The sequence below is a fragment of the Panthera onca genome, chromosome D2, assembly GCF_046562875.1.
Source record: "Panthera onca isolate mPanOnc1 chromosome D2, mPanOnc1 haplotype 2, whole genome shotgun sequence".
NCBI lineage: Eukaryota > Metazoa > Chordata > Mammalia > Carnivora > Felidae > Panthera > Panthera onca.
Genome location: NC_138349.1, coordinates 18826632 through 18970810, shown reverse-complemented (window position 1 = coordinate 18970810; position 144179 = coordinate 18826632). Strand labels below are relative to the sequence as shown.

The 144179-nt window shown below is 39.2% G+C and overlaps 1 long non-coding RNA gene across 1 annotated transcript; it reads left to right on the top strand.

Annotated features, from left to right (window-relative positions):
- Positions 1-49375: 49375 nt before the first annotated feature.
- Positions 49376-85402, top strand: LOC132684896 (uncharacterized). Its single transcript, XR_013550639.2, has 6 exons — positions 49376-49674; positions 55713-55786; positions 64262-64333; positions 72024-72112; positions 76445-76525; positions 85100-85402. It is a non-coding gene; the product is annotated as an uncharacterized LOC132684896 (long non-coding RNA).
- Positions 85403-144179: the final 58777 nt, after the last annotated feature.

Genomic DNA, 144179 nt, shown 5'->3' with positions numbered 1-144179 from the left:
GTGACTTGGATATGTGAACACCACAGGGTGTCCTAATATTTGTCTCTCTAAGACCTCAGAAACGTCTCACCTGAGTGAGAACGTGAATATAAAGGATGACATATTCCACATTGATGCTCGTCACTTCTGCAGTAGGGAGTCAGAAGCTGAATATACAAATGGATAATGGAACTTTGATCTGTAATACGTAGCAACAAGACCAGAAACCAACCCACTATCCACAGTAACTAGTTCAGGACAGACTGTTATCCATAAGACTTGTAGGAAGTCAGTCTGCTATCTCTAGTAACCAATCCATGAAACCAAACAATAATCCCTGTAACAATTGGCCCAAAGTGGCCAGGACTAACTGATAACTTCCCCAATTTTTGTCCCCACTTCCAATCTAGGACCAACCAGAGAAAGCCAAATATGCTTCCCTAACTGATCACATAGGATGCTCCACTTCTAGTGAGTCCCCTTACTGTCTCCCCATGTCAACATCCTCCAATCAGAACGCACTTGAAGCCTTTCCTTTTTCCACGATAAAGCTTTCCCACTCCCCTCTCTGCCTTAAAATCTCTGCCAAAATATCAGGTAAAAGGGGCTGACTTTCTTGCTATAACAAGTTCTAAAATGAAAAGTTTTTGCTTGTTCTCATTTGGTTTTCACTTATTTCCACAGGAGGGAAGGAGAGATAAAAGACCACAGGATCTCTCTCTCTCAAAGGCCAGCCTTGGACCTGACTTGGTCTTGGTGTGCGGAGAAATCAGGAGCAAAGACAGATGCACAGGTCCTCCAACAGGCTGCTCTGAAAGAAGAGGACACTGTCTGCCGGTCTACTCAATCTCTGCTTTCCAATTTTACAAATTGGATACATCCCTTCCAATACCTTGGAAAGGAGAGAGTGAGTTAGAAGTTGGGAGGAAGAAGTAAAGGAGAAATTTTTTTTTTAGTCTCTAGGAAACATGAAGAGTAAGTAATAAGTATAATCTCCTAATGTGTAGTATTTTGTCTCTGCAACTCTACTTCTTTAATACATATCACCATTATTTGTGGTGGTATCATGATCATCATCATTATCATCACTATCATGGTCAAAGGGAATATATTAGAATCAAGAAATGGGTGGGTTTCCTGCCAGACTATTTTTGGTTATTCCAGAATTATTCTATTCATGATCTTTCCCTTGCTTGAAATCTGCATAATCACGAAGTTATTACTGAGTTCAATATGACCTCAGATCTCTCTAATTAATAGTCAGTTACTGGGACCCACATGTAAGGTTATTTTCTCTTAATGCTCCCTGATTTGAAGACAGAGAAAAGAGCAGAGAAAAATATCTGTTACTCCTAAAATTGAATTACTGGGATTCACAGCCTCCAGGATTGGAGACAGGGGTTGGGGAAGGATATCCTTAGTATCTATCTCTTTTGTGATAACAAACGTGAGAAAAAGATGAGTCATGATATAACAACAGTGTTGCCTGCCAACAGTAGTCCCTGTGTGAGCAATAAAGATACAGCTGTGTGCTCACTTCTCCATCTGGGGTGAGTTCAATATACAAGTGAGGGATTCATATACAGTCTTGGCTGTCAAAACTAGGAGACTTTTCAGAGGCCAAGAAGCCATCTTGAGACTAAATAGAACTCATTTTGTTATTCTTAATTCAGAATTTAGACCAGATTTGTACTTGTAGTAATGTCCTGATTGGATAAGTAATAGCATCTCCTGGTTGTCAAAATTATTTGTATCAAAACTCAGTTTAGACAATGCAATAAAGTGCCCTTCTTAGCACATTGTGTCCCAATCATGATGAATGGTGTGATTAAACTTTGTCTGTCTTCCTAACATGATTAAGAGGGATCTGTTATTAGATAAAGGTGCAGAACAAAGACAAATGCATCTCCAGAAGAAATTGAAAGCCATTGCCTAACTAGATGCACCCAGGTTGTGGCTGCAAATGACATTTGCACAGCAACGTCACATTCCTGGTGTGGCCAGGGAGCATGAAGTACAGCTTGGGTCTTTACATAAACACCAGAGCTACACTGATCTGGGAGAAGTTACATGAGCGGGGAGGTGTTAGAATGAACTCGTGCAAAATAAGAAGCTATTGTCATTGAGAATCAACTCCAAAATGCAACGTTTTTTTACATGTGTTCTCAAAGCCTTTCACTTTTATTTATCTTATAGTAGGGACACTTATTTACTATGGAGTTAGCCCTGAGTGATCAACATCTCCCCCAGGAATTCAAGTCGAGGTCTTTTATGGATGAATCAATCAAAAATATTTATTCATGATCCATAAGTAATAAAGCCTTGTACTGGATGTGATGAATGATATGTGTAATAATATGGCTCAGTTCTTGTCTTTAAAAGGCGTTTAGTCACAATTATCTTCATGGCTGAGATGGCTAACCTCACAAGGAAGCAGAGCATCACTGGGGAGTCAATGTCATGAGACCAGAAGTTATTTCATCAGCAACTCAAAATACAGATCAAAAATGGGGTGTTCAGCTCAGACAGATCTAGATTCAGTTTCCCCCTCCATCGCTCACTGGCTGTGTGACCTTGAGTAATTTGTTTAACTTCCTTTTGCCTCAGTTTCTAAATCTGTAAAATAAGATGAATAATACATATGTGTGCTTAGTGGAGCCGGTTCAATAGTAGGGACATACTAACAGCTATTCCTTCTTCTAACATTAATGAGTTAAAGTTAGAACATGAACAAAGTATTTAAAAATTTATTTTTGCTATTGTGCTATTATTTTGTTTGTGTTTTCCCTCCCTCATCGTGAATCTGAAAGGATATTCATGGTGAACATGTGCCTGTGATCCCTCGTTGAATTTGTGAATTTGTAATTTGCCAGGATACGAATTTAAATGGGCCAGGAAGCAGCACAGATGGACCTGTGTGGAGATCTGGATTCATGTCTTGTTTGCTTACCATTGTGAATAGGACTTCAAACTAAGCTGCTTTGCCATTCTAAGTCTTTATTTCTCCATCAAATGGGAAATACGAAAAGAAAATTCTACTTACTGAGTATCAGGCACACTATAATAATCAAATTCTACACATATCTCATTTAACCTTCATTTCAAACCTTCAAAGAACCCCATTTTATCTTCGTTTTACAGATTAGAAGACTGAGGAGGATAGAATCTGGTGCCAAGTCTGGTAGCAAGGCATAGCCATTCAGTAGTAAGACTATAGGCTTGGACTCAGATCAACTTAGGTCAAATGTGCTCTGCCCAGTGCCATCTTGAAAAAGCTACTCAATGCCTCTCAATCTCAGTGCTTTCATCTGTAAAATGGGGATAGTAATACATATCTTTTGGACTTGTCAGTATTAAAGTAAAATAATTACTGTGTGTTCTGTCCAGACCAGTTCCTGGCATTTAGTTGATGCGCATTAAATGGTACCTATAAGAATATAGACCACAATCTAATGTCAAAATGGGTCAGATGACAAGGGTGCATTGGAAATACCTAAGTCTAGACACAGTTTCAAGAAAATAATATTGGCCTGGATGGGCTTTTTGAAGGCATCATCTCCTGCTCTTTTTCCTTTAATTCTCTTAAAGCAGAGAAACTCTATTTGTTCTTTACAGAAGGGAGGCAGCCTTGAACCCAGTTCTTATGACTTCCTGTTTAATGACTGAGGTTGACATTCAACTCACCAGGTGTTTTCACTGGTGTAGAAAAAAAAAAATACCCCCAAAATACCCTCCAAATTTATACCAGGGCCATGAGATTCATTAAAAAGCACATTTAGCACCTGGGTGGCTCAGACGGTTAAGCGCTGGACTTTAGCTCAGATCATGACCTCGCAGTTCATGGGTTCGAGCCCCGCGTCGAGCTCTGTGCTGACAGCTCAGAGCCTGGAGCCTGCTTTGGATTCTGTGTCTCCCTCTCTTTCTGCCCCTCCCCCACTCGCATTCTCTCTGTCTTTGTCTCTCTCAAAAATAAATAAACATTAAAAAAATTTTAAAAAGCATATTTAGGAAGTACCAACTATATGTCAATCACTGTTTTAAGTGAGGTCACATCAGTAAATAAGACAGACAAAGTTCCCTATATTCATGGAGGCCAAGACAATAATAGAGTAAATAAGTAAATTATATAGCATGTGAGAAAATGATCAAAGCAATGGAAAAAAAGAACAAAAGAGATTAGGGTAAGGGATTGGGAGTTGGGGCATGGGGCAGACTGTGACAGCTTTTAAACTGGCTATCAGAGTCTCACCCAACCAGCATTTTAATTAATATCACCTCAGAGATAATAGCTCTGAGCTGAATCTGCAGATGTTTAATGCTGCTTTGTGTGAAAAGTGGACTGAAATGATAATTTAAGAATAATTATTTTAATTGATGTTTGAGTATCAGAGAGGCATTGAGCTCACTGGTGGATGGAAGGTGTGTTTGTGCTCGGGGATGTTCAATTTCATTTATTTAAATGGATTTTCTATTCATGTCTCTTTTCTGGATGCAAAGTAACCCTTCCAGTTAATCATGAGGAGTTCTCTTTACCTGGAAATATACTTTCATTTATACTCTCCAGGTGAGCAAAGTGGGTTGAGAGCAGCTGTGAGAAACCTCAAAATCATTGACAGACCAGAGAAAGGAGCTCAGCCAGGTGGCTAAAGAGTGCCATTGTGCTTGTTATTCTGACCTGTCCATGTGCATGTGACGGAAGGTCATGGAAAATTTTCCACCCTCAGTAGGTAATAGAGACACTTCTCTCTCTTTCTTTTTTTTAAATGTTAAAGTTTATTTATTTATTTTGAGAGAGACAGAGATGGCATGAGTGGGGGAGGGGCAGAGAGACAGAGAGAGAAAGAGAGAATTCCAAGCAGGCTCTGCACTGTCACAGAATGCGATGAGAGGCTCGAACTCACAAAACCGCAAGATCATGACCTGAGCTGAAACCAAGAGTTGGATCCTTAACCGACTGAGCCACCCAGACGCCCGAGACACTTCTCTTTCTAATGGAAAGGTTGATACTATGTATAATACTTGTAATTAATTTATTCTCTAATGGTGCCAAACAAGCACTAGAAGGGGCGTTGCAGAAGAATACATAATTACCTGGGAAGATGATCAAAATATATTGTAAAGTTGGAAAACTGTATGTATGATATGACACTATTTTTTGATGTTATTATTTATAAGTGAAAGGAAACCAAAAATTAACAGCGATTATCTCTGGATGGTATACTTATGGGCGGTTCTTATTTTCTTCTTTTTACACAAAAAGCATGTCATTTTTGCAAAAAGATCTAAACAATAAAAGTTATATTTAAAATCTAATAACAAATAAATCCAATTATCCACAGGTATATCACCCTTGTTCTCCCCAAAAGACTTGAAATTCCTGGTGGGCTGTGTATTCCTTGTATATTGCATGTGTGCAGTTTTAATAGAGGTTTAGACCCATGATGTGTTAGTAAAAATTTAACAAGTGGCTCTGTAGCCTGCTTCCCTATTAAAAAAAAAAAAAGCCCTGACTTCTAGTGTTTGTCAATCTCCTTGGTATAAATATTCCCTCTATGGCTAGTTGTAATCAACCAACATCATGTGACTAAACATGGTACCTCTTGTATTAATATTAAAAATCCAAAATTCAGAATCTCCATATTATTAAGTAAAGACATCTTACAAGAACAGTTATTAAATACATAGAATAGCAAATGCTGTTCTGCCAAAAGACTCTGAATTATGTCATGGAAAAAGATTTTAGAAAGATATCCTCACAATAGACTTTTGGGAGCCTTTATGTGATATGCTAGTATACCACTGGGTCATGTTCACATCTGCCTGAACAGAACTAGGCATTGGGCACAACTGTCCTGATATGTCGTTGGCTCAGTGTTGCTTCCATTTTCTCTGGGAAAGGAAGAGGGAGGCACAACTACTTCTTGTCTTCTACCATGATAAGTTCTCCTGAGAGCCACAAGGTTTTTGCTAGCAGAAAATTTGATGTTCTATTTCTTTATTTTTTTAAATTTTTTTTGTTTTTTATTTTATTCTAGTAGAGTTAACATAGAGTGTTGTATTAGTTTCAAGTGTATAATATAGTGATTCAACAATTCTATACATTACTCTGTCCTCATCATGATAAGTGTACTATATTGGAAAATTTAGAATCTGAATCTCCATACTATTTTTTTAAAATATGAAATTTATTGTCAGATTGGTTTCCATACAACAAAATGAAAACGTGAAAGCTTAAGTTTCATGGAGATTCAGATGCTTAATTTTCCAATATATAAAGGTCTTTATTCAGTATTTTGGAAACATCAGGCATTCTTCAGGAAGGAGGGAGACAGCTCACTTCAACATGGTCCTAGCTGTATCTGGGTGGGAGTAGAGGTTTGCCTTATGAGAAAGGAAATAGGCACTCATCCTAAGGCCAGATGATTATGTAAAAATCACAGATAACTTTGCAGTGAGAAACCATTTGATGTAGATGCTGGTAGGTCATGGCAAGGAATTCACACAATGAAATGATGGCTGTCACTTACTGAGCATGTACTACATGTCAGGAACAATCTAAGTCAAACCTTTGTGACAACCTTATAAACTAGGCATTGCTATTAACCTCATCACTACAGGCAAGGAAACTGCCTGGATTTAAAGACAGAAGGGGTGGAACTCTGATTCAAACTTAAATCAGCCTTACCTGAACCTACCTAAGTAGATTCTCAAAATCATAATACCTCATTGCCTCCCCACTGTGTAGGTCAGTCCCTGGAAAGCCCTTATATGAGAACATACTCTGTCAGAGACACGGATACGTGTTTGCAAAACTCTATTTCATTTTCCTTCAAGTTACACAGCTAAACTTTATTTCCAGACTCCTTGAGATACATTGGAGCCATGTGACTGAATCTAGATAAAATGGAATTAGGTCAATTTTGTTACACCACACACAAAAATAAATTCAAAATGGTTGCAGGACCTAAATGTAAGGTAGGAAACCATCAAAATCCTAGAGGAGAAAACAGGCAGCAACCTTTCTGACCTTGGTCACAGCAACTTCTTACTAGACATGTCTCCTGTGGTAAAGGAAACAAAAGCAAAAATGAACTATTGGGACCTCATTAAAAAGCTTCTGCACAGCGAAGGAAACAACAAAATGGAAAGGCAACCAACAGAATGGGAGAAAATATTTACAAATGACATATCAGATAAAGGGTTAGTATCCAAATTCTATAAAGAACTTATCAAACTTAACACTCAATAAACAAATAATCCAGTGAAGAAATGGACAGAAGACATGAATAGACACTTTTCCAAAGAAGAGATCCAGATGGCTAACAGACACATGAAAAAATGCTCAACATCACTCATCATTGGGGAAATACAAATCAAAACCACAGTGAGGTATCACCTCACACATGTCAGAATGGCTAAAATTAACAACCCAGGCAACAACAGATGTTGGTGAAGATGTGGACAAAAGGGAACACTTTTGCACTGTTGGTGAGAATGCAAACTGCTGTAGCCACTCTGGAAAACAGTATGGAGATTCCTCAAAAAATTAGAAAATATAGAACTACCCTATGACCAAGCAACTGCACTACTAGGTATTTATGCAAAGGATACAAAATGCTGATTCGAAGGGGCACATGCACTCCAATATTTACAGCAGTGTATCGACAACAGCCAAATTATGGAATGAGCCCAAGTTTCCATCAACTGACGAAAGGGTAAAGAAGATGTGATGTATATGTATACAATGGAACACTACTTGACAATCAGAAAGAATGAAATCTTGCCATTCATTGGCAACAATGTGGATGGAACTAGACTGTATTATGCTAAGCAAAATAAGTCAGTCAGGAAAGACAAATATATGATTTCACTCATATGTGAACTTTAAGAAACAATACAGATGAACGTAGGGGAAGGAAAGGTTAAAATAAGATAAAAACAGAGAGGGAGGCAACAATAAGAGACTCTTAAATACAGAGAACAAACTGAGAGTTGCTGGAGGGGAGGTGTGAGGGGGGATGGGCTAAATGGGTGATGAGCATTAAGGAGGGCACTTGGGATAAGCACTGGGTGTTGTATGTAAGTGACGAATTACTAAATTCTATTCCTGAAACCATTATTACACTCTGTGTTAACTAACTTGAATTTAAAAGAAAATGGAATGAGGTCAGAAGTAATATAAGTCACTTTTGGCCCATACAAACCTCCCATGCTGGATGGTCCATCTCCATGGTGACTTTGGAAGACACATTTTGAACACGGACGTACTACACAATGTAAGGAACCTAAGTTTCTGAATGATGGTGGTTAATCCCTGGAGACTTGGGTTTACTTGTTACTGTAGCATGGCTGAGTCTACCCTAACTTATCCATATATCTCACTGAATTTTTTTGGTTAAAAGGAGATGATATGATCAGATCCTTGCTCTGCTCAGATGTCCTTCTCAGAGTAGTCCTCCAGTCTTCCATAATATAGTCCCTAGGCCTCTGTTTTAAATCTTACTATGTTGAATTGTAATTATACTTTGTACACCTTCCTATATGCTCTGTAAAGACAGGACTGGCCTCTGGAGCGGGCCCAGGCTGACTGTGGGTTGGCATATTGGTTGCACCTCACATGTTAGCCTGTAAATGCCTGAAATGAAAGGCTGTCAAGAACCAGTTCAGCAGTTTGACATTATTGCAGTGTTTCTTTGGAATTGCAAAATTTGCCTTTTTTCCTCTAATCCCCAAACTCATATAGTCTCTTCATCACTGGTTCCAGGAAGGAAATTTTTTCAGTTGGGAATATAAATCAGCGTCTCACCTCTCCCTGGACAAATTGCATTTTAAAGCTGACTGAAGAAGAGTCCTTGAGCCCTGGGAAGGGGATCTAGGTAGCAGGAGTTGGTCAAAATGCTTGGGGGCATGAGACCCTTCCCTGCTTCTGCAAACCTATCCCTTGGCCAGCAGAAAACCTTTTGGGCTCTGCTATGGGCCATCACAGCACCTTGTATTTTCTTCTTATCGCATTTGTCATTATGTATGCTCCTATATTTCCATGAGCGTGATGCCTGGTTATCTCTTTACCAGACTGTATGCTTTGTAAGGACAAAGATTACATGTTTTGCTCAGACTACAAGCCCAGTGTTGGGCACCGGCCTGTTGTTATGCTGTTGTGTGTGATGTTGTTATGTTGTGGATGCTGAATGTATTAAGAGTACCCCGTGCCTTGGCTCAGGTTGCAGGCTCAGAAATGTGCTAGTGGAGAGGTGTAAGAGTTCACACTGTGAAATACTGTGCTAGACACTTACAGATTTTCTCATTTAAAACTTAAATGAGAAACTGAGAGCCACTCTGTGAGGTATCTTGTGTTACCCTAGTTTTTACAAAGGAGAAAACAGTCCATTGCAAGTCAGTGATGAAACTGGGGTTTGGCAGAGTCTGGTAGGCACCAGAGCTTCGGCTCTTTCCATTACACTTCCCCTCCTTCTGCTGACTGCCTCTTCTCAACCCTCCCTCACACTCCCAGCCGGTCAGTTGTATCAGAATACAGTCAGGAGGAAAGGTCTCAGAGTGTAGCCCTGAGATGCTGGCCTGTGAGCCCTTGGGAGGCCACTGGTCCTCACTTTAGATTCCCTAGATGATTCTTGACCTGGTGCTGGGAAGATTTGTACATTCTCACCAGCACCTGTTCAGTTCTGGTTGTTGGAAGCAGGCACTGGGTGGGGGAATGAAAAGGAAAAGTGAAAATGCAGAAGTCCTTTTGAGTCTGCTGAGATAGAAGGATACCCTGAGACTGAAGGGAAATTAAAAACTCCATAAAACTTTTTGAAAAAAGAATCATGCCACCTTTGTCTATTATTACTCTCTTTTCAGACAACTTTCCCTCCAATTCTCACTCTCTTTCCTTGTTTCTTGCACGTATTACTGATCTTCTACTGTGCCTGTTATGACACATCCACCCCATTCATCTCACCCCATTGATTAGACCAAGGTTTTGGACATGGGGTATTCCTTTGGACAAGGAAACCAGCCTGGAACAAACCACATGGCTTCTTGTTCCCACAATCTGCAAATAGTTACCTTGCAAAATCCAGGCATGTCTTACTTCTCAGCTGATTAAAACCAATCCCTTTGAATGTGTGAAGAATCAGCAGTAGACTGATCCACTTTCTGTATGTTTGCCTGGCATCAGAATACGTAGCGAATACACTAAACATTTCTAGTGTATATTCAAATCTACGTTGTGTAGGTTCAGAACATAGTCACAAAACAATCTGGCAGTTGTCTAAATAAAGAGATTTTTATGCCCTTCTTCTCAAATATATGTAGAAACAAGGGAATCCTGCCCACTTAGAAGAAAAATTTTCCCTTTATAATGTTTAATGACACTACTTTTCTATATTCTGGTTTCCGGGGGGCATTGGGAAGGTGACATTTTATCTTCTGTTTTCCCCTCGCTCAGATTTTTTGGTTTCAGGGGCTCCTTACACTTCTGTATTGAAAGAAATAATTAGTGTATGATTAAGGGTCTGCCAGCTTTCCTGAATTCAACTTAAAATAAGAGTTCAATTTCCCCCTGTATTACTTGGAAGAAACAAAAGAAAAACTCTGAGTCAATAAAATACAAATGCCACGGACTCACTCACATTCTCTCAGGGGAATCTGAAACACAATCTTGGCCCTCTTCCCAGCTCATTTAAAAGTGAGAAGTCAATGGAATGAAGCTGTTTGCAATAAGCAATAATAGTGATAAATAATGCATGGACATTTATTATTTCCACAGTCTCTCCCCTCCCACTTGATTAAGGGCCTGAGCAAACTTTCTCCTCCTTGTGCTCATTCTCAGGTAAGGGTGTACGCAATAAGAAATGATTGGTGGTTCAGGACCAGCTTCATCTGAACCAACCTGAGAGCCATGTGTGCTCTGCAGGTCATACAGAAGCATGAGGGTACCCTGCTGAGATATGCCCCAAATCACCACTTAACCAAGAATATGCTTCCTAACAGCCGTCTACAGCAGGCCTGTGTTACACAGAATTGGCCTGTCAGGAGGATAGACTGAGTATTCTCAAAATGGTAGGGTATGGTCATCAGTAAAGAGAGAGAAGGTAGTATTTTGGGGCTTGTAGAGAAGGAAGGGCAGCCAGACTGTGAATTGTCACTCAGTCTGCAGCCCATGGTTCCATTCTGGTTGGGCCTTTTTGGAAGAGCAAACACCAGCTTGTTTCTTCAAAACACTGGAAGGATAGGTTGACTTAGACAATCTGGTCCAGACTTTCCTAGCCAGAGGTCCAAGGAACTAGTCCCTCCACATGCCAGAAGAAAAGACAAAGTATTCCATGACAAATATGTTTAGGATATAATTGGGTGTCATGAGCACAGGGTTTCTGAGAGCCAAAAATACATAATTTGAAATTATGAATCTCCAAAAGTATGGTTATAGCAAATGGTGGTTCTCCAAAATAATTGACTGTCAAATTGTCTCATTAAGTCTTCTTTTAAAAATTTTATTTATTTATTTTGTGAGAGAGAGAGAGAGAGAGAGAGAGAGAGAGAATGCACATAAGTAAGGGAGGGGCAGAGAGAGAGGGAGAGAGAGAACCCCAAGCAGGCTCCGTGCTGTAGGCACAGAGTCCAACTCGTTGCTTGATCTCATGACTATGAGATCATGACCTGAGCCAATATCAAGAGCTGGATGCTGGACTGACTGAGGCACCCACGTGCACCTTGTTAAATCTTTATAAGAGTCACTAGCTGTGTAGCCTTGGGCAAGTTACTTAACGGTAACTTTTATTTTCAAAATGGGTAAATTAAGATGAGTAGATGAGTATATACATATATACTTATGTATATATATATATATACTCATCTACTCATCTTAATTATATGTACACAATTATATATATATATCTTTGTATGCAAAGATAAAATTTATATGTATACATACACATATCCATATATCCATATATACACTTATATGTATATACACATATATATGTATATATATAAAACTAAGAATAATGCCTGGCCCATAGTAAAGACTATGCAAGTAATAAATGATTACTGTAATTATTTTGATTATTGTTGCAGAATCCAGGATTGACATGAATTATGAGTTTAAGAGTTTACAACTTATATTTGGAGCATCATGGGAAGAACATGGAGTTTAAAGTGATTTCAAATACCAGCTGTCATTTTCTAGCCGTGTGCTCTTTAGCAAGTTCACTTTTGTACTTCAGTTTCTCCTCTGTAAAATGGGGATATTTTAGTTCCTTGTAAGAATATTTTGAGAACTGAATGAGATGAGGTTATGTATGTAAAGTTCTTAGCACTGTTTCTACCTGCATATTGTGAACATTTGCACCATCATTTCTAGCACTATAGGCAACATCTCAGTTAATATTTACAACCCTGCAAGTTGAGAATTATTATAGATGGAAGATTAATGCTCAGAACGTTTAAGAAAATTGACTCAGGCCTCATAGGTAATGAGAGACAAAATGCAGATTTAAACTCAAATCTGTCTGGTTTGAAAATCTCTGTATGGCTGAAACATAAAGCTAAAAGAAAAAAATCATGTTTTCCTTATATTTCCCAATGTCCCTTGTCCTTGCATTTTGGGCAAATGAATGGGAAATGATGAGTCATTTCTGGACCAGAATACTTATGCTTTGGAGAGACTTTTTCATCCCTCTCTGCACTGTCATAGAAGGCATATGTTGACATGATGTGTCACAAACTGAGGGAGGCTGAATCCCTCAGTCATTAAGTGGCATGCATAGTACCCTTTATTGTGCTAAGCCACTATGATTTTGTGGTATGATGTGGCATCTAGTAATTATCAGCATAAAACTCAGTACTTCTCTCATTATGCTTAAGATACTGTCCCTATTCTTAAAGAATTTACCAACTAGTGCAGGATATAAAACATGCACACACAAAAATGCATCTTAAATATTGAAGAATATGTCAATAACTATATCATCATGATCCAATCAGGAAAACAGTAACGACTCTAGATATATTAAACAGAAGATATTTAATATAGGAATTGATTGCAAGGGCTAGAGTTATTAAAAGAGGGAAAAATAAAGTTACTCGTAGTATTTGTAGGAAACTAGTGTGTTTCTGGATCTTCAGAACAAAAGTCTACCTGGGGGTCATTGTGCTATGCTGCTAAAGCTCCTGATGTTGGAGTCCAGCTGCCTAAGTATAACCCAGAAACATGACTCCCAGGACACTGCTGCTTCTGCTACAGCTGCCATTGCTGGAACCAATGCTGCTGTTGCCACCAACACAGCTCCTGCAACCAGTGTGATTCCCAACTTCTGCGAAGACACTGCAAGAGCCACCTTCCAACCTCCCACCTGTGCTCCGCCCCTCACTGGCAGAATCTAAGCTAGTCACAAGGGAGCCAAAGGTATGTTGTTTATTGTTCATAGAAGAGCAGCATTGGGGTGGGAAGAAGGGCTGAGGGCAAATGGCTGGCATGGATTCAAATTAAGCTGCAAGGACAATATTTGCCAAGGGAGCTTAGAAAAATAAGTAGGGTAGGCTTTATGGTCAAGGAGAGATACATTAGTTTCCTGTTGCTGCTATAACGAATTACCATAAACTTAGTGGCTTAAAAAAAAACACAAATGTATTCTCTTACAGTTCTGGAGATCAGAAGTCTAAAACTGATCAGTATGGCTGCCTTTTTACTGGAGCCTCTAGGGGAGAATCTGTCTTTTCTAGCTTCTAGAAGCCATGGACATTCCTTGGCTTGTGGCTTCATTTCACTTTGACCTCTGCTTCTGGTCATCACATCTCCTTCTGACTCTGACCCTCCTGCTCTATAAGAACTGTTGCGATTACATTGGACCCACCCAGATAACTCAGGAAAAATATCCCTATCTCAATATCCATAATCTTAATCCCATTTTGCCATATAAAATCACATATTGATAGGTTTCAGGAATTAGGACGTGGACAAGTAAGGGGGGCATTTGGGCAAGAGATTTGGACTTGAGATGCAGACTCAAAGGCTGCATAGGACTGAGGTGAGCAGAGAAAAGGAAACTAGAGGGTTCTAGGCAGCAGAGTTGGCAAGTGCAAAGGCAAATGCAGATAAGCACACAGACTGGTAGAGGGCAGTGAATAAACAGGTGTGACTGACAGATGGCTCATGGAGGGCCATTGTGAAACATAAATCTGGAAAGGAAGTTGTGGGCCAGATGCTAGGAAGCATTGATCTTACAGTTCAATTCCAGTTAATGGGAAAACATGAAGTTATTAAGCAAGGGGACAATGTAACAAAAGCTCTTGTCTAATAATGTAAATAATGAGCTCAACTAAAATTTATGGAGACTTTCAACTGCCAGGCACTGGTTTAAGTATTTTACATTCAATACTCATTTTAACCTACATGACAATCCTGTGATACAAAAACTATTAAGATCTCTACTTTATAGATAAGGAAACTGAGGCCAGGAGAGTCGAGAAAGTTTCCCAAGGCCATATGTTTGGTAAATTGGGGAACTGCAATTTAAGCCAAATAATTTGTCTCCAGAGTCTGAGTTCTTAACGCCTACCTTAGTCCACTTGGACTGCCATAACAATACTGGTTTAAATAACAGACATTTATCACATTTCTGGAGGCCCAGAAAAGTCCAAGACCCAGGTTATGGGTGATTTGGTTGCTGAGAGCTCTCTTCCTGGCTCACAACTGTATCTTTTCACTGTGTCCCTACAGGACAGAGGGAGAAAAAGAGAGAGCAAGCTCTCTGGCATCTCTTTTCATAAGGGTACTGACCCCATCATGAGGGTCCATCATCATGACCATCTAAAACCCAATTGTCCCTCAAATGTCTCATCTCCAAATACCATCACATTAAGGATTAGAGCTTCAACATATGAATTTCTGGGGAGACACAAGTCAGTCCATAGCAACTGCTAAGTGAATGCCCAATACAGAATCCCAGTGATGACAGGCTAGAAGCAAGGGGACAAGTCTAAGGGCTCTGCAGTGCTTCAGGCACTAGGTGATAAGTCTCAACTTCTGGCTATGACTTTGAGAAGAGAAAGTAACTCTGATCTTTAGACTGATGTGAGTTAGGGCTTTCCCAGGTTCTATTTTCCCAGACTTTACTGGATTCACAGAAAACTTAGATTAGATCAGAACTAAACTTCTCAAATGATTTCATTTTCTGGAACCTCCACAGACAAACTTTGGAGACGTTAATTTTGGATTTTTGTGAGCAGAAAAAGAAAAGGAACTAAAACAGGAAATGTCATTTTATGTCTGTCAGATGGATGCATATTTAAAACTCTGATAACCCCAAGTGTGGGCACAAATGTGGTGTGTGAGAACTCATACCCTGATGACAGAAGAGTGATTGAGTGATTACTACATTTTGGACAGAAATTGGCAACACCTTATAAAGGGGAAGATGTTCATATTCTATAAACTGGCAGTCCCACTTCTTAATATATTAATAGAAGAACTTGGTCACAATTATATAGGAAGACATTTACCAATATGTTTATTATAAACATTTGCTGTGTGTGACAGCAAAATAGTTAAAACAAGAGTTCTGTTAATGAGGAGACAGATAAATAATTGATGGTTTATTCCAACATGAGAATAGCACACAACAGTTAAAATGAACAAATTGAGATTACCTATCAACATGGATAACCCCCCAAAACATAATGTTAAAAGAAAAATGGAAAAGAAGGCATATAATGTTGGCTAAAACACACATACATTTTTAAAACACAAAACTTAGTATGTGTTTGGTATGGATACGGATACAAAGAGTAAAAGTATAAAAGCATCCACTGGAAGAATGCACATGAGGTCCAGGGACATGAAGAAGGTGGGGGAAAATGAGGGTAGGATTTTAGCTATTTCTGTAACATTTTATTTCCTGGAGAGAAAAAGAGACATCTAAAGAGTTTTGTAAAATGTTAACATCTGCAAATCTGAGTAGGGAAGATGTTTGTGCTGTATTTTCTGAACTAGTGTGCTTTTGTGCTATAAATTACTGAAATTATTTCATAATTCAAAATAATTAGGAAAGAAATTAAGGGCCTAATAATAATACTACTCAGCTCCCTGGACTGAAGTGAGGATTAAATGAGGTACTATATCTAAGCTGTCTTGCATAGTATCTGGCTCCAGAGGCTAGACTGGGGCCTCAGTGAAGGAAGACTCCCTTCCTTCCAGATTTCCTGTCCTGCCTTGACATATATATGGTAATTTATGGTTCACAAAAGGATTTAATATCCATTATTTAATTTTTTCATCAAAACAAGCTAGTGAATCCTTATTCCCATTTTGAGACACTGGGTCTAAGAAACAAATATTGGTAGTTTAGGGCAGGCTGAAAGTGGAACCAAGTCTCCTGATATCCTGCCCTTGGAACTTCCCACTATCTCTCCAATATGCCACAGTGGTGCTTCTCAAGGGCCATAGAAAACCCTCCTCCCTGCAATGGGATAATATCACTCTGATGAGCCTAACTTGCAGGCTGTAGGAGACAGTAAGCTGGCTTGGAAGGAACAAGGTTTCCTCAGCAATCCCTCTACTTGTGGCCAGCAAATCCCCTTAGCTTTTTTCCTAAAAGTTCCTGTTCACTAAATGAAGATAAAATGCTAGTTTCTCCCAATCACTTGTTCTCGAGAAATGTTTTAGAAATGTTATGTGGCTCAAATGAAATCACATGTATAGTCATGTTTTGGAAATGATGAGATAATAGATATAAAATGCTGTTGTTATTACATAAGTAGCCTATTGGACTGAATTTTTTGTATATGTGCTAACGAAGTGAGCACTGGAACTGAATTTTTTGATACTTCAGCATTTCCATGTAGTTCAGATCCTTCCTAAATTCTAAAAAAAACATGGGGAAGAAAGTGGGGAAACCCTAGTGTTTTTAGAGACCAGTCTGATGAAAAGCTCAAAAGAGAATTTCTAATTTCAAAGAACCAATTCAACAGAGCCTAGAAAACACAGAGCTATGTTTAAGTGTGTGTGACTTGTGGGTACCACAATGTCTTCTTCAATAAGTATATTCAATTTATTCACATTGTTTTCCATGTTGTAAAAAGAATTTCTAATTTACAAGATCCGATATGATTCATTAATCTAGAAAATTAAATTTCTGGAGAACATGGTCTATGTGTCCAAAAATTAAAATCCAAGTCTCTGTGCTCTTTTGTTTTCCTTCAAAGAAACTTTTCGGTTTGCAATTGCAGAACAAATTAATTTAGCAAAACAGTTGCCCCCATACTTATGCATATTTATAAAATTGCATGCTTGATTTGTTGTCATAGAACTATAGAGAGCATAGGACAGCAATGGCAGGAGGGCTGATAAAAATGAGAGTGTTAACAGTGAGGAGTGAGGACTTTCAGGGGCATCTCCACAATGAGATGGCACTCAAGGCACAGGTAAAACCTGTGATCTGCTGGGGGACTTGAAAGTTGACATCTGGGATGAGTAACTTCTGTTAGCAGTAAGGCTTCTCACCAAGCTTCCCAAACTATGCCTTAGTGGAGAATCAAGAACTAGGAGGCAATTTTCTAGCCATTGAGTAGTTGGAGGCAGTTAGCTATTTTTGGAACCACTAACACCTAGGGGGCAAACACCAGGATGCTGGCCAATTTGCTAGGTCTAAACTTTTTCATCCACACAACCAATGCGGATAATGCCTACCTTCCCAGGGCAGTAATGAAGTTTCAGTAGATAACATATCGTACATGCTTTGAAATGCCTAATATGTATATCACTGTATAGTGGTATTTTCCCTGAGAAATATTTTGGGGACAGGGTGTACCTCCACATCCACCACAGGTTGGACACCATTCTTTCAACCACAGGTCCAATGTCTCTGAGTCTACCCAAAGTACTTAATATAGACTTTTTAAAGTGATCCTTTGGGAATAAGACAAGGAGTTAGACAGAGAAGCAAATTATTTCTCATTGATGACAGTAATGGAAAACAAAGCTCAGGAGAAATTTATGATAATAATTCCTGTTTCACTGGGCAGTAGATTTCATTTGGATTGATCTACACTGACCATCATTCCCCAGCTGCTTACTGTACGCCTCATATCCAAAAACAATTCTAAAACAAGCTATACATCATAAGCACTCATTCCAACTAATTAGATATTGCTTGGATTTTTTACAAAAAAATGACTCAGTTAAAAAATGCTTCAGTTCTCTGAGTCTCCTGTTTTTACATCTAGCGTACCATATGTCTTTAGAACTACTTTAATATTAGAGAAATTAAATATGCTTATAATCAAACTCCATTATTCATACAATCTAAGCATTCACACTTTTCAAAGCTTTTATTTCATACTTCAGTTTGTTTTCTTTTTCAAGTTGAATCAACTTGATTAGATGTTCTTATTGTTCCAACAAGCTTTGCTTTTCTCTCCAATCTCCTTCCTGTTATACCATCTCTCGACTCATATGCATTTCTATAGATTTACACTTGATTATATTCACATAAGTTTCTCACTTCAAAACATGGATGTTCAAGAGACTCAAGTTTTATGGCTTTTGTTTGTTTATTTGTTTGTTTCCTGGCCCTTTGCTAGTATAGCAGCTTTAGCTGTTTAACAAACCATTTCCAAAGTTCCTTAAAATAATAGCCATTTCATTAGCCTGAGATTCAGTGGGTTGATATTCTGAGGAGCATGCACCCGGGCAGTTCTAATGATCTCATCTGGGCACACTCAGGTATCTTCCATCAGTTAGTGGTTGATGGCCTCATTCACGTGTTTGTCAGTTGGCTGGTGGTTGGCTGGCTGTTAGGATAACTGGGCCAAATCTCACTCATCATGCAGTGGACTGGATCAGTCTCATTCACACTGTGTTGATCTCAGAGTTCCCACGGGCAACAAGAGAAAGCAAGCCCAAATGTGCAAGGATTTTTCAAGTCTCTCCTTGCTTTACCAAAGCAAGCCACATGACCAAGCCCAGAGTCAGTGGGGGAGGAGACTACCTATGGGCAGGGTGAATAAATTTGGAACCAATACTGCCACGATGGACCACAAGCAGCAAGGTCAATTATTATTCTAACATTCCCATATTGTTCTCTCCTCTGGACTGTACCCCTTTCCTGCACTTTCCTTGTAGAGAGATCACGGCAGATCCTTGCACACACTGTTCCATTTTATCCCAAACCCTTATAGGGAAGAACTTTTCTTCTCATTGTCTTAGCTTGAACCCAGAGGTCTAGATGCCTTGAGATTGGGTCAGACATGGGAAGTCTTCCTAAATTAACCTTAACTGAGCACTGACCATTGAGCCACAGAGGCGTACTAGCTTCGACATTTCAAACTCAGAATGAGGATAGTACTGATGAGTGGCAGATCTCCTTCACTGATGAAAGGAGAGCTTTCACATAAATAAATGCACTGTTTTTATTCTTCAGAAATATTATTGCTCACATGTTCACTTTATTTTTATGATGGATTGAACCATTTACATCTTGAGACGTGTTTTGCTTATTTCTATGGGATTGCTGGGTCAAATGGTGTATTTTTAAACAGATATTTCCTGATTGCTTTCTCTAAAGGACCTAACAATTCAGATTTCTATCAGCAATGAATGAATGTATACTTAAATTCTCTATAAGGAATAAATAATAGAGGCTTTTACAATTTTTGACAGTTTGATAGGTATGTGACATTTCATTGTTACTTTAATTTATAATTCCCTGCCTACTAGTGAGTTAGAAAAGTCTTAAATATGTGTGCTAGCCATTTGGATTTCTCTGTCTTTGAATTGTTTCTTCACATTTTTGGCTCATTTTTATGTTCAATTGTCCATTTTTCTTGTCTATTTGTAAGACTTCTTTGCATATATTTAAAATTGTTAATTTTGTGTTGGCTGCACTGCCAGTCTCCCCACACATAGTTTATCTGTTGATTTATATTTTGCTATTCAGGAAGCATTTTATAAATTCTTTTTATATAAGCAAGTATGTTTATTTGTTTTTTAAATGGCTTCTGGTCTCCCTGTCCTGGTTAACAAAGTTTCTCTTGGCTTTAGATCGAATATATAATCTCCTTGATTTTTACTAAGATTTTTTTTTACATTTTTGTTATTTACATTTAAGACTTTCATCAATTTGGAATTTATTTTTGGAGGTGATATAATATAAAGGTCTAATGTTATTTTCTTCATCGTGGATAAGCAGTTATTTTACCACCATTGTTTAATAATTTATTCTTTCCCCACTGAATCAAAACAGTATTTTTAACATCTATTAAATTTTAATATAGGCTGAATTTTTTTCTGGATTCTCTATTTTATTCTACCTATTTCTCTGGTATTTCCATTTTAATTTAATTATAATATACTCTAATATCTGGCAGAGTAACCCCCTCCACTGTTGTGTTTTTGCAGACTAATACTAAGCAATTTTTTATTTCATATAAATGTCTAATTTTTTTAAATGGACTTTTTAGGGTTACTAATTCTGAGAGAATCAACACTTTTATACTATTAAGTTTTATCCAATAATATGCAGTGCTTTTTTATCTGTTTATTTTTTTATGTTCTTCAATGGCATTTTATAGCTTTCCTCACATAGGACCTATGTCTTTCTCAATAAATCTATGCTTAATAACTTTGTAGTTTCTTTTAATAGTGCAGATCATTTTTTCCCTACCTCCATTTCTTGATGCTTATTTCTAAAATAGACAACAGCTATTCTATATAGTCTAAGGTAGCATAGTGATTAAGATCATGGATTCTGGACTATGGATTGCCAAGGTTCAAATCCTGGATCTACTACTATTGCCTAGGTGGCTTTGGACACGCTATTTAAACTCTGTGCCTCTGTTTTCTACCTGTAAAATGGAAGTAATATCTCAGGCTTTCTCTCTTTCTCTAGCCATTATTTAAATATTAATACCTTGAGCAACCTTAGGAGCCTTGAAATAAAGTTGGCAGAGCCTCTATCATGGATGACTCTGTGGAATGGAGTTCCTTCCACCCATCCCACTCTTCTCTATTCATGAAGGGAACATTAACTTCAGCTCTAATGGGCCTAATATATATAATTATATATATATATTATTATATATTATAATATACTATATATTACTATATATATAGTATATATATATATTACTATATATATACTATATACTATAGTAATATATATAGTAATATACTACTATATATACTATATATATACTATATATATTACTATAATATATAGTATATATATATATATATATACTATATATATATATATATATATACTATATACTATAGTAATATATATAGTAATATATAGTGTATATATATATATATATATATATATACACTATATATATAGTAATATATAGTATAATAATGATTTCAGGAATAGAAGAACTTAGTGATCCATCACTTACATATTACACCCAGTTCTCAGCCTAACAAGTGTCTTGCTTATGTCCCTTGCCCATTTAGCTCATCTCCCCACCCAACACCTCATCAGCAGTCTTCACTTTGTTCTCTGTATTTAAGAATCCTTTATGGTTTGTCTCCCTCTCTGTTTTTATATTATTTTTGCTTTCCTTCCCTTATGTTCATCTGTTTTGTTTCTGAAACTCCACATATGAGTGAAATCATATGATATTTGTCTTTCTCTGACTGACTTATTTTGCTTAGGATATGAAAGCAGACTCTAGTTCCATTCATGTAGTTCTAAATGACAAGATTTCATTCATTTTTGATTGCTGAGTAATATTCCATATTATATCTATACCACATCTTTTTTATCCATTAATCAGTAGATGGACATTTGGGCTCTTTCCATACTTTGGCTATTATTGATTATAGTGCTGTTATAAACATTGGGGTGCATGTGCCCCTTCGAATCAGCACTCCTGTATTCTTTGGATAAATACCTAGTAGTGCAATCGCTGCGTTGTAGGGTAGTTCTATTTTTAATTTTTTGAGGAACCTCCATACTGTTTTCCAGAGTGGCTGCACCAGTTTACATCCCCCAGCAGTGCAAAAGAGATCCTTTTCTCCACATCTTCGCCATCATTGTTGTTGCTTGAGTTTTTAATTTTAGCCATTCAGACAGGTGTGAGGTGGTATCTCATCATAGTTTTTATTGTATTTCCCTGAGGATGAGTGATATTGAGCATTTTTTCATGTGTCTGTTAGCCATCTGGATGTCTTCTTTGGAAAAGTGTCTATTCATGTCCTTTGCCCATTTCTTCACTGGATTATTTGTTTCTTTGGTGTTGAGTTTGATAAGTTTTTTAAAGATTTTGGATACTAACCCTTTATCTGATGTCATTTTGCAAATATATTTTGCCATTCTATTGGTTGCCTTTTAGTTTTGCTGATTTTTGCCTGTGCCCTGCAGAAGCTTTTTATCTTGATGAGGTCCCAATAGTTCGTTTTTGCTTTTGTTTCCCTTGCCACTGGAGACATGTTGAGTAAGAAGTTGCTGTGGCCGAGATCAAAGAGGTTGTTGCCTGTTTTCTCCTCTGGCATTTTTATGGCTTCCTGTCTTACATTTAGGTATTTCATCCATTTTGAGTTTATTTTTGTGTATGGTGTAAAAAAGTGGTCTAGGTTCATTCTTCTGCATGTCGCTGTCCAGTTTCCCCAACACCATTTACTGAAGAGACTGTCTTTCTTCCGTTGGATATTCTTTCCTGCTTTGTCAAAGATTAGTTGGTCATATGCTTGTGGGTCCATTTCTGGATTCTCTATTCTGTTCCAATGATCTAAGTGTCTGTTTTTATGCCAGTACCATACTGTCTTGATGATTACAACTTTGTAATACAGCTTGAAGTCTGGGATTGTGATGCCTCCAGCTTTGTTTTCTTTTTCAGGATTGCTTTGGCTATTTGGGGTCTTTTCTGGTTCCATACAAATTTTAGAATTATTTGTTCTAGCTCTGTGAAGAATTATGGTGTTATTTTGATAGAGATTGCATTGAATATGTAGATTTCTTTGGGTAGTATTGACATTTTAACAATATTTCTTCTTCCAATCCATGAGCATGGAACATTTTCCCATTTTTTGTGTCTTTTTCAATTTCTTTCATAAGCTTTCTATAGTTTTCAGTGTATAGATTTTTCATCTCTTTGGTTAGGTTTATTCCTAGGTATTTTATGGTTTTTGGTGCAATTGCAAATGGGATCAATTCTTTGATTTCTCCTTCTGCTTTGTTATTGGTGAATAGAAATGCAACCGATTTCTGTACATTGGTTTTATATCCTGCAACTTTGCTGAAATTATGTGTCAGTTCTAGCAGCTTTTTAGTGGGGTCTTTGGATTTTCCACATAGAGTCATGTCGTCTGCTAAGAGTGAAAGTTTGACTTCCTCCTTGTTGATTTGGATGCGTTTTATTTCTTTGTGTTGTCTGATTGTTGAGGCTAGCACATCCAACACTATGTTGAATAACAGTGGTGAGAGTGGAAATCCTTGTTATGTTCCTAACTTTGGGGGAAAGGTCTCAGTTTTTCCCCAATAAGGATGATATTAGCTGTGGGTCTTTCATATATGGCTTTTACGATCTTGAGGAATGATCCTTCTATCCCTACTTTCTTGGTGGTTTTTATCAAGAAAGGATGCTGAATTTTGTCAAATGATTTGTCTTTATCTATTGAGAGGATCATGTGGTTCTTGTCCTTTCTTATACTGATGTGATGTCTCACATTGATTTTTTTGTGGGTATTGAACCAGAATTGCATCCCAGGTATAAAACCCACTTGGTTGTGGTGAATAATTCTTTTAATGTATTGTTGGATCCAGTTTCCTAGTATCTTGTTGAGGATTTTTGCATCCATGTTCATCAGGGAAACTGGTCTGTAGTTCTCCTTTTTAGTGGAGTCTTTGGTTTTGGAGTCAAGGTAATGCTGTCTTTATAGAATGAGTTCGGAAGTTTTCCTTCCAATTCTATTTTTTGGGACAGCTTCAAAAGAATAGGTGTTAACTCTTCTTTAAATGTTTGGTAGAATTCCCTTGGAAAGCCATCTGGGCTTATACCTTTGTTTTTTGGGAGATTTTTGATGACTAATTCAATTTCTTTACTGGTTATGGATCTGTTCAAGTTTTACATTTCTTCTTGTTTGAGTTTTGGTAGTTGATATGTTTTTAGGAATTTTTCCATTTTTTTCCAGAATGATCAATTTATTGGCATATAATTGCTCATAATATTCTCTTATTATTGTTTGTATTTCTGCAGTGTTCGTTGTGATCTTGCCTCTTTCATTCTTGATTTTATTTATTTGGGTCCTTTCCTTTTTCTTTTTGATCAAACTGGCTAGGGGTTCATCAATTTTGTTAATTCTTTCAAAGAACCAACTCCTGGCTTCATTGATCTGTTCTACTGTTTTTTGATTTCGGTAGCATTGATTTCTGCTCTAATCTTTATTATTTCCCTTCTTCTGTTGGTTTTGGGCTTTATTGTTGTTATTTTTCTAGCTCTTTTAGGTGTATGTTTTGGTTGTGTATTTGAGACCTTTCCTTCTTTAGGAAGTCTTGGAGTTCTGTATACTTCCCTCTTATGACTGCTTTTGCTGCATCACAGGGGTTTGGGGCTATTGTGTTTTCATTTTCATTCGTTTCCACATGCTTTTTAATTTCCTCTTTAGTTTCTTGGTTAACCCATTCATTCTTCAGTAGGGTGTTATTTAATCTCCAAGTATTCATGGTCTTTCCAAATTTTTTCTTGTGGTTGATTTTGAGTTTCATAGCATTGTGGTCTGAAAATATGCATGGTATGATTCTGATCTTTTTGAACTTGTTGAGGTCTGATTTGTGTCCTGGTGATCTATTCTGTGATCTATTCTGAAGAATGGTTCATGTGCACTAGAGAAGAATGTATATTCTACTGCTTTAGGATGAAATGTTCTGAATATATCTTTTAAGTCCATCCGGTCCAGTGTGTCATTCAAAGCCATTGTTTCCTTGTTGATTTTCTGCTTAGATGATCATTCCATTGCTGTTAAGTGGGGTGTTTGTGAGTAATTGATTTATATATTTGTGTAACATTACGGTAGGGGCATAAATATTTACAATTGTTAGATCTTGGTAGATAGACCCCTTAATTATGATATAATGCCATCTTCATTTTTTGTTACAGTCTTTATATTAAAATCTAGACTGTGATATAAGTATGGCTACTCCAGCTTTCTTTTGATGACCATTAGCATGATAGATGGTTCTCCATCTCCTTATTTTCAATCTTCAGGTGTCTTTAGGTCTCAAATGGGTCTCTTGTAAGTAGTATATAGATGGGTCTTGTTTTCTTATCCATTCTGATACCCTATGTCTTTTGATTGGAGTGTTTAGCCTATTGACATTTAGAGTGAGTACTGAAAGATATGAATTTAGTGTCACTGTGTTGTCTGTAGCTTTGGTGTTACTGGTGATGTTCTCTGGTTCTTTCTAGTCTTTGTTGCTTTTGGTCTTTTTGTTTTCTTTCATCTTTTCTCTCCTCAAAGAGTCCCTCTTAAAATTTCTTGCAGAGCTGCTTTAGTGGGCACAAACTCCTTGAGTTTTTATTTTTCTGGGAAACTCTTCATCTCTCCTTCTATTTTAAATGACAGCCTTGCTGGATAAAGAATTCTTGATTGCATATTTTCCCCATTTGGCACATTGAATATATCCTGCCACTCTTTTCTGGTCTGCCGAGTTTCTGTGGATAGGTTTGCTGCAGATCTGTCTTCCCTTATAGGTTAAGGACTTTTTCCTCTGTTGCTGCTTTCATAATTCTTTCCTTGTCTATATATTTTGTGAATTTGACTATGATATGCCTTGGTGATGGTTAGTTTTTGTTGAATCTAATGGGAGTTCTCTGTGCTTCTTGCATTTTTATGTCTGTGTCCTTCCCCAGATTATGAAAATTTTCCCCTATAACTTGCTCAGATAAACCTTCTGCCCCCTTTTCTTTCTCTTCATCTTCTGACTTCTGTCTCCTATGATTCAGATGTTATTCCTTTTTAGAAAGTCACTGAGTTCTCCAAGTCTTGTATTATGCTCTTTTGCCTTTGTTTCCTTTTTTCTTCATTATTCTCCATAATTTTGTCTTCTATTCGCTGCTCTGCTTTGACCATCCCTACCATCATAGCATCCATTCAATATTGCATCTAGGTTATAGCATTTTTAACTTTTTCCTGATTAGACTGTACTTCTTTTATTTCTGCAGAAAGGAATTCTATGCTTTTTTCAAACCCCAGGTAGTATTATTATCATGGTTCTAAATTCTAGTTCAAACATCTTGCTTAAGTCCCTGGCTGTCATTTCTTCCTGTTTTTTCTTTTGGGGTGAATTCCTTCATTTTGTCATTTTGGAGGAAGAAAAAAATTAATAAAATAAAAAATTAAAATTAAAAAATTAAAAACAAAACAATATTAAAATAAAGGAATCTAGATCCTCGGTGTATTTTGCTGTGCTTGTTGAAAGAAGCTTTACAGAATAGAGGAAAAGGGGAAAGAAAATAAAGAAAAGAAAAAAAGGTAAGAAAACAATTTTAAATTAAAAAAATTATATAATAGAATAAAATGAAATAAAGAAAATTAAATAGAATAAAAATGTAAAAAATAACAAATAAAGTAAAAAAATAATAAAAATTTTTTAAAAAGAAAAGAGACAGAATTTTTTCTCTTTTTGTATCCAAGAAAAAGAAAAGAAAGAAAAAAAACAATTTAAACAAAAACAGAAGAAAAAAAAAGAATAAATGAACCAGCAAACAGAATGAAACCTGAATGAAATAACAGTTTCCCCTATAACTCAAACTGTGAAGCACTCTATAGTCCATACACTAAGCAGGTGGAGGGACTTGTGCTGGTCTTCTAGGGGATGTGCTTGAAGGGTGCAGTTGGGTGGAGCTTGGTGTAATGGCTCTGTTCTCCACTGGGTGGTGCTGCTGAGCTTACTGGGGTGGATCAGTGTGGTGTGCATGTGTATGTGTGGGAGAGGTGGAAATGGCTTCACACAGCTCCCTGGTCACTGGCACGGGAACTTTGTGCTCTCACCAACCTGTGATCAAGCATCCCTCCTTTGTCTCAGGCCTCTGTCCCCCATCTCTACCCTGTCTGTGTCCAAGCTGTCTGCCCGCCAAGTGACACCTCCCTCCAGAGTTTTATCTCAGATGGGGTTGTGTTTCAAAATCCCACACTTCAGAGACCCCTACAGCTTGGACCCATGCTGACTCTCTGGGGAAGGGTCTCACTGAGCAATGGCCAGGTGCTGGCTTGCCCCAGAAAACATTCCTGCGATTACACAGTGGCAGAGGTTCAGAGATTGTGGCAAATCACAACACACAGCTGGTGCCAGGTTTCACCATACTCTGGCATCTTTGTCCCAATACCAGCGAACATGGCTACTCTCTGGGGTTCACTGGGACCTTTGCCTGTGGGGAGGCCGTATGGCCTCTACCAAATTCTCTGCACACTGGGGAACTGCTTCTTCCTTTGTGGCACACAGACTGCTCAGACCCTGCTGTGGGCTCCGGGGATTCACTCTTTTCCCTCACCAGAGCATTGCCAGGCACTGAGTTCTGAAACTTCAGACTCTGCACTCTGTTGTTTATAGAATCTTGGTGATAGAGAAACCCTCTCCTTTCTTCCCATCGATGGTTTTGGGGAACAAATTTCTTGTTCAGTCCTCTGCAAGTGTTTTCACTCTTTTTCTCTAGCTACTTTCTGGGGCGCGTTTTTGCTACACTCCCAATGTGCCGCACTCTCCCCCTCTCTCTTTTTTCTGTCTGCAAAAACAGCTTCCTACCCTCTGTGGGTTTTCTTTCCCTTAGTTCACCTCTCTGCACCGAGCACCTGCTGAGTTCTGTGGGTCAAATTATGCAGATTGTTGTGTTAATCCTCAGCTCAGTTGCCTAGGTGTGCCAAATGGTTTGGTGCTGATCTAGCTGCATTTCAGGGATGAGACAGGCTGAGGGTGTTCATGCTGCTCCACCATCTTCGCTACCTCTATTTATTTTTGAGAGTGCAAGTGGGGGAGGGGCAGAGAGAGAGGGAGAGAGAAGATCCCAAGCAGACTTGGCACTGTCAGTGCAGAGCCTGATGCAGGGGTCAAATTCATGAACCATGAGATCATAACCTGAACTGACGTCAAGAGTCAGACACAGCTGACTGAGCCACCCAGGCTCCCTTGTCTTTAGGATTTTCTGGGTCACATTATCATGATCACATCATCAGGAAAAAATAGATAGCTGTATTTCTCCCAATGTTTATAACGATTATTTCATTTTCTTTTGTTGATTAACAATCTTGATAGCAGGCATTGTTATTACTATAAATGGTCTATTGTTTTACTTTTTAGATTATTATATGCTACTGGGTGTGGGGGAATATTATATTTAAGTTACTTCATTAACCAGTTTCTAATATACTTAGTAATTTTCAGAAATGACTATATATTTTAAATGCTTGTATTTGATACTGGCAAGTTTATATGTATTTTCCTCTTATATTGGAATATATTGAGACTCTTCTGGCTTGAACTATCCACACATTTCCCAAAATAAATCTTTTCAGTTGTATTGTAGTATTCTTTTGATACACTGTCAGATTCTCTTTGCTAATAGCTTATTTAGAATTGCTATATTTTAAATTATGATTGAGATTAGCCTGTAGTCTTCTCTTTTGTACTGTATCTATCAGGTTGGGTATGAATATAATGTTGGTTTCATAAAATGAAGTGGGAACGTTTCCATTTTTATAAAAGAAAAGCTTAAATAACTTTGGAAGTATTTCTTCTTTTAAGTTAAAGAACACTCACTCTTGAGACCATCTGCTCTTGGTGCCTTTTCAACGGTAGATATTTGCATGCCTTGCCAATCTCTGTGGCAATTGATCTATATAAGTTTTTGATTTATATGGTCATTGTTGGTACTTCAGCTCATATTTTGAAATTTTTTTGTTTAAAAATTATGATTTCATGATGTTTTTCTGTGCTGTATTGAATCTCTTCAAATAATTTTGTTTTTGTTCTTGTTGACCAATAGGTCTATATTGCTGGACACCTATTCTATTTGAACTTCCTCGCTCTGGCTCTTGAGTCCCCACAGATGAGTTGTTTTGTTGCCTTACCAGGTCTCAAGCTTTTTATTACTTTATTCTTTACTCAAACCTGTATTGTTTCTTATTTACAAATGGAGCTAGGCAACAGTACATGTGCAGCCAAGGCTCTTGGTCATCCTGATTAACTTAAGATGCAGCTCAGAACACAAGACATCTTAAAACAAGGCCATACTTAAGCAAAATTAAAATTTATCAGTTGAAATTGTTTATCTTAAACAAAAGCATATTTTAGAGATCTAACATCCAACCGAATGATGCATACTTTTAAAAAGATTTTATCCTCCTTGTTTGATCATTTCTTTGCAGGTTGGCTTTGTAGGGGCCCAGGGCAGGCTGCCCTAAAATGTGCCATAATGGCTTAGTGACTTTTTGAATTGAAGCTACGTGGCAAACAACCAGTGCAGGGACAATCAAATCCTCTCCTGTCCCCCTTAAGCAGGAAACAAATCTCCCATATGAAAAACACCCTCTCCGTATAATAACTAAAAAGACATCCTTATCACCAGAGACAGGGACTTTAAAGTTTAGATAGCTGTAGAAATAAGCCTTGTTACTTTTTTACTAATCTACTACCTCAGCCCGAATTCCACTTAAAATTCTTTACTAATTAAAGCTCTCGAACACCTGTTTTCCTTATTCTGTAAATTCTTCAATAAGTTATTGTCTCTTTGTCTAAAACTTATAAAAACTGCTTCCCTTCATCATTTTTTCAGGCCTCAATTTCAGTACTAGAACTCCATGTGCACCTAATAAAATTTTGGGTTTTTTTTTTCTCCTGTTAATATGTCTCATGCAAATTGAATTCTTAGCCCAGCTGGAAGGCCCTGAAGGGTAGGAAAAGAATTCTCCCTTTCCTACAGCTTCTTTGATCCTCCCTTTACTAATTCATGTCCATTGACAAGAAGCTGGAGATTCATTAGTAATATAGGTCTGAGTTCTCTCATAATTCCACAGAAGAACATCCAGCAAATCTTATATAAAAGTTCACATTTGTCTCTTCCATATAGTGAGATTTCACATGATATTATTTTAAAAGGTGATGATTATTTTAATTAATCCATAAATTTTCAACAAGAGTTTTGCCAGCCATTTTCTGAATTAATATAGAAAATTCAGGTATTTTCTGCATCTGTATGATTTCTTGGGATTGGATATGGGGGAAGTATGGGTGATACCCTGATACCAAGATGAAAGGGCTACCAAATCACACCTTCTTTTCTGGCTTCTGGAAACTTCCTTGGACTGTTTAGAGCTCTGTGACCACAGCATGAAAACCAGAGACCCTAGAAAAAGGTAAAGGACTGAACATGTTTAATAGATAAGAAAATTGGGAACTGCAACAATAGAAGGGGAGGAATTATTCAAACCCATTTGATTTCAAACTCTTGGAACCCCATGGAATTAGCCTGATTCCGACTGAACTTCTCTCTTTACCTTGAGTGTCTGTTGTACTCAAGACATGTGCCTGGCCTTGGAGGGCACAAGAAATCAGGCAGACTCACCTTTGCCTTCAGGAACCAGGTGATATGGGAAAAGTATGAGAATGCAGAGGGAAAAGATGAATTCCAGGAGTGCTTCCTGGGCAGGACATTCCCAAAGAGGAAACATAAACAAAAGTATGGGGAAATGTAGGTGGCTTGTGTGTATGGCTTGACTGCGATGTGCATAAGTGGAAAGCGTGAAGAAATCAGTACTAAGACAGGAAAGGTAGCTTAGAATCAGATAATTAAGGGCCCTGAATGCCATGGAAATTTTGGTCTAATAGGAGGCTGCAAAGAAGACAAGGTCAAAAGATCTGCTCAAATTGGCCAAGTCCTCATACCATCTTCTGGTGTGAAATTGTCCGGGTGATCCCACTGCTCCCTAACAAAGGCCACCTTGCTTTCTTTCATCATGGTCCCACCTTCCAATAAAGGTGGCTACAATATTCAGGGCTGTAATCTTTAGACACTCCTTGCTTATACCAAAACTATAGCCACCTTAAACCAGTTTTTTTCCTACTCCTGTATTTCATTACTGCCTCACTCCCACCCTGGTCTGGAGCTGTAAATCAGGTGTGCCCCTCCTACCTCTAACTCTGCACACTGAGGATGACTCATGGTAATACTCCCAGCCCTTTAGTCTACCTGAATCTTAGAATTCAACTGCAGAGCAGAATCTAGAAAATTCTCTGTGAAGAGAGGCCTTAAACAATACTTCCCAGAAGACAGACTGGACTTTCAGCTTCAATTTTTTTCTAGCCACAGTATATTATTGAAGGAGTAATGTTTAAAAATTTTAAAAATAGAAAGACAAATTATGTTTCTAGTATGTCACATGCAGTAAAGAAAGAAAAGAATACAGACAAATGGGAAGATTCCTTTACTGTATTTGTCTTGTGTTTTTGTTTATATCACTCCTTAGGGTGATATCAGACCTTAGGGTCTGGGCCATTCAAAGCTTTGTCTGTTCTACACATCCCTGTGGACAGCTGGTCTGTGGAAATGCCCATAGTAGCTCCCCATAGGTAGCTAAAAGTTGGAAAAATATTCATTTTATATGTTGACATTTGGACATACTAAAGCTACATTTTCATTTTCTAGCAGGATGACTTATCTTGAAAGATTGGGGACTTGTGCTTGGAAAACATGTTTCCTCTCAACAGAAAAGATAGTGTAAGTAATAACACCCTACAAAAACTGATTATTTCAGGTGTAAAATAAAAATTCCATGGAAAGTGATGGTTTTGAGAATAAGAATAAAAAGTCTATATTATCAGTCCATCTTTTTCCACTGTGCAACAAAGTGGAAAGGATGTGCAACAAAGGATCCCATTATCTGATCCCACACACTCATGCTCACATCTTGGAAATCTTGAAGACAGGAAGATCTATGGTTTCTCTATTTATCCTCTAATTGCATGGAAATGACTGACACATTCAGACTAGAAGTTGAATTAAACTGATCACTAAACCTAGTGAAACAATCACTCTACTATAGTGCTAAGTTCTTATTAATTGGTAGTTAAACCTAGAGGGTTGATCAGATTCAGGTTTGGTTTTGCCATTTTTGAGGCTGTGAGTCTGCTTTACAAGTGAACTTCCATTAGGAAGCACATTACGTTTACTTATCTCTTTTTGTTATGGTAGATGCCACTGATAATCCATATCTGGAACCATTAATTCAAAAGGGGTTGTAAATTGGTGATTTGTAATTCTATTATTCCTTCTTTATTTTTAGCTGAAAATGTCAAAAAAGAAAATTTTTCTCATTTACTATTTTGTCATCCTGAGGTATAAATTTTGAGGAAAGACAATATAAATCTTGATTATTTAATTACTAGTTTTCAAAATAATGGATAGTCCTTCACCACCTTGAAATAAATCAACAATGATTTTATTGTTTTTTATCATTGTCATTTCATTAATACTATCAGTATGAATTCATGAATGCCAACAAATTGAATGTCATTTAGTCTATTGCAGTTATTATTCTTACTGATGGACACATTTCTCCTTTGGTCAGTAGGAACTTAATCATATTGGGTCCTATGTTCTTTTGTAATGATGCTAATTGACTCTGATATCTCCCTTGCTTTCTGTATGATAAAATATTTCAGGATCTTTTGAACACTTTCTTCCATGGTCCTAGAAAGATTCACATCTTCAAAGATCCTTGTCCTTTTGATGGAAATGATACTTAGGAATTACAATCTGGGCACTTGTGGTGCTTATTACTGCTGAGTTGGTCATGATTTCTAGTCATTTTATTTGACAGAACTAAAATAAAAAACTATGATTTTTAAGATACACCATATAATGAGATTGTACTAATTCTTCCAATCCAAATTTAGAACTACAGAGTTGTACTTAACCTGATGTTTTTACTTAATATCAAAATCACTAAAGTCTCAGTCCTCAAAGACATCAACATAAACACTCTTTGGATTTATTCCTTAAGACACACAAAAACTTCCTTGGGATAACACCGCCAATGTTATTGCTGAGATGATATTAAATATTGGGGGTTTGGAGCATTCATTTATCCTCCACCAGAGATACACAGTCAAACATGTTTTCAAATGACTTTGAACACTTTCTTTCTGGTTGATTATTCCACCAGCTTTAAACACAGTCATGTTAGATGTTCATTTTACTTTTGATTTTTAGGAATGGTTTTTTAAAGATAAAATTTTGTTTTATAATTAAGTAAAATGTCTATAAAATCTACAAATAAAGTACTTCAAAGAAGTCTAGCTTCTATCCATGGCCCTGATTTTCACTATTGGTCAAAAATTTTCTTAATTTTTTACAGTTTATCTTTCCATTTCTTTAATATAAGTATGTATGTGTTTCCCTCTTCCTTTCTTAGGTAACTCATATTATTGTTATTGTGTCTCCAATACAGTGTTGAATAAGAGTGGTTACAGTGGACATCTTTGATCTGTTTATAATTTTAGGAAGAAAATATTCAATCTTTTATAATTAAGTATGATGTTAACTATAGGTTTTTAAAGGAGTACCTTATCATTTTAAGGAATTTACCTTCTATTTTATGTTGCTGATAGTATTTATCACTACTGGAGGCTGATTTTTTTTTTAGTGCTTTGCTCCAACTATAGAGATGATAATATGGTTTTGTCTTTAATTTATTGATATAGTGAGTTATACTGATTGCTTTTTGAATGCCGACCTAACCCTGCATTCCTCAGTAAATCATATTTGGCATGATATATTATCATTTTTCATATTGTTTGATTTGTAAATATTTTAGTGAGTGTTTCTGCATCAATATTTATTACGTATATTGCCCTGCAGCTTTCTATTCCTTTGATTTCTTGGTCTGGCTTGGTATGAGGGTGACTGTAATTTCATAAAATGAATTTGGAGGTGCTCTTCCCTCTTCTATTCTCTGTGAGAGTTTGTGTAGAATTTGAATTATTTCTTCCCTTAACCATTTTTTTTTTTTAGAAATTCTAACAAAGCCATGTAGGCCTAAAGTTTTCTTTTTGGAAAGGATTTTAACTATGAATTTAATTTCCTTATTAGATATAAGACTATCCAGGTTAGTTAATTCTTCTTGAATTAATTCTTTGGTCATTTGTATCTTCCAAGCAATTTGTCCATCCCATCCAAGTTTTTCAGTTGATGGACATACAATAGTTTTACTATCCCATTCTTAGCTTTTAGTGTTCATAGAAACTGCAGTGCTATTCCTTTTTTCATTCCTGATATTAGTTATTTGTGTCTTGCTACTTTTCTGAATTTTGTCAATCTTTTCAGATGAGAAGTTGAATTAAACTGACCACTAAAAAATACATAGGATCCAGAGTGTCCTAGTACCTTCAGATCTTACTGTATTTCAATTCCTTTTCATTCACCCATAACTTATGTTTTTCAGAAAATTCTCCCAGTTTTTGCTATTTCTTGTACTGGTTAATCATATTCGCCAATGAGTCCCTATTGAAGATTTTGAGGTACTTATATCCTCAGGGCCATAATAAACTTAATTTTCTTCCTTCTTCTTCCTCCTTCACAGATGCTGATATCCTATCAGTCTTGTCAGTGATTTGTCCCCATTCATTTATATTTAGGGCTCATGTAAACAGCCAAATCACCTAATTTTGCTATAGATGTCCATAGGTCTTTAGTTTCTTTTTAAAAGCTATTCTGCTAATTTAACGGAGGGATTGAGGAAGAAATGAAAAATTACACTTACTGCCACTATTATTCCAGGATGTATAGTTACTTTTTATTGACCTTTAATTCCAATAGAATGGCTATCATATACTGAGTGACTACTCTAGACCAAGCACTTTGCATATGTTACTACTATATATACATATAGTTATATATATATAGTTATATATATTACTATATAGTTATATATATTACTATATAGTTATATTTTATATATATGTATGTATGTGCATGTGTGTAATATATATATATATATTTTAACCAACCTTGCAGCATATTAGTTCTAGTTTAGAGACAAAGTGATTGAGACTTAACCCATCTAAGATTTCACAGCTAGGTAATGGTAGAGTTTGAACTTAATCTTTTAGACACCAATGACTGTGCTTATTTTACTGTATCATATTGCTGCTTTGCATAATAATATCAGTGCAAGCCACAGTGGTGCCAGGGTACAACTATGACTTGCTTACACAATCTTCCATTGACCCTGTTGGTTTACAGTCACTCATTCAATCAATAAACATATACTGAGCTTATTTTATGTGCCAACAACTGATGTAATGACCCAGATATAATGAGTATCATCAATAAGAATTCTGCCTTCATGTTAAATAACTTATGACATGTGTTTTAATATTAACAGATCCTACTAAATAGTAACAAGATAGTAAGTCTGATGACTGCAAAGGCAAGAGAAGAGAGCTTGGGCTGCAGTGATAGAAATACCTTGAAGAAAATAAAATTTAACTGACTTGAAGGGCATGATGCGGTTCATTTATTGGACTTGGGTGTTCAATGGGACCAGAGGTAGAGAAAGGTTAATAATGTCATCCCTGGAGATACCATAGGATGGAAACTAAGGAGTAATATTAGTGTAGTTCAGTAATGGGAAACAAAATTATTTGAAACACTAAAAAATCATATTTATAAATAGTCAAGATTTAGATCAGCAAAAGAAAGTGGCAAGCACTCTAGGTCATAAAGCATAATAGAAAAAGCATAGATGTGGGAAATGCTGTGACCAAGTCAGAGGACAATGGGGAAGTGAGTTTATGGGAAGGGGTTGGTGCTATATGAACTTTGAATGCCAGTTTGATTACTGACTTCATGACCTTGCACAAGTTATTTAGCTTAAGGCTCAGTTTTGTTGTCTCTAAAATAAGGATAGTAAAAACACTTCTTCATAGGGTTTAGCATGGATGAAATGAGATGAGTAGATAAAACACCCAGCCTAGTGCTTGCCACATGTTAATTACACATTACATTTTTATGATGGTGCTAGAAATAGAGATAATGATGACAATGGGGCCGATTCTGGATCAAGCTAAAGATCAAGGTATTAGAATTTTGTCCCATAGGTGATGGGAGCTGCTAAAGGGGAGAGTGTAAGGATGAATTTGGCTATATCATAAGAATGCATTAGCAATTATAGACCATAAAGGCAGGACGATGGCTAAAATTTCTATCTGACAAAAATTCAGACATGAAAAAAGAATGTGGAAAAAAGACAGTAGTGTACATTTTTATCTCCAGTGAGTACACCCTGTTTTTATTTTTTATTTTTTCAACCTGGGGTTTTGTTTTAACCAGGTTTTTTAACTCTGGTTGAGTATATAAATTGTTATCTCAAGGATATTTTCCCACTGACTCAGAAGCAATATCAAATTATCCTTTTCTGTCAGGTTTGGAATTCTTATCCTATAAAGTATTCAATTCCAGGCAGCAAATTTAAAATCCAATAAATAGAGATTTAGGAGTGACTATGAGATCTTTAATGTTCTTCCTCAACCAATACTATAAAGACTGAAGACAGAAATGCAAATTGGAGGTGTATTTTGCCTAAACAAAACACTTCCCAATCACTCTCTAGTTCTTGTGGAACTTCCCTGAAAGGAGGTAAAAAAGAGGTCTCCAGTCTAGGGACCCTTTTGCACTGCTGGAGGGAATTCAAACTGGTGCAGCTACTCCAGAAAACAGTATGGAGGTTCCTCAGAAAACTAAAAATATGACTACCCTACGACCCAGCAATTGCACTCCTAGAGATTTATCCAAAGAATACAGGAGTGCTGATTCGAAGGGGCACATGCACCCCAATGTTTATAGCAGCACTATTGACAATAGCCAAGGTATGGAAAGAGCCCAAATGTCCATCAACTGATGAATGGATAAAGAAGATGCAGTGTACACACACACACACACACACACACACACACACACACACACACTGGAATATTATTTGGTGATGTAAGAGAATGAAATCTTGCCATTTGTAACAACATGTATGGAACTAGAGGCTCCTTTCATACGCTAAGCAAAATAAGTCAGTCAGAGAAAGACAAATATACGATTTCATTCATATGTGGAATTTAAGAAACAAAACAGATGAACATAAGGTAAGGGAAGCAAAAATAATATAAAAACAGAGATGGAGACAAACCATAAGAGACTCTTAAATACAGAGAACAAACTGAGGATTGCTGGCTGGATGTTGGGTGCGGAAATGGCAAAATGGGGGAGGGTGGGCATTAAGGAGAACACTTGTTGGGATGAGCACTGGGTGTAATATGTAAGTGATGAAACACTAAGTTCTATTCCTGAATTCATTATCACACTACATATTAACTAACTTGGATTTAAATTTAAAAAAACAAACAAACAAACAAACAAGCTTTGAAATAAAAAAAAAAAAAGAAAAAGAAGTCTCCAGTCTTGTGGGACCAAGTAATGAGGCCAAGCTGGTGAAGTCCCTCGATGGCCAATTTCTATAGCTGAACGGGAAGAGATAAATATATTCAGCTTAGGAAGAGTGATTCAACACCTTGCTTTTTGCACATAGTTCAACAACAACAAGATATTAGTTTTACTTTGTTTAATAACCAGCAGGATGATTGCTTTGATATATTCTCTAGAAGTAAGCATGAGCTCTCACTAAATCACCCACACATCTTTTCCTGGGCCCACTTTTGATCAAAAGTATATGTTTATAGGCTGGAAAATGGGGGGGGGGGCGGGAATCAGTCTGTATATAGTCCATAGGGACTGGTCTGTGTCTAAGAAACTAGATGTTAGATAAATGACTTACATCACTACTCCGCTGTGATATTGCTCTAAAAAATGTAATTTGATCTGGTTTTCTTATGACATGGTCCTGATTAGTGAGAGATCTTTCAAGCCTCATTTCCTACTACTAACATAAACCTCCATTCTTGTCCCAGACAGCAGTCAAAATCAAAATCACAAGAAGATACTTTTTCATCCTGGATCTGAGCCAGGCAGTTATTCCATGCACACGGATAGTGCCAAATTGACCCTTATTCATTTAATCTACAAATATTTATTGAGGTCTGAATCTGAAACAGGGACCCTGCTTGGAGCTGGAGAAATAACAGTTAGTTTGATCCAAGAGATGGAACTTGACTGTCTCAGGATGGGCATGTGGCCTCCATACATTTGTCACAGACTGTTTGTCCTTCATTCATTTATGCTTACAGTCACCACTTGGGCAGTTGCATACTTTCTTCCTCTTACCATACTAGACACTCGGCTTATTTTCCTAATCATTTCATATCTAGTCCCAAAGAGGACCTACTATTTTACTAAATTACTCTAAATTCCCCAATCCTAATTAATATGGTGATAAAAGTCTAAATACTCTCATAGCTCAACAAAATGTAGGTCTGTAAGGACACCTTATTTGCTTAGCAACAAATGGCATTTTAATCTAGAAAGCATTTATGTTACAATGGTTGCCCTTTTAAATCTTGTTTCTATTGTCAGGAAAAAGAAACCCTCTAGAAACATTAGCTATTACTGCTCAATAAAAAAAGAAGTTTTGTGGTACTTCTGAATCATTAGTTATATGTAAAAAAACTATTCTCTGAGTTCATGCTATTTTATTGTGTATATAATGACAACAATCTTTAAAAATTAATATCATTGCCGATATGTGGAATAATAATAAAATCTGGTGCAGTGCTCTAAATATGCAGGGAAAAGAAAAGCCACTCTGGGGAGGATATGGTCTTGCCTCAGTGCCTTAGATCCTGCTGCTGTCATGCTGGGAGAGAAGCATGGAGAGGCACCAGAGATATGGTATACTCCTCAGCAAAGCCCAGCCTGGAAGGAGACCTGCTACAACCTGGAACAAACAGGCCTGTATATGAATTACTCACCCTTGCTTCTCCCTGTTTTGTGGGACCTGACCTACCTCTCATGTAATTCTCCCAGGAAAACTGAAGCCTGGGGCCTAACAAGAAGACAGAGATGGGTAAAAGAACAGTGAACAAAATACCATCTCACAAAAGGGAACTCTTCCTTCTGCATAGCTTGAAGTTATGGCTGTTGATACAACTGCCCAAGAAATGTCCTCCTGTGGACTCCTGGTCTAGAACCTTTACTACAGAAGCACCATTTTACTACACTTTGTACAATCAGGAAAGACCTCTGTCCCTTTTCTTACAGTGTAAGAAGCTAGGAAGTCTTTATAATTTTTCTGGATAAGATTAGGTCTGCCTTAAGGCCAAGAGAAAGATAGGGACATGAGAGACAGTTATGTGGTGAGAGCCATTGTGTTTCCTCTGAAGGTGGGAGTCTCCTGTTCTTTCGCTCCATGATGACTCCACAAACATTCCTCGTGATGGACCCCCTGGTTGGAGAATCCAGAACCTCTTCTCAGGTCTCCCCTCACCATTTCCTTGCCAAATGAAGACATTTACAAGCTTCTATGACACAGTCCACTAGGGGAAGAGTACTTCTCTTTGTAACTAGAGGTTGTATGTGCTGGAGTGGTCACCTCTCATCCAATGCGGCAGTGAAGCCTATCAGTTCCATGTGAAAAATGTTTCTAGAACCTGAAGTCTTCTCACCCTTACCACCTCCTCTGCAGGACCTTGATCAAGCCATCATCATCTCTGCTTCAGTTATTGCCTTACTCTCCTTACTGACCTCTTGGTTTTTATACTTGCCTCCTAGAGTATATTGTCCATTTCAAAGCCAGAATGATTCCATCACACTGTAATTCTGATTGTGTCATTCTTCTGCCTAGGGAGCTCCAATGACACTTCCCTTTTCAGAATTAAACACACAGTTCATTTCATAGTCTTAGATGTCCTTTATGACCTGGCTCTCTTTTCCCCCGATCTCATCTCCTTCCAGTTTATAACTTGGTGGATTCATGCCAGCTACTCTGGTCCTCTTGCTGCTCCTCAAACATGGTAGCACCCTCTCACCTTAGAACTTTCACACTCACTATTCCCTCTGCCTAGAAGGTTCCTTTCCTAGATATCTAATGGATAGGTACCTGCCCAAGTAGAGGGAACACTTCTCTCTGTTGCTCCCTTTTTTTCTCTCTATCTGCTCCTTGATGGAGCCACAGCAGCCACTGGACTCCCTACTGGTCCTTCAACACGTTGAGACTTATCCTATCTCCATGCTTTCTTGCTTTCACTGATTTCTCTGGGATACTAATCCCCCAAACATTTGGCTGTGTCACTCACTACCATACTTCATTTATATCTCTGTACAAATGTCACATTCTGAGAGAGGCTTATCTGACCACATCTTCTAAAAGATACCACTCCAAAGAAAACAGTCAACAAAACTAAAAGACAACCTATGGAATGGGAAAAGATTTTTGCAAATGACATATCTGATAAAGGGCTAGTATCCAAAATCTACAAAAAACTTATCAAACTTGACACCCCAAAAAACAGACAACCCATTTAAGAAGTGGACAGAAGATATGAACAGACATTTTTCCAGAGAAGACATGCAAATGGCTAACAGATACATGAAAATGTACTCAACATCACTCATCATCAGAGAAATACAAATCAAGACTATGATGAGATACCACTTCATACATGTCAGAATGGCTAAAATTAACAACATAGGTAACAACAGATGTTGGCGAGGATGTAGAGAAAGAGGAACCCTCTTACACTGTTGGTGAGAATGCAAATTGGTGCAGCCACTCTGGAAAACAGTATGGAGATTCCTCAAACCTAAAAATAGAACTATCTTATGACCCAGAAATTACACTACTAGGTATTTATTCAAAGGATACAGGAGTGCTGATTTGAAGGGGCACATGCACCTTGCTGTTTATAGCAGCACTATCAACAATAGCCAAAGTATGGAAAGAGCACAAATTTCCATTAACTGATGAATGGATAAAGAAGATGTGGTATAGACACACACACACACACACACACACACACACACACACACACAGAGGAATATTACCCACCCATCAAAAAGAATAAAATCTTGCCATTTACAATTATGTGGATGGAGCTAGAGTGTACTATGTGAAGCAAAATAAGTCAGTCAGAGAAAGTCAGTCATATGAAATCAAATCCCAAATGATTTCATTGATATGAGGAATTTAAGAAACAGAACAGGTGAACACAGAGGGGCAAAAAGAGAGGGGTGAACCATAAAACAGACTCATAACTCTAGAGAACAAACTGGGAGGGTTCCTGGAGGGGAGGTAGGCAGAGGGATGGGTTAAATGTGTGATGCATATTATGGAGGGCACTTGTTGTGATAAGCACTGGGTGTTGCATGTAAGTGATGAGTCACTAAATTCTACTCCTGAAACTAATATTACACTATATGTTAAGTAAGTAAAATTTAAATAAAAACATGAAACATTAAAAAATAAAATAAAATAAAATAAAATAAAATAAAATGTACGACTCCTTTCCCCTATAACTCTTTGTATCTTTTACTTTGCTTTTATTTTTCTCTTTAGCATTTGTTCCTGTATGTTTACTTGTTTCATTGTCTGTATCCCTCCATATGAATTCTCATGAGAGTAGGGACACTCTTTTTTTTCTCTACCATCTTACTTATGAAATGAAACATTAATAAGTATTTGTTGAATCAGTGAGCTGACAGGTAAATGAGTAGCCCTATGAAATAGGTATAAATGCACATTTTGCAAATGAGAAACTAAGCATGAGTTGCTAACCCAACACAGCTAGTAATGAGTGCAGAAGAGATTTAAACACAGATGGAGACTGGACAAAATTAAGGAAGCCTGTTGAATTTTTTGTATTCTACATAATGGAACAATAAAGCTATTCAGCTATGAATGTGTACTACTCTTCAAGAAAAGGGAAGAAAGACCTAAAAGTGGTTAGAGATCCTCAGGGTTATTCCCTGGATTTCAAAAGGTGGGGCCACCTCCTTCGTTTCAAAGGGCCAAACAGCCTACACCAGAAAACTTGGGGGACAGGAATGGCCTGCAGAGCCTTAGGGACAGGATCAATGCCCTGGTGGACCTGAAAGGTGGGGGATTAAACCAAAGAGGATTAGTAGTAAGGTTTAAAATCTGTTAGAGTTTTTTGTCTTGCTTGTTTTGGGAATTACTTAGAATGTGCTCCTCCTTTTTAATTTCTCCCTTTTGGAATGGGAATGTCTCCCTTTTGGAATTTCTCCCTTTTGAAATTGGAGCGTCTATCCCGTTAGTCTGTTCCACCATTCTATTTTAGAAGCACATAATTTGTCACATTTCACAGTTCACAGCTGGAAAGGAATTTTGCCTCAGGATAAATCATATCTCAAGTCTCACCAATACCTGACTTAGAAGACATTTAGATGAGACTTTGGACCCTAGACATTAGAGTTGATAATGGAATAAATTAGGACATTTGGGCCTATTGTGATGAAATGAATATATTTTGCAGTAGAGAAGAACCAGGGGTGAAATGTTGTAGACTGAATGTTTGTATCTCCCCCAAATTCTTATGTTGAAGCCTTACCCACAGTGTGACTATATTTGGACATGGGGCCTGTAAGGAAGTAATTAAGGTTAAGTGAGGTCATAAGGGTGGGGCCCTGATCCCAACAGGATTAGTGTTCTTGTAAGAGGACACACAAGAGAAATCATGTGCTCTCTCTTTCGTCTCTTTGTCTCTCTCTATCTCTCTCTCTCGTTCTGAGCACACACCAAGAAAAAGCCATACGAGCACACAGTGAGAAGGTGGCCATCTGCAATCAAAGGGAGAGCTTTCACCAAAAACTGATTTTTTCTGGTACTTTGATCATGAACTTCTAAATTTCAGAACTGTGAGAAAATAAATTTCTATTGTTTAAGACACCAGATCTGGCATTTTGTTAGGGCAGCCCAAGCAGATTGTGACAACATTTCAACCACATCACTCTTAGAATTGTGATTCAGAATTATGTCTCTGAGAAGAGACTTCCTTTCAATACTATTCATAATATTGCCCGCAATTGTTCTCAAACTACTGTGGCTTTACATGCACATGAATGTGCATGCACAAGAATGAATAAGGGTGTCTACCTTTACAAAGAAAGTTATGATGAAAGAACATTTCTATTCTTTGTCCTACAAAATAGAAATGACTCCAGAAAAGTGGCTAAGACTTTCAACAAATACTAAGCTTTTCACCTGACTGCAATACCTTCTCAGAGACTTCTCTCTTTCCAGTTGGACTCTGCCTATTAAGCCTACCTTCTTAGCACAATTTCCAATCTATCCCCCATCCTTATTAGCTGAATCCCTTACCATCTCTCACCTGGAAAATTGCTGTAGCCTGCTAAGCAGCCTCCTGGGCTCTCTTTGCCTCCAAATTCAGTCCAACTCATCATCATCCATCCTGATGCACGGTCTTTCTCATCATTCCTCTCCTCTGCACAAAATCCTCCACAGGCTCCACATTATAAAACAGTAGGTTCCAAACTTGGTGTACGGGTCATGTGGGATATTTCTAAAAATATCTAGTATGAAGTCCTACCTCTAGAAATTCTGATTCAGTTGGGTGATTCTATTGCAGAAATCCTGAGGTCCACAATTTGGGAAAGCAATCCTGGAAGATAAATTTCAAAATGCTTGTATAAATCACAGGAATAAAGGTACAGCATAGGGAGTACAGTCAATGGCATTGTATTAGCATTGTATGGTAACAGATGGTAGCTGAATTTGTGGTGAGTATGGCATAATGTATAGAGTTACTGATTTACAATGTTGTATACCTAAAACTAATGTAACATTTTATGTCAAATATATTCAATTTAAAAAACTCACATTTCTTAGCATGGATATCTGTAATCTGGCCCCTTCTTGTCTCCCAGGGATCATTTATGGGTCTGTCCTCATCCTCTACCCATTGTCCTCTCTTCCAGCTATGCTGAACTACCTTCAGTTCCCAGAAACTGTCCTGCTATCTTAGAATTTATGTCTTTGCCCCCATTGGAGAATGCTACCTTTCATCCAACTTGTCTGGTTGATGAACGCCTACACATCTTTCACCGTGTGAAGGTATTTCTGATGGCTGCCATGCTCTCCAGGCAGAATTGATTGCTCTCTCCTTTCTGGTTGTATTTTATCCTTGTGGACCTCTTTCACAGCTCCTCTAACACCTTATTACACATATATGTTTTCTTAAGAGATTAGAAGTTCCTTGAATTCAAGGACCGTGCCTTATTCTTCTTTATAGCCAGGCATCTAGTATCGTTCTTGGCACACAGAAAGTGCTCGATAGGTATATGAGTTAAAGAATGAATGCAAAAGTGATACAATTTTTACAATGTGTGTGTTCTTCCAGATCAGATTAAAACTGGGAGTCAATTTCCTCCAGACAATGAATAACGGAGAAAAACAAAGCCATAGTTTCATAAACTGGAAGGTCATGAAAACTGAGTCCTCAGCAGCCTGGGGTAACTCAGTTACTCTGAAACTTTAAGTTTTGGGGAGTCTGTCAAATGCAGATTCCTGTGACAGTCTCTCAGACGGTCCAATGCTGAAGGCCTGTGGTGGGGGCCAAAAAACTACATTTTTTTTTTTCAGGATTTCTGTCCTGGTACCTCAGTAGATAATTTATCATTGACAGTCACTTCCATTAAGACTGCAGTCTAAATTTTATTTTATTTTATTTTTTATTTTTATTTTTGGTAAGAATATGTTTATTTATTTTTTTTCACAATCTTAATTTTATTCCTTAATTACTATATGACTTTTTTTTTCAATATATGAAATTTATTGTCCAATTGGTTCCCATACAACACCCAGTGCTCATCCCAAAAGGTGCCCTCCTCAATGCCCATCACCCACTCTCCCCTCCCTCCCACCCCCCATCAACCCTCAGTTTGTTCTCAGTTTTTAAGAGTCTCTTATGCTTTGAAAAACTACATTTTAAACACGTGTCTTAGACTTCAAGGGGTTTTCATACAGATGATTTCAGGAGCTTAGGACTGTGGCTGTCCCAAAGGTTTGTTTCTCTATGAGAAGAAAGCAGCCAAAGCCTGATGCAAACCTTAAATCCTGCAAGCCAACACTCTGGTGCCCACTAGTATTAATATAACATAATTATGCTTTGCTATGACTTGAGGACATTCCGCCCCTCCCCCCTCCCCCCCCCCCCCCCAAACAGGAGGTTTAGAGTTGTCAAGCCCTGGTTCATGTGAAAGGATTGTTGTTAAGATGTTAATTGTCGACCATAGTTGGCAAGAGTGTAAGACTCTTGAAGGGTTAATGGCCCAAGCCAGTGCTTTGCTCAAGCAGCCATCCAGTATGTACACTCTCAGGTGTGCAGGGCCCACAACTTTCCATCTATCTTCCAGCACAGAGGAGCTCCAGGAAGCATGGCACCAGGCCTGCGACACCGTGATCCCTTTCAAAAGTGGAACTTCATTAGAATCTCTTTCCCACCCCTGTGACTCTTCCTCCTTGACCTTTGGGAGTAAGAAATCTCAATCTCATAAAACCGCCAGGAAGATTTCTCTGTTCCACTGCTAGTCAACAATAGGAAATTGCATAAGGGCCAGCCCCTCCTGACATTATCCTGGCCCCTCTGCTTCCAGGCTTAGCATAAAAACTAATCTCATCAAAACAGGCAGAACCAAATAAATAAATAAATAAATAAAGAGGCAACCTAGACAGGGCTTCTGGGAAGCCCTCCTGCAGAAAGTGAGGTGACGTAAAGTGTCTGTGGGTTTTCCAACCCCAGAGCCCTATTTGGTCTGCTTCCTACACATACTGGTCCTTGCGTGGGTGAATAAAACAGAAGTAAGAAGGCAGAGCTGGGGAGTGGGGTGAAAGAATTTTATTAACAAAGGAAGTCATGATGGGTTTTACATTTTTCACCTAAACCTGGAGTCAGCATTAATTTAGGGGCACCCGATATATAGGAAAGTAGGCTCTACCAAAGACAAGAGAGAGAACAAGGGGCTGGTTTTATAAATTGGAAGACATTTACCAACATTCCTTGGTATTCTTAGGACATACTCTGCTCATCTTTACTCCGATTTAGCAAACAAATAACATTTACCAATGGTAGTTACTACATTTTATGTGCAAGGTACTTGGTGGAAGGAACACATTATAACTGCTGTTGTAACTTTCACAGCAATCCAGAAATGTATGTACTACTATTCCCATTTTATAGATGAGGAAATAGATGTTCACAGAATTGCTTGCTTAACCATTATATTACAGCTAAAACTGACATATGCCCATTCAAGGAATAGGAAGTCACCCTTGTTTGAGAATCGTGAATACAATTAGCACAGGAAAATTTGACGACAGATATGTTTTAAAGTAAAGTCCACAGGAGTGGCATAGGTTGAAATGTCAAATTCAAAAGAACATGATAGCTGTGGGTAGGATGGTCAGAGAATGTTTTGTCCATCCGAGGCTTAAAGAGTGATCGGAGTTTGGTCTGACTGAGAAAAAGGTAAGGACAGGACAGTGGAAGGAATGATGGGGAGAAGGCAGAGGAAGCACTGTGGAGCTCAGAGTGGATACAGTTTGTAATAAAAGCCTTTGGAGAGGGAGTGGACATGTGCCAGTGGTTCTAGAAAAAAAACGGGACTTTGAGACTTAGGTGACAGAACCTGCGTTTTCATATAGACGATTGGAAAGCTTCAAGGTTTTTGATTGAGTTTATTTTATGTGATTGGGTAGAGAAAGAATTAAGTGAGGGGGTCTGTTTGGAAAGTCACTTCAATGGTTGAAGAATGAAGTTCCTCATGGGTGGTAGAAGGAGATAAAGAAGGAGAGAGAGGGAAAGGGCAACGCTAAGGAAAAACCTCCCGTGTTTGCTCTCAGGGCCAATGAAGGTTTTGCATCCTGTTTCTGCCATTCACCTGGATTGTAATAAGAAGAAGAATAGCTAACATCTATTGAAAATTGACTATATTGCATACACTGTGCTGGTCACTGCTCTCCATTGCACAGATACATTCTAAGTGTGTTCTACCTGTCAAACATCATCTTAGGCACTAGAGATATAGCTGAACACGACAAAAATGGCCTCTTATTTTTCTAATTCTGTTCCTACAAATAGGTGCCATTGTCACCATTTTGCAGATAAGAAGATCAAAGTTTTGAGAGGTTTCATACCCAAGGTCACATAAATGGTAAGTGGCAGACTCATGACTCTGGATTCTAAAATCTATGCATCAAACCACCAGGCTTTAGAGCAGAGTGCACATAACTAACTTTTTCAGAGCCATAGTAGTCTTTTCTGTAAAAATGGGGATAAAGAATCTTAACACATGACAGTTTTGTTGATTTATTTATCCACTCATCATTGGTGGCTGATTAGACTACAGAATCTCAAAGAGATCCCAACCCTCCTTTAAATAGCTTGGCACAACTATAGGGATATTTGAGAGCTGTGGGACTGTCCTTACACTCCCTGCATTTTAACAAGGGCCACATTTGGAAGAAAGAAAACAAACAAAGCAGGTATATTCTTTATCTTCATCCTAAGTTCTGATGCCTTCTTGATTCTTCTAGGAGTCAAGGGAAAATAATTATCAGTGTGTGCATCTATTTTATTCTGCAAGTTTAGAAACAGTGCCATGAACACAAGGAAATCCTTATTATAATTATAGCTTTGGAGAGGTTAGTAAGAAGCCACTTTTCTTAGGCTAGACTCTAAGAAAACAGGCCAGAGTCCTCACGACTTGGTTAAGTATGTTGGAGGAGACATCCTATATGGGTAATACCACCTTCTTAGATTATATTCATGCAAGGGAAGAACGGGGAGGGGTCAGAAAATAGCACCCAGTCCTTGCAATTGAGATTTGCCACTGGGAAACCTTTGTAAGACAGGAAATGCATTTAGAGAAGAAAGCCAACTTAATCATATAACCTTGTGGAGAATACCATTGACCACACCTTCCCACCAGAGCAGATACAGAAAGAGCTGTTAAGAATATAGAAGCCAGTTTCCTTTATTTTTATTTATTTTTAAGTGTATTTGTTTATTTTTGAGAGAGAGAGGAAGAGTGAGCAGGGGAGGGATAGAGAGAGAGGGCAGGAGAGAATCCCAAGCAGGCTCTGCGTTGTTAGCACAGAGCCCCAGGCAGGACTCAGACTTATGAACCATGAGATCATGACCTGAGCTGAAACCAAGAATCATTTGCTTAACTGACTGAGCCACCCAAGAGCCCCAGTTTTTTTAATACAAAAGAAGAAGGAGGTCTTAGATATGAAGGGGACCTCTATTTGAGTAATGTACATCACTCAGTGAGGTGGGTGGAAGATATCCGTCCCAAGTGAGATCAGGCATAAAGCACAACAACTTGAAGATCAGAAATCATCCCATGTAATTTTTGCATTATTTAATCCACATTGACTAAGCATTTTTTAAAAATCCTGGAGAGGTGGTAGTTATTCAAGAGCAGATTCACACATGGCCAAAGTGTTCGAATGTGTTCCCTGTTTACTGATACTACTAAAAGGTGGCTTTGATTTCTTATGTCACAACTCTAAACCTTGCTTTCTCATTCATAAAATGTGGACAGTAATGACACTTCATGGGGTTATTATGAGAATTAAATTAGATAATCTATATACATCAGCAAACCTAGTGTCTGGCAGATAGTAAGTGCTCAGCAAATGCTACCTGTTTTTAACAGTCACTGCTAGGTGCTGAGGCAGGATAGAGTGATGAGCACTATTGATATGCCTGCTGCCTTCTAGGGGCTTAAAGTCTGTCACACTTAACTAATTTTCCAAAGAAGTAGCAACAGGAATGTTATAGGGTATGATTATCATCCAAGGGAACAGTGATCAATTTAAGCAGGGAGAGCCTGAAAAGCTTTCATTAAATAAGCAGATTGGGCCACAACAGAGGGGTGCAAGAAAGGATGCTTGGGGCAGACAGATGAATGCTAAAAGGTAATATGCAGTGGCAAGAACGGCCAAGATGGGTACTGGGATGCATGAGTGCAAAGACAGGAGGAAGCTAGAGGCAAAATCATGGAGGACTCTGGTGCCATTTGGTCCTTCAGTAAACGCCTCCCCCACCCATGCACCAGGCTCTGTGTGAAGTACTATAAGAGAACAAAGAAGAAAAGGACTTTGCTTCAGAAGCCATTTACAAATCACCCTTGCCAAGAGAGGAACACACAGGACAGTGGCCCAGACTGTGACCCCAAATGAGTTAATTCACTGCTCTGTAGTTCAGCACCCTCACCTGTGGGCTGGGAGTGTTCATCTTCCCTGGGTACTTCACCTAGAACAGGAGTAAGAGCTGAGACTATTGGGGACGTGAAAGTAGAAGGGCAGCACGGGAATTGTGACCCACCATTGACATAGTGATGATGGTAAAGGTCATGATTGTGATGATGAAGGAGCTGGAGAAGGTGGCACTAAATAAGATGAACACAGAAGTATCGTCTGGTCATGACGACATATCAGATTCAATCATTGAACAAATAGGTATTTAGAACAGGCTGTATGTTGGACACCGTTCTAACATTACAGATACAGTAATAAACCAAAGTAACAGCCTTATTTTTTATTGAGACAAAAACTAGACATAGATAAATAGTCAAATCACTATTAGAGTTTTAGATAGCGAGAAAAAAAGTAAGGTGAAGGGACAGAAAATTATGAGATGGCAATGACTGTGGGGAGGATGATCTGGCCAGCTGAAATCTCTTAGCAAAATTAGAAATCTGTGAAGACTTCACATCAGAAAGGTAGGTTCCCTCAGACCCTCCTTCATTTTTATCCTCTGTTGCAATCTCTGTTACTGTAGGCAGTGCATGGTGTCAGTCTTGCGATGGTGTGGCATTTGTGGAGGCTCTGAGCCAGGTGCGAGGATGGCAGTGTGTGGCAGGAGAGATCTTATGGATGAGATTCGGTGAAGCCTATTCTGAACCCAAATGACCAAGCAGTCTGAGCAAACAAAGACCTTGATTGTTTCTTTCCCATAAAACGTTTCTGAAACTTGTCTTCCCTTCCTCCAAGAGTGATTTCTGTGTGAGTTTCAGAAGTCTGGCACCTCTTCAGGCTGGCAACATCAATTTTCCCCATGTGAAATAATAACATTGTCATAATTGTCTTTGGCTTTAAAGCTGATGTTATTGTCCTGAGGGAAACCAAGTTGAAGGTGGGTGGAGAAAGACTATTAAAACCCTGGGTTCTTTCTGCGCATACAAAGAACATACAATGACTTCACTTGCCCCAGTTTTGGCAGCCAGGATCCGCTTGGGTAAATTGAACCCTGAAGTAAACACCTGAATATCATGGGAGCAGGGAACAGAGAAACAGAGGAACTGCAGGGAAGCCCAGATACAATTAGCACATTCTGTAACATTTTAAAGCGTGGTGCATGTCAAAGAAAAGGCTCCATTGGACTCTGGAAGGTCACCAAAAGCAGGGGCCATGTTTTTTTCACATTTATATTACTGTCTTTTAGTACTGCTTCTGGCAAAATAGACCAGCAGGCATTTAGTCATTTGAATGTGGGATGGACTAAAAGGAGGAAGGAACAAGTGACCAGGAGAATAAATTTACAGAAACTGGTGTGGACCAGAAGTGGAAGGAACAGACCAGAGGCGCAATCGATCCAGGATTCATGTTCACCATCTGGGAAATCCTGGGCACAGTCTCGGCCTTAAGCTTCACTTTCCTCATCTGGGAAATGAAGACAATTATCATATTTACCTGTGAGATCTGTTGTGAGGATTATGAAATGAGATGCAGCATATAAAGTTCTTAAAGCAGTGCCTAGAATGTACATGTGCTCAACAAATGGTCAGTATTAATAATCACATTAGTTACCATGATGATTGCCAGGAGAGCAATATTTTTCAGGACAGAAGAATGCATAACGTGAACATATTTTAGTAAAATGGCTAACCACATAGTTGCTTAGCAAGGTTTCTGATCCCTCTACATTTTGTATCCCTCTTACTTTCCCCGACATATAAAGTGGTACACATGTATTTATTGATTACTTAATATGCTTGAGGTGTTAGATGCTATGGGGGATACAAAGAATTATAAAATGTGAGCTTTATCCTCAAGTTGCTTTTACTACTTACGGAGGTAGAGAGACAGACATAAGACACAAACAAACAAAAAAAAACAAAGACATCAAGCAATCCAAACTAAGTATGATAGGGGATCAGAGAAAGTGAGGATTACTCAGAGGTAGAATAATGAAGGATACCAGAGAAATTACAGCCAATTCCACCATTCTAAGAAGCAGATGTTCTTAAACTGGATGATAACTAGACAAAGCAATGAAAATGAAAATTAATAATAAACATTTTAATTTAAAAAACCTGGAAATTCTAAAGTATCATTCTTAATAAACTTCAGATTATAGAAGCAGAACAGCAAAGGCAGCCTAAACCCAGCAGAAGAAGAGAAATAATAAAGATCACAGCAGAAATAATCAATATAGAATCTAAAAAAACTGTAGAGCAGACCAACGAAACCAAGAGTTGGTTTTTTGAAAAAATAAACAAAATTGACAAACCTCTAGCCAGGCTTCTCAAAAAGAAAAGGGAGATGACCCAAATAGATAAAATCATGAATGAAAATGGAAGGATTACAACCAATCCCTCAGAGATACAAACAATTATCAGGGAATACTATGAAAAATTATATGCCAACAAATTGGACAACCTGGAAGAAATGGACAAATTCCTAAACACCCACACTCTTCCAAAACTCAATCAGGAGGAAATAGAAAGCTTGAACAGACCCATAACCAGCGAAGAAATTGAATCGGTTATCAAAAATCTCCCAACAAATAAGAGCCCAGGACCAGATGGCTTCCCAGGGGAGTTCTACCAGACGTTTAAAGCAGAGATAATACCTATCCTTCTCAAGCTATTCCAAGAAATAGAAAGGGAAGGAAAACTTCCAGACTCATTCTATGAAGCCAGTATTACTTTGATTCCTAAACCAGACAGAGACCCAGTAAAAAAAGAGAACGACAGGCCAATATCCCTGATGAATATGGATGCAAAAATTCTCAATAAGATACTAGCAAATCGAATTCAACAGCATATAAAAAGAATTATTCACCATGATCAAGTGGGATTCATTCCTGGGATGCAGAGCTGGTTCAACATTCGCAAATCAATCAACGTGATACATCACATTAACAAAAAAAAGGAGAAGAACCATATGATCCTGTCAATCGATGCAGAAAAGGCCTTTGACAAAATCCAGCACCCTTTCTTAATAAAAACCCTTGAGAAAGTCGGGATAGAAGGAACATACTTAAAGATCATAAAAGCCATTTATGAAAAGCCCACAGCTAACATCATCCTCAACGGGGAAAAACTGAGAGCTTTTTCCCTGAGATCAGGAACACGACAGGGATGCCCACTCTCACCGCTGTTGTTTAACATAGTGCTGGAAGTTCTAACATCAGCAATCAGACAACAAAAGGAAATCAAAGGCATCAAAATTGGCAAAGATGAAGTCAAGCTTTCACTTTTTGCAGATGACATGATATTATACATGGAAAATCCGATAGACTCCACCAAAAGTCTGCTAGAACTGATACATGAATTCAGCAAAGTTGCAGGATACAAAATCAATGTACAGAAATCAGTTGCATTCTTATACACTAACAATGAAGCAACAGAAAGACAAATAAAGAAACTGATCCCATTCACAATTGCACCAAGAAGCATAAAATACCTAGGAATAAATCTAACCAAAGATGTAAAAGATCTGTATGCTGAAAACTATAGAAAGCTTATGAAGGAAATTGAAGAAGATATAAAGAAATGGAAAGACATTCCTTGCTCATGGATTGGAAGAATAAATATTGTCAAAATGTCAATACTACCCAAAGCTATCTACACATTCAATGCAATCCCAATCAAAATTGCACCAGCATTCTTCTCGAAACTAGAACAAGCAATCCTAAAATTCATATGGAACCACAAAAGGCCCCGAATAGCCAAAGTAATTTTGAAGAAGAAGACCAAAGCAGGAGGCATCACAATCCCAGACTTTAGCCTCTACTACAAAGCTGTAATCATCAAGACAGCATGGTATTGGCACAAAAACAGACACATAGACCAATGGAATAGAATAGAAACCCCAGAACTAGACCCACAAACGTACGGCCAACTCATCTTTGACAAAGCAGGAAAGAACATCCAATGGAAAAAAGACAGTCTCTTTAACAAATGGTGCTGGGAGAACTGGACAGCAACATGCAGAAGGTTGAAACTAGACCACTTTCTCACACCATTCACAAAAATAAACTCAAAATGGATAAAGGACCTGAATGTGAGACAGGAAACCATCAAAACCTTAGAGGAGAAAGCAGGAAAAGACCTCTCTGACCTCAGCCGTAGCAATCTCTTACTCGGCACATCCCCAAAGGCAAGGGAATTAAAAGCAAAAGTGAATTACTGGGACCTTATGAAGATAAAAAGCTTCTGCACAGCAAAGGAAACAACCAACAAAACTAAAAGGCAACCAACGGAATGGGAAAAGATATTTGCAAATGACATATAAGACAAAAGGCTAGTATCCAAAATCTATAAAGAGCTCACCAAACTCCACACCCGAAAAACAAATAACCCAGTGAAGAAATGGGCAGAAAACATGAATAGACACTTCTCTAAAGAAGACATCCGGATGGCCAACAGGCACATGAAAAGATGTTCAACGTCGCTCCTTATCAGGGAAATACAAATCAAAACCACACTCAGATATCACCTCACGCCAGTCAGAGTGGCCAAAATGAACAAATCAGGAGACTATAGATGCTGGAGAGGATGTGGAGAAACGGGAACCCTCTTGCACTGTTGGTGGGAATGCAAATTGGTGCAGCCGCTCTGGAAAGCAGTGTGGAGGTTCCTCAGAAAATTAAAAATAGACCTACCCTATGACCCAGCAATAGCACTGCTAGGAATTTATCCAAGGGATACAGGAGTGCTGATGCATAGGGGCACTTGTACCCCAATGTTTATAGCAGCACTCTCAACAATAGCCAAATTATGGAAAGAGCCTAAATGTCCATCAACTGATGAATAGATAAAGAAATTGTGGTTTATATACACAATGGAATACTATGTGGAAATGAGAAAAAATGAAATATGGCCTCTTGTAGCAACGTGGATGGAACTGGAGAGTGTGATGCTAAGTGAAATAAGCCATACAGAGAAAGACAGATACCATATGGTTTCACTCTTGTGTGGATCCTGAGAAATGTAACAGAAACCCATGGGGGAGGGGAAGAAAAAAAAAAAAGAGGTTAGAGTGGGAGAGAGCCAAAGCATAAGAGACTGTTAAAAAACTGAGAACAAACTGAGGGTTGATGGGGGGTGGGAGGGAGGGTAGGGTGGGTGATGGGTATTGAGGAGGGCACCTTTTGGGATGAGCACTGGGTGTTGTATGGAAACCAATTTGACAGTAAATTTCATATATTAAAATAAATAAATAAATAAATAAATTAAAAAAAAACAAAAAAAACCCCTTCAGATTATAGAGGAAATGAAGATTGCAGTTATAGACATTTAGAAAATAACTACTATAAAAGTTCCACATATCAAATTTATGAGATGTGATCAAAGCAACACTCAAAGGAAATTACATTATCATAGATACTTTTATGTTTATATACCAAAGAATAAATATAGAGGAAATAATTATCAAAATCACAAAGTTAGAATATTAAAAACTATTCTCTAGTAGGAGAAAAGAATGAAAAAGATGAATGAATTAGAAAGCAGAGAGAATCATTAATAAACAAAAAAGCAGTTCTATGTAATAATCACATATGTTGATGAAATGTATGTATCTTGAGGAAAAAGGAGAGAGAAAATAAGAGAGTGGGGTGGTAAGGCTATCTTCCATTAGAAATGAAAAAGAGGGGGTGTCTGGGTGGCTCATTCAGTTAAGTGCCCAACTCTTGATTTTGGCTCAGGTCATGATCCCATCATCCTGGGATGGAGTCCTGCATTGGACTCCATGCTATCAGTGCAGAGCCTGCTTGGGCTTCTCTCCTTCTCTCTCTTTGCCCATCCCCCACTGCGCTCGCGCGCGCGCGCGCGCGCTCTCTCTCTCTCTCTGTCAAAATTAATAAACTTAAAAGAAATTAAAAAGTGTTCATAACATGTAGGAAAAATCTAGTTTTTTTTAGTTTATTTATTTATTTTGAGAGAAAGAGAGCATGTAAGTGGGGGAGGGGCAGAGAGGGAGAGAGAGAATCCCAAGCAGGCTCCACCCTGTCAGCCCTGAGCTCTGTGCGGGGCTTGATCTCGGGATTCCTGAGATCATAAGCTGAGCCAAAATCAAGGGTCAGATGCTTAAATGAATGAGCCACTCAGGCACCCCTAAAATTATTTTTATATGTCATTAAAATGTTTGACTAAAATTGATGTTTGTGGAGGATATAAATGATCAAAATTGACTTCATTAGAAAAAAGGAATTGGACAGTAATCAAGGAAACTTTTTCTCTCCCATTCCCCCAATTAAAACAAACCAAACCAAAACATCTCTATGATGTTTAATATACCCAAATAAATTCAACAGGTGGATTCTTTAAGGAACAGACAATATCCATGTTCTTTGAAGTCTTTCATAAAAAGAGATAGAAAGATTCCCAGTTTGTCTTTTTATAAGCAAAACCCTTATATTAGTATAACCTGATAACCAAAATTGGATAAATATAACACACAGAAAAAGGGACATTAGACTATTTCCATTGTTAGTGTATCTAATCAACAGTCCTGGATCTTGACCGATCAGATTAACCGGCCATATCTTCTGGGAGAAGTAAGATAATGCATGGATACAGAAGCAAAAAGAAAGAAGTTTTTGAGGTATGTGGAGTCTCACTTGAATCTGCCTATCTTCCAGAAACCTCTAGAGAATAGCTGAAAAAGTATTGGAATTCGTAAAAGCTTAGGAAACTGGATAGTTACAAATATACAAAACAGTTATCTTTTCTTTATAACCAATTTTAAAATATAATGGAAAGGCTTCCCAATAAAAATACAAAAGAGTTTGAGCTAAATTTAATAAGAATACTTGGAACCTATTTGAAGGAGACTATAGATATTTTCTTAAGGTTTGAATACATGGAAAATTATACATTGGTTCCTTGGTAGAAAGGCTATTATTACATCAAGTATACCCAAATAAGTTTATAGATTTTAATGGATACCAATCAAAATCCTAACATGTTTTTTAAAGATTTTTTATTTTTTAAAATATGGGGCTCAAATTCACAACCCCAAGATCAAGAGTCACATGCTGCATTGACTGAGCCAGCCAGGCACACCAGCAACATGGTTATTTTTGAGTTGTGGAAACGATTATAAAGTTCCTCTGAAAAAGACGAATAGATTAAGAGAGCCAAGAAAAATCTGAAAAAGAAAAGTGACAAGACAGTACTTGATATATTGTCTTAGTATATTGGTGTTAAGTTTTACTATGTTAGTATTTAAATGTATTTTTAAACTATAACAAGTTTTAAATTCCTGGAAAGATATTAAACTAACACGATAATTATGAATCACCTCTAGGCTGAGGTAGCTGTTTGCTTTTATTTTCTTCTCTGCACTTTCTCCATATTTTCTAAATTTTCAGTGGTGGACCTACATTACTCTTATCATCAGAATAAAATTTCATTTCATTTTTTTAAAGGATCTATAGAATGCAGATAGAGAAGGGAGGTAGTCTAGCTTGTGGCAAGACTAGGAAGAAATAGAAGGGATATACATATAAGCTTCATGAGATTGTACAGAATTTACATTCTTGAGTGTTTTGTGTTTTTTGTTATTTTGAATTTTTTTTGGATTTTTTTCTACTAGATTTTATTTAAATTCAAGTTAGCTAACAAATATTGTAGTATTGGTTTTAGGAGTAGAATTTAGTGATTTATCACTTACATGTAATACCCAGTGCCCCTCACAACAAGTGCCCTCCTTAATGCCCCTCCCCCACACTTGGCCCCCACCCACCTCCCTCCAGCAACCCTCAGTTTGTTCTCTATATTTAAGAGTCTCTGTGGTTTGCCTCCCTCTCTATTTTTGTCATTTTATTTTTCCTTCCCTTACCCTATGATCATCTGTTTTGTTTCCTGAATTCCACATATGAGTGAAGTTATTCTCTGATTGAATAAATCAATCAGAGAAAGAAAAATACCATACGATATCTCTCCTCTCATACCTCCATTAGGGAGGGGATTTTTTTTCTGTCTCATTTATTGATGTATCTTCAGCATCAAGAACACTGTCTGATCCATATTATGTACTCAATAAATGTTTAATAATCATTAAATTAATATATATTATGTTTCATTGATGTCTTAGTTTGGGTTCTCCCCAAAACAGAGTCTGAGATAAAGACTTGGGCATAAACTACCCAAGAAGCAGGAGGCAGGAAGGAGGTAAAGTGAACTAGGAAAGTAAGGCCAGTCAATCTAAGAATGCATTTTCTAAAGTACACCTATAAGTAACAGAAGCCCAGTTCCTTAGTACCCACTAAGAAACATACAGAAAGTTACATTTGTCTTCTGGTTCCCATCACACATTGATTAAGGTTGGTACTGAGGGCGTTGATTTGTCTGTATAATAAGCAGACTTATAATTGGAATATCCCCAGGGGAAAAAAAAGAAAGAAAAGAAAAGAAAGAAAAAGAAAGAGAGAAAGAAGAAAATAAAAAAAAGAGGGAGGGATTGTGGGAGGGAGGGTTGGAAGAAAGAAAGAAAGAAAGAAAGAAAGAAAGAAAGAAAGAAAGAAAAACTGCGTGTCTTGTGCTTGAGTCCTCATGAGGTCAGATTTAGTTCCCAAGAACCATTCATAGCAGAGGCTAGAATCAGAGGTGGACCAAGAGGTGAACTTGAGCTACCAGAGGCATCTGCCACAGTTGATGAAGAGTATGATGAAGCTATTTTGGAAAGGTGAGGCACATTGGCCTTTATTATATAACAAAGGGAATGAGAAACTCATGTTTACGATTTAGAGAACCACAAGGAAACAAAAGCTGTTGTAAGTGGGAATGATAATGCTTTCTTTTACAACCAAGTGGTTAACTACAACTTTGGGTAGAGAGACCATATGCTCTAATCTTGAATTGTAGGATTGAATAGCCACATTACAAAATACATATCCTCAATTAGAAAGTGATTGTGTTTGGAGTGTAAGAGACTCTCAAGAGGCTGAGAATTTCTTCTATGGTTCTTGTTCCCCATGGTTGTTTTCCCTACTCCCTCTTGTAATTGACTTTAGCCCCTAACAGTGATATTCCACCCCACTTGGTTAATCTAAGTTGCCCAGCCAAAGGCAACTCATCTGAAAGAACAATTTCCCTCTGGTTTTAGAACCATTTTTTTTGTCCAACTACTCCCCAAACGGGCTAAACTTTTCTGCAAGAGGGCTTGCAAAAGCTGTTAAAAATCTATGTACTTTTCGCTTTTCATTTATAATGTTCTTTTGAAGCTCTCTCATGCAATTTTGAATAAAGGCTTCTCTTAACCATGCTCTGGTTCATTTTCCTCCAAAGTTTTTGGTACAATCAAATGGCTTTAGGAATGCACTTCTACTCAGCCTTGGCCACTTGAATGGGAACAGAGGGTAGCAAAGACTTTGATGTTTCCCCTCTCTGGGGCCCTATGGCTGGTGAGGTAAGTAAGGCCTACTCCTGATGAACACTCTGCTTCTTTTGCATTGAAGTCATACCTAAGCTGGTATTTTAATTTTTTATTGTCTTTGGTATACTCCTATTAACTTGATTTGTCTCACTGTAGAATAAGCAGCTGTCTTCCAGATTGATGGTTTTAGGGTCTGGGATTGCAGGAAAGGGAGGAGGCATACAGACCCACATATTTATTTGCATTTACTTGGGGGAATCAATAATAAATACACACACACACACACACACACACACACACACACACACACACATCCAGAAGTTACAAAGTACCCTCTTAATTCTTAGAATTATTTAACTGTAGCTTTAGAAGTATCCAAATCGCTCAGGACTCTGTTCTTAAATAATGTGTGGATGATCTGTTATGTTCTCCAAATTATAAGTCTTGCATAATTGATCCCCTCCATTTGTTAACAGTGTTAGTATATGAGGGATGCAATCTCTAAGAATTACTTTCTGTTTTGTTATACCCAAATACATTATCTAGGCCACGACATAATGCAAAATGGAAAGACTCTTTCCTCTCAAAGACTATAAGCTATATGTGACTTTCCTGGGCCTAATTATCAGCAGTCAACTTAAATAATTATTTGGTGTTATATGATAAATAGACTGATTCATAACACTTCCAAACTGGCTTCCCTTTCTATCTAATCAAGTGAAGGATGATACACACAATGAGTCTTTGCCCTGAAAAACTCTCTTGAAGCTGTCTGCTGTCACAGAAAGGACCCCTCTGAAAACTTGCTAGCCTTGGTCTCATCAGTTATCATTCACCTCTCTATTTATACATTAAAGATCAAGATAAACTTTGGGTGTTTTACCCAACAGTACAAGGGGCATCAGTGATCCATATCACTTATTACAGTCTCTCACTTTACCAAGAAATAAAGTCTACCTCCCCTTATTTGTGTAGAGTGGCAGCAGCCACAAATTTAACTGAAGCTTCTACTGACTGAGATATACTGAGATATACTTATCCACATGACCTCTCATGTTGTTCAGATCTTACTCTTGACTGAAAATACCCAGAAGTTTTCTGCTTCTAGAATCACCTTCTCAGAGAGCCTTCCCTAATCCATACACATTTCTCTTCATCACTGCAACGTTCAGTCCTACCACTTCATTTCTACTCTCAAAGGAGATACAATTTCATGACTGCCATGCTATTAGGAGTTTTTCTTGCCTTGCCCTGGCCTGCTGGAAACCCAGTTAGAAAACAAAGACTCATAATGTAAATGATCCTATTTAAGAACTCAAAAAGAAGGTTATAAACCTGGATAGGCAGTCATAACCCATTCAGACTGGCTTGGATCCAATCCTTTCCAAGAAGATGATTCTGTATGAGTTGATGAACTTGTCGAACTTACTAGCGTCTGTCAGTTAACTAAAGACAAGAGGGTATCTGTCTATATAGAAAATAGATATGCTTTGGGGATAATTAATGATTTACATATGATTTAGAAGTAACAGGGCTTCTTAACTTCCCCTGTGTATGATCATGGATCTGTTTATATCAATGTCTGTCCATCTATGCAGAAGGTTAATGCTTCAATGCCAAAAGTAAAATAGTGTATTTATAAACAATATCAGAGGGCCTTCCTTCAATGAGGAAGGACTTTCATAGCCCGTGCACCCCAATGTAAATCACTGCGTGCATTGATTCTTGCTTTATACACTGAAAGGTTAAGAGGGGGACCACATTATAATTAAAATCCTCCAATAATTGAAGTCTGCCCCATGAAAGAGGATTAGATTTATTCTGAAGCCTTCAGAAGGCATATCAGAAAGAGCTTGTTGAAATTAACACGGAATGGAATTTGACTGATGTAAAGAAAAAGCAAATAATTAACACTGGTCTCAACTGGAATTAAGCATGCTGTGATGGCAAAAGCCAAGATTTCTGGGAACTTTTCACCAGAAATTATATGTTCACCTCTAGAGAATATTATGGAGGAGCATTCCTGCAAGTAATAGACAAAGAAGCCAATGTTCCATAGGGTCCCTTCCAACTCTGAGACTGCAGAATTCTATAAGCAACTAATCTGGGGACTCAACACAACTCTGTAAGTAGAAAATCTTGTTCTTGGCTGATGTGCATCTGTTCCCATCTCTGCAGTTCAGTCATCTCAGATTAATATCATGGAAATATTAATTAAGATAGAACTCAGCAAATACTGCAAATCTGAGCTTTTCTGTTTCAAAGAATAGGTTTATCAGAATAACATTGGTTATCAGGGCAGGTGTAGTTTTATGGAAATCAATCTTCAGATTGAAGATTCCCTGTTAAAGTGCATGAGATAGTGCTGACGTTTCTTTCTCCCCCAGCTTTACAAAAGAAAAACACATCTCCTACTATTCTAACTCTCATGAAGAAGCATTGTCCAAGGGAGTAGAAACCTCTTGGGCACTAAACAAACACATTATGAAATGCTATTATTGGTGTGGAGAAAGTGAATGACTAATAATTTAGAAATCTACCCTTTTGTAGGAGAGTTTCCAATAAAATTTGTTTTCAATAAATTAAGGGACAATTCAATCTGAGCTGTCAATAAATAGATCATTAACAATTATTGTTAGTGATAAATCCCTGTGATTTTTAGTATGTAACTCAGAAAGAGCTCAAAGAATTGAGTGGTATTGTTATATGAAATCTTTAATATGGCTTGTCATTGTTCACATTTTAAAGACAAAAAGAGAGGGAAATGAATTAATGTTGAATCCTGCCCCATTCTAACAATGTGTGTTATTTGTTTAAAAATAGTTTTCATAATTTACAATATATTTGTTGTTTTGATTAATGTACAACATAATAGTTTTAATGGTATCTCACACAGAAAAAAAGTTAATACAGCCTTATGCTCACAGGCAATAAAAAGTTACATATCCATTTATATGTAATACTTTTGAGCAGAAAAGCATAATAGGGTTTTCTATAAAACAGTTTCAAGCTTAAAATACATTACATTAGGATGAAATTCTGTGTGGGAAGTGGAATGGGAATTTAAATTCAAGGAGAAAAGGGACTGATGTAAAATTTCCAACTGTTAAAGAACTTATTCTTGTGTGTATGTGTGTTTTAAACTGAGGAGAGTGAATATCCCATTGCTAAAGTATTTAGATTCCTCTGGATACATTTAAGATAACAAGGTGACAATTTTATTTTAAAATGTTAATATCATCCCTGGAAATGCTATCCTTGTCAGTTTAGTGAGTGAGATGGCGGATGGGCACGTCTGTCCCCCTTTCATAATAAATCACACAGCACAGGGGAGCGTGATGAAAGCCATCCCTACAAATTTAGCAACACTTCTATGTGCTTGCATTTCACTTGGTGCAGAGAAGCGTCTCTATAAATCCTGGCTTGACTGATCAGTCTAGCTAAGGACCTCAGCGAGATGAAGTCTGGAGTTCAAAGCACAATTGGGATACTCAGTGGCTGCGGCCAAAAATGATGTCAGCCAGCCATGGGTTTCTTGCCTTCTTCACTCTCTGCTGCAGCCTGGCAGGAGAAAGACTTGAACAATTCAGGAACAAGGAACAATTCAGATAATGAAGCACAAGAAAGCCTCAAAGTTTTTCTGAATCCCAAACCTAAGACAATGATATCCAACACAAGTATGGGTATGTTTGGTGTAGCTGAGGATACTTAAGCAGCATGGGCATTTTATTCTGGGGAACTAGGGATGAAAACTCTGGATCTTCCAAGGCAAACCTTAGAAAATATACAGTGGGTTCAAGGTGTTGGGATGAGAGAAACCTCTTTGGCCTCTTTCTCTTAATTTTCCACTCTTATCCTAACTTCCCTCAGAAAGAAAGAAAGAAAGAAAGAAAGAAAGAAAGAAAGAAAGAAAGAAAGAAAGAAACTAGAATTCTGGTTTGCTCAATCCTGATTTTAATGTTTAGAGCAAGTCCCCATGAGGAGAGGACTCTGGCTGTGCAGGAAAGTTTGCAACGAGGTGGGGAGTCTAATTCTGGGGGTTCAATATCAGGAAGCCTCTATTGCTACATATCTAAGCCACATCCTGCAATGCAGCTATCTGCTTTTGTTGGCTCTCAGTAGGACTGCAGAAAGGGTTCCCTAAAACCTCCAAATAAGGGTCCACTTGTGGAATCCAATTAAGAGGGAAATGTGGCTAGTCTGAAGATCATTTTTATCAGGATCTGGAAAGGATGCAGGCATCAAGATTTCCGCGTAAGACAGGTAAGTAAGATTTGAATGCGGAGACAGAGGGGAAGAATTTTGAAATGCTAAGCAGTGAAAGGCTTTCCCCAATCTGTCTCTTTGTTTATCCAAATATTCCGCATCTTTGTAGGGTGGCAGCGTGACATAAGTTTTAAACCTGACCTGACCTATCATGAGTCTTCAACTGCAAAATGTGAGAAGATGATGGAGATCACAGGGTTGTTGTAACATAGAGGGATTCCTCTCATTTGAATTTCTATTCTGTATATATACAAATAGACGGCTTTAAGGACATAAATACAAATTACTGCAGATTCAAAAAGAAAAACCTGGCCCATTGGCAACTGACTTTGAATTCATGGTTGTTCATCTCCCAGATTGGTAGGTTTGTGCCTCTGGTGATGTGGTCCAAGGCATGCATGTTTTTCTCTTTGAAGTGTATCCGTCACTGTGGATACAGGAACTCTTATAAGCACGTACTCCAGAGGATAAAATCAGGCAGAACTTCAGACTGCTTTAGATCATGAACTCTTTAAGGGCAGAAACCATGGCCTGATAAACATGATACTTAGTATCAGGAACTAGAACCCATGTGGGGACTTGAGATGTTACCTGGTAGATTTGGATAGTTCATTTTTCACTAGTTCATCCATTCATTTACTCAGCAAGTATTTATTGAGTGCCCACCATGCACCATGTACTTGTTATACATTGTGGAAATAGTCATAAATTTATCCTATCTTTGTATCTGCTTTCCCATACAGGCCCTTTGCAATGTGGCTTTGAGGCTTCTTCCATGAAGACAAAGAGTGTATTTTTTCCACTCCTTTAATCTGGGCTTGGACATGTGACCTTATTTGGCCAATGGGAATATTAGCATGTATGATGCAATCAGGGTCTTAAACATACTTTTTTTTAATGTTTATTTATTTTTGAGGGAGAGAGAGAGAGACAGAGCATGAGCAGGAGAGAGACAGAGAGAGCGGGGTCGGGGGGGGGGGGGGCACAGAATCTGAAGCAGGCTCCAGGCTCTGAGCTGTTAGCACAGAGCCTGATGCCAGGCTGGAACTCGTGAACAGCGAGATCGTGACCTGAGCTGAAATCAGACTTTTAACCAATTGAGCCACGCAGGCGCCCTCAATCAGGGTGTTGAAAGTGCTTGGTCATTAGAGTTCACCCTCTCTGGTTGCTCTTGGGAACCCTGTGACCACCACCATATGAAAGAGTCCAGGCTTGTCTACCAGATGAGGAGCACACAGTTATGTCATTGGTCTCACTGACAATCAGCCAACCCCCAGGTCTATGAGTTGACCAGTGACCATAAACTGACAGCAAATGCCTAAGTGAACCCAGCTGACACCATGATGAGCAGAGAAAAACTGTCTCATTGTAGTCCCTTCTAAATTGTTGCCCCACAGAACCATAAGCAAGTAATTAAATGGTTTGTTGTTTTAGGTCACTAAGTTTTAGAGACGGTTTGTTACACAGGAAGAACGCATTGATGCAGTGCTGGAAATTCAACAGCAGGTAAAGCAAAAACTGTCCTTGCTTTCATAGAATTATCTTTCCTTTGGGGAGATAGACAGATAGATAGGAAGAAAGAGAGAGACAGAGAGAGAGAGAAAGAGAGAGGGAGGGAGGAAAAAAGGAAGGAAGGAGGGTCAGGAAGCCTTTTCTGAAAAAGTAATATTTAAGCTAAGATCTGAATAGCACAATGAGCAAGTCAAGACTAGAGGTAAGATTTTTCCAGGCTGGTTTTGTTTTCAACAATCATGTTGTACAGGGACCTGATTTCTGGTATATATTGGGATGGTTTGCAGGTAAAGATAAGGCAATGGCTTTCAAGAGAACTTCCTGAGAAGTTTCAGAATTTTCAAATTTGAAAATGCATGGAATCCTCATTCTGCTGGGACAAAGGGGTCAGAGAAGAACAGAGAGGACACAATTCTCTTAGATATGAGTGAATATCTTGCAAGAGGAGTTCCCAATATCTTTAGGCAAAGTTTCTGCATTTGTTATTGGGACCTGGGAAGTTTTCAAGCTGACAGGGTTTTCCCGGCTATAAAAGAAGCTCCAAATATATATAGAAGAGGGGCCAAAGCATATCATGACAAGGAAGCAAAATGGATGATGTGGACACTGTGTAAAGCTCCTTGGGTCGGCATATGCTTTTTGAGAACATCTGATAACTGAATTGATGAAACAGTATTTCCTATAGCTCCAACATGCAGGATTTCAACCAACCACCCATCAATTCTCTGTCTGCTTAATAACAGTGGCCTGGGCTGTCAAAATGATACTCAACCTATGTCCACAGACCTAATAGAAAAGATTAAGAGGAAAAATATGCAAGAAAAAATAGGGGGTATGGTGGAAGGAGTGTTGGGGTGCCTACCATAGAGCTCCACACCAAGAAAGCAGATTAGGAATCTTGTTCTAAAGAACAAGAATATTTATCTAAAGGGATGACACCAACCTTCAGGTAGAATCCTAAGTTGTATCTTGCCTAGTATAGAGAACTCTTCATGTGCCATTCATAAGGGAGAATCATGGAACGCTGGTGGGAAATACTGAAAAGGCAACATCAAATACATGTATGCATACAAATGCAAAAAGGAATATTTTTAGCAGAATCAACTATCAGTCTTTTCAGGTATCTGCTGTAGAGGACAAACTTAAAGTAAAATTTGCCATAATATAAAGGAAGGAGGAAGAAAATGGAAATACAGAAAAGGGAGAAAAAGGGAAGGGAAGGGTAAGAAGTTACCAAATCCAGGTTAAATATTGTGTATGCAGGTGTGTATTAAGGTTGGAGTGAAAAACGAAGAGGGCAAATCATAAAGCTCTCTTGGAGACAGACTGCTGTTCTAGGCTGGAAGATTTTTTGGATAACACCCAAAGGCTTTAGTGGGAAGCCATTGCTTCTCCAGCAAGGGAAGGGTGGGCATGTGGGGTAGTTGTCCTTTAATGCTGATATCGTCTTTACTTGACTGCAATTCCTACTAATTCTTGAATAGCCAAAAAGGTCAGGCTAGGAGAAGAAAACAAAATCAGCAATTTACCCCCATCAATTATTTTCAGGTCATTTTCACCTAAACTTGTTTAAAGTTAAATTTGCATTAATTTTAAAGGCTTGGCACTGATGTGAACTTTAACATTCTGTCATTAATTAGAGCCCTGTCAGAGTCAAAATTTTTTTCAAAGCAGTCGTGGCAGTCAATGTAAGAATATAGACACAAATAGGCACATATTCTAATCTTACTGAGAAATCTCTAAAATTGCTTTAGGGTTTTGGCTGGATGTACTGTCATATGGAATTTGGGCAATTAAAAACCTGAAAAGGGACAAATAAACCCCCACATTTCTCCCTGCAGTTGGTTTTGAAGGATGTTGGGAAAGACAGGGAAGCGACTTCAGTTGTTAACATCATCAGGACAGAGAAGTGATGGAAGCTGGTCAAAGTCAGAAGCATCTGAGTGGTGAAGAGGATATTGCATCAAGGCTTCACGCCTTGAGTGTAAGCTCTTTCCAGTAGGCTCCTGCCCCACCACGGGGAGGAAACCTCTCCATACGCATGGCCTCAAGAGGGAACTAACATGTGAATATCTAAGGACAAATACTTTTCTAAGGGTGATGGTTGCCTGTGGTCATGACAGTGTTATTCCAGGTTGAAATAATGTCACCACAAGAAACAGCCCTTGTTTTCTTACCATTTGGAAGTTGTGCTTGCTTGGGACTGATTTTTTAATGACCACATTTGCTATTAGCCTCTTATAACCATAATCATCAGACTCATTCTGCCCATGGAGTAGAGGTTCTGGTCAGCTGGATGCCTTGAGTGAACACCAAGGGCCCCAGGCCCACTGTGCAGTGTGTGGGCCATCTCTATGCAGACAGCATTAGCATGGACTAATGATCCTTCCCTGATGTACATCTGCTGCCACATCCTCCTCCTTTCCCTTCTGCGGGAGACCTAGTAGACATGCAAATAAAAACAGGCTGCACTGAGATGGAGTGGACGTAGCAGGAGGGACTCAGCTTCCCTAAAAAGATGACAGCTCTACCAAGCTGTCCATCATACCAGCTTCAAAAGGTGTTGAGAAAGTCTCCTTTCCCCCAATGATACAGGGGCTCACACAGAGTGGGAACTCAGTTATTAACTGTTGACTGAAGAGGTGAAAGAGGTGGCTGGGAGGACTGAGAGCTTGAAAACTTCCCAGAGGGTCATGGATGGGAGCTTGTTTGGCAGATTTTGCAGGCAGGCATAAGGGACCGGCCTTGGACACAGGTAGGTGTTATGTCCAGAGAAATGTACCACGTATTTACTTCAATAAGACTCATTTGCTCAATTATAAAATGGGAATATTGATATAACTACCTCACATGGGATTTTGGGGGAGGTAAGCGTTTGATGAGACAATGGATATGAAAATGCCTTGCTCATTTTCAGCACGCAGTGAGTATTATTTCTAATTAACTAATGGGAAATTGAAGCTCAGAAATGTGAATTAAGTCCCCCAGGACCACACAGCTATCAACAGTCAGTGCCAGTTCTTCTTAATTCAGCACCCTTTCCAGTAAACATCATTCCCTGTACTCAGCTATGAATCAAAATTATCAGAAATCTCATGGGTACTTGTTACTTTTGTGACTGGACACAAGGATATAGCTGTTTCAAAGACCGAAGGAAGATAATCCATCTAAATGCTCTGAGATGGGAGGATGGAGAGGAAGTAGAGCAGTGTGGTGATGAGCCTGAGTTCTAGAACTTGTCTGAGTGGACACGTGGTCCCTACCACTTCAGCTCTGTGTGGTGTTTGGCAAACCATCTCATATCTCTAAGTCTTATCCATGAGGCTTTTTTCTGTAAAATGGGGGTGATGATAATAGTATTTACTTTATAGTTGTGAAGATTAAAAGATGAGATCTGTGTGAAACACAGCACAGCCCCTGGCATATAGTAATAATTCAGTAAAGGCTATCTGTTGTTACAGTGAAGGCTATGATTTCCAGCATATTCCAGCTGTAAGACTGAATTCAACTGATGACAGAAAGGTCAAGAATCTGGGATCAACCCAACTCTTCCCTCTTATCCCTCCACTCAAGACACATGCACAATAATTTCTGTAAAACTTCCAGATCTGGTATCGTGGGATCCAATAACAAGGCCAGTGGGAGAGGGGTCATGAGTGAGTTTGGGACCATGGTAGGCAGTCACCTAGAACTATGGCCAGGAACACAGAAAACAGAAGGTGAGTAAAGATCTTCACAGGAACACATGCCCATGCATGCACACATGAACACACACACACACACATACAAGGAACTATTTGAAGTCAAGAAGTGAGAATGGTAGCTAAGGCCAAGGTGGGGGAAAGACTCGACATATTGTTCTAGTTATCATCCAGTCTCCCATATTCCCTTCACAGCCAAACTTTTCAAAACTGTTGTCTATATTTGCTGTCTTTATTTCCTTATCTCTTAGCCACTCCTTCATCCACTCCAGTCTGACCCCAATCTGACTCCAGTGCATCTTAGGTAATCTCCTTCTTGTCTATGGTTCTAATTATTTTCTCTATGCCAATGGCTCTCAAATCTATCCTTTTGATTCGGAGTTCTCTCCTAAACTGGAGACCTGTGTATCTGACTGTCTACCTAATGCCTTTATTTCAAACTCAAAGTTGCTCCAAATTAAAAAAATGGTCTTAAACTGAACATGATTTTCATCTCCAAACCTGGCCCTCTCTTGATGGTCCCTGTATCACTGAATGGCACTACAATTCATCCAGTTATGCAAGCCAGGAAGTAGAGGTCATTCTTTACTCCTCCATATCAATCTAGCAACAATTCCTATGGAATTTATACTCCAATATCTTTCCAATCTAAACATTTCTCTCCAGCTCCAATGTCAATAGTCAATGTATGCCTTTCTGTCTGAACATTTTTAATAGCCTCTTAATTAATTTCCCTTAATCCCCTATTGCCCTCCTTCTTTTTTTTTTTTTTTTTTTTTTTAATTTTTTTTTTCAACGTTTTTTATTTATTTTTGGGACAGAGAGAGACAGAGCATGAACGGGGGAGGGGCAGAGAGAGGGAGACACAGAATCGGAAACAGGCTCCAGGCTCCGAGCCATCAGCCCAGAGCCTGACGCGGGGCTCGAACTCACAGACCGCGAGATCGTGACCTGGCTGAAGTCGGATGCTTAACCGACTGCGCCACCCAGGCGCCCCCTTATTGCCCTCCTTCTAATTCATTCTCCCCAATGAGACCAGAGTAATCTTTTCAGACCATAACTCTGTTTACATGAGACATTCAGTTCCCTCCCACCACTAACTACTTCAATGTTTTCCCATGCTTTTAGGATAAAGTCATATATATGACCTGGAAGACTCTGCATGATCTTGCCCAACTCTGTATGCTCATATTATATCTCCTTTCTTTGTGGTCTCTGCATCCTGGCCTCAAGGGTTTTCTGTGCTCTTCTCTTTCCTGGAATGCTCTGTGCTCCCTCTGCCTTCACCCAACTTACATCTGTTCATTCTTCAGTTTTTGCAGAAGTCTTTTCCAACTCTCTCAGGGAATGTCAGGTGCACCTGCTAAATGCAGTCATACATGCATCTTCTTTGTACTTGTCCAGTTTAAGTTTTCATATATTTGCATATTTGTTAACTGGGTTTCCCTTTCTTCCAGATATTGGGAGCATATTTGTTCTGCTTACCATCTTCTCTTCAGTTTCCAGTCAGGGTTTGCACATAGTAGATGTTTAAGAAATACTGTTGAATGAAGGGAAACCAAAGTAGGATGATGAGAAGCTCCATGACTGTTAGAGAGCCAGAGCTAAAAGAACCAAAGCTCCCTTTCTGAGGTGATGCTGGTATGGTGCCAGACATCTCCATAGTCAAGGGTATAGAGTTGGGGAAAATTATAGTTGCCTCTAGCAAGAAGCGGATCAAAGTGATAGCACCATCTTTGTTCCCAATGGCCAAGACAGCCGTCAATGACACAAGCCAGGAAACATGGCTGAGCATCTGAAGGAATTAAAGAAATACTAGAAGGGAATGCAGGCAGACAGATGATGCACAGTGCAAAAGCAAGGAAAGAACAGAATGCAACTTGAAAGATTCTCACCCCAGAAGCCTTTTCCATAATGAATGGGTCTTCTCCCTGTAGCTTCTCTCTGACCTCATCCTTGTCAGTTTGAGTATTTCCAGGGTTAATTCCCTGTAGTATCTGAGTCACTGCATTTTCATTTTTGTGTGATTTGTTTTTTGTTTTTGATACAAATGTCCTCCTTTTTCTTAAAAATGCAAAAGATATCACAAAATAGCCATGGATTTCTTTTGCTTTTTTTCTACACTGGTGGGACAGATAAGAAACAACAAATTGTCTTGTGGAACACAAGTCATAGGATTTGCTTCTAGAACATCCACTCTTGGGGAGGGAGGTATATCAACTGGAGGAGCAAATATTTGCCAAAAACTAGAAGAAACTCATAAGCCAGAAAGTGTGGTGGTTCTGAGACATACTGGGTCTCATCCCAACCCCCGCCTCCAGCCCTTTACTTATTATGTGACCTTGGGCGGGTAACTTAACTCCTTTGTGGCTCTAATTCATTATTTGTAAATGGAGCTGCTAATACTGTTCTTACTGTATAAAGTTGTGAGGATGAAGTGAGATTATGCATAAAACAATAGTTTTATGTTAGTTTTTATTATTTTAAAACATTGTATTATAAAATGCATATTGGGGAAGGTGTTATTCTTTAGTGGGGCAGAGTGTAATTTTAATTTCTTTGAGGGAGATTAAATATTGGCAGTTATTGAATTCATCCTTTAGTGATTTTATGGTTTTCAGGGATAAGCTGGGAAGGTCAATATCCATCTCTACTGTGTGTGTAAAGTCATATTTTTTTTAAGTTTATTTATTTATTTTGAGAGAGAGAGAGAATCCCAAGTAGGCTCCTTGCTGTTAGTGTGGAGCCCAACACAGGGCTTGATCCCACAAACTGCGAGATCATGACCTGAGCTGAAACCAAGAGTAGACACTACACCAACTGGGCCACCCAGGCACCCCTAAAGCCATATTTCTTTAATGAAGCATATTTACTACAATGCCAAAAGGATAGGTTGCAGTATAGCTGTGAGCCTTCCTGCAGAATCAAATTTAGTTCATGGCATATAAATTATTTTTTTAATTTTTTTAATATTTATTTTTGACATAGAGAGATTGTGAGCAGGGTGGAGGGGGGAGCGGAGAGAGAGGGAGACACAGAATCCTAAGCAGGCTCTAAACTCTGAGCTGTCAACGCAGGGCCTGATGCCGGGCTTGAACTCACAAACTGGGAGATCATGACCTGAGCCAAAGTTGGAAACTTAATTGACTGAGCCACCCAGGAGCCCCCATGGAATATAATTTGAAACACTTTAGATAAAATGCATAGATTGGAGAATTGAATGTGAAATTCTCATTTTTAAAGAAAGATAAAGGCTTCAAGGAAATTTCAAGGTAAGTGGGGAGAATGTAGAGTTTATCTCCAGACCTCCAAAAGTACAGGCTCACTCTTCTTCACTATTGAGGATATTTGGTAGAAAATTTTAGTTGTATTTATTTAAAGAATATAAAGAATATTGCTAGGAATGAGAAAACCATTATCTGAAAAAGGAACTGAAGATGTTCAATTCTTTCAAAATTGCTTTTCTCTTTGCGTTTTCATTTGGAGTCTTCTGAAAGAATTGAGAAAGAACAAGAAAAATAATGAAGAAAAAAAATCAATTGCTTTAAATGATCCAAATAACTAGGGCTCAGTGCTTCTGGGCAACTTTACAGGAAATATTGAAAAATGGGTTTTTGGCCCAGGAACAACTTAAACGAATCCAACAAAGGCAAACAAGGTGTACAAGATCTCTCTTCTGCGCTCTGGCATTTAGATTCAGGAAATGGGAAGAATCCAAGACAGTGGTTCTCTTCTAGGTGAGACGCACCTAAGACAAAGAGTGCTTGGAAAGAACATTGAACGGGAACTGAAGACCTAGTTTTGCATTTTAGCTTCAAGGCCAATGGGGTGTAGGCAATTTGTTTAACTTCTCTTGGATGCTTCATCTGTAAATTGAGGGGTTAGACTCATTGTCTCTGAATCTCAGGGTTAGAAAGAACCTCAGGGGCCAATTAATCCAATCTTTCCTCAATGTAATGGTTGTAAGTCTCTTGCTTGAACAGTTTCAGAGATGAGAAGACATCTGCTGTCAGAAGTCAGAAGTCAGAAGACTTGAGTCCAGGCCCAATTGGGAAACTGACCAAATATCTAGGTATGGAATCCCTCACTTGACTGAATTTTATGCTCCTATTCCACAAAGCAGTGAGGGATGTATTAAATAATTTCTGACATGGCATTAATGAATTTCAGTGACATCAAATCCCTAATACACAAAGAATATTCCTTTCTTTCTCCACCCTGCATCCACTTTGCTCAAGTCTATGGATGAAAATATATTACTGTGTTACTCTGCCACCTGCTTTAAATGGGGGAAATAGCCAAGAGATGCTTATCTGGGAATAGAGAGGTGAAGTCTAAGCCCTGCAAGAAAGGAGTGGAAGAAGAGGACCAAGTAAGAGGAACAAAGACAGAATAGACTCTGTGCTTGCTGGAAGAGTAGCAAGTTAGAGCAGAAGGATGAAGTCAACTCTGTCTAGACTGGGAAAGAGGAATTGGAAAGACACTAGGAATGGTGCATCTAATAGTATGCCAATTCTAAAGGTCCCTGTATGGAGTGGGGAGGGAGAGTGAGAGATAATAAGTCAGGATGTATAACGAACTCTCTTCCTCAATATTGTGGACACCTACACCTTGCCACGACTTTGCTCCCATATGTCATTTAGGCTAAAATATAAGCAGCAAACTCTAAGAGGCTGAAACCCAAGAGTTGAGATTCCCTTGAGTGTTTTATTGTGACACATCATGGAGATCATGGATGCTGGGGGTGTGACCTTGAAGGTCCCTCCTTGCTCTGGTAATCTGTGCCTCAAACACATAGAGTCTTGGGGGAACTTACAAGGTAGTCTGCTTCTCACTTTCCAATTTCCACTTATTATTCCTGTGATGGCTTATTTTATGTTTTAATTTGATTAGGCCACGATGTGCCCAGATATTTGGGCACATTATTTCTGAGTGTGTCTGTAAGGGTGTTTCTGGGTGAGATTAGCATTTGCAATAGTGTACTGAGTAAAGCATCTTGCCCTCCCCAGTGTGGTTGGGCATCATCCTATCCAGTAAAGGCCTGAGTAGAATAAAAAGGTGGAGAAAAGATGCATATGCTCTCCTTGCCTTCCCATTGAGCTGGGTCTTCTCCTGCCCTCAGGCACTTATACCATCAGCTTTCCTGATTCTCGGGCCTCCTAAGACTGTAACTACATTGCCAGGTATCCTGGGTATCCAGCTGGCAGATGGTGGGTTGTGTGACTTTTTTTTTTTAATTTTTTTAACGTTTATTCATTTTTGAGACAGAGAGAGACAGAGCATGAATGGGGGAAGGTCAGAGAGAGAGGGAGACACAGAATCTGAAACAGGCTCCAGGCTCTGAGCTGTCAGCACAGAGCCCAACGCGGGGCTCAAACTCACGGACCGCGAGATCATGACCTGAGCCGAAGTCGGACGCCCAACCGACTGAGCCACCCAGGCGCCCCAATGTGTGACTTCTTAGACTCCATAATCACATAAACCAATCAACTCATTTTTATAAAGTGATTTATTCTACAGTTATATATATATTCTCTCTCTCTTTTGATTTTATAATATTTCTATTTACACACATATAATAATATATATTATTATATATAATTATTATACATGGTATATAACATAGCAGATTTTATATATGAATATAAAATACACCTATTAGTTCTGTTTCTCAGGAGAACCCTAATAATGTTTCCTTCATCCTTAGGCTTCTTTGAACATTCATCTCTCTCAAACACACAGAAAAGGAAGCTAAAGTTATACAAAGTGATAAAGGGCTCTTTCTTTGGGCTCTGACTATAGAGTGGCTGCTCCAGCAATCAGGTGCTGCTGCTAGGACTGAAAGTCAATTAGAGTCACATTGGGAGGCAAGAGTGGGCAGGAAACTCTTTTCTCTTGGGAAAACTAGCCTTACCGTGTTCAGTGCAGCGGAGACCAAATTGCTCAGGGGTGCAATCTGTCTAAATGCCATCCATATCCTCCAACTGGTAAGGATTTGGCAGTATTACTATACAAGAAGTTGGATATTCCCATGTTATTGTAGAATGACTGCATTCATTGTTATGATTAACAGTCTGCATGTATCATGCCTTTGGAAATGTCCTCATATACTGACTCTCAGTTTGGCCATGTCTCTTTCCTTGACCAATGAAACAGTAGAAAACTTAATGCAGGCAGAAACTTGTGAAAGCACTTGTACTTTTTTTTGCTTTCACCTTTGATTCTCCATAATTTCTGTAAGGACATGCCTGAGCCAGCCTGCTAGTGGGATGTGAAAGACACATGGAGAGAGGCCCCAGTCATGGAAGCCATTCCATTGAGGCTATCCAAGAGCAGCCATAGCCAATCAAGCTCAGACATGTGAGGGAGCCTAGCTGAGACCAGGAGAGCAGTCTAACCCAGCATAATGTAAATTGTTATTCTAGGGACTCACCTTGTCTTCCCATAGCTGATTTCCTCACATATAACCAATAGGTGATTATTTTTTTAAGCCACTGAGTATTAAAGTGCACTACTGTAGCAACAGATCATCAATATAGGACTATATTTGATTTGTGAGAAATGAATCTGATTCTTCAGTTAGGCAAAATCTGAAATGAGATGAGATGCTTCAGAAAACACCACCAGAATTCAGCATTCAAAAAGCTACTTCCTGCTTGCCTCCCTCAGGCTTTCTGAACCCCTTGCCATGGACTAAATGTTCATAGGTTGAAGCCCTAATCCTCAGTGTGATGATATTTGGAGGGAATTTGGTTTAAATGAGGTCATATGGGTGGAGCACCAATGATGTGATTAGTGCCCTTAGAGGCAGAGAAGGAAACCAGAGTGTGTGCGCTCTCTCTCTCTCTCTCTCTCTCTCTCTCTTTTTCTCGTTCTCTCTTGTTGAATATACAGCAAGAGGGTGGTTCTTTGAAAACCAGGAGGAGAGTCCTCACCAGTTACTAACTCCACCTGCACCTTGACCTTAGACTTTACAGCCTCCAGAGCTGTGAAAAATGTTTTACTGTTTAAGCCACACAGTCAATGATATTTTGCCATAGCAGCCAAAAGTGACTAAGACACACCTTTTGCATTTGTTCTATCCTTCAAAAAATATAAAAAACCACACTGAAAGGTCAGTAATGGATAAGTGACTGTGTTGCTTGCTTACCTGTGTCTTGTCTCAAGATCCTCAGGTGACCAGATTGTCAGATTGCCAGCTGAATTATACAAACCTCTGGAGTTTATCAAAGTGAGCCGTCTAGCTCTCAACATTAAACAAATATTAACAATAACCTCTCCAAACAGATGGCCTTTCCTATCAGCATGAAACCTTCTAGCCTAAGCTAGAAACAAGGAGTGCCAAAAGAAAATACATGTCTACAGAAAAATTAAGCTATAATCAGGTGTCCGAAGACTGATTTCAGATATATTTTTCTCTTTTATCTACCCCTTTTACATGGCAGGTCATTGGCATCTCATAAATCAGCCTCATTTGTAGCCCTAGAAACAGAGGAGATGGCTGGAAAAGACTTCACAGCTCTCTTGCTAAAGGCAACCTCTGGGTCCTCTGTCTTCTAGCATAGACTTCAAAAATATATTTCCCTTTGGTAGTTGCCCGGCATGCTCTGAGTTTCCTGGCCTTGGGTGGCCAAGGACATTTGGCATTAAAACCTGTCTTCTAATTCCCTGCATGGGACTTTCTGGCTTCTCAGCTACTTACCTCCTCCAGCTCCATCCACCTTGGCCATCTGTCTTTCAAGCTGAGGGCGGACTCGGCCAGGTAGAGAGGCACGCCCAGATCATTAGCCACACAATTTCCTGTGGAGGGAAATCCTCAGTGAGGCAGAACCCTGAATTTGAACCCTTTTAAAGGTAGTTGAGACTATCTCATTGTTTTCCATCCATCAGTCAGAGACTTGGTCACTGTACATGTCATTAAAGCTGGGCACAAGGTCAATGTGGATCCAGAAGCTGGGCTGACTATGTGCTGAGCTGCTGAGTTTCTCTCAAACATCCCTTATCCAGAACAGAATTAAATACAAGGTAAGGGGAAGTTCTGATTGAAAAGGAAGAGAAATAAGAAACAGGGAGGCTAAGGGATCATTATACAGAAAAAAAAATCCAAAAGGAGGGGGTTGCTCAAAAGTGCCAAATGGTGCAGGAATTGAAGAAGACTCCCAGACAAGCAAAGGGAAGTACTAGGCAAGGTCATAGCTCCCAGGGTTTGGTTTATTCTCTTGGCATTAGTCTCAGAAGTTTGGGATGAATCCAACCTCAACAGAAGTCAGAGAGGTTCCACATTATTTTTTTGGCTGAGCTGTCATTGGTAATTTCCCAGATAAAGAAACTCTTGTTAATTGCTTAAGTGGAAGGAGAACACATTAAGTTTCTCTCTTCCCAAGCAGCCTTTTCTTTTTAATAGGTCCTGTGTGGAAACTGATACCCTAACCCAAAAGAACGCACGTACGGGCTGGTGGAGGGAATCACATCTCTTGGAAGACTGGTATATGGACTTTTTCTTTTGTTCCAACTTAGATTAATTGTGTGACCTCAGGCAAGGCATGTTCCTGTTCTTGGACCAACTGTCTCCATCATATAACATACCTTTTTTACAGTCCTTTCCTCCCCTGGTGGTCAGTGGTTCTTATTCTTTCCAGATTCAAATCTAATTACAGTTATAGAGGGGATCTTGCAGAGCACCACACATAGACAGCTGAATGCTAGTCTCTTTCTGTCAGAATTCTGTCTACACTGAAGGAGTGCAATCCTATAAGGTCAATCCTAGGAGGTCAACTTGCTCCTGAGTTAAGAATGTTCTGACTTAAGAGTGACTCCAGCACCAGTTACAAGGAAAGAACACCAAAGTGGGAGGGTGCCTAATAAACAAATCTAGCTGCTTGCCAAGCAAACAAAGAGGTTGTATTTTATTTTATCTGGCAAGCATCAGTAACACAAAATGCTGAGTGGGGGTTCTAAATGAAAACTGTCTCCTTCACTTATGTGAATTTATAACTGTCTGTATCAGCAAAGAAAATTACTGAATAGAAGTATTTATCCGCTCACTTGTTAATGACATGAGACACACAGGTCTTTAACCATTTACCATGAAAGGCAAGCTTAGTCAAAAAGCAGCTTATTTATCCTGGGGAAACATTGGCAATGATTCTTGTAGTGGTGATTTGGTGTGATAAAACTCTATTGTCTGGGGGCAGCTAGCAGGCAAGGAGCCATTCAGAAGAGTTACAAAACTAATCTTTACTGGATTTGTCACAAACAAAGAATGAAACATTCATGCAAGAAGTCAAAATCCATCCTGGGCTATAAGCCACTGTTCCCCCTCCCAGCCCGCTGAGGAAATTCAATACATTCAAGCTAGTCAGCAAACAGACCAGAGACTCTGAAATTGATTAAATCTACGATGTGTTTATTATGCTCCTTGTGACTTAGCAGACAGGGCCTTGTAGGGGAAGGGAAGGGAAAAAAAGCTAAACAAAACAAAACTGCTTGTTATTCCAAATGGATACGCTGGTTTCTGTTTCCCGGTCTCTATGGATTTCAGTGAACCATCATGGTCCAAGTGTTTCGCACCCAGATCGAGGCTGAGTCGCAAAGGAGCTTATGGGCTTTCTCAGCACCGAAGGATAAACCCAGAAGAGATACAGTTGAGACCTGGCTGGGAGTGAAGGGTCTCTGAGTCCTGCTCTGCAGGGATAAGCTGCAAACTGTGTGAACGGTTCATATTCCTCTAATTAACCCAAGAAACAGATCTGTATCACTGTTGATTGGTTCAGCCTTAGAAAACACACACACACACACACACACACACACACACACACACACACACACACACACTATCTCCTCAACTTTTCTCTCTTCTCCTCTCAATATGTGGTTTCTTTGCTGCTTCTTAACTGGAGAAAATATTAATGGTAGCTCTTGGTCTCTCTTGTTCTTTCTCTCCTCACACATTGATACATGCCAGAAACTAACCACGCCTAATTTTCAAGATGGCTTTTTAAATGCAATCTATTGTTCACGAAAACATTAAGCAATCATTTTCCCTAGATGCTACAATCTTACGTGATTATTTTTACTTTCTTTTGTGTGTGTGTACTTGTTTTTCGCATTGTGTATACTTTCACAACTGCATGTGACATGTTTACAGTAAGAATTAACTTTCATTTTAAAGAGGAAACAAAGGCAATTTGTACACAACAGTGCATAATGATTGCAGATTTGGTAAGAACTATCTGTTCAACAATAAGAATCAGGAGGAGGAATATACTCAAAAAAAAATTCTGTTGTTTGCTCTGATTATAACATGGCTTAGTAGTTAATACGGACATAAAACATTCAAACACATGACTTTCAAGGCCATTTGAGCCTCAGAGCATTAGGCAAGAAGAGTGAAGAGGGCCCAACTGCCAGGTCAATAGAGAAAATATGGTTCACCCTCTTTCAGGGCATTGCTTCTAAAGGATTCTCTGGAGATGAAATACAGTTCATGTCAAGATCATGGCCATGGCTGTGAAGCTTAGTAAATAGACTTTCTGTACTTCCAAAAGCTTGAACACAATGTTGCTCTGCCTAGTCACCAGAGCATGATTCAAACCTGGGTTGTCTTTCACTTTTGGCATCATACCAACTGATGCTAAACCTCAATTTGGAATAAAGATGGAATAATGATGCTAAACCTCAATTTGGAATAAAGTATGTCCTAGACATACTGTGCAGTGGAGATTTTAGAAGTGACTAGCTTCAGAAAAGCAGACGTTTTTTCTCCCCATATTCTCTAATCCTTCTCTAAAGCACCAAATAGCAAGCATATGCCCAAGGATTAATGGTAAATCTCCAGTACAGTGAAAAGAGGAAGCTAAAGCTTGACTGGCTGCTAAAAAGACATTAACAGTTACTTCTCAAAACTGCTTTAAATTTAGGGCTGTACTCATTTTTTAATGCATTTATAAAGGGCAGGACAAAGAAAGAGAGAAGGAAAGAAAATCAAGAAAGGGAGAAGAAATGACGGGAAGGGGATGGAAAGAAAACGTATGCAGGGTTTCTTTCAAATTGGAGCTGACACTCAATAAATTTGCTAAAGCTACCTTATACTTTGTATACCCTCCTTTGTTGTTAGGATTATATAAACCCATTACATAGTTACAATGTACAAATTAATCAGAGAGTGGGACATAAAATTAAGTATGTGACGTAAGGTGATATTTGAGTATGGGGATTTTTTCCCCAGCTATGACAGAGATTCCTGAATGCTGGAAGGCACCATACGGCTAGAATGTGGGCCCCAGAGAAAAAGAAATCTAAGCCCTGTGGACAGTTTACTTAGAATGAGAACATCTGTAACTTCATTATGGTGTCCATAAAAGTAAGAAGAATGCTACAAGAATTCTAGGGATTAAGAAAGAAGGTTTTAATATTGGCACACTTGAGATGCTATTGCAATTTGATGATTCTGCTCCGTGGAGCAGTATGTTTCAGACTGAAATTAGGAAGTTACTTTTCCAGGAAGAAGACATGAGAACCATGTACGCATTTACTCCAACTCTGCAGCAAGCACTGAAATAAGAAGGTAAACCACCCTTCAGAGTACTCAGAGTGCTCTCAGAAAAGCAGAGAGAGACACAGTTCCCAGTGCCTTGCAAACAGCAGAATACATCCCCAGGATTACAAGTGGTGTTTTTTTTTCCCAAGCATGTAGGGAATAAAAACCTCCTTAGCAACAGCACTGAGAAAGGCCATACTCAAACTTTGGGCAAGTGTATAAATATAAACAAGTAAATGAAATTGATAAAACAACAACAGCTTTCCTCCCCCAAATGGAAAAGCTCTTCCATTTGTATAACCAAGATTGATGAATGATACCACGATTTAAAAGACTGGAATAATTTGATGCCCACTTTCAATAATGAACATAGCATCCAGAGAGGATGGCAATAAGGACATAGCAGACCTAAACCATACTGAGACATATACAGAACATTCCACTGAAAAACAGCAGAACACACATTCTTCTCAAGCACACATGAAACATTGTACAGAACATATCATACATGAGGTCATAAAACAAATCTTAACAAATTTAATAAAATTAAAATCTTCCCAAGTGTCTTTTATGACTCAATGGAATAAAATTAAAAATCAATATCATAAGAAAAACAGGAAAATTTGCAAACATATGACAACACATTTTTCAATAACCATTGGGTTAAAGAAGAAATGAAGATATCCTGAGACAAACAAAAACAAAAAAATAGAGAATAGAAAAACAATAGAAAAACTGATGAAGCTGAGTTGGTTTTTTTGAAAAAAATGAAACTGACAAACCTTTAGCTATACTAACCAAGAAAAAAGAGGGAAAGACTCAAATAAATAAAAGCAGAAATGAAAGAAGAGACATTACAACTGATGCCATGAAGTAGGGAGGGGAACATAAGAGACTATCATGAACATTTATACACCAACAAACTGAACAACCTAGAAGGGATACGTCTAGAAATAGACAACCTACCAAGACTGAATCAAGAATAAATAGTCTGAAAAGACAAATTACAAATAAAGAGATAAAATCAGTAATCAAAAACCTCCTAATAAAGAAAATCCCAGGACCAGACGGCTTCACAGGTAAATTCTGCCAAACATTCAAAGAAGAAATAATGCTAATAATTCTTAAACTCTTCTCAAATATAAAAGAACAGGGAATATCTACAAACTCATTTTATGAAGCTAGCATTATCCTGATACCAAAGGCAGACAAAGAGACCACAAGAAACAAAACTACAGGTCAATACCTTTGACGAACGTAGAAGCAACAAGTCTCAATAAAGCCAAATTCTACAACACATTAAAAGGATCATACACTGTGACCTAATGGAATTTATCATGGGGATACAAGAATGATTCCACATATACAATTCGATGTGACATTATCACAATGAAGGATAAAAATTAAATGATCATCTCAATAAATGCAACCCTCCCACATTGGACAATATTCAACATCCATTCATGACAAAAACTCCCAACAAAATAGATATAATAGGAGATTCTTCAACACAAGTAAAATCATATATGAAAATCCCACAGCTAACATCATACTCAATGGTGAAAAAATGAAAGATTTTCCTCTATGATCTGGAACAAGAGAAGGATGTCTACTTCCACCATTTCTATTCAACACAGTACTGGAAGTCCTAGCCAGAGAAATTAGACAAGAAAAATAAATAAATAAATAAAAGGCACCTAAGCCAGAAAGAAAGAAGTGAAATTATCTCTGTTAATAGATTACATGATCTTGTATGTAGAAAGCCCTAAAGACTCCTCCAAAACTGTTGAAATGAATTCAGTAATTTTGTAGGCTACAAAATTAATGTGCAAAAATCAGTTGCACTTCTATATACTGACCATAAACTATCTGAAAAGTAAATCAGAAAATAACCACCACCACCACCACCACCACCACCACCACCACCACCCTCCCCCGCCAAAGAATAAAACACTTAGGAATGAACTTAACCAAGATGGTGAAAGATCTGTACACTGAAAACTATAAAATACTGATGAAAGAAATTTTATTTTATTTTATTTTATTTAAAATTTTTTCAATGTTCATTCATTTTTGAGAGAGAAAGAGAGAAGAGCATAAGTGGGGGAGGAGCAGAGAGAGAGGGAGACACAGAATTCGAAGCAGGATCCAGGCTCTAAGCTGTCAGCACAGAGCCTGACACGGGGCTCAAACCCACGAACCAGGAAATCAGGACCTGAGCTGAGGTTGGACACTGAACCAACTGAGTCCCCCAGGTGCCCCGGGAAATTTTAAAAGACATACATAAATGGAAAGATATCCTATGTTCATGGACACAAAGAATTAATGTTATTAAAATGTCTTACTACCCAAAGAAATCTACAGATTCAATGAAATCCCTGTAAAAATTCCAACGGTATCTTAGAAATAGAAAAAAAAATCCTACAATTCATATGAAATGCAAATAATGCTGAAGGGCCAAACCAATTTTGAGTAATAAGGACAAAGCTAGAGGCATCATATTTCCTAATTTCTATATTTATTACGAAGCAACAGTAATTTGAACAGTATGGTACTGACATAAACTCAGACACATAGACCAATGGAACAAAATACAGGGCCCAGAAATAAACTCACACATAGATTGTCAACTGATTTTTGACAAGGGTGCCAAGATTACAAAATTGGGAAAGGATAGGCTCTTTAATAAATGGTGTTGAGAAAACCAGATGTGCACATTAAAAAAAATGAAATTTAACCTTTATCTTACACCATACACAAAAATAAATTCAAATGGATTAAAGATTAAATGTGAGACAGAAACTGTAAAACTTCTAGAAGAAAACATAGAAAAAAGCTTCTGAGCATTGGCCTTGTCAATTTCTTTGATATGACACTAAAAGCATAGTCAACAAAAGCAAAAATAGACAAGTGGGACTACATACTGAAAAGTTTCTGCATAGCAAAAGAAACAATAAAGTGAAATGGCAATTTACACAAAGGGAGAAAATATTTGCATATATTATATTATCTATCTATCTATCTATCTATCTATCTATCTATCTAATAAACTCCTGAAACCCAATAGCAAAAAACAAATGAGCCAATTAAAAAAAGGGGGGGGGTGGGCATCTGGGTGGCTTAGTTGGTTAAGCATCCAACTTCAGCTCAGGTCATGATCTCACAGTTCATAAGTCCAAGCCCCATATCACGTTCTGTGCTAACAGCCCAGAGCCTGGAGCCTGCTTCAGATTCTTTGTCTCTCTCTCTCTGCCCCTCCCCCATTCATGCTTTCTCTCTCTCTCTCTCTCTCTCTCTCTCTCTCAAAATAATAAATAAACATAAAAAAATGGGCAAAGAACCCGAATAAACATTTCTCCAAGAAGACATACAAATGGCCAATAGGTATTTGAAAAAGTGCTCAACAACTCTAATTATCAGGGAAATGCAAATCAAAACCATAATGAGATACTAAGTCAAACATGTTAGGATGGCTATTATTGAAAGAAACAAAACAACAGCAACAACAACAACAACAAAAAACACAAATGATAACACTCATTGGTGAGTATGTAGAGAAAAGGGAATCACTGTATACAGTTAGTGGGAAACTGGTGTAGTCACTATGGAAAACAGTATGGAAGTTTATAAAAAATAAACATTTTTAAAAATTATAGAACATAGGGGCATCTGGGTGGCTCAGTTGGTTAAGCATCCGACTCTTGATTTAGGCTTAGGTCATGATCTCACAGTTTGTAAGCTCGAGCCCTGTGCTGAGTTCCATGCTGGCAATGTCGAGCCTGCTTGGGATTTTCTCTTTCCCTCTCTGTCTGCCCCTCCCCTGCTCATGTTCGTTCTCTCTCTCTCTCTCTCTCTCTCTCTCTCTCTCTCTCTCTCAAAATAAATAAATAAATAAATAAATAAATAAATAAAAATTTAAAAAATAATAGAACATATGTTTTAGCAATCTCATTTATGGATAGATCTCCAAAGAAATTGAAATCAGGATCTGGAAGAGATATCTGCATTTCTACATTCATTGCAGCACTATTCAAACTATCCAAGACATGGAAGGACCTACATATTTATTAATGAATAAATGGATAAAGAAAATATGGGATTTACATACAACAGAATATTATTAAGCCTTTAAAAAGAAGAAGATCCTGCTATTTGGGGTACCATGAATGAACCAGGAGGACATTATGCTAAATGAAATAAACCAGACAGAGAGAGACAAATAACACTTATACCATCAATCTAAATTTGTCAAGGTCATAGCAGCAGAGAGTAGAATGATGGTTTCCATGGGGTGGGAGAAGGGGAGCAATGAGGAGGCATTCGTCAGAGAATTCTCATCAGAGAATTTAAAGTTTCAGTGGTACAAATAAGTCCTTGAAATCTATTATACATCCTAGTGCCAATAGCTAACAATACTGTACTACATGCTTAAAATTTTTCCAAGAGAGTAGAACTTATGTTACTGTTCTTATTACACACAGAGAATTAAAAAATGGAGAGGGAGGAAACTTATATAGTTTTATAGGATATGTTTGTGACATTGATTATGGTGGTAGCTTTGCTAATGTATACGTATTCCAAACTCATCAAATTGTATACATTAAATATGTACAGTTTTTTGCTTTACAATTATATTTCCCTGACTTCCTCCACACCCACAATTATGTGACCTCCCAGACACTGTAAAAGTCCTTGTAATTCCTTCTGGGTGTTCTGACAGTGGTGAATTGCTACCATGTAGTGGCGATTATTTGCTCTTCATTCCTGAGGTCATGCCTCTTGTTTTCAATACTCTGATGCTAGTCAGAGTCAGACCAGCTTACTCTTTAAAGACACTGTGCATTCCTGACTCCTATATCTCCAAAGTCCTCTCAATGGCTCTGTAGATTTCCAAAGGAAGAGGAGTAATTGACATACTTCCTGAGCTATGCAGTGGGGTCCATTCACCAACTCCTCTGCTTAAGATTGCCTAAGAAAAAAAGCATTTGTGACTAAGGAAGCTCCAGCAAACTCTTAAAAACTTCTTTTATTGCCAATTGTGTTTGCTTCCTTGTGATTCTCTGACAGAAAAATAAATAGAAACGTTATTATCCCCAAAGGACCTGCTCAAATCTTCCCAACTAATGAGGTAATGAATTCTCTGCACTATGATATAAAGACCAAAGGAAGAAAGTTCTTTGCAGGAAGATGTAAAGGGAGTTGGTGGGACATGACTACATTCTGAAATGGTGAAAGCTGAACACAAGTGCTGCAGGATAAACGGAGTTGAAATAAAAAAAAATCTGAGATTACTACACACCTTTGGTTGTTCTTTTATATATCTGCTGGTGAGAGAATGACATGCCTCTCATTGGGAAAGTATTCCTGCTACAGTTTCAGTGTATTTCTGCGCATGGTATCAGTAGTGTGCATCTGAGTATGCTTGAATTGTGGACTTTATTTTGGGCTGTGGTTATGTATTTCATTTCATTTCATTTCATTTCATTTCATTTCATTTCATTTCATTTCATTTCATTTCAGAGACAGTGTGCACACAAGCTGGGGAGAGGGGTAAAGGGAGAGAGAATTCCCACCACCCTGGGATCATGACCTGAGTGGAAATCGAGTTGGACACTCAACTGACTGAGCCATCCAGGTGCCCCTGGGTCTTCATAGCTGTGGAAAACCTTGTCTTAAGAAGAAAGAGGAATTTGAAACATGAACTGGGACATATAGCAAACATATAGCCTGGAGGTGTCTTTATGGTTCATGACTACTTGAATACATGAAGAAAGGCACCACACCCATGTCTATAATGGAATGGCCCCTTTACAGAACAAGAATCAAGAGTACAGTGTCTGTAATCAGACTCCCTGAGTTCAAAATCTTGCTCTTCTCACAAGTTGTGTCTTTGGAAGTGTCTCATCTGTCTCTGTCTTACTTTTTTCTATGTGAAACGGAGAATATGGTAATACCTACTTTGGAGCTACTCTGAGGATTAAATGAGATACGTATCCAAAACACAAAGAGCACTGTTTGGTCCATCATGGATACTCCCTATATGTGTTGTTGCCCCTGCTGTTGAGATCGATCCAGGGGAAGATAGCTCACCTAAGGCAGCCCACTTGAAGTCTATGTACTTAGAACTGTAAACCAGAAACAGAAATCAAGTCATGAACTCCGAGTCACATTCATGGTAGCTTGAGAAAATGTCCCTAAACTGTTCCTGAGTTTTCTGGTCTTTCCAGTCTTGCTTGTTCATCCCCAATTTTCTGTGACATGACACAATATATGTTCAATAAAAGGACTCAGTGTGCCTCTAAAAAGGAAAGCGTAGCCAGAAGAGTGCAGGATGTCTACAAAATGCTGGACACTGACGTCCTAGCTGGTAACTGGAGAAAAGATGATGCAATGAAGACAAAATAAAATGCATCCAGATTCAGAAATACTAGGACACATTCGTGGGGCTTTTACTCCCGTGTATCAAGGCATCTTTCAGTTCTTCTAACAGACACCACTCTGCCATTTCTCAGTGCCTTTGCGCATGCTGTTCTTTCTTCTGCTAATCCCATTCTCTCACCCCTCCCCATCCTTAAGATCTCAGCCTGGGTGTTATTTCCTACGGAAAGACTCTGAACCACTGTGGTAGGTCAGTTTCAACCCTGGACCACCATGCTAATTGGACTCTTGCAAAACTATCCTGTACTACAGTCTGTGCACTTAATAGAGTTTATAATTTTAGATTTGCAAGATGTTCAGTTGATGCTGACTATCCCACCACCTTGCAAGCTGCTGAGAACAGAAAACATCTGACCTGCTCATTGCTGTATTCCCAGCACTGGGCACAGAGCCTGAAACAAAGCCAAGGCACAAAAGAGGTTTGTTGAATGAATAAATGAGTGAACAAATAAATGGGCAGCGCAAAACTTTTCCACAACTATTCTAGTTTCCAGGAAGATTGTGTTGTTCCCTCATTCATACTCCCAGAGTACTTTGCAGATACACTGATTATTCTTGCTACATTATGTTCTAGTTAGCAGCTCCCAAACAAAGTTGTGAGCTCTTGGATGGCAGGGTTTATAACTAAGTTCTTCCTATGGCCACTGTGCCTAGCACATGACAGGTACTCGATTCAGATTTGTTAAAATGAAAGAAAACTTAATTCCCTCACACAATGCCAAACAACCAGCAGTCAATCCATGGCTTGTTCCATAAGAAAAAAAATTGGCTGTTTTCCTGAACTTCATTCTTGATTTAGTCAAGGTGATCTATTTGTTGTAACCTTAGAGTGGACTTACACCAGCTTTTAAACACTTCAAAGAATCCTTAAGTCTATCAGTTCCTTGAGCCCCAGCCAGAATCCTGTGAGCTAGCCAGGCAGGTATTATGATGCCCATTTCACATTAAGGAGAATGAGCATTAGCACAGTTACAGTTGCCTAAAATCAACACTTAGGAAAGCGTAAGCTAGGATGCCATCCAGTTCTCCAGACTACTTCTGAGTTAAGAACTCTTACTCCAAAATCAGGATCTCCAATACTGTGGTTATTGATTTTTAGGGAGGAATATCTCCTAATTTCTTTGAAGACGCAGAATTATTAAGTGCCCGTATGCAAAGGGGATGAGCCCAGATAAAGATGACAGAGATGTCTCTGGAAGGGAATAAAGTAGTACGCAACCTGAGGGTGGAGGGTTTGACGAGGAAGCCTTTATGGGGGTGCAACAGCTGAGAAGGGCAGTAAAGGAGATATGGCCATCTCATGATGCAATCCTGCCAGCCTCAGAAGGAGGAAGTGGGGGCCCACAATGGAGATGAGGGATCTTGATCATAGCTGTGGCTCAAAGATCATCCAGGCAGCTAAGGCATTAAGATTGCACTCAATCAGCATTTTCCCAATCTATTTCCTCAAGGACATGCTTTATATTATAATGCATTGTTGATGGGATACCATTAAGCCTCACGAGATACAATTCATGCTTAGATCAAAGTAGACATCAAAAAATGATCGTGCAAATGAAGTGCTGCACAGAATTATGGAAATTATCTGTGATTTATGTGCAAATTTAGAATTTTATGATTAAACAAAAAAAATGACAAATTGAAGAAATCATATGCTTTTACTTTATTTAAAACACAAAGAACAGCATCTCACAAACACATGCTGAAATTATAAATCAAGAGACATGGCAAAGACTACTGATCACCCAACAGATGACGTACATCACCCGGGTGGTTCTTGCAATTGGCCTGAGCCTCAGGAGCTGATGGAAATTTGGCCCCTCCCCCCTCAGGGAATTACACTCAGCTTCTTTGCTTTGCTTCACCTTTCCTTCATAGCATAAATGGCAGATTATCACAGAGGAAGAATAGGTTTATTTATTTATTTTTTTTTAAAATATATTTTTTTTTTCAACGTTTTTTTTTTATTTTTTTTATTTTTTTATTTTTGGGACAGAGAGAGACAGAGCATGAACGGGGGAGGGGCAGAGAGAGAGGGAGACACAGAATCGGAAACAGGCTCCAGGCTCCGAGCCATCAGCCCAGAGCCTGATGCGGGGCTCGAACTCACGGACCGCGAGATCGTGACCTGGCTGAAGTCGGACGCTTAACCGACTGCGCCACCCAGGCGCCCCTAGGTTTATTTTTTTAAGGTTATTCTTAGAAATTCATTTTGAGAACATTTTTCTTAGAAGTAAACTTTGAAAATAAAATAAAATAAAATTAGAATGTATGTATGTGTGTTTGTACATACACCGACACATCCAGACACTAACATCTCTTATGTTTGGGGAATTCACTCTTGTTTTGGGAATTCTGAGAAGCCTAGAAAACCCTTTCTGTCAATCATTTGCATCTATGTTATATTCTAATTCCAATCTTCACAGTAGATATTGACGTGCTGGTGAGTGACCACTGGACGCACTCACTTGGTCCGCCTCCATGGAGAATGGACAGTGAGAAGCTTCAAGCTAGGAGTGCCCTGTCCTGACACAGCAGGGGCCTGACAAAGGCCTTTAACAGGGGTGGCCCTTGCATCAGACAGGAAGCAGATGGCCTATTCCAAAGGATTTTATTGAACTCAGCTTTTTAAAGGGATTGTGTCCAACAAGGGAGAGTGAGTCTCTCAGATACTGGAAACCATGGGAGGCTTGAAGAGGAAGGGACTGAGTTTCCAGCCCAGTGAAAACTGGATCCATAGAAGCAGTGCTCAACAAGAGTTGTTGTCAAAGGAACACAGTCACTATGACACTTCAGCCAGGCTGCAGCAGGAACAGGAATAAATACTCCAGCCTCTCTAGGATTCCCAGGTAAAATACAGGATGCACAGTTAAATATGAATTGCAGTGGGGTGCCTGGGTGGCTCAGTCGGTTGAGCGGCCGACTTCAGCTCAGGTCACGATCTCGTGGTCCGGGAGTTCGAGCCCTGCGTCAGGCTCTGGGCTGATGGCTCAGAGCCTGGAGCCTGCTTCCAATTCTGTGTCTCCCTCTCTCTCTGCCCCTCCCCCGTTCATGCTCTGTCTCTCTCTGTCTCAAAAATAAATAAAACGTTAAAAAAAAAATTTAATATGAATTGCAGATAAACAACAATGGTTTTGTAGCAGAAGTATGTCCCAAATACTTCACGGTTACCTACAACTTAAATTTTACTAGGACCCTGTATTACCCCCCCCCCCAGCTTTATTGAAATAGAATTGACAAATAAAATTACATATATTTAGAGCATAAAGTGTGATGATTTGAGATATATATATCTCAAATTGATATATGTATAGCTATAAATATTTAATATGTAATATATATAAATGATTACCATAATCAGGTTAGTTAACACATCTATTATTTCACATAGTTTCTGTGTGTGTGTGTGTGTGTGTGTGTGTGTGTGTGTGTGTGGTGAGAATGCTTAAGATCTACTTTCTTAGCAAATTTCAAGTATGTAATACGTTATTATGAACTATAGTCACCATCGTGTAGCCAATATCCTCATAACTTATTCATATAGTATGATCTAGCAATCCCACTTCTGGGTATATACCCAAAGGAAAGAAAGTCAGTTTCTCAAAGAGATGTCTCTCAAAGAGATATGCACTCCCATGTTTACTGCAGCATTATTCACAATAGTTAAGATGTGGAAACAAACCAAGTGTCTGCTAATAAGTGAGAGGATAAAGAAGATATGGTATATATATATACAGTGGTATACATGTAGAATGGAATGTTTCTCCATCGAGAAAGAATGAGAAAGAAGGAAACCCTGCCATTTGCCACAACATGGATGAAACTGGAGGAAGTTATATTAAGTGGCATAAGCCAGACAGAGAAAGATAAATACTGTATGATCTCACTGGTATGTGGAATTTAAAAAAAAGAAAAGAGAAATAACATTAATTTTTTAAAAGGAGTTAAACTCATAGAAAGAGAAAGTAGATTGGTAGTTACCAGGGGCTGGGGGTTGGGGGAAATGGGGAGATGCAGGGATCCTGTATTTTTATTTGCAATATCTGGCGACCCTAAACCTCTCACCATACTTTCTCACCCCTAAAATCTAGAACCAGGGGCGCCTGGGTGGCTCAGTCGGTTAAGCGTCCGACTTCGGCTCAGGTCACGATCTCGCGGTCCGAGAGTTCGAGCCCCGCGTCAGGCTCTGGGCAGATGGCTCAGAGCCTGGAGCCTGTTTCCGATTCTGTGTCTCCCTCTCTCTCTGCCCCTCCCCCGTTCATGCTCTGTCTCTCTCTGTCGCAAAAATAAAAAAAAAAAAACGTTAAAAAAAAAAAAATCTAGAACCAGTGCCTTCTATTGTCCATACTCAGCTAGAAGCCAGAGAGCAAGGGAATCCTTGGGGGGCAGTCACCATAAAGTCAGCCTCACCTGGACCACAGTGGGATGCAGAGAAGGTAGACAAGTTCTGGGGGTTGGATGGTAAGTAGAGAATAGCCAGAAATAACCAATGGCTACCTTCTGCCATTCTAAACTCATCCTTTATGGTGGAGTGGGGTTTTCTCTAGACAAACTAAGTATGTGGTTCTTATTTTCTGGCTTTGTGTGCTTGCAAACCATTGGCTTTTAATCTTTTACTCTAAAAAAAATATTCCAGAGAATCTTAATATACAAGACACATGGAACTAAGGTAGCAGCTAAGGTAGCAGCAGAGGTGATAAGCCTGACACTCTGCCTGCCCCCACCAGGTCCTTTAGCTACAGCTATGGAGACTTAAGCCTTACCAAAGCTGGTCTGAGAACCCCTGCTATAAAGCTGCAAAAAAGCAAAAACAGCACTGTCTTTTGCGTAAAAAAGAAATAAGAAATAGGAGGGAGGTAACAACGAGCAGGAGGAAGAAAGTGTGTATAAAAGAGCTATATAGAAGCCAGTAGTGCTCAGTGACCCATCAGAGATGTGGATGATGAGAAAGGATACTAGGATGAGTTGGAAAATGTTTTCACACCAAAGACCAATTCTGGGCATGAGCCGTGGTGAGCTGAAGTTCTGGATGAAAAGCACCTAAGGTCATATCCAAGGTCAGGGGGAATTGGTGGCAGGATAAGTAATGTCTGCTTTGGTTGAGAAGGGAGAGAAGGGGGGGACTATCAGGGTAAACAGTAGTGCCATTAACTGAGACTAAAAGCACAAGGAGGATCAGGTGTAGGATGAGAAAGAAAAGCATGTTATTTCAACTATGCTGAATTACGAAGGGTTACCAGTCACTGGAATTCCTAGTACCTAGTGGGGATTTATAGTATGCTGGAGGAGTCTTTCTGAGTTCTAATAATAACTTAAGGGTTATTTAATATATAGATTGTTTACTCAGTAGACCTCAGGGACTCCCTCAACATATGCACTAGAGAGCATCTTCTGGATTTAAGCATGGAGCTTTAATCAGAAGAGCCCCATTAGGTTTAATGGGATTTACATAGCCGGAAGGCCCGTGGATGCTACAATGGAAAAGCCTCTCAACCTGCTTTTGCATTTGATAATAATTAATAACAAATATGCTCTTGCCCATGGGAGTCAAGCACAGGCACAAACACCTGCTGCAAAGCCAAGTTCCATGCTTTGGATCTTAGTCCCCTGCTATTGCTGGCACCCTAATTCATCAGCGCCTGAGAGCCTGTCTAGCTCAGGACACACACTGGGTGACTTATAATTAAAACAATTGCAATTTCTTTTTTAAATTTAATTCCAAATATAATTTCTCATTTGCTTCACAAGGGTATGGCACGCACAGCAGCCTATCTGTGGGGAAATTAAAGAAAAGCAGGGGGATATGCGCCACACGGTGCTTATATTAAAATAATCATTCATACTTTTCTGGCAACACTTTTTAATAAGTGTCAAATCTTTATTACTTTCCTTGGCATTTGCATCCACATTAATCACGTCAAATTCATATGGTATTTATTTCTAGAGGTTGTAAAAATCAACACAGAGGCTTCCCCAAGCTAATCAATTAGTCCAAATCCACTCCTGGGTTTCTGACTTGGGGAAGTTATACTGGCTCAGGAAGTATGTGAGAAAGCAGACTTATGACGGCCTCAGGGGCAAGGAAGAGATACAGTGGCCACAGGTTTTCTTAATGCCTTGGCCACTGCGATCAGGCCCTTCCTGAGGCCAGCTTTCTGACACATGAAACCCGCACATCACTTTTCCACAGCCACAAAGTGGTGCTGGGCGGGTGGGCTGGAGCTTTTCCAAGCCCTTCTTTTACAGAGTAGGTAAGGTCTAACAGTGGGAGCGATGTAGACTCTTCCTGGTTCTTCTGGGGTCACTCCTATAAATTTTAGAAAGAACACTGCTAATAAAGTGAAGGCTGGAAGGATAAGAGCTGCTGGTGTGGCAGAAAGCATAAGCCTGGCAGAGAAGAGATGAGAATTTGAGTCTCAGCTCTTCTAGAAATGATTTGGTAATTCCCCTCATTCAGTCTGAGTTTTCAAACCCTTAAGATAGGCTCACCTACACGGTGCTGAGGCCCTACCAAATATCAAGCTCATGAGTGACATCATCAAACATCTTCGACCCAGCAGGGGACTCCCAGCATGGAATTTGGAGGATATGGTGGCCTCAACCTTAAGCTTGACTCAAAGAGAAGTGAGAGTCAGGAGCTGAAATTTAACAATGATATCCGTACCTTTAGGGTTGAAACACATAATACTAACACTGTTGATATAGCAGCAGTGAAGAGTCTGGAGTTTCTTTGGGTTTCACTCATTAAAGAAGAAAGAAAAACAACAGGAAACTCAATATATGGGGGCTAAGCTAAGCCTGCATCTTAACTCACCAGTCTGGAGCATCCAGCATCTGCTGTGGAAATTTTATCCATTCTGAGTAGAAAAGATAGAGACTGATTTAATTGACACATTACTACTGTGCTCACATTTATCCTTGAAATCACAGAACAGAAAGAACCTGAGGAATACAACTGATATTTGCAAACCTGTGAAATTAGCACACCTTGTCTTTTCCTCTAGCTTCCTTTTCTGTATCAATTTCTCCATGGGAGTTCCCCCAACTATCTCTTCCAGGGCTCAGTGTTCTGCTCCTTCTTTTTGTCCTCCTATATCATCTGTCTATGGATCTCCTCTCAAGCAGCATCCCTTGCCAGTCATTTGTATCTTGGTGTGAATTTGCATAATCACTTCCTTCTTCTCATGGGGACAAGAAGCAACCTGGATTTTGAGGAAACAGGTACATAGGCAGAGACTTCTAGTTGTCATCCCAAATCCTTTATCTCCCTAGCCTCCTCCACAGCAAGAGAACCCCAATTATCAGCTGAAGGCATGGCTAATGAGAATAAAGATTACATTTTCCAGCCTCCCTTGCTGTTAGATTTGTTATGTAATTACATCCTGTCCAGTGGAATATGATGGAAAGTCTTATGTGTGTATCTTATAGGGCATGTCCCTAAGGGGAGGAGGTATGCCCCTTCGCTGCACCCCCTTTTTTGATCCTGCTTGCTGGAACATGGTCATGGAGGTAACCCATCTCAGACCAGGAGGCAAGGGTAATATCCTGGGGGTGGCAGAGCAAGACGACAGAGGAGCCTGGGTACCTGGAAACGAAATCATCAAACCAGCACTGCCTACTCAGGAATTGTTATGTCATGGAGAAATATTATTTAAGCCACTTAATTTTTTTAACTTTATTACATGTAGCCAAACTTACACTGTAACTAAAACCAAGGGTAAATGATTAGCTGTAGTGGAAATGGCAGTATCCTTTCAAAGCACTTAGGATTAAATTCCAAATCCACCACTGATCACCTGTGTGACCTTGGACAATTTATTTCCCCCTCCCCCCAAAATATATTTGAAATATATTTTTCCCCAGGTCTCTTTCTGCAAAATAAAAGTAAGAATTCCTTGGGGCGCCTGGGTGGCGCAGTCGGTTAAGCGTCCGACTTCAGCCAGGTCACGATCTCGCGGTCCGTGAGTTCGAGCCCCGCGTCGGGCTCTGGGCTGATGGCTCGGAGCCTGGAGCCTGTTTCCGATTCTGTGTCTCTCTCTCTCTGCCCCTCCCCCGTTCATGCTCTGTCTCTCTCTGTCCCAAAAATAAATTAAAAAAAAAAAAAAAAAGAATTCCTATCTCATTTGTAGTAAAGAAATAAATCGAATGCTTATAAAAATGGTTTTGTATACTCTAAGGCACTTGTAGCCCTATAATATTGATCAATGGTAGTCAGGGCTCTTTAGATTATGACAGAAGCCCACTCACACTAACTCAATGAGGGGTTTACTTTAAGGACACAACAGGAGAAAACATAGACATCCAAGAAAGGGCAGTGAAAGGTGGCTTTGTTTTCAGGATAATTGGAACTACAAAAGTCAGAATAGATACTATACTCAAAGTCCCCCAGGAACCATGTGACCTCTCTCTCCCCCTCCCCCATATGTCAGCATCCTCAATACCTCAAAGTTTTGTGACCCTTTGTCTTCAGTACCCACCATCATCTGACTAGACTCAGATGGGTCCTTGAGTCATAATTCAGATTCCCCACTGGGGATCTGATTCATTGATGCTACTGGCTGGGTTTAGGTCAGATGTGCATTTTGATCCAATCACTATGGCCACCAGTGCAAGGTCATGTGCTGTGGAGGGCTAACCTTTCCGGAGGTTGTGATGGACTAACTTCTCTAAAGTGATAACAGGTGCAGCTGTCAGAATCCCTTCTGGAGATCATGATAAAAAGTATGTCAACTACTCCTGGCAGGAGGGAAGGTATAAACAAAAGTTTAACTTTTAAATGAAAAAAGTTCACTTAAAGTATTCTCCAAATACTTCATCTTTCTTATCAATGGAATGGACCTTATAACTTGGTTTCCCATGAACCAATACAGTTGAAAACTCATCTCCTTTCAGTCAACATCCCCTTGCTCAGCCACATCATGATCTGTCTGGACATTCACATTAACATTACACAGTCCTTTATCTTTAATGACTGAATTTGAAGGTTCCTTCCAAATGGGACAATGGTGGCTATAAAGGGCATGGTCTCTTTCCACCCCAGTCTGGTACCCAGAGCCATGGACACATTTTTGTCCTCACAGAGCCTTAAGGTTCCTTATAATTTTCAGCTTTTTAGTGTGACCTGCCTTCTACGTAATTGACCTACACCTTTCCCTTTACAAAAGAAAAAGCAAAGAAAAGCTTATCCAAAGACCTTAATGAAAGCAAGAAAAGACATTCTCCTAAGCTTTACAGTCCTGCCTCACTGCTGGAGGAAACAGCATCTGATACCCAGCCAAGATCTTGTGCTCTCTTTCTGCCTCTGAGCTTTAAGCAGAAAAAAAATACTTTTTAGAAAGTAAATGTGAAAGTGAGCTCATTTATTTCTGATTGAGCCAGATGGAGAGGAAGAGTTAAATATAAAATTTTCTAAGTCCTAGCCTCCTTAATTTCACTTTTATTCCTTCTAATGAGGGAAACATCTTCCAGAGGACTCAGATTCACCTAAGCCAGCTTGCATTCAGTTTTCTGTCACTTATAACAGAAAAAACCTTAACAACAACAACAAAAAAAAAAAATCACAGAAATAATTTTTTGTTGTTGTTCACTTTTCCTTTCCTTTTCAAACAGGTTTATTTAGGGATGATTGCAAACAATAAGCCACATATATTTAAAGTATAAAATTTGATAAGGTTTGATGTATGCATATACCCAGGAAGCCACATACACAATTAAAATAATGAATATATTCACTCAGAAGTTTCTTCCTTTCTCTTCATAATCCCTTCCTCTCATTCCTCCCCCACCTCCACCCGCCTCCAAACCCTTTTTCCTGGCAGCCACTGATTGCTTTCTGTCTTACCCAGCATTTTTTTTTTTTTTTGGAATTTTATAGAAATGTAATCATACAGTATGTACTTTTTTGTCTGGCTTCTCTCACTTAGCATAATTATCTTGAAATTCATCCATATTGAGCATGTATCTATAGTTCATTCATATTAATTACGGAGTAGTACTCCACTACATGTTATACCACAATTTATTTACCTGTTAGCCTGTTGATAGACATTTGGATTGTTTCCAGTTTGAGGCTATCACAAATAAAGCTGCTATGAGCATTCAGATCCACGTTTTTAGATGGACAGATTCTTTTATTACTCTTGGGTTAAATATCTAGAAGCAGAATGACTGGGTTCTGTGGCGCAGGATTAATCTTTTGAAAAATTGCAATGTTGTTTGCCTAAGTGGTTGCACCATTTTAATTCCCATCAGCTGTGTATGAGTGTATCTGTTCCTCCGCATCCTCACCGAGATCTGATGTGCTCAGTGTTCTCAATTTTGGACAATCTAATACACAGGGAGTGCTATTATGATGTAGTTGCCATTTATATCTCCTTAATGACTAAAGATACTGCGATTCTTTTTACATGCTTATTTTCCAACCTCTTATCCTCCAAGGTAAAGTGTCAGTTCAAATTTTTTGCCTGTTTTTAAAGTGAGTTAGCTACTTTCTGAGATCCGACTCTTCTAGAATTCTTTATACCTAGCCAGATATCAGTTCTTCATCAAATATGGGATTTGCAAATAGTTTCTCCATGTCAACAGTAATGTGTCACAGAGCAGAAGTTCCTAACTGTGATAAAGTCCAAATTATCTTTTTTTTTCTTTTATAAATTACTCTTTTGGTAGTTTATATAGGACAACTTTACCTAGCCCAACATCACAAGGAATTTCTCCTGGATTTTCCTATTTTTCTTTCTTTTTTAGACTTTGAAAGAAATGATCAAATGAGGACTCGTTATCAGGTCTTTTTTTTAAACATTATTTATTTTTGAGACAGAGAGAGACAGAGCATGAACGGGGGAGGGTCAGAGAGAGAGGGAGACACAGAATCCGAAACAGGCTCCAGGCTTTGAGCTGTCAGCACAGAGCCCAACGCAGGGCTTGAACTCACGGACCGTGAGATCATGACCTGAGCCAAAGTTGGCCGCTTAACCAACTGAGCCACCCAGGCGCCGCTCTTTATCAGGTCTTTAGGCCACTTCCACACTTGTGACATGCAGTGAGCTGAATCAGTCAGGAAAAACCCAAGTGGCCTTTTCTCTGATGAGTTTCCGTCTGCACCATTTTATCATGGTGGGGACAGCTTTTCTGAAAGTCCAAGTGGCACCAAACAGGCAGAAAAGGGGAGAATTAGCTCTGATCAAGAAGTGTTCCTGGCACGTACATTTCAAACTGAGATGTCAACAGTTCATCCCTCAGAGACCAGCTCTTCACTGCAGCCAGTTGAAAGAACAGGGTGGAAGCTTGGAGCAGAATTCATTTAAAATGCCACACAGGTTTTCGAAATAATGCCTCATCAGCTTTCTTAGGCAACAGTCACCTCATAATTTTCCCGGCTCTCCTTTTTTTGACATGAGATGGTTGATTTTCCTGGGCTTACCCTTAGTTCCAACCTGTTAGAAGGAGGGGAAGGAGAGCTCTGAGCAAGTATCCCACTCAGGCTCTGGACCACCTGCACCAAAACCACTGGGAAAAATGCAAACCTTGGCACAACCTCCCCGCCCAGAGTTACACAAAATTTTTGAGGGTCGCACGTCAAGGTCAAATTTACCAGGTGACTCTCAATCAACGTGGTTAAGATGAGTCCTCAGGTACTTGAAAATGTGCTGGGATTCTCTCTTGAGGCAGCTTCTAAAAAGTTCTCAGGGTGAACCATTGGTTCTCAACCCTCCGTTGTGATAGAATCACCTGGAGAGCTTAAAAAATGCAGATGCTTGGGCCCCATCCCTGAGGTTCTGCAGCAATCTTCTGTGCTAAGACCAGCCTTTTTTTTTTTTTTTGCTTTGCTTGCCTCCTTCTTCCTCTCCTTCCCCTTCCCCTCCCCATCCACCTTCTTCTTCCCCTTCTTCTCCTTCTCCTTCTTCTTCCCTCTCTCTCCAATCTCTCCTTCTCCCTTCTTTTTGTAAGCTCCCAAGATAATTCATTATAATATAGAGCCAAGGATGAGAACCACTTGGTCACGGAGCAGGGGCAATAATATCCCAGCTATGGGGCTTGGCAGGCAATTGAAATGAAGGAATCGGGCTAGCTGGGGGCTTTACTGAAGCAAAACCTCAGCTCCATCCAAAGGTGGGTACTGCTACTCAACTAGTCAAATCTTGCCATTTGGGAACAAAATCCATATTTGCCAATCACTCTGATATTTCAAGAAAAGTTAGAAATAATTTGTTGAATATGAAATATCCTGATTTTTAAATGTCTGAAAATGACACAAAATGAGTAAATCACTATGCACAGAACAGAACACAGCTGTGGGTGGCTATGGGCCAGGGACTGCCAGTCTGCGACTTCTCACAAAGTTTCTCAGCCATGTTAGGATGTCTTTCCAGGGTGACCACTCCTCAGGGGCTAATTCAGAAGGAGCTCATAGGTTTGTGGGTAGTCTACACTGGCCTTCATAGAATTTCTGTGCAGGGATAAACTCTACTGTGTTCTTCGACTTGAGTTTGCCAGATTTCCTGACTTGTATGAGGGCAGAGAAGTTAGTCTCATAATTAATACCTTATATAGTGTATTTTGCATATTTTTCTCCCAGTAAAATCTTTTTTTTCTACCTTAGACAAGTGATATCTGTTAAGAATACATTTTTTATAAATGACACTTGAGTATTTTTTTTTCCATCAAGCCCACTAATAGTTGTGTCTGATCCAGTCCCTCTACCATGGGTACAATGGCCGTTCTCAAACTTTAATAGGCATAAAAATCAGCTGGGGGCACATGATAAAATGCAAAGCTTCAGGCCTAGAGCGTCCATTTAGTTTATTATCAAAGCACGAGCACTTCTGAGAATGAAAGTAACTTCTAGTTAATGGGTATAAACCAGTGTATACAGTCAGCACCCCCAGCCCCCACTTGTGAAAATTCTGATTTAGTGGTCAGTGTTAGAGCTAAAGACTCCTCAGCTTTAAAAAAGCCCTGCCCCCAGATAAACTGGACGCAGATGGTTTGGTCTGTACTTCGAACAGAACTTAATAGTAGGAAGGAAAGATCGTAGAAAAATACTCATTTGGGAGATGGAAACACCAAGTCTAGAGAAGGACTCACTGAGACCCAGTTGTGTGATGCTTGCTACATTATAAGGCAAGCAACAGCCAGCAAGGAAAGTAGAAGACAAATACTAATGGCTAATCTCACATTTTCCTTTTTCCAATTTCTGCACAAAAGTAATTTGTTAGCTCTACTTGATTACATAGTACTTGACTGTCTTCAAGTAAATGCCTAAAGGCAACTGGTAATTAATGAGTGCATATAAGCATTGTGATGAGCAATAAACATATGCCGCAGACACACGTTTTTATAAAGATATGCTAATGAATCTTAGTACCCCAGACTGAAAGCATAACCCCAGGAGGGTTTTCCTTTTATTTATTTCTTTTAACCAACAACCAAGTGATAGGTAATGAGCTCACTTGGGTCTGGCTTTTCATGCGATGGGCACTAGGGGCTCTCCAATAGAGCCTTTCAATCACTTCAGAACCTCAGTGGGTGATGCTCTGTTTCCAGTAGCAAGGAATTGCTAATTCCAGTAGCAAGCAGAGGATTTGCATTTTATTTGTGTTAGCCACAGCCACGTATCTGTACAAACTGAACTGGTCAGGAAGTGACTTTCTTATTTGATTTTGTTTTTAATGGACTGCCATCGGATGAATTTAAGTCAGAGAATTCCAGAGTATTGAAGGCCATTGGGCCTCAGAGGTTTACAAGCACATTCTCCTCGATTTCTGGATGAGGCAGCAGAGTGTATTTATTGTTTAGACCATGGACTATAAAACCTGGGTTTGAATCTTGGCTCAGCCGCTTATTATTACTGTGTCTTAGAGTTTAACTTCTCTGGCCTCAGTTTCCCCATTTCTCAAATGAGGATAATAATAGTACCTATTTCCTAGGAGTATTCATGACTAATAAATGAGCTAATATCTGTGAAGCACTTAGCAGGGTGCCTAGTCTGTCGCAAGAGTTAGGAAGGTGAACACTGAGGTTCAGAGGGCCTAGCTGCCCTTGGAGCAGAGCCCCAACATGGGAAAGTTGGATTCAGGGGCCTGTTGGTTGACCTTGGCCCTGAAGTTTCTACCTGTGAATGACCTGCTTTGTCTCCACATGCCGTCAAAACTGCTTTTCATTCAGTTTCTTCATTCCCCCAAAGTCTCCTTGGGACAATATTAACTTTTGGCATAATCTCTCACGAGACTGTTCTGTTGGTTGGATCTAGACAGAAAACACAGCTGCCAGCTAAAAAGAAAGAAGCTTTACCCAGGGAATTTCAGAACCAGCTACAGAGTGGAATGGGGCCTTCAGGTCTTCCTATTCCTGCAAACATACCCTGTAGGAGGCTGAGTATATAGCTACGCCCAGGCCCTGGCCTTCTGGGATCCATGAGCTGTCCATCCCAGAGGGCACTCTGATCTCCCTCTCTCTCCTGTACCAGATTCCAACCACACACCCTCCTCCCTACAGCTCCACCCTCATCTTCAGGAGAAACTAAGACTCTGTGGAAGTTTCTTTTATCCCCCCACCAGACATTCTGTGTTTAAAACCCTAGCCACTTCTATTTTCAGCTTCAAGTAGATATTCAGGGCAGAAAATGCCTGCCAAGTGTTTCAGATCACATTGAGGAGGTTCGGGCTCGTGCTTTTGTGAACAAAAATCTGTGCTGATATTCTAGAAAACATGTGGGAAGGGTATTCCTGAGAGAGGCTTGACACTCCAGAGAAATAATTACAATGCCTTCTACTTGATGGGATTTTATAGTTTACCGAGATATTACACATCCATGATTTCATCTGCATCTTGTAACAACCCTGAGAGGTAGTTGTGACAAGGATGGGGACGGTTACTTTCTAGATGACAGGGCCACAGATAAGGGTGGCGCAAAGATTTGACATTCTTCCAAGAGTGTGGTCTCTCGCCTTCCAAACCTATGCACTTTCCACAAATGACAACCTGCTAAATTCACATCTTGCTTTCCTATACACTTGACAAAGTACTCACATGAGGAGGGTATCATTTTATCTATAGAAAAGTCCCATGAGTTCGATAGGGAAGCATTTTAGTCAGCATAGAGTCGGGTATGCTTTGGTAACAAATAAACCCTGATATCTCACAAGCTCAACCCAACAAAGATTGATCACATGTTCATATCATTATCTGTTGCAGGCCCAAGTGATTCTCTATGGTATTTTTCCCCAAATGGTAACAAGTACCCTTCCGTATGATCATTCTCCATTTTAAAAACATGTCCTTAGAAGTTGCCAGGGAATGGTAACATAATTCCAGAGGTTTTTATACCCAGGCTGTCACTTCCATCCACATCTTATTTGCCTGAACCCAGTCATGACTTCAGCCTAACTAACTACAGGGGAAAGGTAGTCATCTCGTGTGACCAAGAAGAAAAAATGGAGATGTGTTTTGAGAAACACAAAGCATTCTTTCTGCCATTCCAAAATATACCAGCGATGTTCCAGGCTGTATAGGAGGGGTTGTCAAGTAAAACATCATGGTCAAAATCTTCGACACTGTGCCAACTATATGGCAGCAACAATATGTCTGCAGAAAAAAGGGAATTATTTCAGAGGCCAAGCTTTCCACAAGCTGAAGAACGTTGCTGTATATCACAACAGGTTATCAGACCAGAGGAAACGAGGGAAGAGTGTTTTGTACCGCACGGGGACCAAAATGGAAACATTACTATTTATTCATTCTCTCTTTCTGTATCCCCATGTACATCTACAAATGATTTGAGCAGGTTTTTAACATTAAAGCACACCCAAAAAGAAACGAGAACAAAACCACATATGTAAAATGAACAGTAGTTACACAGAGCAGAAATCTAGCTATACCAAATATTTAGGATTGATTAATCATTACAACTGAACGATAGTTTTCTCTCTGAACACCAGAAGCTAAAGAGCAAAGAATAGAGAGTTTCTTCAAATAGAATTTTGAGCACATTCAATGTCCCAGTGATTGTGTGAAATGATGAACACACATCAGCTTGTTTGACTACACATTCATCGGCTTAAGGTCATCAGTAGGCAGAACATCTTGAATTCCTTCTCAGTGAGATGCCATTGAATGTCTCAAGTACAGTCAGTGGTCAGGGCTGGGTTCCAGTTCGGCCCTGATTGCAGAGTCTGTGCTCTGATCATAACCTAATAGTTTTCTCTGTCACCTAAAAAAATCATGGAATTAAACAGACACAAGAAAAAAATACAAGATGCATATAGTGTCTATTTTTCCTGAAAGAAAAGGGTGGCATGTCAATGAGCTCCAAACCAGCAACTATAAAAACCACTTTGAGGTGAGGGTAGAGCTCACTTCTGACACTGTCAAAGGGGTGTGCACCATGCCTGTGGCAAGGAGAGGATTGAAAAGCAAGGGACGGAACCAGGGCCAGTAAATAAAGGCTCGGACTTCTGTGTCAGGTCACACAGCAAGGAGCTGCCAGAGTCTTCCGGGCCTTCTCTTTGCATTCCACGTATCAGATTGGGTTACGTTAGGTTCTGAAGGCCAAAGTACTAAAAGAGGATGAATTTTTTATTTTTGCTAAAGGACCAGAAACAAAGAGAGAGGAGAACCTGTAGCCTGCATATTTGGTCCCTTTACCACCTTTGATTGACACACGGGAGGTCATTCGGCTTACTAAGCTTGCTAATGGCATCTCTGCTTCTCAGCAGTGCTCCACTACGCGTCACCTCCCTAGTTAACAGCTGTTTCCATCCATGCCTGCTGCACAGACTCAAGGCTAAAAGTGCATCCTTTCTTAAACACAAAGACCACGCATATTATCCAGGGATGGGCATTTGATGGAACTGTGCTTTGCCTATTTCACAGCCACCTGAAAGTTAGGGGCTGGCCTGGGGTGTCTCAGAAGTGGAGGGCTGAACAAAGCACTAACAGCAAGTGGCCAGTGAGCCCAGATGTCCTATATTACAGCATAAGCGGTCTCGTCTCTACACGGCTCTGAAATGCAGTCTGTAGATTTCAGTGACTGTGGTTTTAGGTCAATGGCATCAACAACACAGTTCAATTTTCAGTTCCCACAGTGTAGTAATTAGGAGTAATTGAATACAGTGCCAACTTTGCTGCTGGCTCTCAGTCCACAAATCACCTTGAAAATAACAGGTACGCCCCATGGTCAGTGACCGATCAAGCCATGGCTTTCAAAGTCTGCATCAGTCACTGCACCTGGTTTTCAGGTTGTGCACAGTCAGCAAACCTGGCAGCTGTGTTGCCTCCTGGTCTCTCGCGGTGATAAACTCACAGGACATCTTACAGAAATGAGTAATCAAAAGAGGGGGATGGCCAGCAAAGAGGAAAGAAAGGAAACAAAAAGTGATAACAAAATTCAAATCAGAAGCAAAAGTCATATTGCAGGGAAGCAGAGCAGTAATAGGTGACCCTAGAATGCTGACTGTCATTGCTGGGGGACTCCAGCCAGCCACCCAGCCAGCCAGCCAGAAGAATTTAGGGAAGGTGACTTACCCACAGAAACGAGGAAAAGGAAGAAAATATCCCAGAGAAATTGGCACCTTCAAAAAACTTCACATGAAAGGAACTCTCAGAGCTATCTCACAACCTTGAAGGTGCAAGGAAAAAAATGTTGGAAGCCAATCCAAAGTTAGAAAGAAGCACGACAATTCGCCAAAGCACAGAGAGGATGTTCGCTCAGTATTATAAGTGATATGATGAGAAGACGGCAGGCATGGTTCAAACTACTTTTTATCACTTTTTAATAAATAAAACACTTTAGGGGTGCCACTTTGGTGGCTCAGTCAGTTAAGCATCCAACTTCAGCTCAGGTCATGATCTCATGGTTCATGGGTCCCAGCCCCGTCTTGGGCTCTGTGCTGACAGCTCAGAGCCTGGAGCCTGCTTTGGATTCTGTCTCCCTCTCTCTACTCTTCCCTTACTCAGGTGATCGCTTGCTCTCTCTCTCTCTCAAAAATAAATAAACATTAAAAATTTTTAAAAAGAAATAAAATAATTTGATTTTCAATGTTTCTTTTTTGAAGTTTATTTATTCATTTTGAGAGAGAGAGAGAGAGACAGACAGACAGACAGAGAAAACAAGTGGGGAAGGGGTAGAGAGAGAAGGAGAGAATCCCAAGCAGATGCCAGGCTCAGCACAGAGCCTGACATGGGGCTCGATCCCACAATCCTCAGATCATGATCGGAGTGGACATCAAAAGTCAGATGCCCAACCAAGCCACCCAGATACCTGATTCCCAATGTTTCTAATGTTTTAAATAACACTGTATTAAATAAATATCAGTTCCACATCCCCATACATTTATAAGCGACAGTAAGAGAGTTTTCTAATGTTTTGATAGAACATTTTAAAGGTCACCAAACAATAGTAAATTTTCCCATTGATTATTAAGGTCATTTTTGCATGGTTTCAGCTTGCATGGTCAATTTTACAGATGCATGCTACCAGGCAAAGCAAGGACTTCTGTATTTCCCTGATCTTTCATGGAGGAGTTCTGCTCAAATAAGGCATAATACAAAAAATAATGGCCACTAAAAGGTGCACATAGCATGCATAAACAGTGGCATGACCTTTGTTCATTCAACTAAACTCTGGCAAGTGTTTTGGTGGCCTGGACACAGTCCTAGAAATGAAGGAGGCAGATTAAAAAGGCATTTGATATTTTCCCTGAAAGAGCTTCTGGGTTGTCTAAGTGGCACATAACTGGAGGGATAGAGGTTATTCAAAAGGAAGATCTATATATCTAAATGGAATATCTAAGCAGATATTTGGAGTTCTCCATCTTATTCTTAGCACAAATCCAACCTAATGATAATTAAGTAGGAGTTATTACCCTTCTGGCAGTGTCCCTCCCTGAGGAAAAGAGAGTGAGACACAAAAGTGTCTAACTCTGTTAGCCAGCTTGTATAACGTGACACCCAGGACTCAAAGCCAATTGCAACAATATAAGAACAAGCCCAAGAACCAAGCCAACCTGCTGAGGAGCACAGAACAAAATGGGGAGTGATCTGAGCTCCTGAATTAACCAATCTGGAACTGACCGATGTGGGAATTCTTTGACACATGGGACAAATGTCTTTACAATGTCAGCTGTTGCTTACAGCTGAAACATCCTAAATCATCTGACAGGATTCTGAGAAGTGACAGAGATGAGGGGAGTCAGGGGAGGGGATGGAAGGAGTTGGGGAGGAGAGAAGACACATATGAAGTTTGAAGGAAGAGACCCAGGACGGTGACTCTTGACTCTCTTTGAACTCTCTGATCCAAAGATGTTTTTTTCAACTTTACTAAAGTACAAATGACAAATAAAATTGTGATATTTACAATGTACATCTGATCAAGATTTTGAAGCAGACAATCCACCTTTTCTTGCAGGTGTTAATTCATTTCCAAAGATATATGCAAGCCAGAGAGGACTTAAGAGTCAAAACAGGTAGAGGAAGAAAAATCACCATTACTGTCTTAACCAGAGGGAATTTGATATTTCGTTTTTCTCTGAAATGTTAGTTACATCTTTCAAGGCTCTCAAGCTGGTGACACATATAAAATGAAGATGAACATCTTAGCAGGTGGTAGAAAATGAACAAGCATGGGCAACTGGCAACAACAGAAATGAGACAACCTGGAGCTTCAGTAATGCTAAAAATTATCCACAACCCGGAGGAGATTATTATTAACAAAAAGGCACCAATAAAGGGCCAAATGGAACTGTTAAAAACGAGCCCAATCTTGTTTCTGCTTTTCAAATTAAATAGGATGTGGCATCTGTATTTAAGTGAGAAATGTTTGCAGGGAGATTTTGTTGTAGGGTATTGGACTGGGAGGTCAAGGAAGCATCCTCCACTCAATCGTCTTCAAGATAAACAAAGAGTCCTGGTATAATGAGTGCTTTGTAATTATGATGACGCAGGGACTTAAAGGCCAGGATGGTATGAATTACCACTATGGACTTGGAATTGGAATTAGGTCAAGAAAGTCAATTTTCTCCTCTTATATTCCAACTCTCCGAGAGAGAATTCATTACATAGAGATCAAGAGCTTCAGCTCTGGAGTCAGACAAACCTGGATAAGATCAGCCCCACCAATTATTAACGGTAGGAGTTTAAGAATATCACAAAGTCTGTGAGCTTGTTTCCTCATGTGAAAATAGGAGCTATAATAATACAGGGTTAATATATGTAAAGCTATTATAAATATTTAATGAGATTGTTCTTGTAATAACCTAAGTCAAAATGGTGGAAATAACTAATATGCATTAAACATTTACTTTGTGGCAGACATTTCATTAAGAGAAATGACAGACAGAGATAAGAATTGGGTTCATCCACAATGTCAGGTTCTGATGAGAAAATTCACACTTGAGTTGAAAATGTGGGGAATATTGTTTTTCTCTTAGATCAAGGTAAGTTTTAACATAATAAACAGTGGTTTTAATAAGAAAGATTAGTCAATTCCTTAGAAAGGTGTTCACCTTATATTGAGTAATTCGAGTGACCCTAAGATCTGCCCTCCTAAAATTCCTCCTTTATTTTTGTTTGAAGTTCCAATTATGTCTTTCTGTCAAGTTTTACCCTCTCCCTACAATATTCTAGAACATATGTGGTCTGTAAGTCACCCATCATCTCTTCCCTCCTTTGAAGAACTAAATGTTTTCCAACTCCAGTTAGTTCTGGTGGGGCTTCAGTTCACAATTCCCCAATATCCTGGCTATAACGGGAGGGGAGGAGATGGGCAGAAGTGCCACATGACCCAGCCTTGGTTGATTATTAAAACTAACTGCCTGATTTTAGATGAGCAGGTGACTCTGGGATTTTATAATTGGATGTTCAGAAATGACAGCTTTCTGTCCCCTGGATTTCTGTGAGGATATGACCTTCTCAGATCTGCTGGCATCCAAGTTACATCTACTGGGAGGAAATAAATCTGCAGAAGAAAATGAAATCAACAAAGAGAAGCAGAAGGAAGAGCAGAACTGAGAGACAGGAAGCCCTGAGGATATTGTTTGGGTCCCCAGATTCAGTCACACCTCAAGTTAGCATTTCCTCCATCCCTCCCGGCTATGGAAATCAACAAATTCTCCTTTTTTTTTAAGCTACTTTGTTTGATTAGAGTTCTGTCGTCTTTAATCAAAAGAGTCCTGATTAATACAGAGCTAAACTAAAGCAAGTGCACATTCAAATAAAAGACAAGACCTAAAATTTTGTAGTGGAAAAACATGAGAGAAAGTTGTAGAAGGAAAATGCTTGAAAGCTGCTGTTTTAGAACATGTACCTTCACATAACCTCCAAGGGTACCTTTGGGATATCATGGGGAAACGACCTTGTGTGTGTGTATGCCTCTCTCCTGTCAAAGACCCGTGACTTCATAAAAACAACATTCTTCTACTCCAGGTCAGGTGGCCCTTAAAGAATCAGTTGCTGGGGCCACACACCAAATGTCCTCTTGAATGTTCACAATGCTTCAAGAAAAGTGTTGGAGGAGGGTCTCAACAGGGGAGGATGGGAGTTGCAGCCAGCTGGAGACACCCCACAAGAAATAATGACTCATGCCCAAGACTGTCTAGAGGATAGAAATAGGAGAAATAAGATAACAAGGACAGTTTTGGGTCTATTGATGTCGGGACAGTTGGTTCCAAAGTAAAATTTGCCTTTAGGCTTTCCATACGTTTATTGAAACAATGTTTGACGGCCTTGAAGAACTAAAAATAAAATTACTCTTGTCTCAAAAAATTCAGAAATATGGCAGACATCTAGGACGAATTCCTTCTGTCCCCTATCAGTCTTCTAAACTTATTTGGCCATTGAATCTTTTGTTTCTGGAACATGTTTTGTTTTTCTTATTTCAGATCACAGCATTGACATCATATGGCAGTGGTAGGACTGCATTATCTTGTTTAATAATAGTTCTCATTTATTGAGCACCTGATATGCACCAGGCATTATACTAAGCACTTAGCACGCCCTACCTCATTCTGTTCTCACAACAGCCCTCTTACTTAGTAGGAATCATTATCCCTATTTTACCAATAAGGTAACTGAGCCTCATGATGGTTGCCTTATGTTGCTACTACTGAAAATGCCACTCTGTGAGCTTTCAGCTATCAATCAGCAAAGGAACAAGACAATTACAGTAGAATGTAAATGAACCCACGGTTTCCTTCATCAGGAAAGTCTTGCTTTGGAAAAACAAAACAAAGGGTCAGTAGAAGTAATGGCGTGCTTAGCGATGTAGTGGGTTTACATTCTGACACAACCTCCCATTCTCCTCACCCCTGGTAACAGTCCATGGACTGTATGCTTTGTGCAGCACTGCTCCAGGTCGCAGAAGTGTGTGGGGAGAGGACCCAGGATTCAAACAAAGCATTTCTGGCTTCAAAGCCTCTTCTCTGAAAACCAATAAGACTCACTGTCTCCTGTAATGTAGTTCTGCTGCCACCAACCAATTACCCAGCTTCCAGGCCATACCAGTTGGATTTCCCAAGCTAGTCGATAAATATGCTCCCTCCCCACCCAAAAAACGTTTATATTTTCTTTCACAGCTGAACAAACCCATTAGTCCAAGCAGGTACCATAGAGCCTTTATGAAAAGTGAATTGTGACATGGCCATAGACCTGGTAGCTGAGCCAATGCATTCAAGGGGCAGCGAGCATCTAAGCCATATGCTGACCGACGCCCCTCTGCTCAGGCAGTGGAGAACTTGCCATGGAGTCCCTTTCTAGGCTTGGTTCACTGTAGTTCATTAATTGGCAATAGTCACTTTAATGACTGAATGAATTAGTGAAGATTACTTGGGGAATCCAGTAAAGGCCGAAATAAGGTGGTTTTACAAAAAGACATATGGCATGCTATGATGATTTAAATGACAAAATGCCAGGAGTGTCTGTTTTTCTCTCCAACCTGGAGTCTTGTCTGTATTTGTATTTCCTTTTGAGGTGGACACTTTGCCTTCTCAGACTCTCACAGGCACCGCAGTCATGTCTAATAGAGAAACGGTTCATTTTAGTTCAGCTCATCTACTTATTCTTTTCATCTAACCATTTATTGAATCCCAGTGTGTCAGACACTGTACTGAGTACTAAGAAAAGGAGAGGGAATACCCTGCAGCATCACAGAATTTTAAATAAGGCAATTCTGCTGTCTAAGATCCTGTCCAAGGAAAATGAGAAGGAAAGACAGATCTTATGGTTACACCAGCTTGTTACACAGACCTATAGCCGAACTCTGAGGCAGGTTTGATTAAATCTCCAGGTTAATGATAGTGACAGGTAACACTTATCGATGTGCCACATAGGGTGTCAAGTACTTCACATGTTATTATATTTGATCTCCACAACAACTCTAAGATGGGGAAACTGAGGCACAGAGAAGTTAACTTGTCTAAGGTCAAACAGTTAGTGAGTATTCTATCATGGCTCAATCCAATGTAGCCTGGCTTCAGAGTCCTTGTTCTTAGTTTTAAACCTCCTTGAAATGGCCTGCTGGGGACTCATTTCTACCAGCTCAGGCTTATTTTCTACTTCAATCAGTTCATCAAGGGCAAGCACCTGCTAAACTCAAGCCATGGATCTTTCTAGGCTCAGAGATGGGGAAAACAAAGAGGCTCAGGCCCCCATCAGCTCTCTCGACACACTCTGGTCAGGCTGATAGGACACATGCAAAATACCATCTACAGACAAGATAGCCTTTGCTACAATAGTATTGTATCATACTGCTGGGCCAAAGTCCATGGTTCACACCATTTGCAAAGAGACTAGCAAACAATCTAATGTACTGGTTTCCAAACTTGGAAGCACCTGGTGAATTTAAAAAACATAGATAGCCACTTCCCAGGATTCCAATTTCACTGGTCTGGGGCATGGCATTGGGCATCAGAATTAAAATCTACCTAGGTGATTTCATTGTACGGCAAAGTGTGAAATCAATTGATCTCCTGTTTATTTTGTAGTTAGAATAAAAATCAGAGGGATTGCTGTTCATATTATGCACAGCTGCCATGTTACTACCTACTTTCACACAATGTGCTTCCATATAACTCGTTTAAGCCTCACAGTAAGGTAGCTATTATTATGTCCCTTTGGCAGATAAGGAAACAGGAGCAGAGAGGAAAGCACCTTGCCTGGGGTAGAAGTCACAGAATCAAGACTTCTACCTGGAATCATCTGCTTCTGAAGACTGTTCTCTTAACCACTAGCCTATTATGCTTCCTCACAAAAAGGGAGAAGAACTCTTGAAAGAGGTGAATTAGTGTGTACCCGGAAGGATGGAAGCAAAGACAAGAAGAGTAAAGCTTGGATACTTCTGGGCATTTAGGACAATGGACCAGAAGGGTTAACTTAGCAAAGTCTGCTTTCTGGCATGAACACTCAACAGTAAACACACTGTTCTCCATCTTGAGCAGGCATTTAGAATCACCTGGAGAACTTGTTAAAAACAGACGATTGGAGCCCACGCTCAAAGTTTTTGATTCAGTAGGTCTAAGGTAGGCCTGAAAATTTTCATTTCTAACAAATTCCTAGGTGAGGCTGACTATGCTGGGCCAGAGACCACACTTTGAGAACCATAGAGTGGGCCCTTTTGTAGGAGGAGACAGACTTCCATTTGAAGATTTCCAGCACTTATCTTCCTGTAACTAAAAACAGTGTCAGGATCTCAAGGTCACTGAAGCTGGAAAAGAACATTCTGGGTATCACAAGCAGATTCTGCACTTTAGGGTGGAAGACGGAATTTGGGGAAGATCTTCTCCTTCTTTGTGGAGGAACCAGTTTAGTGTGTCCTTTTATTCATGTGTCCACCCATTTTCCACCCCCCACAGGGTAGAAGCAGCATCCAGAGAATAATCCAAAAGCAGATACTTCTGAGATGTTAAGAATTGCAGTCAACAGTGTAACAGGCTACCTTCACTGTGTACCAAGCACATCTTGGTTCTAACAGGTTTTGTTCTTCCTCTGGTATGGTCAGAAGAGAGAGGTAGGGAACCCAGAATTTGTGACAGGCTGGATAGGGTAAAGGTGAGGAATCTTAGATGGTGGTAAGTAAGAGGAAAGTAGACAAATGGGAGTCCCTGAGAGGAGTAGATTCCAGGGCAGCACTATCTAATATCTGGTACTAGGTTTTCTGGATATCCCCACTACTACCTCTATGGCATATATTATGTGTCAGGAAATGTTCTATCTTCTCTACAGACATTGATTTACTTAAGCCTCATAGTGGCCCGATGAGGCAAATTTTATTATCATCCCCGTTTTACAGATGAGGACCTGAGGTAGAAGGAAGCAACTTGCCCAAGATCACAAAGCAAAGCTGGAACTTGTTAAGAAGCAAAGTTGGGACTTGAACTCAGTGAGCTGGTTCCAGAGTCTGTACTCTTTTTTTTTTTTTTTTAAATTTTTAACGTTTATTTATTTTTGAGAGAGAAAGTGCACATGAGAGAGTGCAAGTGGGGGAGGGGCAGAGAGAGAGGGAGACCCAGGATCTGAAGCAGGCTCCAGGCTCTGAGCTGTCAGCACAGAGCCCGACACGGGGCTCAAACTCACGAATTGCGAGATCATGACCTGAGCTGAAGTCGGACACTCACTGACTGAGCCACCCAGGTGCCCCCAGAGTCTGTACTCTTAACCAGCACCCTTAGAAGATACATGGCAATAGCCAACTTTTAGTACACACTTACTCTGTGGTAGCCTGATATTTCACATGCATTATCTCATGTACTTCTGTTAATTACTATGAAATAAGGTGTATGTATTATTATTGCACTTGTTACAGAAGAGGCAACTTATTACAAAAAAACACAACCTGACATTACCTAGGCTTCCTTCAGAAGGCTGGAGCTGGCCCATCCTTCTGGATAAGTGGTAAAGGGAGAGCACAGTGGACAGAAGTAACAATTTTCAGGCACCATTTTGAGATCCTACAGTAGCCTCTTGAAAGGAGTTGTAATTAGACTGAGTCTGTAGGAATCAGTAGCATCCCCAGGGGCTCTCTGGGAGGGCTTGCTCCTAGAAGTCATAGTGGATTGAGACTGTGCTGTGTTCATTGCATATTAGAGGTAAGATGCCCACTTTGGGCCTGGGGAACTTGGATTCATTCATTCAGCAAACATTTTTTGAATTCTTTCTAGGACCCAGGTACTGTTCTAGGGATTCAGGGTTTGTTGGGGAACTAAACAGACAAAGGGCATGCATCTAAGAGAATCATTGTTTTAATGAGCAGCTTCTTGGCAGCAAAGTATTGATGAAAGATCCCTACCAGGAGGGATGTTAAGTGAAGGGTTAAGAGACGTAACTTCTCATATGCCCTACTCTGAAGCTTTCTATCATTGGAGTCTCCCATTGAGACTCTCGGGGCCTCTCTTCTGTATACTGGAGAGTGTTAGTGGGGATATAGGGGGGATAGGGGAAGCTAACAAATAGATGATCAAAAAGAAAACATGATGTACCCACAAATAGCAAACTCTCCCTCTGGCTTAAACCCACTTTCCTGAAAACTTTTATATAATTGCCAGTAGCACATTGCTTAAGAGCGGGTGAGGACATGCTGTCTGCCAGTCCTCATTTGAGCTCCAGGACTCCTGCTCTCCAGAGGGGCTTGGCAGATGATTAATAAGTCATCTGATGAATACGCAACACAATTCTGTCTTAATAAGTCCCGCAGCTGTTGGGATCTTGACAAGGAAAACAAAGCCATAGAAATACATGATGTTAAAAAAAAAATTCGCCTCCCTAGATGGGGTCTCCCAGGCACAAATGGGTCTGGGTTTTTCCAGAGATGCGAAGTGTGCTGATGGTGGGGTGCCCCAACCAATCAGGGGTGCCCAGTCTCAAAGCATCTTCTCTCTCCTCGTAATTTGCCTCCTTACCTCCCAGTCTTACAGTTCTCAGTATTGACAGATCACGCACATGCATGCAAGCACCATTTTTTCTATCAGGTCAGAAGTGGGGAATACTTACTTAGAGACAGGCACAGTGGACAGAGCCAGCATCCTAAGATAGACCTGGTGAAAATCCTGACTTCCCCACTTCCTCGCTACACAGTCCTGGCAATTCCTTTAACTTCTTCGAGTTCCACTTTCATCATTAGTAAAATGGACATCACACCTATCTCATGGCATTATGATAAGGATTGTTCACAGAGAACTCGAAATACAGTAGGCGTTTAATAAGCAATAGTGATTATGTTGATGATACCAGCACATCGCCATTTCACGTGAGCAGAGATTAAAGCCCCCTTCAGAGGTTTTGCAGACATAGTTTGATTTTCTTTGCTAGCACCCGTTCCTCTCTTTTCTGGTACTAGCTTTCCAAAGATCCAGTTCGCCAGTACATGGGGTGAGGCTACAGCTGACTAGCCCCTGGCCACGGTAATTGCTTTTTGGAAAGGTATATAACCCAACACAAGCCAAAGAGCTACAATCCTCCAGTTTAGTTGGAACTGTTAGAATAAGGATTTCATGCTTTGTCTGGACCTAAACTCAGGAAAACATAAACCTGGAATTGCTAGAGGCACGAGAAAGGATGGCTGAGATCAAGGAGAAAAGAAAACAGCACCGACAAACAGAAACAGACTATGCTGACAACACTGCCTGAGACCCTGCATCCAGCTCTCCTAGAAGCCCTAGAACCTTCAGTTACATGAGGCAACACACTTGTGGTGAGTAAGCCACTTTGACATACAATTTTGGCAGGTATGGTCACATGCAAACTAAACAGTCCTAACATTGTGCATTTTACTGGATGTAAATGATAATGCTGAAAATAGATTTTTAAGCCAATGTTTTTCCGAATTCTGTATAGCTCAACATAATCTTCCCAGGAACAGTTCTCACTGCCATTTCTACCAAGACATCTCTATGTAAATCATTTTTGGCCTATAAATGTGGCCCAAGTGCTAAAAGCAGCAGGTTCGCACCACCTCCTACACAGTATCTGTGGTTTGACGCAGTCTTGCATACTCAATAGAGATGTTAATTGATGCATTTTCTTCTAACAAAGCGAGAAGGTTTTTAATGTCTTAAGATACATAGATTACAATTCACAGCATTTGTAGGCACTGATGTTTGGTTTCTGTTTTCAAGATTGTTATTTTAAAATGTGGGGATCTTCCAGGAAACATTAAGGTCTTGTTTATGTGCAAACTATAGTTTAATTCTGCAAATCAAAAAGAATTTTATGGCACTCTTTGAGGGGAATGTACATGGTAACAACCACAGTCAGCCTTTTCCCTTTCAGCTTGCTGACATATGGCCAAACGTGCTTCATCATTATTCTCCAGTAGAGTGCTATTTATGCTTTCATTTCTCATCAACAATTGGTTTTATTTCAGCTTATTCGAGTTTGGGCAAAGTCAATGGGAAGTGTCTATGTCCAAGAAGGTTCTAGCTGCCTGGAGTTGTTGCAGGTGGTTGTGGACAGAGAAGGACCACCAAGTTCATGACTACACAGTGAAAGTAGGAGACGTCGATAGCCCTGAATGGGATAGAAGGAATGGGGTGGCATCATGCCTTTATTTAGTGTCAGGTTCCACTGGCAATCCACATTATCCATGGCCCATAGTGACGATTCACCATTACAGCTGATTAACGTCCTCAGGTCCTAGTCTATGTTATGCTACTTATATTTTAACTCCTTCCTGGGGAAAAATGCATGTTGCGATTTGGCTGTGAGTGTACTTTTGAGTCAGAAAGGCCTAATTTCAATTTCAGTGAAGAGTCAATGGCCTAACACCTGTGAGCACCCGGCACAGGGTCTTGTCCTTAGGAGATCCTCTCAAATGTTCACATCCTGGTTCTTCTGCTCTTCGGCAGCTCTTCAGGGACAGAGTCCATGTGCGTTTCACCTTTGTGTCCTGTTAGCAATTAGGAGAACAGCACATGCCAGGTGTTCTGGAATGAATGTCTGAATAAGGGTGAGTTTTCATTCATTAGTACAATTATTTGATTGTTTGTCTCCCCTGCTACGCTGGTCTCTAATAAACTCCAGGAGCTGGAGGACTGGATTTGCCTGTGTTCATTATCTTCTCTTCAGTACCAGCATAGTTCTGGCACAAAGAAGGGATTAAACATTGACTGAATGAGTGAAGGAACAAAAGGCATTACCATCATTATTGGAAGCAACACCGAGCAATACAGCTATATAAGTGGTGTGTATATGTGTGAGTGTAATGTGTAGTGGGAGCGTACATGTGTGTGACGGTGATGTGAGTGTGTTCATAGCATTACACTGGATTAGTATTCTGAGGGGGGCAGAGGAAGACACCGTGCTGGACAAAGGGATGGGGAGGTAGGCAGAAAATAAGTTTGGGGAAAGTTGGACAAGGGATGAAAGAGAATTCAAGTCTGTCTTAGAGTTGACTCCATAAAAGCCATCGTAACAAGACAAAAGCAATTTAGCCCAGAAGCCAAATTCTTAACATGCAAATAAAAATAAATATAGTTATACAAATAACACTAAGTGCTATCTTCAGGTTGCAAGTGCCGAATTTATGGTTTCTTGTATTTGTGCCCTTATCACCCAGATGGGTGTCCCTCCATCGCCTTCCTAGGACCAGGGCACCTGTGCCTGGGCCAGTTTTGCCACTACTTTTTGGTCCATGGGCTGCCTTGACTGCTCTCCTGCCAAGCACCAGGCAAGCCTGAGAGCAATCTAGAACTCAAGGAATTCTGCCACATTCCCAGTCTGATTTGCTGTCTCTGTTGCCCTTGCTACTTGCTTACCTCTGAGTCAGGAGTCATGGCTCCTGTTTCTTCCATGTGATTGTAGGATCCCTAGCCCTTTGCTTGGCTTGTCCAACTTACTTATGTAATATATATTGTGTTTCTTTTCTAATTGTGAAATGTAAAAATTGGGAGAAAAAGTAAACAGAAATATAAAGAAGAAAAATAAAATCAGCCATGATCTCATTTCTCAGAAATAATGACTATACAGGGGCACCTGGGTGGCTCAGTAACTTAAGTGTCTGACTTCAGCTCAGGTCATGATCTCATGGTTTGTGAGTTCAAGCCCCACATCGGGCTCCATGCTGACAGCGTGGAGCCTGCTTGAGATTCTCTCTCTCTTTCTCTCTCTGCCCCTCCTCCACTCATGCTTGCGCGCTCTCTCTCTCAAAATAAATAAACTATAAAACATATTTAAAAAGTAATGACTATACAAATACACATACACATGCATGCACACATACAACACAAACCTTTTTCTCCCTCACCATCACAAAATTGAACTTTGACTTTCCATGTTTTTATAATATTTCCTATTTGGCTTTTTACTCACTAGCAATACATCATGAGCATAGTTTCTCAAACATAAATATTTTTTGAATTTGGGTTTTTTCAGAAGCTGAAAATATTTCATGTATGGACATATCGTTATTTCTTTAATAAATCTCATATTGTCGGGCTCAAGGAATTTTCTTATATTTCACTATGATAAATCAGAATGTCTTTATGAAAAATCCTTAGAAATAAGTTATTGGTTAAAGGTTATGTATTTTTTACAATTTTTTTACACCTATTGATCAACTGCCTTACAGAAACATTAGACCCATTTCCTCTGTACAGCAACACTGAGTACTATACTTTTTTTCACATTATTTTTTTGTGATTAAAAAAATTCATGCTATTTCCTAATAGAATTTGCTGTTATATATTAAAGAGTTCATTATATGTTAAATGTATCAATCCTTTGTTTCCATATATTGCAACTATTTCCCTATTTTACTGTTTTCTTTTTAGTTACATACAGTTGACTCCTAAATAACACAGGTTTGAACTGTGTGGCCCCACTTATACATGGGTTTTATCAATAAATACAGTATAGTCCTGTAAATGTATTTCTCTTATAATTTTCTTAACACTTTTTTTCTCTAGTTTATTTTATTATAAGAATAAAGTCTATAATACATATAACATTAAAATATGTGTTAATTGCCTGTTTATGTTATTAATAAAGCTTCTGGTAAACAGTAGGTTGTTAGTAGTTAAGTTTTTGGAGAGTCAAAAGTTCCACAAGGATTTTCAACTGTTCAAGCGGTTGGCACCCCTAACCTCCACATTGTTCAAAAATCAATTATATATGGAATTTATTAGCATACAGGATATCTACTAACCTTTTCCTGAGATCTTTTTTCCCAACTAATCTGTAGTTATGATTTTTTTTTCTTATATTTAACTGTAAAAACACTGTGTATGTGTTTTGTTTTGCTTAGTATGTAAAATGAGGAATTGACGGGCGCCTGGATGGCTCAATCAGTTAAGTGTCCGGCTTCAGCTCAGGTCATGATCTCGCGGTTTGTGAGTTCGAGCCCTGTGTCGGGCTCTGTGCTGACAGCTCGGAGCCTGAAGCCTGCTTCAGATTCTGTGTCTCCCTCTCTCTCTGTCCATCCCCCACTCATGCTCTGTCTCTCTCTCTCTGTCTCTCTCACAAAAATAAATAATAAACATTAAAAATTTTTTTAATAATAAAAAACTAAAATGAGGAATTGATGTACATATATACTGTTCCATTAACCAGCTATCTAAGCATCATTTACTGAACAATCCATTTTGACAGCTGATTCACAATGCTACATATATCATGTACTAAATATCTTTTTATCCTTGTGTCTGCCTCTGGAATTTCCATTTTATTTATCTACCACCATGCTCACACCATACCATTTGATTTATTGTTACTCGATAAACCTTATTTAATATTTTACATAGAACATTCTCTGTCCTGTTACATTTTATTTATTTATTTTTTGCAAGATATACTTGGGCTAAACTTATTTTTAAAATTCTATTTTCCCAGATGAACTTGATTACCCTTGTTTCATATTTTTAAATGTCTCAATGGAATTTTGATATTAATTAAATTTAACATTGTATAGAATAATTTTCAACAACCAAATCTTTCCATCTAGTAAATTTTATTTACTTAAGATTTTGAAATAGGTTTCTCTGCCTTAAGAAGTTTTTTCCCCTTTAGAAGTTTAAAAACAAATCATGTAGGTTGTACACAAATATGTTTCATAAGATTATTTATAAATATTTTTGTATTTTTAGTGACCACCATGAATAAAATCTATTATTTTCTTATTAGGTTTTACTAGTATAAAGTGGTATCTATATATTTATTTTATTATCCAATAATGTATTAATTATAGTCTTATTAATTTCCCTTTTTTTTTCAGTTTGATTCTTTGGGGTATTTTGGGAAGATCATCTCCAGTTACAAAAAAGGGTAATTTTGAATCTTCCTTTATGATAGGTCGACTTTTAGATTCTTCGTATGTCATCACATTAGAACTTTTAGTATCACTTTTGTTTTTTGCTTTTAAATCAATACACTTTATTTTTAAAAGCAGTTTTAGATTCATAGCAAAATTTACTAGAAAAGAGAATCCTCCCATACTCCATACTCCTGTACCCCACCCTCCTCCACTATCAATACCCCGCAGTTGTGTAATACATTTGTTACAATTGTCAACCCACATTGACATGTCACTATCAACTGAAGTCCACGGTTTATATTAAAGTTCACTCTTGGTGCTTAGTCTAAGACTAAGAGCTTTTACAAGTGTACAATGCCATGTAGCCACCATTATGGTATCATCTAGAATAGTCTCTTTCCCTAAAATTCACCTGTGCTCTGCCCTCTCCTGAACCCCCAGCAACTACTGATCTTTTTACTGTCCCTACAATTTTGCTTCCCCAGAATATCATATAAGTTAGAATTATGCAGCATGTAGCCTTTCAGATTGGATTCTTTCACTTACTTATATGGCTTGAGGTTTCCTCCATGTTCTTTTGTTTGTTTTGTGGCTTGATAGCTTTTATTTTTTAGCACTGAATAATATTTCACTGTCTGGATGTACCACAGTTTATCAATTAGGCAATTGACGGATATGTTGACTTATTCCAAGTTTGGGCAATTATGAATAGAGCTGCTATAAATATCTGGGTGTAGGTTTTGTGGGGACATAAGTTTTCAACCCCTTTGGCTAAATACCAAGAATTACAATTGCTAGATTGTATCGTAATAGCATGTTTAGTTTTTCAAGAGCCTGCCAAACTGTCTTCCAAAGTGGCTGTACCATTTTGCATTTCCATCAACAATGAATAAGTGTTCCTGTTGCTCTGCACCATCACAGGCATTTGCTGTTGTCAATATTTTGGATTTTAATTGTTTGACTAGGTGTGTAGTAATATCAGATTGTTTTAATTTGCAAATCCCTAATAATGTGTGATGATGAGAATCTTTTCATATGCTCATTTACCACCTATATATCATCTTTGGTGAGGTGTCTGTTCAGATCTTTTGCCTGTTTTTAGATTGGATAGTTCACTTGCTTGTTGTGGAGTTTTAAGAATTCTTTGTATATTTTGAATAAGTCCTTAATCAGGCTATGTATTTTACAAATATTTTCTCCCTAGATCACTTTCTAAATAGATGAGATAGGGCATATCCCACCCTATCCGTGTTATTCATGACTTCTTTGGGGACAGCTCTGCCATTCCAGCATTAATATAATATGAGTTCTAGATTTCAGGTGAATAGTTTTATTACTGTAGAGCAAATCTGGATTTAAATTTCCAAGTTACTGAACATGTCTTACAATTACAGATATTGAATTGCATGTTTTATAATAAATAATATCTGTCCTTTGATTATTAATATGAGAGATTTTTACTAATAGATTCTTTTCAAAAAAATTTTTAATGCTTATTTTTGAAAGTGAGAGAGAGAGAGAGAGAGAGAGAGAGAGAACACACACAAGCAGGGGAGGGGCAGAGAGAGGAAGACACGAAATCCAAAACAGGCTCCAGGCTCCAAGCTGTCAGCACAGAGCCTGACATGGGGCTTGAACTCACGAACCCATGAGATCATGACCTGAGCTGAAGTCCAACGCTAAACTGACTGAACCACCCAGGCGCCCCTACTAATAGATTCTTAATATTAAATTACTTTTACACTTCCAAGATAAATCACAATAGTATTATTTTAATATATACAGGGTTTTAATCACTAATATTTAAATTGATCTTTCCTATTCTAGGTTTTAGTATCAGCTTTAAACCATAAAACAAACTTGGAAATCTTTGTTCTCTACCTGTATCCTGTACTAGTTCATGTGGTATGAAATTTATCACTTTCCTTGAGTTTGAGATTTCTTACTCTTCTTTTTTTGAGGGAGGAGGGGCAGTGGGAGAGGGAGAGAAAGAATCTTAAGCAGGCTCCATGCCCAGTGCAGAGCCCTATGTGGGGCTCAATTCTCAACTTTGAGATCATGACCTGAGTCAAAATCAAGAGTTGGACACTCAACCCACTGAGCCACCCAGAGCCCCCTGAGATTTCTTACTCTTAATATCAAAATAATTTTTCTTTTATCTACATTAATTTCTACTTCCTACTTCCTATTGTTTTTTTTCCTTAACTAATGTATTGTGCTTAGTATTTGCCTTATTTCTATTTAACAAAGCATTTAAGGATAAGATTCTGCCTCTGAGTTTACCTTGGGCTATAAATTCCCATGCTTAATACTCTTATTGTTAATTTTTAAATTATATATATATATGTATATACAGATTTTATATAGATAGATATAGATATAATTTCTAATATATGTATTTATATTTATTTACTTTGTTCTTTGACCAAGATTTAATTATATTTGGATTTTCCAAATAATTACATTTGTAAAATACATGTTGGTCATTGACTTTTTAACACTATTTCCTTTAAGGTAGAAAATTATAGCCTGAAGTTAACAAATAGGATCTATTTGATTTCTGAGTTTTCAGAATCATTTGGAACTTTGTTTATGGCCTAATATATATGGGGTGGTTTCTTTTTGCATGTGCTTTATTGGAACCTGAATGGAAAAGATATATTATTTACAGAAGATAAAGTTGGGCATATGTTTACTAAATTAACCTTAAAATTTTATTTTTCAGAATCTCTACTTACCCATTTACTTTTATGTCTAGGCCAGTCAGATGCAAAGGAATTTGTACAAGTCACCTACTGCCTTTTGTGTTTCTGTCATTTTCTTGCCTTGTGTTTTTATTAGCCTTTGTCTTTGTATTTCGATGTCATAATGTTTAACAACTGTCACCCTTTTGCCTTCTTCCTCTGCATTTTGTTTTCTTTTAAGTTTTTTTAAATTTATTTTGAGACAGAGAGAGCGCAAGGTGGGAGGGGCAGAGAGAGAGAGAGAGAGAGAGAGAGAGAGAGAATCCTAAGCAGGCTCCGTGCTGTCAGCACAGAGTTCAATGTGGGGCTCGAACCCACTAACCATGAGATCATGACTGAGCCAAAACCAAGAGTCAGACGCTTAACCAACTGAGCCACCCAAGTGCCCCCTTCCTATGCATTTTAAAAGAATTCTTTTGGGGCACCTGGGTGGCTCAGTAGATTGGGCATCCAACTTCGGCTCAGGTCATGATCTCATGGTCTGTGAGTTCCAGCCCCGCATCAGGCTCTGTGCTGACAGCTCAGAGCCTGGAGCCTGCTTTGGATTCTGTGTCTCCCTCTCTCTCTGCCCCTCCTCTGTTTATGCTCTGTTTCTCTCTGTCCCTCAAAAATAAATTAACAAAAGAAAAGAAAAGAAAAAAGAAAAGAAAAGAAAAGAAAAGAAAAGAAAAGAATTCTTTTTATACTAAGGATGATTTTTTTTTTCCAGGTATCAGAACAGTCCTTTAGTATTCCTACTTTGGATTCAAATTCTGCCATTGTAAATTTAATTTCAATTTTACTTTTATTTAAATGCACTCGGCTTCCTTTTATTTCTTCTGTATCTTCTCTAAATGTGAAAATACATGTAAAATTTTTCGAATGGTGCTTGGCACAGAATAAGCACTCAATAAATGTTAACTGTTACTGTTATTGATGCCTTATCTATTTTTTAAGGTAACATATTTTACAGGTGAACATATTTACAGTTTATTAAGGCCCTGTATATATCAAATTGATGCATTCCCTGTGTGTTTCAAGAGTGCACTCTTTCTAGGCTACTAGAGAATAATACTCTCCTTTTTCTCATAGGTTCTATGGAGCTCTACAGCTTTCCGTTTTCCCATCTCGAATTGCTTCTCTAAGCATAATGTTTGTCTTTAAACAAATTGGGTGCCCTCTCTTTAGTCTTCTTTACTGGCCTACTATTTGCTCTTAGAATCCTCCATCCAAATCTTAACGTGGAGGAGTGGATGTCATAAACTGAAGTATAAATTCAGTGATCCAGCAACCTGGATGGGAAGGGATGGGAAGAGGCTGCCGTTCTAGGTTGGCCACGGTTGGGAAAACTTGGACCCATTTTTTCCTTATTGTTTAGTGACTCATTTGTGACAGGGCTACATTCATCAACAAGCTCTCTATTTGGCCTGGTCTCTTCACCAGAGGCAAGCTGTAGTCCTGAGCGCCCCCCTACCTGACTCTTTTACATGCTGCCATCGTATCTTCTCATCCGACTGCTATGGAAACTGGGATCTCCACAGTGCCCCTGACTTGAAGGCTGTCAATATGCATGGTAAAAATGCAGTTCAAGTTCCACATTTTATGCCCCACAGCCCCCTTTTACTTTTAAAACTAGGGGTTGGCAGCAGGGTTTTTCTCCTTGATTCTCACTGGGGGCAGATATCAATGTGTCCACTGTGCCATTGTGCTATTTTGTCCAGGAGAGTCCCAGTTTACACCTGTTACGATCAATTAGCACCTACTAATTATGTCAGTTCTCCCTTTTATTCTCAAAAAGTGTCCCTGTTTGGGATGTAAATAATATAATTTCCATATGAGTGATCTGTTCAGAGCTGCTTGGACAGCAGGTGGCTCTGTAAAGAAAGGGCAGATAAGGCACATAGGGCTGGCACCATAAATACACCCTTTAAATAAGGGTGTGAGAATCAGTGAGGTTGTGTATGTGAGAGTAAATGGCAAGCACTGTATTCATGGGAGATCATTCTCTTTGTCCCATTTGTTTGGAACTTTTTTTCAGAATCAATGCACCCCCTTAGGAAACTGCATCAGAATTTACACTTGGAAAGCCACATTTCTAACACATCAAACTTCATAATCAGAGGCCATATCTTTCTTCTCAGCCCCACTCATCTCCTGCTTGTTACTAATCCCTTAAACTCTACGAGGCCACAGCGGACACACATCTTTAGATGACAGAAAAGGCTGATGCAACCGTAATAATTTGTCAGCTGGTTCAACCCTGAGAAGTTGGAGGCAACAACAATAATTAGGCTCAGAATAGGTGTAAACACTGAAAGATAATGAAGTATTCCGCAGTGCATTTGGTTACCAGGCAGGCAGGGGGATTGTAGCAGCTCCTTCTGTAGCCTCTATCCACCCAGGCTGACAAATTAGATGCCGTAGTCATTTTGCTCACCAAATAATGAGCAGGCATATTTGCCAACAGGATGATTCTGCTACTCCCCAGATAGATTCTTTTCTTCCACGAATCCCTAAAACTCCTGCAGAGGCAGGCTAGAGCCTTAAAGCAGATCCTGCTCCTAAGATGATGGGTTAGATGCTGGGGTGGGGGCTGGGAGAAAAGAGTTGGGACACGTGGCTTTCTGGTCCTGTCTGCTCTCCTATGTTTAAATTCATCAGCGGGACAATAGCAATAATACATATTTTGCTTTCCACCAACAAGATGAGGAAAGAGGTGACTACTGACTTCAGTCTTAACCATTGACCACCAGGATATCTGATTTCTGCCATTCCTTCTAAGAGCAGATCAAGAACATGAGACTAGAATCCACACAGACCTCGGTTCCAATCCTTGCTCTGCCACTTAATAAATGTATAGTCTTAGAAAATGTACTTGCTTTCTGCTCCTTACTTCTCTTATCTATAAAATAAGGAAAGTTATTATTGCATACCTTCCTCACAGTGTTAGCATGAGGAATTAATGAGATGACATTTACAAAGTGCTTAGCTCAGACTTAGCACATAATGGGGTTTAATTAATGGTAGCCTTCACCATTATTAATATTTGTTGAATGAGAGAATAACTGAATGAACGAATGAATGAATGAATGAATGTCCTTTTCAAAATGGAGTTAAATGCTCCATGAGAACATAAAGCAAGAAAACCTGACCTTAAGAGAAGCTGTTCTGAGAATGAGCCATTTCTCGAGATATGATCTCAGATCTACAGGACGAGAAGGAAATAATGAAGAGGACCAGTGAGTATTCTAGGAGAGGAACCGCCACACACGGAGCTCCTATGGTAGAAGGAATCAGGATGTGGTCAAAGAACAAAAGAAGGCAGTAGTGTGTCTTTGAAGTATCAGCTTTGAAGATCTGTGCATGGACTGGAAGTCAGAGGAAAGCACCTGGATCCTAAGGTCATCTCCATGCCATCAGCACGTGGGCATGGATGAGCTAACATAGGAGAATAGAGGTTTAGTAGGCAACCCAGGAGAACTGGTTATCATGTAAGCCAGGAAATTTCAGTTACTATTGCTGCCTAACCACTCCAAAATGTAGTAGCTTAAAACAACCATTTTGGTTTGCTCATGATTTTGCGGATTAGGGATCTGCAAAGGTCTTGCCTAGTAGTTCTCACCTGGGGTCTCTCTTGCAGATATAATCAGATGTCAGCTAGGGAGGCGGATATCTGAAAGCTCAGTGGAGCTAGATATCCAAGGTAGTTCACTGGCATAGTTGACACTGGTTTTCAGCTGGGGACTCAGCTAGAGCTGTTGACTGGAGTGCCTACATAGGGCCTCTCCAACATGGTGCTCTCCGAGTAGCTGAACTTTGTAAATTAAAGCTGGTTTCCCCCAGAGAACCAGGCGAAAGCTGCCTAGCCTATTGTTACCTAGTCTCGGAAGTCAACAGTCTAACTGATGTGGCAGTCTGTTGGTTGAAGCGATCGCAAGGCCGATCAGATTCAAGGGAAGGGGACACAGATCCCACATCTCCATGGAAGGTGTGTGAACAAATGTCAAAGTCAGATTTTGAAACCATCACATAAAAGAAAAGAGAATGATGGCCCATGTTAATTGTTGCTAGGGTCTTCAATTAAAGATAGGATTTAGCAATGTGGAGTGGTCACAAAAGACCACTTCTCAAGAAACTTGTCCGGAATGAGAAGAAGCCAAATAGATGGTAACTGGAAGGGGATGGAGGTAAAGTTTTCTTCATTTCTTCCTTCTTCTCTCCATCCTTTCTTCTTCCCTTTCCTAGTAGGATAGCTTTCAGTGTGTTTAAATGATGGTGGAGAAATCTCAGGTGCACAGAAGCATACTCAGTTTCTCCTTTTCTAAAGTTCCCTAATATCTATAGCTGATCTCCTTCACCCAGGCACAGTACAAGATACATTAGTGTTAAAGTGACCTTCATTCATGTGTATATGTCTTGTAACCTGGGGACACTTTTAAGGATTTTCTTTCTGCTGTGGCTTTCACAGGGTCTCACACAGAAAAACTGAGATCAGACAATGTCTCAATAAATATGTTACTTATTAATATATTTGGGTCACAGACTTGGAAATCCTCAGGGACAGAGGCTGGGTTATCATCCTCTGTGTCTTCCAGTGCTGTGAATAGCATATGGGTACTGGGCCATATGGGTACTCAACATCCATTTAACAAACCAAACCAAATTGAATCAAGAGAGAAAACCAGTCCAGTGGAATTATTTTTGAGAGAATGAACAGTGACCACATTGACCTCAAAAGTTCTCATTTTGAGGACTTTTCAGACATACTACTGAATCTCAAAGCAACTTCATACCTGGCCAAAGTGGGACTATTCTAGAGATGATGATGAGATCTAGAATTCATTCAATATTTATTGAGAACCTACAACATGCCAGATACCTTGGCCTGGGGAAAATGCATTCCTCACACTTGACAGATTCTGGAGGCAGTAGCTGTTGGCTTCTATATTATATATCCTGAATGCCAAATTTCTAGGTGTGTCAGAAATTTGCTGGTTTATTTAGACAGCAAACAAACCTTTTGGTTAGAGGTTTTAAAAATAATGCTATCTATTTTCCTTCCTCTTAGCTATTTTTCATTCTTATGTAATGTGGGTTCTATCAAGATCTGGGCAAGCCAGGACGCAGAACGCAGTAGCCAGAACATATCAAATGTATTCAGGATCAGGGGGCCAAGACTCTGTGCCAGATGACTCTGAACCTGCTGGATGCCTTGGCTCAACAAATTTACAATAAAACAGGGAGTGAAGGTGAGTTCAAAACCCCTCAAAGAGAGTGATGAACAGAAAGTATAAGTGGAAGCCTAAACCATGGACAATACCAATAAATTGGAAAATGGACTTCATTGGCTCCTATTTCCTGGGAAAGGGAAAAATTGAACCTAGGAAATCTACTCCCAATTAATAATCTCTCATTCTGGTCTCTATTTCTAGCTCTCTTCTTTGGCACATTATTGTCTTCTTGGAGCAAGTATCTGCAGGTGGCCTTCTGAGTGGATTATTGACCTTTTCTGAAAGTTCATTGATTAGTTTAGGAAGGTATTAGATATCTAGAGCACTTCTTACGTACCTAGAATTATTTTTACCTCTTAGGAAATGGGGAAACAGAACAGCTCAAAATTTTTCCACCACCTTTTGTTAGTGCGTAAGGGGGGAAAATATTCTTTGACCCTCTTAGAGTCCCTGGATACGTATGAAAACTAAACTAACAAAAATTAACAGGAGGAAAGCACACAGGTTTATTTAATATAAGTTTTATATGACACAAAGCCTTCATAAGGAGATGAGGACCCAATTATGCTAGGTTTGATAAAAAGTGGACAGTTGTGGAGTAAGGAGTATGACATAATTGTAGTAAATTGGGGGAAACTTTAAAAGGCCTGTTAGAATTTTTCTTGCCTGGTATCCTTTTGTCTTTGGAGATAAGGATACTCCTTTCCCTCTGGTATAGGGAGGGCACCTCTCATATGAGCATTTTATGATCTGGTTGAAGGAAGAAGGAAGAGAGTGGGGGAGAAGGTCAGAGTGAACTTCCTGCTTCTGTAGTTTTTTTTTTTTTTTTTCCCCAAACTCCTTCAGCTTAAAATATTCACTACACCAAGGTGCTATATTTGGGGGTAGTGTATCCTGAACCCCGTCATTAGTCTCTCTCTACGCCTTGTTCCCTTGTCCAACTTCACATAAAATATAATATGCTACAACTGTCAGATTTAATAGACCAGTTCTAATGGGTAACACTTTTGCCTATACTCCCAACTTTCGGAAACAGATATAGAGATCCATGTTTAATTGAATAATACATTTTAATAATTGTTCTTTTCTGAGCAGGAGACTTGAAACACCCAGTCCAATAGTTTTTAATTCAGTATAAAGTGTCTCTTGATACTTTTATGAATCTTTCCATACAGATGAGAGGCTGCAATTAGCATAAATGGCTGGAGAATACATGTAAGCTTAATCTTTTACATAGCGCTAAGTTGAATATTAATCACTTCAGCTGGAATGAGAATGGATAAATGGTAGCCTTTGATACTGAAGTGCATTTTGAAACAAAATTACTCTTTCCTTGATTTATCTGGGAAGAATTAGAAAATTTGGCTATACTTGTCCTCTAGGAAGAAAAAGAGAAGTCGATCCTCTCTAATCCTGGTCCTCAGAAGCACTGAAATGTTAAGGGTGCCTCCTGTATACTGACAATGAAAGCTACTTCTTGTATTTCATATCTACCTGTATAATAAACATCAGAATCAGTAATGGAGATGGAATGAGTACAACACTTGCTTAACCGGTGGCCAAATGAAGACATTACAATGGGTAAATATTACTGTTCCATGCTTCCCCTTCCGTAGAGATAGAGGTCTTGGTCCCCACTGGCTCCAGGACCAAACATCTTTTGAGCCACCTGTCATCTAAAAGGATTTTCACATCTCTTGAGGCCCCAGGAAAAAAAATACAACTTATTGTGAAATAGGTTGCAATATTTTATGGTAGTTATTTATCCCTTCTCTTTCTCTATTGCCAAGTCAGTCCCCAATAGCACCCTAGTTTCTTTATAAGTCTTTGACTTCCTTCCTGTCCAGTCCATCCTAACACCCTCCACACCAGTTTAGGCTCTTGGAACTCTTGCCTGTCTCACAGGAATAACCTCTCCTGGTCCTCCAGCCTCCCTCCCATGACTTGTCATCATCTACCTCACCACTCTGTACATGACAGATTGGGTAAAGGGAAAGATGAGTTTGGAAATCAGAGAGACCTAGATTTGAACCTGCAGCCACCACTTTGTAGCTATGTGAACTTAGACAAGCTACTCTACTTCTCTGAGCCCCTGTTAACTCACCCACAACATGTGAATAACAATGCCTTCCTTTCACAGTCCTTGTGAACATTACATGGGGAAATATATGGACAGCCAAGTAAAATACCCTTACGTTGGATGTTCATGCATGCTGACGCAATCCAGAAGAATGCCCAAAATAGTCTTTTACTTGAGGTTAGGGTTTTATCTTCCAAGCTTTTTGGAGTCTAAAGAAAAGTAGGCTCTCAGGAGTGATCCCTCTTCTTTCAGCTTATCACTAGCTCCTTACTCAGCCTGGGCCTTCAATCTCAGCTTTTGTAGCTATTTCACATAACTACTCCCTCTAAGTTACTGAAGAGCAATGTAGGGGAGAAAGAAAACATCCTCTAGCCTCGTAGGTTCAATGGCTTGGACTCACGAGTCAAAATTATAAAAGACAGACTAACAGGAGAAAAAAAATAAATTTAATTACTTGTGTAGGCATGGGAATTCACAATGAACTGTAACTCAAAGAAGCAGAATTTGAGGCTTTTCATGTGGTTCCTGTGCTCCTCTGACACTCCCCATTGTTTTGTTTTTTGAACCTATTCTGACTTTCAAAGGCACTACAAAATGTTTCAGGATCATCTGGCATATTTCCTGCCCTACTCCTCATGACAGCCATTTCCCCAAGAAATCCTTCTTTTATTGGAGAATGGTATTAGAAACTAAGAGCTAGATGCTAGATGTGCTCATTACTACTGGGGTGGCTGTCATTTCTTTTCGGCTCTCTCAGATGATGGAGCAAAATATATGAGTGTACTAACCTGTGTATGTACACATATCTAAAAATATTTCTATGTGCAACCGTCTGTATCTATATCAAGGTAATATGAGTTCTTACTGATGTTTCCAACTCTAATCCATCATCATTGGATTATTCCATTCACCTCCCCTTGCTTATCTTCAAATTACTACTCCAACAGTGACAAATGTGGTTCCCACCATCCACCACCAATTTACTTTATCGTTCAAGTATACATGTAAAGTAGTATCAGAATTTACAACCCATATTTTCGTGGTAAATAACTTTATCAACTAGAGTACAAGTCTCATATGCAGTTCATTCTTCCTTTAGACTTACAGGTGCCACTCATTTACAAAGTTACATAGGCCAGCATCTTTTCCCCTTACTTCCTTCAGTAAAATTGCTTCTTATATTTGTAATACATTTAGAGTCTCTTGCCACAGTTTGCATTACTTCCTCGCGTCTGGGAGTTGTTTTGAACCATATTCATAAAATATTCTAGCCCAACTTTCTATACATTCATTCATAAAAGTGGTCACTATATATCCATTAAAAAGGGTTGACTCTAGAGTTTGGTTGGAAGGCATGCTTTTTCTGCCTTACCCCTCGTTCTGAGGTCAGAGAAAATTTAACTTTACACTGGGAATTTTTTCCCTACTCTATACTAAACCAGCTTCCTCAAAACTATGGAAGGTTATATGGACTTCAGGCACTAATCCCTGTTAGGCACTAATTCCCACTAGTGCCTGTATCATATCATGTGATCCTTCTAATAAAATTATGTCTTGATCATTTCCCACTGTTCCCACAAAGCACTTCCCCCAGTCCACATAAATGCTGGATACTGACAACATCCTTGAGGTTTAAGGATTTGCAAATTTGGACACATTAGGGTTGCAGAGGCCAAGAGCCAGTGACAGCCATATTCCTAGTCTTCTCCATGCCTGCACCCTAGCCCAGCCTTCCCCCCAGCTTCCAAGCCCTGCCTCTTACCCCTTAGAAATTCTATTATTGCTTTTTTTTCAGCCTTGCTTTTCCTAGAAGAAGATCTTAATAGGATTCTGTCTGTGACTTTGCAGAATCCAGTTTAAAGAAAAGAAACTGTAGAAAACCGTCTCCTCAAACACTAGACATACAACTCAATTATTAAAGAACAAGCTTGAATAACCACTAAGCTGCAGAAGTCTAGGTTGAGCTGGAAAATTTCAGGAGTATAACTTTAAGAACAGAATGGTATATTTTGGTCTTAGCGCCACAGTGTTAAACATGACTTTCATTGTGTTTGAGCGCTGCATTCAGGTTCAAGGGTCCTACCTACTTTAACCAGTCGGAAAGGCACAGGGAAACTTCTGGCCTGCCTGCTAAATGATGATATATAATTATGTTTCTAAGTAGCACCAACGCCCTTGTCAAAATAGATTGTTTTAAAACCTGAGGGAGTTGTTGGCACTGAGTAACTAATAATAAGCAAATGCTTGCAGATTAACAGGTATATTCTAACACTAAAATTGCCTTACACTTGGAAAGCAGGTAGGTATGTACACACACACACACACACACACACACACACACACATGCATGCACACGGATTCAAACACTATGAAGAAGGTCTCTTTCTCATAGAAACATTTCTGACTCAGGCTACATATTTAGACATATTTTAAAAATTATTAGAGGCAGTTTTATACTATACTCAGTGCTCATAAAGATTCACATTTAGGGAGCTCCAGTGAAAATAAACATTAGTTCTTAAACACCCTGCTTGGGTGACTTCTTTTTTGTTGTTGTTGCTTATTTTTCATATCATGATTGCTCAAAAATCACCACATGCCTGCATCCTCCAGTTAAGAAAACTATTAACCAGAGTCCCAACCTGTGAGATGAGCATGTGCTCCCAACAGTAAAGCTTTGGGAGCCTTTTAGTTTTATAGCCAGAACACCAGCATGTGTATGTGTCAAAACATTGAGCTACATCATGAGCAGGAGACAATAAGTCAAATATAATTTTGAAAATTTAATGTCCAATTTAAAACTGCCACTCACAGAGTGGTTAGAAAACCAATTTCCCGAGGAGCGGGTCAGAAGTGGTAAACAAATTCCCACTGCTAAGCAGTTGCTGATGTAAATTGTCTGAATGAAAGATATTTATTCATGACCACAGTGGGCTCAAAAGAATTAATTTAGAGACTTTTTTCCACCTTCCCTGGAGTATGCAATTCTTAAATAAATGATCAATAGCTGACTTGAGCCAAACAGAAGGACTTGTCCAGGACCAGGCAGGTAATTACTTACAGCGATGAGCTGAGGAAGTAAGGCATCCAGGGACACAGTGGCATTAATCATGGCTTTAAACCATTTTTTCCCTTTCTAGTTGCATTATTTGAAAAATCACCGAACAACTTTGTCCACTAGAAATTTCATAGATCAGGCTGCATGTTTCAGACACCTCATTTTCAGGCCAACCCCCAGAGCAGGCAGAATTACTAATGGGAAGTAATGGCATTTTGTGTTTTGTTTTTTTTTTGTTGTTTTTGTTTTTGTTTTTTGAGACACTGGAGTTCCTGGTTGGCCAGGAGAGACAGAGTGAATGGGGGCTGGGGGAAGGTGAATGAGACATGAGCAATCTGGGCCTATAAATATGTGTTTAGTTGCCTAGTGGGAATAGAGGGTAGAACATTTGCTCCATTTTGTCCTCAGAACAAAATGCCACTGCTAGTGCTGAAACTTTCAGCCTCTACAAACTGGGCCCAGATGAAAAGGCTAATGTGGACTGAGTCTGGCACTTCAGCCCTGGAAGTTCCTTTATTTTTTCCCAAAGGTGATTAACTCACAGGCCCATGGAAGAAAATTGCAGTGCGGTGAGGCAAAACTGAAGTGACACAGGGTGTGTGAGTGTACTCACCCTACAAATTCTTCTTCTAGGAATCTAGAAGTAGTTGCTCAAGTATGCAAGCATAACCACAGCTAAAATAATAAGCAACCTCATGTCCATCACCAAGAGGACAGGCTAACTTTACAAAAAAAAAAAGGAATATTTTATAACCACAAAAAAATGATAAGTTATATCTGTAGATATTGTATGGAATGATTGGTAAGATAATTAAGTGAAATAAAAGCTAGAAGCAGAATAATATGTAATGTTTGTTTCCATTTGTTTGAAAGAAAATATATTTATAAATATTTTATAGACTATCACTCTATATACATTTAAAAATGCTGAAAAACATCCAAGACACTGTTTACAATGGTTGGCTTTTAGAAATGGAGGTGAAAGTCATAAAAATGGGAAGACAGGCTTACATTTTCCTTTTGCCTTTAATTATTTTTCTTACTATAAGCATGTATTGATTATAAAATTAAAATTCGGTTAATAAAAAAACTCCTTATTGTTAAGATAAACATGGGTCTAGAAGTGCTGTCCTAAGTTCTAATTCCTCTGTTGTTTAGTGACCAAAAAGAACTTACTAAAACCAGGTGCCAGGGGTCAGAAGTGAGCTCTACCATTTACTAGTTGCATGAACTTGGGTAAGTCACGTGAATTTTTCTATAAATGAATAGGTTGGACTAGACTTGGTATATTCAAAGAAGATAGCACATCTATGGCCTTGGCTAAGTGTTTGGAAGGCTAGGGGAGAAGCAGAGGGATTCCAGATTCTGGGCACACATCTTTGCTTTAAAAACAGATTTAATCCTACCTAATCTGCAAATATGGAGCTTCCATGTAAGTTACAGTTAAAATAACGGTCTTGTGGCTAATATACATTGAAAAACCTAATATCCAATGGATGTAATGGATGTACATCTATATTGTTTACCATTTATTGAGTACCGTTTATTGAGAACGCGTCAAAATACTTAGCTACAACTTTATACGTAGCACTTTTATTAAACCTGATAATAACTCTTCAGAGTAGGTACTGTTATCATCCCTATCTTACAGTTAAGGGGACATAAATAATATCTCTTGCCCTGGCCTATATCCCATAGCAAGGAAGCATTGAGACAGATCTAGAGAACAAACTCAAGAACTTGTGACTCTTAAGTCAATGTACTTGATAACAAAGAAATACCTGCCATGCATCTAAAGAGGAGAAAGTATATTCCCATCTATCAACTCTTACCTAGCCCACCAGAAGGCTTACTGGCTGATAATCATGGCGAGGCAGATATTTGGCCAGCGCAGCTTACAGAGTGGTCTGGGGATGAACAGCATCATCTGGGAGCTTGTTAAAAACACAAAATCTAGGCCCTACCTCACATCAACTAAATCAGCATCTCTGGTGGTGAGGTGGTTTTGTATTTTAACAAGATCCCCAAGGTATTCATAGGTGCTTCAGGTATGAGAAGTAGCCTGGGGGACCACGACTCAAAACTCAGTTCTGAAACAGTGGTTCTCAGCCCTGCTGAATATTATAATTATCTGGAAATTTCCTTAAAACTATCGATGCTTAAGCTCCACCATAGACCAATTAAATCATGGGTATGAACTGGCAGTATGTAGTTTTAATAGCTATCTAGATTATTTTAATGTGCAGCCAAAGTTGAAAACCATTTCTCTAGACCTAAAACTTTGAAGACAGTGGGTCTCCAGTCCCTGGTTGCACACCGGAGTAACCTATGGAACATTAAAAATATTGAGCCTTGAGTCTCTCCTCATCACCCCCCCACACACACATACACACACTCCACAAAGATTTTGTTTTAATGGCTCTGAGGAGTGGCCTGGACTTTGGGATTTTTTTGGCATTCTCTAAGCAACTTGAACATACAGCCAGTCAAGAACCACTACTATAAGAGGTGTAGGAGGGAAGACTCAACACAAACCTGGTTTCCAATTCTACCTGGCTCGTCTTCCCATATGGGAGCAGCAGAAGCCTAAGGCTAATGGCAAAAATTGTTCCAGTGGATACACCATCAATATCTGCACACTCTGAGAAGATTCATAGTCCAGGCCGTGGCACTCAAAGATACTTATTTGCCAACTTGACTATAAATGTAAAAGTTCTGCTTCATGTCTTTGCTTCCTGTTGCTTCCCCTAAACCCTCAGACAGGTAAAACTGAATACAGATACTGCAGTGTGAGCTTGACACTTATTTAGCTATAACCTCAAAAATCTGAATCATCATTCCCAGGGAACAGCTAAAATTGCAGCCTGTTGAGAAGAAGAAGCTCCAAGGAAATGAACTCAGATCTAAAACACTCCTGAGAAAATTATGCCTTTCAGGGAAGAACAATGCATCATACCTTTTAATGAACAGGATATATTTACTTAGGTCTCATGTTAATTTAGAGCTCGTGCAAATCCCAATTGAAAAGTCAAATTTGCATTCATATAGAGGTTGAATACTCTACCAAAAGGCATCTATCTTAAAAATTTATTTTTCTATAAGAAGCATAGTAAAGTGAAAATGACACCATCAAATCATGGGGTGAGAGCCTTGGACAGAGCCTGGACTTCTAAGTCAAAGAGATACAAATTCAAGTCTGACTTCTACATTGTACTAGTTAGAGAAGTTATTCCATCCCTCTAAAGTATAATTTCCTCATCTGAAAAATGGGGATAATATCTCTTTCACAGTTTGATCGATAATAGTCAAATAGGTTAATGCGTATAAATCTCCTAACATAGTGATTCAAATGCTGTAAGCCTATAGGCACACATAATTTTTCTAAATCTCTTTCCTTGCCTTATTTTCTCAAACAAACAGGAGATGAAATGGATTTGTTACCATTAATTAGCAAAATTGGCAGCAAGTGGACATCACCTAGATGAATCAAAACCAGCATTCCATTTCTTGGAGTCCTTGTAAATTCTCTAGGCACAGGGGCTACCATGACTTAAAACCAGGGAGAATGAGCATCAGAAACTAAAGAACAATGAGTGATTGAAAGCCATCCAAGAAGAAGGAAACAAGACTAAGAAATCAGAAATTAAAAGTGGAATTGAACTTGAACCATGAGCTTGACAAACTCAGGTCATAAGAAATCTTAAGGACTTACTCCCTGGACTGCTGTCACACTATTCCTTCCTGGAGCTCCTCTTGAATACCTGGCATCTCCTTTTTAGTCTTCATTTCATGTTCTTTCACTGGTCAACCCTTGTACACAGTGTTCTCTTAGGAAAAAGAGAAGATGGATGAAGGCAGAAACTGAAAATCTTGTCCTTGCCCATGATTTCAAGAATAGCATTTAAAGGATTACTCTCTGTTAAGTTTCTCAGGATCCACATAAGAGTGAAAACATATGGTATCTGTCTTTCTCTGTATGACTTATTTCACTTAGCATAACACTCTCCAGTTCCATCCACGTTGCTACAAAAGGCCATATTTCATTCTTTCTCATTGCCATGTAGTATTCCATTGTGTATATAAACCACAATTTCTTTATCCATTCATCAGTTGATGGACATTTAGGCTCTTTCCATAATTTGGCTGTTGTTGAAAGTGCTGCTATAAACACTGGGGTACAAACGCCCCTACGCATCAGCACTCCTGTTAACAGAAGACCATGGGGGAGGGGAAGGAAAAAAAAAAGTTAGAGAGGGAGGGAGCCAAACCATAAGAGACTCTTAAAAACTGAGAACAATCTGAGGATTGATGGGGGGTGGGAGGGAGGGGAGGGTGGGTGATGGGTATTGAGGAGGGCACCTGTTGGGATGAGCACTGGGTGTTGTATGGAAACCAGTTTGACAATATATTTCATATTAAAAAATAAATAAATAAACAAAGGATTACTCTCAAAGCCATTCTCCACTCCATGTTCCTCTTCTGAGCTCCAGACCTGGATATCTAACTGCCTGCTGGATATACTTTTATTTCCCACTGAAACCTAAATCCAACATGTCTACAACATAAGCAGCATCTTCCTCCAAATCTGGTCTCCTAATTTATGTCTTAATTAAAGATGCTTCTAGCAATACAATCACACAAGTCAGAAACCACGCTTGGTGATTCTATTCTGTCATCTTTCATCATCAGTAATCCTGATGAATTTTTTTCTTTAATTCATTAGATAACTCTAAAATCTGTACCCTTACCATTAGGGAGGCCAGATGTCCACATATGAAAAATTAATAGCAGTAAAATGTAATTTTCATTCATTTTTTCAAAAAATATTTTTCGACATTTTATTCTTTGGTAGACATTGTGCTAGTTTCTCTGATAGAAACACAAAACACAGTCTCTGCCCTTGAGAAACTTAAAATAGAAGTGAGAGAAGAACACGCTCATGTATCAATGACAAAAATCCAAAGCTACGATAACTAGGATGTAGTATAATCCTTGCTAAAATAAAGCCTCTCAACCTTGAACGTTTTGAGAGGGCCTCATGGGAAGAGAGAATTGGAGCAGGAAATAAAAGAATAAAAAAGTATATCAAGAAGATACTACTCCCATTACTGGCTACTATTTATTAAATTCCTTACTATGTACAATCTCCATGTTCAACACTTTACATACATTGTCTTATTCATTCCTCACAAAAGCCAGTGGTGTAGGCTACACTAAAAATATTTCCATTTTTTTGATGAGGAAAATGAAGTTCATAGAGGTGGGCTATTGCTCAAGGTCCTACAATTAGTAAATGGCAGAGGGTCAAACTCATCCATTCTTTTCATCACTAGCATTCCCAGCAGAATATATAACAATCCCACAGAAATGCCACAGAGGTGTGGCTCAAGCTGTGTTCTCCAGTATGGTAGCCGCTAGGTGCATGTATTTTCCAAGCACTCTGCACTACCAAACTGAGATGTGTGCTGTAAATCTAAAATACAGTCCACAGTTTAAAGTCATCATACAAACAAAAAAATACAAAAAAAATCTTTAAAATGATTTTATATTGATTACATATTGAAATGATAATACTTTGGACATATTGAGTTAAATAAAATACATTATTAAAATTAACATCACCTGTTTATTTTTCCCCTTTTTTATGTGGCTACTAGAATATTTGTAATTACAGCTGTAATCATCAAGACAGTATGGTATTGGCACAAAAACAGACACATAGACCAATGGAATAGAATAGAGACCCCAGAATTGGACCCACAAATGTATGGCCAACTAATCTTTGACAAAACAGGAAAGAGTATACAATGGAAAAAAAGACAGTCTCTTTAACAAATGGTGCTGGGAGTACAGGACAGAAGCATGCAGAAGAATGAAACTAGACCACTTTCTTACACCATTCACAAAAATAAACTCAAAATGGATGCAGAATCTGAATGTGAGACAGGAAACCATCAAAACCCTAGAGGAGAAAGTAGGAAGAAAACTCTTTGACTTCAGCTGCAGCAATTTTTACTCAACACATCTCCAAAGGCAAGAGAATTAAAAGCGAAAATGAACTATTGGGACCTCATCAAGATAAAAAGCTTCTGCACCGCAAGGGAAACAATCAACAAAACTAAAAGTCAACTGATGGAATGGGAAAAAATATTTGCAAATGACATATTGGATAAAGGGCTAGTATCCAAAATCTGTAAAGAACCCACCAAACTCCACACCTGAAAAACAAATAATCCAGTGAAGAAATGGGCAGAAGACATGAATAGACACTTCTCTAAAGAAGACATCCAGATGGCCAACAGGCACATGAAAAGATGCTCAACATCGCTCCTCATCAGGGAAATACAAATCAAAACCACACTGAGATACCACCTCATTCTGGTCAGAGTGGCTAAAATGAACAAATCAGGAGACTATAGATGCTGGAGAGGATGTGGAGAAACGGGAACCCTCTTGCACTGTTGGTGGGAATGCAAAGTGGTGCAGCCGCTCTGGAAAACAGTGTGGAGGTTCCTCAAAAAATTAAAAAAAGATCTACCCTGTGACCCAGCAATAGCACTGCTAGGAATTTACCCAAGGGATACAGGAGTGCTGATGCATAGGGGCACATGTGCCCCAATGTTTATAGCAGCACTTTCAACAATAGCCAAATTATGGAAAGAGCCAAAATGTCCATCACCTATGAATGGATAAAGAAGATATGGTTTATATATACAATGGAATACTACGTGGTAATGAGAAAGAATGAAATCTGGCCATTTGCAATAACATGGATGGAACTGGAGGGTATTATGCTAAGTGAAATAAGTCAGGCAGAGAAAAACAGATACCATATGTTTTCACTCTTATGTGGATCCTGAGAAACTTAACAGAAGACCATGGGGGAGGGGAAGAGGAAAAAAAAAGTTACAGAGAGGGAGGGAGGCAAACCATAAGAGACTCTTAAATACTGAGAACAAACGGAGGGTTGATGGAGAGTGGGGGAGAGGGGAACGTGGGTGATGGGCATTGAGGAGGGCAACTGTTGGGATGAGCACTGGGTGTTGTATGGAAACCAATTTGACAATAAATTATATTTAATATAAAAAAGAATATTTTTAATTATGTGACTTGCATCTATGGTTTCTGTTATATTTCTATTGGGCTGTAATGAGCTAGAGGCATTCAGAGAGCCCCAAGAGGTCAATGGGCAGAACTGTGTAAGGTGTCACAGAAGCATCAAACCCTGAGCTGAGAGCTCAGAAAGATGAGTCAGCTTTGAATGGGTAGAGAGGGAGCAGACTTTTCAAGTGGAAGGAGTAGCTAAGGAGGAAAGCCAGCATGATTTCTATTGGTGAAGAGTAGAAGTCAGTAGAAGACGAATCACAGAGTTTGTCCAGGGTATCTGTACATAAGTAAAAACTCTCATTTAGACTGATGTCTGTAACAGGAAATGGCTTTTATTGAATTCTTCATTAGATAAAATGTAAGGCCTATTGTAATTCTACTGCAAAGGGCAGTAACTGTCAGTTTAAATAACAGTGCCATTTGGAGAACTATTATTCTATGAAAATATTAGGTAAGGCAGGTCCTCAAAAATTCCAGATTGCAATTTGTTCATCCTTCAAATTTTCAAGTACATTATCTCTAAATGAAAGGTAGCACTTTAATAAATTAAAGATTTTATCGCAGACAAAAGATTGTACTTCTGACTGTAAGTTCTGGCCCTAAATTTGAGTTAAGCTTTCCCTTTTTATAAATCTTCACCCGAATCTGTCTCCACTGGAGGTATTGTTCTTGTGTATAGATGTGAAGTTGAGGTGACACTGTCACAGGAAAGGATCATGGATGGGCCTTGGAGTCAAACAGACCTAAGTTCCCATGCTGGTTCTCCAATTTACCAGCTAGTTACTTAACCTCTCTAAACTTAAATAGCCTCATCTGTAAAATGGGGCCAGTGGTACCTACTTATTCACCTACTCATAGAGAAGTGGGAAGGGTTAATTTAGAAAAAAAGTGGGTAGTCCATTTAGCACAGTGCAAGGAATGTGACGGATTCTCAGTGAGTGGCAGGCACACCTACTCAAACTCATGCACAAACATATGCACCCAGTGTGAGAGACGCAGCCTTGGTTCTTGAATATAACAACTGTGAATATTGAATGGTCATGGGAAAGCTTATGCATACCTGTCCCAGTGACTTCCTAAGGTATCAGGACACTATCTAAGACCTGCTCTTCAGCTGGGTGTCTTAAGGAGTCTTTGGAATGTTTCCACGTTAGTGCCAAGTGAACTGAGAATATACCATTGGTACAGTAAGCAGCAATTTCCTTTTCAACCTTCTTAAGATGGGGAAACAGTCTTCCAGACCAGGAAGTAGATATCTCAAGAGACTTGGCATATGTTGAAGAGACCCAAAGTCTAGATTTACAGAGCAATCCAGAAAAATTAGTCAGAATTAGTAGAATTGGTCAGAAATAGAATTGGATCATTTTATCAACCAAAATGACTAATTCACTTTTGGCCCTTCACACAGATACAAATAAGCCAATTTTGAATTAATCATATACCTATATCTGGAAGAATAGGCTGGATACTCCTTTTATTATATTCTCAAGATATACAACAGAGCTTTGAACTCTAAGGGAGTAATTATTATTTTACCCACACTTGAATCTCTCACAATGGTTAGCTCTAATACCAATCATATAGTCAATTTGATAAATGAACCAATGAATGAATAATTTGGTTTGAAAACTAACACATGTGCATGCTTTCATGGGGAATGAGTCCACTCTGGTACAGAGTAGAAGTGTTAGACTGTCCAAAGATCCTGAGACAAGACTCTTGAAGACTGAGAATAGACTGGGGGTTGATGGGGGATGGGGGGGAGAGGAGGGTGTGTGATGGGCATTAAGGAGGGCACCTGTTGGGATGAGAACTGGGTGTTGTATGGAAACAAATTTGACAATAAATTTCATATTAAAAATAAACAAATAAAGATCCTGAGACAATGATGTTCAAGCCTGGTTATGATTGAAAACCCAGAGGAAGCATTTTAAAAATACAGATATCCTACTCCCTAGCCCTAACTTTGTTTTCTATGGTGGAGATCAAAGATATTCCTCCCAGACATGGGACAAACTGTCTCAGGGAAGAGACATTGGAGGAGTATGGATCCTAAGGTCTGGTGAAATTCATTGAATCATCAATGTGAGTCCTAAAAATCTTCCATCCTGGGAGTAGGACAGCTAAATGAGCACTTCAACAAAGAAGCCAGTAGATTTCAAATATTTAGGAGTGATAAATAACTTGTCCCAACCCCAAGAGAATGGGTAGGAATTCTTTGAATTAGTCATCAGAGGCTTATCAGGTGAATGTGTTTCAAGCAATACAACAATGATAAATGACATCAGCTGAGTCATTAGTAGGGCAAACTTTTCTCTGGCGTTTCTGTTGCCAAGTCCATAAATGGAAGTAGAGACTCACGGGGATAATTAGAAACTAGACTGGCAACTGAGATGATTCCTTCCCAAATTTGCTTCACCAAGAAGGAAGGAAAATTACCAGTATGGAAGGATGATAAGGAGGTAAGGAGCTCAGACCATGTCCCTACTGAGTAGCAGAGCAGGGCTGGGGAAGGCAGAGTGGATCTGCATGCATGCTTTATTTCACAAATTAAGAGGCTAGCTTGAGCAGGGAGGCTTTTGTAAACATCTCAGGCTCAAAGGCTACTGTTGGGGGCGGACAAGTGGTTGCACCTTCCTCATCTTACCCAAGGTGGATTCCAGCAGCCCTCTGCAACCTCAGGGTGCCAGTGTTGTCATGCTTAACAGAAGCCCAGCCAATTTTGATGGATTTCAAACATAGGACAAGAGATTCAATCTCCACTCTAGAAGATGTGGACAGCTGCTCAGCTGATGACACCTGGCTCAGAACTAGAGGTGGGATCAGGTAATCCCATAAGTTCTCATTTTCAAAAGGCCTCTTGGAAGTGACAGCTTAGAAATATAACCAGGGAGAATTGTCTGGCTGTTGACAATGATGCCTAGAGGGATATCTAATCCAAACAACATCAGAAGGCAGACAGTGTAGGGTGACAAGAGTGCTTAGGAGAGGTTGGCTAGCCCGGATTTTCACTGGACTTCATAGATTTTACTCTATGTTCTGCTCTGCCCTTTGCTGGCTGTATGAGTTTAGACAAGTTACTTAACTTGAGTCGGTTTCATCTGAAAAAGGGAACAGAGAGTATCTAACTTACAGGATTGTTGTGGAGGTTAAATGGGGGTAATTATTGTGTTTCCCACTGCTTAGCTCAGATATATGATCAGAGGATGTTCTCCATCTGCTGGGAGCACACCTAAATTGCAAGGTCTGTGTTTTGCATAGGCAAATAAATGACACTCATTCTCAAGAGCTGAGTTGCCACTTAACAGGGTAACACAGATTAAAGTTGTATTCTCTAGTCATTCTTCAAAGGCTGAAATGAAGAGTAACCCTGAAGGAGCTGGCTTCACTGAAATCAGCTGATCAACGTTTTGGCCTGAGTTTGGCCATGCATTCTCCAGGATATGTGCCACATAGCTCTGTGAAGTCAGTCATCTGTGACCCCATAAATCGCTATCTAATTTGTGTCAAATATGTCAACAAGTTAACAAAAAGACAGCAAGGCTGGTTCTTTTTGGCACTCGTAATCTCGCTGGCAGCTAATTTACAAGCTAAATTGAATCATCAGCACCCAATTAAATTCCTCCTGCATCATGGCACAAAATACTCATTTTTATTTTCTTGATGAAGGAGGAGAAGTGGGGGAGGAGGAGAGAAACCATCACGTTCTCACCCATGTATTTCCTTGAATTAGAATGTGTTTCAGTCTCTAATTCATCTCGTTTCCCAAGCCTAGTGAAGTAAGGAAATGTTATAATTATATTTCCTGGTTGCCTACATATTTATCTTTTTTGCTATAATCTCTGTTACTCATTAAACTCCCACTGAGTCCATCAAGGTTAAAAAATTTATCCGCACACATCCCAATATCTGCTGCAGTCCCCAAGTCCCCATGAGCAAGCAGCGTTTGTGCTGAATCTCATCTAGAGAGGGGGTTTATCATTTCTGGATGGGACCTGCCAATGAAATGTTAAAGTTTCTGCAGTCTCAACAGCCACCACCAGAATCCAAGTGTTCTGTCTAGCTAGGACAAAAGGGACAGTCCTTCCTCCTGGTGGCAAGTAAGAACCATAACACCCAGCTACAACTTCCTAAGTGCTACTGCTGGCACACTGGTTGGCTGTCTCAGACTTGTCTGGCACCCCATATATCAGCTAGGCAATAAAGACAGGTTGAGAGTGCTCCAGACTGCACAATACTCAATCCCATTTCTGTCTGGATTCTGGTTCTTAGCCACAACTCCTGTTTATAACCTCAATCTTGCCCTGTGTCCTGGAGGTTCAGATGAGTGTGTTTCAGACCCAAAAAAGTCCCTCCCTCAAAGACTATGGCTCAGCTGCCCCAGTTTGGTCTGCCTTGGCAATGGTTTTAGTTTGGATTCCCTCAAATAAGATGCTGAGACAAGGATTTGGGTCCAAGCTAATCTCAGAAAGCTCTGTGAGAGAAGGGAGGAAATTCAATGAGAAAGCGGGTATCAATGCTCAGGTTACTGTATGGACAGCTTGGACTCAATCCTGCTAGCTATGGAGGCAGCTTAGAGTTGTCCCATGGATGAGTGAAAAAGCTGAAGAATTTAGTCATAAACTCCTATCTCTCCTCATACAGAGAGGGTCCCTTCTGCAGCATGACCTCCCTGGGGCATCCAGCTTTCCCCACAGGCAGACTATATAACACACTTCTGACAGAGAAGCCAAGGGGGCCACAAAATATCTGTTGAGCTCCCAATAGGCTGAGGAGATACAGCCACACACCTGTACTCTGTAATAAAGACATCATCCCTCCTCAAAACGAATACAACCTCATTAGTCACCAGCTGAAGGGGTCAAACACCAACTGGGGACAATGTTATGGTGATTTTCATTCCCTTACAAGAACATCTCAGATAAGAATAATGTAGATGAACATATTGAACCAAATAAAATAGGTCATAAAACCACAGTTGTGGGTTGAAGTTTGTCTATCGTGGGAAGAGAAAGTAACAGTTTGAAGAACTCATGTTAAATGCTGACAGGTGCACAGAACTTGCCTACACTGTTTATTCTGCATATGTTTACAATAGCATAGGTTATTGTGTTTAATTTTCACAATGATCTGGTGAAATAGACATTTGCATTCTCATTTTGCAGATGAAACCGCTGAAGTTTGGAAAAATTAAATATTTTACTGAGTCACACTGTGAGTCATGAAACTGGAGGGAAGACCCTAAAACCCTCTTCTTGTTGCACAGCCACATGCTTCTTGCTCCCCCTAAGCCAAGACTGGTCTGCTGGTGAAGTAAAACAGATAATCTGCTGTCTGCAAGGATTTTAGGGACTTATAAGAACACCACCCACCACCACACATGCTGAATATCTCCATTTCCTGGATGGTAACTGATGCCTAAAATTCCACGGTCATCAATTTACTCTCTTGGGTTAAACAAAAAGAGACCACACAATTCTCTTGGGAAGTGTAACAAGCAAATCCATTAGACTCTGAACTAATCTAGGCCAAGGACCTTATGAATCATCATTTTATCTCCAGTACCTAGCACAGAGCTTGGTGTATTAAAAGGTCCTTTGTATTTATCTATTGAATAAATGAATAAACCTCAGTGTGAATAAATTTAGAAAATAAGTATATGAAGGTTATAAGGCTAAATATAAAAACAGAAAAGAGTAAACAATGCAGGCAAAGAGCACTTAGAATTTGTCC